Here is a 144,179-nt window from a genome sequence, read left to right as displayed (position 1 = left end):
GACGATGGGGTTTTCTAGATATACAATCATGTCATCTGCAAACAGGGACAATTTGACTTCCTCTTTTCCTAATTGAATACCCTTGATTTCTTTCTCCTGCCTGATTGCCCTGGCTAGAACTTCCAACACTATGTTGAATAGGAGTGGTGAGAGAGGGCATCCCTGTCTTGTGCCAGTTTTCAAAGGGAATGCTTCCAGTTTTTGCCCATTCAGTATGATATTGGCTGTGGGTTTGCCATAAATAGCTCTTATTATTTTGAGATACGACCCGTCAATACCTAATTTATTGGGAGTTTTTAGCATGAATGGCTGTTGAATTTTGTCAGAGGCCTTTTCTGCATCTATTGAGATAATCACGTGGTTTTTGTCTTTGGTTCTGTTTATATGCTGGATTACGTTTATTGATTTGCGTATGTTGAACCAGCCTTGCTTCCCAGGGATGAAGCCCACTTGATCATGGTGGATAAGCTTTTTGATGTGTTGCTGGATTCGGTTTGCCAGTATTTTATTGAGGATTTTTGCTTCGATGTTCATCAGGGATATTGGTCTAAAATTATCTTTTTTTGTTGTGTCTCTGCCAGTGATGCCCTAAATATTTTTACACCTTAGGGCAATGCAGCAGAACAAGACACAGGATGAGTGAGAGGTAAGCTTTGTTAAAGTGGGAGAAGGGCATGCTTTGATTATACCTGGGATTTAATTTATAAAAGTGACCAAGTGATAACCTGGAGAGGTCAATGTCATTGAAAGAAGTTTTATGGTTCCCACAAGACGAGGTCACACCATGCCATGCAGGGCCACATGTGGAAGCACCAGGATCAGTCAGTAGACAGGAGAAGAAAAGGGAAAAATGTGGCCCCAAGGCTTTACTGTTATGCCTGCATGAAGGAATGGGAGCGGCTAGGGCAGGCAAGCTTGAACAAGTTTAGGATTAGATAGTATGAGTACTTCCAGGGTTCTGGGCTGTAGGGGCAGTCTCTAATTGTATGGTACCTGGCCCAGAGGTGATTTAAGATGGGAGAAATATTGGCTTGGTGTATGAGAGTTAGATAAATGAGGTGCTGAGGATGTGGGCCTTGGACTGGTTGGTTTGCATACGAAAGGTGTGCTCACAGACAAGTTTTTTGTCATCTCTAGGAATTAGCTAGTCTTGGGAGGGGCAGTCTCTCTCCATTTAGCAAGGCCCTCAAGATGTCAAAGCATCATAAAATATAGGAAAAAATTTAAATATGACTAACAAGGGCAATTATGAAAGAGACAGTGCCAGAGCAGTACTTTGAATTATATCATGTGCATATGTTACTTTTTCAAAAATTAAAAATTGTCTTAAAGTCAAATGAGGGTTTCCTTTTCCTCTTTTATTTCGCTTTCCATCACTTATCTTCCCTCTCTGAATAATTAAATACAAAAACCATTAAATGGAGCCAAGCAAGATGGGAGTTTGCATGTGTGTGTCAGGGTTGGGGGCAAGGCATGTTGACCCAGAAAGAAACCATGGAGGAAGGGGCTGGGGGGTCTGTCACAGAGCTCAAGCAGAGTGAAGAAAGGTGTCTGTGTAAAGGAGTAGGGAGGGGGTGCAGGAAGGGGTAACTCAGTGCCAGGGGTCAGCTGGGAGTAGGGTCTATCCACATTGGGATAGACTGTTCATTACAGGATTTCAGAGCCCAAACTGGCCAAGTAGAGTATCTGAATGGGTTGGTGGCAGCAGCATTTGGTGATTTGAATGAGATGAGAGGATTAGATGGTAGTAATGTATCAATTTAATTTTCTGATTTTGATGGCTATATTGAGGTCATGTAGGAAAATGTCCTCTTTGTGGTAGATACACACTAACGTTTTTGGAAAATGATGGGCAGTAGTCAGCAACTTATTCTCAAATGGTTCAGGAAAAGAAGTTCTTTACACAGTTGTTATAACTCTTCAGTGAATTTGAGGTTGTTCAAAATAAAAGTGTTAAAAATAAAACCAGAGTGAGGGAAGCTGGGAAAAAAAATCTCAGCATGCTGATTTACAAAGGGGGTAAAAGAGGAAAAAGATCTGCTTTTAGAGGTCATCTCTGTGTTCAATGGTTTGGCTAAAATAGATGTCTGAATGGATGACATTAATTCTTTCCTACAACAAATATTCACCATGTCCAAATATATGCTATGTAAAGGCTGTGCCCTGAGGATATAAGAGTGAGCAAAGTAGGCATGATCCCCAATCTACAAAAATCAGTGGATGAGCTAAGGCTATAGACAAGTAAGAGGCAGTGACAGCATGTCTTATAGGCACAGACAAGTGCTCAAACCCAGACTTGAGTATGGAGTAGTCTTCCCAGAGGATGTAATATCCAGAGACTGAGAAAAATGCCAGAAAGGAGGGTGATTTAAAGTGTTCATAACTATGTATTTTATGTGTTGTCTGACTCAGGGATAGTTAATATTAAAATCTAAGCACCTTCTGGAGTCATCAATCTGATCTGGCAAGTATATGACCAGAGCAACAATGTTTACTTTACAGATGTCCCTCCAGGTGCTGTAGATCAAATGTGCCCTCTACAAATGCATATGTTAAAATCCAATTCCCCATGTAATAGCATTTGGAATTGGGGCCTTTGGGAGATGACTGGGTGGTATATGGAGGTGGAGTCTTTGGGATTACTGCCTTTATGAAAGAGGCCCCAGAGAGCTCCCTTGCCCTTTCTACCATATGAGAACACCGTGAAATGACAGCAGTCTATGAACCAGGACGCTAACCCTCACCAGACAAGAAATCTGCTAGCACCTTGATCTTGGACTTCCCAGCCTCCAGGACTGTAAGAAATACATTCCTGTTGTTTATAAGCCACCCAGCCTACAGTATTTTTGTCATAGCAGCCCAGGACACCAGGTATTGTTGGGTTTTGGGGAGGTTTTGTTGTTGTTGTTGTTGTTGAGACACAGTCTCCATCTGTCGCCCAGGAGTGCAGTGGCACTATCTCTGCTCACTGCAACTTCTGCCTCCCAGGTTCAAGCGATTCTCCTGCCTCAGCCTCCTAAGTAGCTGGGACTATAGGCGCCGGCCACCACGCCCGGCTAATTTTTGTATTTTTAGTAGAGACGGGGTTTCACCATATTGGCCAGGCTGGTCTCAAACTCCTGACCTCAGGTGATCCGCCCACCTTAGCCTCCCAAAGAGCTGGGATTACAGGCAGGAGCCACCACACCCAGTTGACACCAGGTATTGTTTAATTATCAGTAAAGCAGACTCATTCTTCTTTCCCCATCCTATGGAGTGGGGACAGATGTTAGGCTAAAAGCCATCTTCTGAAAGTAACAAAGTAATGCTCTGGGGATCTATCTGTGCTGTCTTACAAACAGTTGCTAAGACAACACCACAGGCATTTGCCAACCATGTGCATCTCGGCAGGCTTTTCCAGAGCCGCTTGCTATGCACCCATGCTGTCCAGAATGTTGCCCCCATGGGGGCTGTGCGGGACCAGACACCTGAAGGGGTCTGTGCTGAGATGGTGGTTATGGAGACTTGATATGTCGTGTGTGAGAGAAGAAAAAGAGGAAGAGCCAGAGAATTTGGGAAAGAAATGTATAATATACAGGGATAAGCTTTGTCTTAAATTAACAAGTTAAAGTTTAATGAGTCTAAGGAGTAATTGTGCATGAATCAGCATGAACTCAAGACTTTGAGGCTTCCTACATGTGAAATTGCTGCACAGCTTGTGCTTGGAACCTACCCAGCGCAGTCTTGCAACCCAAGTTGCGTGGTTTCATTTAGCAAGAGGAGCAGAGTCAGCAGTTCTAACTCTTGGTCCATATAAGAAAAAGACAGAAACATTCTTTCCACAGCAACAATGTCTTCCCAGTTTTCTTGTTAGGAACAGCATGCCAGTCATGGGGCACTAAATTCTCTATGGAACCTTGTTCAGAAAAAAATGTAGACATGTGTCTATGATCATGGGGGCTATACCCAATCTATTCCAGTGGAAGGTAATTAGGAAGGGCATGAGGAGACCAAATAGAACTGGGAATGTTAGAAAAGTAAGCTGTGTGAGCAGCCAACACCAAGCTATTTGCTGGGACTGTCAACTGCCATCATTCTGACCCTTGTGCCTACTGGTCATCACATCCTGGCCAATCCAGACCCCTCTACCTGACCTGGCATCCTCTCCCCAGCTTCTGCCTCCTCCTCTTCTTTGATATGGCCTCTCCTTCTTAAGCCTTGACAACCCAGCCTCTCTGCACACTTGGAGAAGGAAGAAGGGTCATCTAGACAGGCTCCAGGTGCTGAGGATGTGGAGGTAAATAAAACAGACAAAAGCCTAATGCCCAAGGAATTTGCATTCCAGTGGAAGAATACAGACAATAAAGAATAAAACAAATAAATAATTTCTGATTATAGTAAATGCTATAAGGTTTGATAAGGCAGATTCTGTGACGGAGTGACTGAAGGGCTAGGAAGGGGGAGCCCTTCAATTGCCCCTGGCCCAGCATGGTCTCAGCAGCTGAGGATGGTAATCCTCATCCTCCAAGGGAAGAAGAGAAACACCTTGGGGAAGTGGGGGTGGAGTGGGGGTGGATCCTTCTGTCATTTCAGCAGATTGTTGTCATCTGAGCCCTGTTGCCAGGCAACCCAGCCATGCCACAGGAAAACCTGGTGGAGAGCTTAGAGACCAGGTGAACAAAGCCAATTTCTGCTGAGCAGGAAAGTGCTCACCCAGAGGATCTTGGTGCCTAGGTGGTCTTGGCCAGTAGGTTCTTGAAGGAGAGAGAGGAGGAAAAGCACTTGTGAGTGGGCAGAGTCAGCTGTTCTAACTCTTGGTACCTGGAAGAAGACAAGACTAAAAGCAACAATGCCAACAGCAACTATGCTTAGCACTAGACTAAGCAAATCTTAACCAGAAAAATAACTGGATGTCTCTTATTCATAGCCTGTCTTTCAGCTGATCAGCCCTTGTGTCTTCACTGAGCTCCCTGGCCCCACACTCTGCCTGACAAACTGACACACAGTCACAGAAGCACCTAGCAGCAGGGGCTCTCCCTGGATGTCCCTGTTTATTGGCCTGAGACATGGAGACCTGTTTTGAGCAAAGGGGATGCCACTCCTGCCCCCTTTTTAATTCTGATACACCCTCAACCACAAGCCTCTCAGGTAGCTTCTTCAGCTTCAGTAAAGGAACACGTGAGAGGTGCTACTCAGAGAATCTGTTGCTAGTGATGATAAATCAACATCCTAGACACTGCCACCCTGGCCAGCCTGAGGGTGTGTTTGCTGACTGCCTGGGCCTTCTCAGAGATCAAGGGGCAACATTTCTTTATTTTCTTATTCAAGAGTTTTAGTTCTGATATCATGTGGCCATCAGCCTTAGATCTTTGTGTAGAAAAAAACCTCTCTCTATCCCTCCTGGTTGTCCAGAACTGTTAAAGTATGAAAGCTAAGAAGTTAGTGGAGAATACTTGGCAAGAGACTAGAGAAAACAGAGAGGAACCCAGAATTTGGGACCGCTCTTCTTCTGGTAGCACATGCCAGTTCCGAAAGAGCCTATCAATAGGGTAAGCTGTACTTTGGCACCTTCATGGATCTAGGGGCACAAAATAGAGTCTAGAGCCCACCAAGGGTGAGGTCACTGGTAAACTCCCACACTTTAAATTGGGGCCCCAAAAGGTTAGATCCCAGGATTAAGAGTGAATCAGAAGTAAAACATTCATTGTGCAGAAGTCATCTGAGTGATCCAGAAAAATTCAATCCCTGATTGCAGATTAAGGTGATCTTGGATTTTTAGTGCCCCAAGCCAAAACAAATTAAAATCCACACTGGAGGAAACTTTCATTATTCTAGGCTTCACCTATTTCTACAAACAATTTTTCAAATGTTTTTTCTCATATACAATCAAAGATAATCAGTCAAAAGAGAAGATAAGAGAGCAAGGATGAGAACTAGCAGAAAAAACAAATAATAGAAATAGACCCACAGGAGTTCCAGATTCTGGAATATCAAACACAGATTTTAGAATAACTTTGCTTACTATGTTTACATTGAAAACAAGATGAAAATTCTGGGTGCTATAAAAAGCACCTGAGAACTTTTTCCAGGCAGGGAGCTGGGGCAACCATAGGGCTCACCTCATTTGTTTTTCATCTCTCAAGGATCGCTCTCTTGATTTTTAGTATGGTATACCATTGTGTCTTTTACTTTGTTCATGTTCTCTGGTTAAAGTAGGAAAGTAAATTCAGTTCCTCCTACTCCAACCTGATCCGAAGCAGAGATCGTACCCTAAATACTCTTCATTATACCACCTTGTTTGTTTCTTCACAAACCACACCACACTCAAACCATTTTGCTCATTGTCTCTCTGCTTAGCTATTACTTATCTTATTCATCAGAATACAAGCTACATGGAGCAGAAAAATTTTTCTCCTGTATCCACTGGATGCACATATATTATCTGGCATGTCTGGCACATAGTGAATTATCAATAAATGTGTGTTGACTACATAAATAAATGAGCTCATAGCACCAAATCTGTACCTTCCAACTAAGCCAAAAGAAGTCCAGACACCTTCTACATATGGCTCTTTGGGAATGGAATACATCCCCTCACTAAAAGAGCCCCTCATCGTCCCTCCCAACTTGAGCCAGCAAGCTTCCCTCTCTGTCTTCTTGCTGTCCCTCTCTTTCTCCCATAGGACAAAAGGCCAGATTCATCCCTCTGACATCTTTTGTCTGGAATGTACAATGAACTTTTTTCAATTAGTGCCAAGATTTTATAATTGGGAGATTTCATAATTGGGAGATTTCACTGACAAATATGATTTTCTGGCTTCTTTTGATCAACCAGAGCTGGCAACACTGGTTACTACTTGGAAGCAGATTGCCAGAACACGGCCATGGTTACTCTTCTTAGGAGGGTCACACGCTGTCCTATTTACCACAATCCCCACTCAACCAGCCTCACTGACTCTACCTATACAGCAGGAATAGGCATTGGAACCTAGGACCTGTTTTGGCGTTTGAAAACACAACATTTTCCAATCCAAACGAGACCCTCAATTTCCAAGACAACAAGATCTACTTGCCTTCATGGTAAGCCTGGAAGAAATAAAGATATTTAATTTTCCCATTAGCTTCCCTGGTATGTAATAATTGTGCCCATCACAGAAGGACCTAGGAAGGAGACTGATAAAGGCTAAAAGTTTGACTCCAATATAATAATTAAGAGTACGTTCAGCTGCGAATGACACATCACTCAAAAGCATATTTAAATTAACTAGACAGAAGTTTATTTCTCTCTTTCCAGGAAGTTCAGAAGCAGACAATCCAGAGCTGGTATGACACTCCTCATGGTGAGTCTCCAGTTTCCTTGTATCTAGAGCTCTGCCATGCCACTTTATGATCCAAGATGTCCCCCTATCTCTAGCAATCTTGTCCACATCCCAGACAGTAAGGAGGAAAAGAAGAACATTAGGTTTTTATTTTCTTAAACAACTTCTAGAAGTCAAACAAACACACTAATCCTGTTCCCATCCAGTTCTGATCAGAACATAACCACTTGGCTACCCTTAGATAAAAGGAAGGCATAAATATACTCTTTATTAGCAATGTTGACCAGGTTACTACTACTTGGAAATGGGCTGCCAGAACGTGGCCATGGCTATCCTTCTTAGAAGGGTCACATGCTGTCCTGTTTATCACACTCCCCACCCAACCAGCTTCGCTGACCTTACCTATGCAGCTGGAATGGGCATTTGAACTTAGGACACCAGAATGTTAAACACCAGGGATTCTATTTCTATAACAGAAGGGGAAAATGAATACTGAGGAATCACTTGTACTCTCTGATGTTCCAGTATATAAAAATACAGAAGAAGAAGAAGACCTCAGAAGAATACAGCTTGCTTCATGGATGATTTTCACTTGCTCTAAAGTTTCTTCTCGCCACTCCACTCCTAGGACTCTTTCTAATAAGGATTGGGACTCAGTAAGTGTTGCTGGAGGATCTAACATCAACATAACTCCAAACATTGACATAATCTCAGGAAAATGTGGAGAAACATGGAGAAAGAACTGAAGTTAAATTTTCCTACTAACTGATTGGATAGGGGATTGTACTGGCCATTAAATTACAATGCAGAAAGTAAATGAAGTCCTATTTTTCTTACAGCAGGAAGACACTGAGCAAAAACACCTGCTATTGCTTTCCCAGACAAATCCTGCAAAACCAAGCTCTAATGCTGGTGGCATATCTCTGAAAGCAGAATCAACACTCTGTCCCTGGAACAGTGGAATCAGCTTATAGGCTGGCTATAGGAGATTCCCTGGATTCTGTTTGGCATGGGAAATAGGCTGAAGACAAAGACAGGAATAAAGAGACACATTATCTTGAAGGAAGAATTCTGTGGTTGAAGGTGGATACAGGAAAGACTGAATTATGAGCATCTCTGCAGCTGCCAATCTCTATTAGCTTAACAAATTACACACACACACACACACACATGCATGCACACACACACACTGCTGTGTAAGCAAGTTCACTATGAACCCATCAGCTGGGACCCGCCATTTGATTCTCCTGACAACAGCTGCAAAGAAGAGCAAGAAATATGAGGAAAAGGACAGGGCAAAAAACAACATACATCAGAAACATACTGCCATGGAGCAAATGAAAATTGTGACCAAATATTTGACCACAACCTAAGAAATTAATGAAATAATCACCCCTTTAAAACAACAGCACAAAGCCAAATAAAACATTCAAGGAAGAAACAACACTAGAACATGTTTCAACATAATATGAAAAAACATCAAAACTTAGGAAAGAGGAAATAAAGCAATTGCAGAAATATAAACCAATTTGGAAGGAGCAAAAAAGACATAGAAGATTGAACAAAGAAGGGAGAAAAAAATAAAGAAAATTCTGCAAGGCAAATTAAAAACTAAACAGAGTCAAACTACAAACTATGAAGAAATATTTGCAAGACATGATGAGTAAGAAGCTAATTTCCCTTCATATAAAGAATGCTGGCCAGGCACGGTGGCTCACGCCTGTAATTCCAGCACTTTGGGAGGCCGAGGTGGACAGATCACCTGATGTCAGGAGTCTGAGACCAGCCAGGCCAACAGGGTGAAACCCCGTCTCTACTAAAAATACAAAAATTAGCCAGGCATGGTGGCAGGCACCTGTAATCCCAGCTACTCGGGAGGCTGAGGCAAGAGAATTGCTTGAATCCAGCAGGCGGAGGTTGCAGTGAGTGGAGATCACGCCACTGCACTCCAGCCTCGGTGACAACAGTGAGACTCCATCTCAAAACAAACAAACAAACAAAAAGAACGCTGTCTTAGTACTTTCAGGCTGTTATAACAAAATGCCATAGACTGAGTGGATTATTAACAACAGAAATTTATTTCTCATAGTTTGGTAGCCTGGAAGTTCAGGATGCCAGCACGGTTAGGCTCTGGTGAGGGCCTTCTTCCGGGTCGCAGACGGCCAGACTGCTCACTCTGCTCACACATGGAGGAAAGGGGATGAGAGAGCCCTGGATTCCCTTTTATAAGAGCACTAATTCCATTCTTGAGGGCTCCACCCTTATGACCTAATCACCTCCCAAAGGCCTCATTTCCTAATACCACCACACTGGGGGTTATGAATTCGAGGGGACACAAGCATTCAGTCCATGGCAAATATATACAGTAAATAAGAAAAAACAGAAACCCAAGAGAAAAATCCTCAAAGAATATGAATAGACAGCTCACTGAAAAATAAACACAAATGGATTTTAAATGTCTGAAAAAGTTATCATAAGCAAATTGATTGTATAAAAAGTGAATATTAAAACTCAGATTGCTAGATATAACTACTCCATTGGCAAAGGTCAAAAAGCAAAATAACACATTGGCAAGGAAATAGGAAAATATGTTTCTCATACGTTGTAAAAGGAAGCAGAAATTAACCATCGGTGGATGGTAATTTGCAAAACCTATCAAAATCTCAAATGCACATGTACCTTGACCTACCAATTCTATTTCTAAGAATGTATCCTGTAGATTTGCTCTCATATGTATGCAGAGATGAATGTGAAAGGTTATTAACTACATCATTGTTTGTGATAGGAATTGGAAACAATGTAAATATCTATCAACATAAGATTTGTTACATATGTTGTAAATGTAGAAAAAATGAGGTAGATCATTATATACTCATACGTATAAGGTATGTTATTCAGTGAAAACTTCAAAGGTAATAGTGTTGAAAGGAAAATTAGGAAGTCAGCAGTGAGAAGAGGAAAGAAGACTTAATTTACATAGTATACTCTCTGGTGTTATTTTAATATTTTACCTTATGAGCATAATTGATGTATCTATAAATAAAAAGCCAGTCAAAAATAATTAATTTTAAAATATATTATCCAAAGTATCCATTTTAAGCTCAATGATAAATAATAAGAGAAGGTTATTTGAGAACCAATCCAAACCAAGACCAGACCAAACTCTCCAAGTGCAGCAGCTATTGGGAAATATTGTATATTTGTAGTAATGACTCGAATTTTTCAGTCCTCGTATCCATGCCCTTTGTTGTTGTCAGGTAAATTTCAGTGGTTTCTCGCTGTAGGAGGGACATAATTCCACCCCTGACATCCACGTGACTTGCTTTAGCTAATACAATAAAATGGAAGTGATGAGATGTCAGTGGTAAGATTAGGCTTTCAGAGACTGTGTGTTTCAGCTTGTTCCTTGTGCTTCTGCCATCTCCATGAGAAGGACATGCCTAAGGAGCCCATTTGTCCCGGGAGAATAAGAGTCATGTGGATCAGATTGATTGCAGCTAAGATTGCGTATCCATCCTCAGCCTGAGCCAATCCCAACCTTGAGCAGAACCTCCAGGGGACTTACAGACGCATGAGCAAGCCCAGTTAAGATCAGCCAAGCTCAACCTCATAACCTGTGAGCTTTAATAATGAATTGTTGTTTTAAATAATTGTTAATCCAGAAATCTCACTACTGGGTACCTACCCAGAGGAAAGTAAGTCATTATATGAAATACACTTGCATATATATGTTTATAACAGCACAATTCACAACTGCAAAGATGTGGAACCAACCTAAGTGCCCATCAACTAACGAGTGGATAAAGAAAATGTGGTAGATAGACACCATGGAATATTACTCAGCCATTAAAAGGAATGAAATAATGTCTTTTGCAGCAACTTGGATGGAGCTGGAGGCCATTATTCTAAGTGTAACACAGGAGTAGAAAACCAAAAACCATATGTTCTCACTTATAAGTGGGAGCTAAGCTGTGAGTACACAAAGGCATACTGAGTGGTATAATAGACTTTAAGGACTCAGAAGGTGGAGGGTGGGAGTGGGGCTAGGGATAAAAAACTACACATTGGTACAATGTACACTACTGGGGTGATGGGTGCACTAAAATCTCAGAATTTACCACTATATAATTCATCCATGAAACAAAAAAAACACTTGTACCCCAAAAGCTATTGAAATAAATTTTTTTAAAAAAAGAAGAGGGAAGAGGAATTGCCCTTTGAACAACAACCCAGTGTCAATCAAAAACTCCCAATGTGTTCCAAGGTGTACTCTATCTCAATTCTTTGTATTCTTATAGCCTAATTAAGCACACAGATTTTCAATAAATGCTTATTAGAATAATTGGATGATTCAGAAAGTTTAGGACTACCTGGGGGATTTTGGAAAAGTGACAACTGTGGATACATAAATGAAACTATAGATCATCTAGTGGTCTTTTCCCTGACACCTTCACTCTTGCCTGTCAATCATTTTGACTTCTGGCCAGGAAGTTGTGCAGTGAGAAAATGCAAATGGGCAGAGAAGCAAAGGAGCCTCAGTTTCTTTCTTTGTGAAATGGGTAAGAATAAAATAAACCTCGTCTGTTATTAAAAAATAAACAAATAATTGTTAAGGTGGTTTGTTACATGACAATTGCCAGCCAACAGGGATGGTGTCAAGGTGTTTTAACCATATTACCTTGAATGGAGTGTGGTAAGGCCAGAAGCAGATTACGAGAGAGAAACAGGAAGAATTCTACAGTTGTTGTACTCACAGTCCCTGGGAGAACACAGCACACCATGCAGGGATGCTCAGGTGAAGCATCCCTGCATGCTTCACCTGATCAGCCGATCAGCCGATCATGATCAGCCGATCATGAGGCAGAGGGAGTAAGGGCACCTGTGGGCAGGTGCCTTTATTATGGTTTCCGTGGGAAGGAATGCATGAGGCAGGGTAAGCAAGCTAGTTTGGCTAGTTTGAGCCGTTCCAGAATTAGCTAGTTCAAATAATTTCTGGGGCATGGGGGTTGTCCCTAGTCACCTGATACCTGGCCCTGGAGTGATTAGGGCAGGGGTAGAGCAGTCCAGGTGTATGGTAGCCCTGAGTGTGAGAGCCTAGTAGAGGAGGTAGCTGAGGATGTGGATTTAATTGGATGCTCAAGACAGAGAACTGACCAGCCTCTAGCCAGGGCCTCAACCCTGGATTAAGACAGTATTTTTAGAAAACTATAATACTCAAGGTCATAGTCCCTGTGGCCTTACGGATTTTTTTTTCTCACAGAATTATGTACTAAGAAGCAGCTAGAGGCAGGCATCCTGGGGAAAAAATCAGATACGGGGTATATCAATTATTAATTATCTGGATTAAAACTCCATTGAGGGTGTTCCAGTTGCTATGGCTGCATAACAAACTACCCCAAAACACACTGGCTTATTTTGCTTACAGATCTGCCATTTGGGTAGGGCTCAGTGAGAACAGCTTGTCTCCATTCTATTTGGCATCTATGAGGGGCAGCCTGAGGGCCAGGGGCTAGAGCCATCTGAAGTCCTGATCACTCATGTGTCTAGTGGTCAATGCTGGCTGTGAGCTGACACCCTAGCTGGGGTTGTTGACTAAAACACCTACATGCGGCCTCTCCATTTGGCTACATGGGCTTCCTTATAACATGGTGGCTGGGTTCTCCAGACCCTTGTGATAGGAAATATTGTAAATAATCTAAATGTCTAACAACATGAAATTTGTTACATATGATGTGGAAACCATATCATTTTTTATGACCTAACCTTGGAAAAATGCAGTTTTCCTTCTGCTGTATTCTGTTCCTTAGGTTAGTAACAAAGCCCCACTCAGGTTCAAGGAGGGGGAAATAGACTCCATCTCTTGGTGAGGAGTGTAAAAGTGCTGGGACAGCATGTGGACTAGAAATATTGCTGTGTCTGTTTTTGGAAAATACAGTCTGCCTCAGGGGATGGGGGAGCACAGGAAAAATGAGGTAGGCGGTGTCTCTGAGGTGAGAGAAGCGAGTAGGGGCATGACTAAGCTTGGCTGCGAAGAGCCTGGGAGAAGCAGGCAAGCAATGCCTGCCTGTGGTAGAGAGCGAGCTGGAGATGCTGGTAAGCAGCAAGGAGCTTTCACGGCCTGCCTGACAGTTGTCACCTTTCTTCAGTGGCATCTCTGCTCGATGCTGCTTAGGACTAATGATGCCAGGGTGTGGTGGGAGGTTAAAAGTGTGGCTGAAGTTGCAGGAGTCAGTGGGACCTGATACTGCATCAGGAGTGTCCTGGGCTTAGGCTTCGCTAGCAGGAGGGGCAAATCTGAAAGCTATCATGGACACAATGGGGGCAGCAAATAAAATCCCTGTTATTTGTACAGTGCTAGGGAGGCAGGGAGCAGTGTACTAGAAGCTGGTGAGGAAAAGGCAGGTTGCTTAATGTCTTTGACCTCAGTTTCCACATCTGCAAAGTGGACATTGCCTACTTTTCAGGGTTACCAGGAAGATTAAGTACAAGGATACCTGAGACATGTAGTTACAAACGCCAGTTAGTGGACACTCCACATAGAGGCCATGATTGCTATGCTTGGATTCTCATGAGCCTTCTCAAAGGAAAAGGAACTAAGTGCCAATATTTTGTCCAGAAATAGACTGACTCCCAGGTGTCAACATCATCTCACAATATTAATTCCTGGGAGCATTTACAAGGAAGGCAACAGAGTCTGATAGGGGAAATGATCCACTTCTTGATTTGAGCCTGACAGCTCAGAGCCTCCCACTCACAGCAGAGGACCTGCAGACTGGGTTTCCCAGAGAAACCAGCTACTTCTTGCTGCAAGGGAGGTGCCTCTATTTGAAGCTACGACTGACACACAGCCCCAGATTCAGGCTGGAAAAAGGCCGGGAGCCTTGCTCTTCCCTCCTCCCCATGGGCCTCCCCCCTGTTCTCTTTGCTTTCCCCAGGTCCCCTCTCAGGGCTTAGCTCAGGTGGCCTGGCCCCTCACCCATCTTGCTCTCAGGGCAGAGGAGTTGCTGAGACAGGGAACAAAGGAGGGCGCACTCAAACGCTGACAGTCTCAGATGCACCCACTCAAGTGCACACTCTTGGCCCTGATTCTGTGTTAAGCTGTGAGCCAAAAATACGTCTCATCTAGACGGGAAAATGTGTCTAGAATAGCATTGTCTGCACCCACACACCCCACCAGCCCCACCAAACTTTGGACCGACTGTACACTAGGCCTAGCAAGCAGTAGGTGCTCCACTCCCAGCCTTCCCCTCTTTTTTCTCCTGCCTTCTGCCCCTCAGGGCCAGCTGTAAGTTCACTTTGGAAGTCTGCAGAACTGGTTCAAGGGCTCCAAAGAATTCTCTTTGATGATCCTCTGGTTCTCTTACTCCCTCAGAAACAGAAGTCCAATTCAATTCAACAAACATTGAAAAAAATTCAATAAACACTGAAAAAAAATGAGCACCTACTGCAGGCCAGCCCCCTGCTTAATACCAGGACAGGCCACTAGGAGATCTTCGCCAGAGCAGCACAGCCCCACAGAGCTTTCTAGGCAATGAGAATGTTCTAAACCTGGGCCGTCCAGTACAGTAACCACTAGCTACACATAGCTACACTGCACTTAAAATGTAGCTAGTGCGACTGAGGAACCAAACTGTCCATTTAACTTCATTTTTAATTAAATTGTCACAGGTGGCCAGTGATTGCTACCTTGGAGAATGCAGGCTAGAAAGAGGCAGGCGTGTGCATGAGAGCTCTCTTCTACCTTCCACTCCAAAGTACTACAATAGAGCAGGAGAGCATGAGGGTTAGGGAAGGCTTCTTGGAGGTGGTGTTCTGGCAGAAGAGGATTAAAGGAGGCAGAGGATTTCAACAGGGGAGTCTAGGTGGGAAGCGGACTTCCAGGCAGACACTAGCACTGGGCAAAGGCGCAGAAGCCGGAAGTGGGGCATATCTCCAGCAGGCTGTTAGGAAAGGGGGAGCCTGGTACATCAGTTCCTTAGGGGTAAAGTGGGTGAAATGGGACATGAGGCTGGACTAGCAGGCTGAGGAGAGCTTGACTGTGAGGCTACACGCTGCGGGCACCCTGCTGCCTTTGAGCAATGAAACTATACAGTCGAGGTAAGCTTTAAGAAGCAGGCAGCTGTGTCTAAGACAAATAAGGGGGAAAGCTGGGCAGCCCTGGGAGGTAGGTGCCATTATCCAAGCAAGAGGGAATGAAGACCTGAGTCGGGACAGAGGTAAGGATTTGGGGAAGGGGGAGTGTGCATGTACCCTCGAAGCCACTCCTAGCACCTTCTTCTCTGTCTTGCATCCCTAGCACCCAGCTAAGTTTCAGACTATAAAAGGAAGTCAAAGCACATAGTAAGTGGCCAATAAATGTTTGCAGGGGGGAAGGATGAAATCGAGCAATTTCTTAGGTATGATGATTGGTTAGAATGTATCCATGGGGCTGAAACAGAGATATAGATTCATTCCCTTGAACTCCAGAGAGCTCTTGGGTGCTTACTAAGGGCTGCACACATAGGTATGGGGGATGTGGCATAAAAGAGCCCCAGCCCTGTCCTCGGGGAGATCACAGCCTCACTGAGGGAGGCAATCAGCTTCTGAGGCTCCTGTCTGAATCGAGGATGGCCCTTAATGAGATTTGAGAAGTCAGGAAGAAAAGCTGGCAGGTCGGGCAGAGCATTATTGCTTGGGGCATGCTAAGTTCAGTGTGCCAGTGAGACAATCAGCGGGGAGAGGCCCAGCTCGTCCTTGGAATAGGTGTTGGGGCCACAATCTTTGCTTGTGAAGTCCTGAGCACAGTGGAGAAACTGACGGAACAGGAGGGGTAGAGGTGCCCAGGAAGTAGAATCAGCAATGGAGGCAGAAGGCAGTGCCCACAGAACAGGCTTCATGCTCCCCTGTCACATCACAGGTTCTGGTCTCTGTGATTGTGAAGTGGGACTAATGGACTCAACCAAACCCATTGTCCTTTAAGTGTTACTCAAAAAAACCAACACCTTTACCAATGATAGGGGCTAAACTGTGTTCCCAAAATTCATATGTTGGAGTCCTAACCCCCAGTACCTCAGAATGTGACTGTACTTGGAGACAGTCTCTAAAGAGGTAATCAAGTTAAATGAAGCCATTAGGGTGGGCCCTAATTCAATATGGCTGATGTCCTTATAACAGGAAATTAGGACACAGACAGGCTCAGAGGGAGACCTTGTGAAGACAACGGGAGGAGACAGGCACCTCCCAGCCGAAGAGAAAGCCTTACAAGAAATTAAACCTGCCAATGCCCTGGTCTTGGACGTCTAGCGTCACCACCATAAGAAAATAACTTTCTGCTGTTTAAGCCATCCAGTCTGCCTAGTGCAACATATGGCAGCCTTAGCAAACTAAAACACCTGGCCATTGTTCAGTAGGTGACAGCTTTAGGCAAGAAGGCCTCTAATCCTCTTCTTCTGCCAAACAGGCAGTGAGTGCCCTCCCCACTGAGCAGAACTTCCCTTCCTCTTCCCCTTTCCCACAGGACCACTCCCACATACCTACTGTGATCCCAACAAGGGCGATAAAAGGATTTTAGAGCCCTTCAGGTTGCAGTCTCTCACTTTTTAAAAATATCTCTTGTAATATAGGTAGAAAAAAACAGTGTTTGTCCCTTGGCAAAGACTCCTCAGATATATTCCCAGATTGAAGTTCACATGCACTAAACTGCAGTTGCTTTAACTCCACCTGGACACCCCCAGGCAGTCTATGCATTTTTTTTTTTTTGGCCTTTGAATTAAATGCAAAGAAGAAACAGAGGGATAAGAAATTCAGCCACATGCATCCTCTTCCTCTGTGCCTCAGTCCCCAAAACATACCACACACACACACACACACACACACACACACACACACACACACACAGAGAGAGAGAGATAGAGAGAGACAGAAGGAGAGGGCATGCATACCCTTTCCCTAGCAAGTGTCCTCTCACTCAAAAGCTGTGCCCTTGGGACCAAGGCCACCTCCCACCTCCTCCAGCACATACAGCCTGACAGCCCAGCATCTCTCAGTTACAAGCTGAGGTCTCCCTGACAGCCCTGACCTGACTTGGGGTCCTAATAGGTGAGTTCTGACAAGCGAGGAGAGCTGGTGATCAAGAGCAGCAGTCCTGCGGCCAGCTCCAAGGACTCCGATGCTTGGCATCAGGCACTCCAAATCCCAGGATGGCAGGGTGCATCTTCTGCCTTTCATCCGGCTGTTCTGACATCTCGACACCCCGGCCAGAGGAAATCCATGTTTTACCCCTAGCCCTGACCAAGCTCTGAGCGAAGTTAAAAAAGTCACCAACTTGATCTGTAGTTCTGCCCACCTGCCTTGTGAAATTAGGACTATCCATGCAAGAGACTCCTTCCCTTCCTTGGATCTAAGCCCTGTGTTGTCCCGGGGTCCCTCTTTAAGGCCGACAAGATGGGACAGTGGGAAAGAATCCCTGACATTGGGTTCACCACCGTGGCTCTCACTCAGGAAAATGGACTTTGGGAGCAGCTCAGCCTGCAGCTGACAGGTAACAGCTGTGGGGTGGCTCCAGCTCCTTCCCATGGGCAAATTAGCACCTGCCAGACCTGCAGTCAAAATAGCCAAAGGACTCTGGATCATTGGAAGTAAGTTGACATCTGCTTGAAGGGAAACTGAAAAGAGGAAAGTAGTGGGGTATCAGATAGAAAAAAGGTGTTCTCACCCTCAAGAAAACTTCTGTCCTCTCTATTTCTGTACAGTTCAAATGAACTTACCAATGCCTGGGCTACTACTGGCGTGGAGGTCCTGGGGGACAAAGCTAGACAGAGCTCTCAGGGCCTCAGTTTCCATCTGCATAATGGATGTACTAAGACATCTCTCTCATGGGAATGTCATGAGTATTCATGCAGGGCCAGTCCCTGTATGCACCAGTACCAAAGGACTCAGCCCAGTACATGACAGCTGTTACTACTGAAAGAAGTCAGGGAAGGAAGCAGGAGGATGCCATCAGTCCCAAGACTCAAGGACAAGGATGCTCTCATGGAGTAAAAGAGGAGGTGTAAAGCCAAGATTACGAACAGCAGGACACCAAAGGATCTGGTGATAATGTTCAAGTTGTACATAATGAACAGTGTAAGTGATTCCCTTTTAGTTACTGGTGGGTGGAGATGCATACCAGGTATGCCCTTGGGACCCAGGCCACAATCCACCTCCTCCAGCACATATAGCCTGACAGCCCAGCATCTCCAGAGTCTACATTTGTTTTAGCAGGATTTCTGCTTCTTCAAAAATTTTGTTTCAATGCTCTTCGAAGTAAAGTTGATTCAGGTCAACTGGATGAGAAGCACAGGGCCAAGCCCTTCACCCAGGTGAAACCTCAAAGGATGTCTAGAGGAGGATCCTTTCCTGCCAGGCTACCACTGCCATGGAGCCCACAGCACTGGCTCTCAATAATATTGCTTGGTAAACACCTGAGTGCAGACAGAGGGTTCTCTTCTGACCACCTCTTTGGGCCACAAATGTTTTCCCTCTCGAACCTGTCTGTTTCGCTGTCTAAAAATTTCTTAGTTGTTTTTTGTGACCACAAACATAATCCAAACTATTTTTAAAAATCTAACTCTTACCAAATAATTAAGGACACCAGCAACAACAATTTGGCACTGAATTTTTGTTTTCATTTTACAAAGTAAAGAAATAAATTGAACCAAGAAGGTTTCTCTGTGGCTTGAGTTTTCAGTGAGCAAGTGATCTTTGCCATATTTTTATACCAGCAAATTTAGGTAGAAACCAACCCATGTTCGTGGTATTCAGCCATGCCCCTGAGGAATACATGGATTGTCTCCCATCTTGCACTCTCCCAGACACTCCTGAAGTAAACGTTTATTTGGGAACTTGTAGAAATATTTCCTTAATATAAATTCTTAAAAGTAGGAATGCTGGTTATATACATACAATGGAATATTATTCAGCCTTTAAAAGTTAGGAAATTCTGACCCCTGGTACAACAGGGACGGGCCTTGAGGGCATCATGCTAAGTGAAATAAACCAGTCACCAAAGGACAAACAACATATGATTCTACTTACATGAGGTAATAGAGTAGTCAATTCACAGAGACAAAGTAGAAGGGTGGCTTCCAGGGGCTGTGGGTAAGGGGAAATGGGACTCGTGTTCAGTGGGTGCAGTTTCCAGTTTGCAAGATGTAAAAGTTCTAGAGATCTGTGGCACAACAATGCAAACATACTTAACACTACTGAACTGTATACTTAAAAATGATTAAGATGGTCAACTTTATGTTATTAGTATTTTACCACAGTCAAAACTAACAATAAAAAAGAGAAAAGGACTGCCCAAAACAAAAAATGGGAATGCTGGATGCAAGGGTGAGTGCATTTTCAATTTTAATGGATATTGTTGAAGTGCACTCAAGAAAAGCTGGACTGATTTTTGTTCTCATTACAGTGTGTGAGGGCCTTTCTTGTCCACTTTTTCTCCATCATGATTTGGTAATAGCAAATGGGAGAGAAAGCCGGCAGAAACTGATACACTTTACTTGAAGTGTAACAAAAGAATGTTTGTCTGCTCAGCTATGTCCTGATCCTCAAGAGTGGCCAAAAAGTAAATTGGGTTGCAGCTTTCTGCAGGGTAGGTGCAGATCTCTGCGATGCCTCCAGAAACTCCAGAGTTATTCTGGTTCTCTTCCCCCATCCCACTCCCTAACCTTAAAATGATGACTCCAAAAATCACAGACTGGCCTACATATTTCCCTTAAACAGCTGTCCTACAGAATCACTAAAACTTGGGTTAAAAATATTCTCAGTCTCTAAAAGAAGGCTGGGTCCCTGGAACGAAGCCCTCTTAGAAACGCTCCCACCACCACAGAGGGAACACAAAAGCTGACCCTTGTGGCCCCAGGGCTCCTCATCAATCCTGACCCTCCCTGCCACCGTGGAAACAGAGAACCTGCCTGAAATCTTTTCACATCCTTGGTCCATCTGTGAAACAGAAGTCGGAATAGAGGGAGAATAATGCAATTACAATCAAGCTATGCATTTGTGCCATTATTTCCATTTTATAAATTCCCAAAGGAGCTCAGAGAATTTAAAATTTAAGTAAGGTGTCTGAATTCAGTCAGTATGAGAAGCCACATTTTAATCTTAGGTCTTGCTCCAAAGATACTGTGATGACAGTACCCTGTTCCCCATTGCAGCCCATCCCCCCAAAATGTCCTATCAGATATTCAGGTCACATCATCCATAAGAAGATAAATTCTGAGCCTTAAACAGAGGACATAAAGTTCTGAACAGGGTTAGAATTCTGCAGCACCAGGAGGAAGGTTTCTAAACAACCCACCTCAAGAACATCTGGTACCTTGCTGATGGATTATCCCTTCTCCTTACTGAGCAGAGAAATGCATTTTCCTGGGTGGTGGGTGGGAGTAAGGATCAGCTGTCTGTTGATGGCAGGCCTGATTTCTCTGCTACCAAAAGGAATTAAAGTCTATCGTGTTAAACAGAGTTTTCCAGTGAACTCTTCTTAAACTTTGCACCATTATGGTGGTTGTTGGGGAAGGGGAAGGTGGCTCCTCAAGCGCCCACCTGGGCTTTTGTTCTACAATCAACATCTCTGAAGCAGATTTAGAGTGACAAGATCAGAGGGAGCCAGTATCCATTGTCTAGGAGAGATATTTGTGGCAGAAAGGAGAGCAATTTCCTGCTGAATTGATTTACCCATCCTTCTAATCATGATCTTACAGATGACCTGGGACACAGGTTTCTACATGGTATTGTAGACCTGGGACACAACTACATGGTATTGAATCCAGGAACATGTTTAAGGCATCCCAGATGCCACATTAGGCTGCTGGAGAAGGCCAGGGAGAACTTATTATTTTATTTACTTTATGTGTGTGAGAGAGAAACGGAGGCAGCATAGGAGAGAGACGTTGGGCATTGAGCAGATTATGATGGTTATGGCTGGAGAATCTCTGAAAGCTGCCTTCTTGTTCTGCAAGGACAAAAATGAAGGAGAAAAATGCACAAGGAGAGATGACCAAGAAGAGTAGCACAATGCTGCTTCGTTAGCTACATACCATGCCCCAGACCTGCAATAAAAGTACACACTCAAGGCCCCCACCAATCATATTTCAGTACCCAGGAGACCCGTGCCCAAATAGCCCTCAGCCGCTGATGTACTGGGCCCAAGCAGAGGCCAAGCGTGGCTGGTTGGGGAAGAGGGGGTGCAGCCATGTAATGAGTTTAGATTTATGGCTGAAATGTTCACACACATGCCAGGGAGGTTGTTCGTGGTATAGGATAAAGCAAAGGGTGGGAAGAGAAGGAGCGGGAAGAAGACACCATATCTTACCCCAGACCCCACAAATGTTAGGGATGAGCCTGTCCATCTGCGACAGCCAGAAGTGTTGGCTGCCAGTGGCCCAGGGGAACCAGAACCCAGGAGTTCAGTGGAAAGAACCATGTAACATTAATAAGAGGGACCCACCCCTCCTGCAGGTTGTCCCAGCAACCAAGTCTCAGCTGCTGGTGAAGGCCTGCACAACTAGGTAGTTGCCAAAGTGCACATGGTTCTAGAACACTTGGTTCTAGGGGTGGGTTCCAGGATCCCTTCAGGGCACTAGGTTCCTAGGTACTATGGTACTAGGATCCCACTCAGGCCCATGAATGAGGTGGATTAAGCCCTTTCTTCCAAGGCCAACTGTGTAATACATAGGATCCAGTAGTTCTGCTCTGCCACCTACCTGCTCACTGACCTAAGGAACACCCCTCACTTCACAATATATAAATAAGTAGTTCTCATTCTGTATTTTGGAGAATTGTTGTAAGATTGAAAGGTCACAGATGCAACATGCCTAAGAGTACCAGACATGCTGGAAGTCCTTGTTTTGGTTATCTTTTGCTGCGTAACAAACCACCCCAAAATTTAGTAGCTTAAAACAATAATGATTTATTAATTCTCACAATTCTGGAGGTCAGAAATTTGGGCAGGTCTCAGCCGGTGGTTCTTCTGCTCCATTTGGCCTTAGCTGGGGTCACTGACTCAGCTGCATCCTGCTGTCACCTAAGCCGAAATGTTCAGGAGGGCTTCATTCACATGAATGGTGCCTGAGGCTCCTCTACGTGGCCTCTGCACATGGCTAGCTCTGGCTTCTGCACAGCATGTTGGTCTCAGGGTATTCAAATTCTCATGTGGCAGCTGGATTACCCCCAAAAGCTTCCAAGCCTCTCAAAGGCCAGACTTGGAAAGGGCACAGTATCATCTCTGCTGCATTCTGTTGGCTAAAGCGAGTCCAGTCGTAGAGGAGACAGACTCCACCTCTGGATGGGCAAAGTGACACAGAGATGGGAAGGAACTGATAGTGGCCGTCCCTGAAGTCTACCTAGCCCTCACCTTTTTTTTCTTTTTGAGACAGGGTCTTGCTCTGTCACCCAGGCTGGAGTGCAGTGGTGCAGTCGCAGCTCACTGCAGCCTCAACCTCCTGGACTCAGGCAATCCAACCTCAGCCTCCCAAGTAGCTGGAACCATAGGCACATGCCAGCACACACAGCTAGTTTTTTGTTTGTTTTTTGTGGGTTTTTGGGGTTTTTTGTTTTTGTTTTGTTTTGTAGACAGGGTCTCACTACGTTGCCCAGGCTAGTTCAACTCTTTATTCAGTTATTAATTTGTGTTTGTTTGCTCTCTGTGTATTTTCCTACCCCCTTTTTTTTTTTTTTCAAGAAAGTAGCTAGAACTTTAGGCTCTCTCTGTTCAGGGGTGAGGCAGCGAGGGATGTCATGACCAATAGGGACCTGTCCTTATCGTCATGGCAATACAATGGGGAGGTGAGAAAACTTCAGGGGTAGCTCAATTGTTCATCTACAGAGGCCAGATCAGATACCTCACAGCTTCTAGTCTTGTCAAGCTTGGCTTGGAGGGAGAAGAATCACCCATCTTCTCAGATACCCTATCAGCTGGGACAGGAACGGGTTAGCAGCAGCCATGATGAACTGAAGGAGAGAGGGCCTCCCTCATTTTCCCCATACCAGATTGGCCTCCTAATACTTCAGAGATTCCAAAGAAGCAGAGGGTCCTCCAATAATTACTTAGGCCACATTTCCCACCAAAGCAGGAATAGGGTCCAGAGTAGGATTTGAATTAAATAAAATGTGACATTTCTTACATGACTGAGATTCACATGTATTATATTACGGTTAGACCATTAAACCCCAACATTATCAAAAGCATACTGAAATCAGAAGGAAACAGGAATATCCAATGCCATCAACATTTACAAATAAAATGGAATGCCTCATATATGTATATAAGGTAAAACCTGGAAGTTGCTTTGTTGAGATTTGAGATTGGATATTTATAGCCTTGGTCATTTTCTTAGGTCACAGGTGTGATCCTCCTGTCCAGGCCTGGAGGGCTCTTTCTGAGAGCTCCAAAGTGCAAAGTACAAGCCCTGTCCATCTGCCAGCCTCATCCCTCTCACATCTCCATGAACTGTGAGCCCATCTGGCAGCACTAGACTCAGCCCCTTGGGAGGCGCCTAGAAAAGTCTCTTCGACAGCACTAGAGAAATTAATAGCTGATATACTCTGGCCACCAGTGGGAGACCTTGGTAACAACCAGAACCTATTATGAACACTAATATTTCCTCTTTCCACACGACCTGAGAGCAGGTGCAACATAAGCTATAAGTTACACAGAGCTCATTGGCAGTTGGTGCTGGCCGGGGTGTGTGGCAAATCTGGGGTTCATTTTGAACTACAAGTCACCACTCCAGGGAAACAGAGGCAGGCTCCCCAGGAAAAGGTGAATTACAGCATCTTCATCCCTAGGCTTGGGAGTAGTGGTGCAGTGGATGGGACTCCTGTATGTAAACTACAATACTTGGGGTAGTGAAGGCTGAGGGTGCTGAAGAGAGTAAAACCGGCAACTGTGGGAGCAATGCACCCTGTGCTGTGCCATCCACTGGGAATGACTCTGGGCAGCTGCTCTGTCCCGTTCTTGAAGGTCAGAGGCCAAGCGGCTCCAGATGGGTGACAGTAGAATGCACACAAGTTTCCCTGCTGGGCCTTCCACTTTTCTTTAGGAAAACACTATTGCCAAAAGATGAGTGAGAAGTTGAAGAGAATGAGCTCTCTAAATGCCCAAGGGCTGGCACACTCTGCCAGTGAGCAGAGTGTGATAGGCTCTGAGAAAGAATTGCTGGCATTCGCTGTTGACCTCGGTGCCTGAGTCCTTAGTGGAAAGGGTGCTAGCTGGAATCGGAAATCCCAGGTCCAGGTATCAGCCCTACCCCAAACCAACTCTGTGACCCAGGGCAAGTTGTATCATCTGGGCCTCAGTTTCCCCACAAGTGATTTGCTAAAGTACTGAGGCAATAGCACAGAGCTTAGGGTGCTGCTAGCTCCCGTGTCAGTTTGTTCTTCCTGAAAGACTGGACTTTTGTTGCAGAGAGAATGTGAAGAGAACAAGAGCTCTTGGCTAAGAATGGTCAGGACAAAGTGTGTGTGTGTGTGTGTGTGTGTGTGTGTGTGTGTGTGTGTGTGTGTGTGTGTGTGTGTGTGTGTGTGTGTGTGTGTGTGTGTGTGTGTGTGTGTGTGTGTGTGTGTGTGTGTGTGTGTGTGTGTGTGTGTGTGTGTGTGTGTGTGTGTGTGTTGGTAGAAGGAGGGAACACCAGAGGCTTATAGGGCCCTCTCCCTTTCTCCAGCAGGCCTCAAAGAACCCAAACAGCATTCTGAATGCTTAACACTGATTGCAAGGAAATGAAATCAATGTCTAAGGCACTCAGAAAAACAGTTTCTTTATTATGATGGGTTTTTAGAAAATGAACTATCCCTGAAGATTCACTCCCTTGACTGGGGAGATAGACAAGAGGTACATAGGTGCTCATCCAGTGGCTGGATACACAGGGGTGCCTGTGAGGCAAGCTAGTGGGATGATCATGACAAAGCCCCAACTTGGGCAAACCCCCTGTGCAGAAAATGGCCCAGCAGGCCTAACTGCTGCCCTTTGAAAGGTCTGCTTACTGAGTCTTGGAACTTGGATTTCAAGATGGCTCCCTACACCCTCAGAACTGATCGACGTGGCTCACAGTGCCTAAGAGGTTTGTATAAACAATGTGGTTTATGCTGAACATTACTTTCCTTCTGAGACTCTGGAACTTTGGTATATACTAGGCAGAAGATACTCATATGACCAGCTGCTAGTAGAAACCCTGAGCTCTGAGTCTCTGATGAGCTCCCCAGATTGGCGTATTTCACCCAGCAAGTTGTCACAACTCGTTGCTGGGAAATGAAGCCTATTGTGTGTGACTCTGGAAAGGAGCCCTGGAAGCTTACACCTGGTATCCCCTACACTTGACCCCATGGGCCTTTCCCTTTGCCAGTTGTGCTTGGTATGACTTTGCTATAATCAATCAGAGCCATGACTCCAACTACATGCTGAGTCCTGTGAGCCCTCTTAATGAATTACCAAGCCTGAGAGTGGTGGTCTTGGGGGACCCCAGATACACATCCCCCATCCTGGACTTCTAGGCAAGTCCAAGACACCAAAGCCACTGCTACTGAACTGGGCCCAGGATTCTGGTCATTAAGGGAAGTTACTGACTCTTCTGCTGAATTCCATTCTTCTCTCCCAACCTCCACGCCCCCACTCTAAGGAGCTTTATGAGTTGAGGAGTCAGATTTTTGGGGGTGATCTCTCAGGTAGTTCTACTGGACAGTGCCAATAAAGATATGACAGCAGGATCACCTGTCCCATTTCTAACCTCTTTAATTCTAAAGGGTAAGATCAAATGCTTTGCTTGCTAAGACTCAGAGCTGTCCAGCTCACCAGATGCAAGCAAACACAGGCATCCCAGCACCAAGACTGGAGGGTACGCAAAACCATGGCAACAGCTTACAGAACCACTCTGCATCAGGCAGGAAGGGACCTTAGACCACTTTCCCAAAAGGGGAAACTGAGGCCCAGCTGAGTTATGTAAATGCATTTACCACCCATGCAATACACATGTCTGTCACCACTCTTTTCTCACATTTCCATCTCTCTCCTACACCAGATCATGAGGCTCCTATGTAGTGCGGCATGAAGGTGCTCAGGGTTGAATAGACCTGACTCACCCGGCATTACACAGCTCGTTAGGAACAGGAGAGGAATTTGATTCCAGGTCTCCTGCCTTCCAGGGCAATGTTCCTTGTTGGGAAAGCCCCAGTACATGGTACAGACAAAACTCCTTACTGTCCAAACCGTGTATGCTTGGGAGCATCCAGATTGGAAAGAATGTGCACGAGGTGGGCCCTCGAGAACACCAACCAGCTGGAAGTCCTAGACTGGGCTTTTTCTCTATCCCTTGATTTCTGAATCTCTGAAGGCACAGAAAGCTTCTGTCCTGGCCAGCATCAATCAGCTGACCAGGGGGAACCAGCTCCAAGATTTACCCCCTTACTCTGAGTAGAGACTGGAAATAAAACAGCAGCATGTAAGAGAAATGCTTTAACTTTATAAAAAATGTGATAATACAGCAAGATATTGTTGGGGTTTTCTTTTTTTCTGTCAAGTAAGAAAAAAAACCACCTGGAATAAAAATTAGAAACATAATCTAAGAAAAATTGGAAACAAGCATTTCAAGGAAACAATTTGGAAAGACAAGGAAGAGAAAATAATGAGCAGCATGAGCAGCAAAAGCAGCAGCAACATGGGGGGAAAGCTGGCTCTGCTGTGAGGACAGAACAATCAAAGACCAACGTGCACCTGGCCTTCCATACCAGGCTGAGCTGAGGGGTGGGGTAAGGGTGGGCAGTAACCATCAGAGAGGAATGAAGGTTTCCCAAGTGGGATCAGCTGATGGCTGCTGGCTCACTGTGGGGAGAGGGTAGGCAATGGCCTCCTGCAAACGGGCCCAGATCCGCCCTCTTATAAGGCCTGCCAGCCAAGTGGCAGTGACGGATTTGGCTTAGCTGGCTTCCTCCTCTGTCCACTTGCTCCAACCTGCAGCTCTGCAGGTCACTGTCCCACAGTGATGAGCTCAGCAAGCAGAGACTCATCAGAACGTCAGCCTAAGCTAGGGTAGCAAACTTGCCAGGGGGAACCAAGAAAACTAGATGTACAGGGCTGTATACAAAACACTTTTTGGAATGTCTGCACCATAGCCAAGGCAGAGTTAGGACCACTTTGGAGAGGCAGCTGGGAATGCTCCCAGCAACATTCCCCAGCCTTTCCCTCTAGGGAAGGGACATCCAAAGAACACTGGGTGAATTCTTGACTACATTCTGAGGTAGTCTAACTGTGACTTGGCACAGGTAGCTAAGAATGATCACAAAAAACAGAGGGAGGGAAGGCAGAAAAGTCGCCACAGAGAGAAAAGGCTAACATCTCTAACAGAAGAAACTACACTACAAGTGGGCCCAGAGATGACCAGAATGCATCCTGGGCTCGGGGTGGCCAGTGGCAGGGCCCACCCCTGGGCGCATACAGCTCTCATAGCACACTTGATGCTGCAGCAGTGTGGCAGGAGATGAGGGAATCCATAGAGAGATTTCCTGGCCCAGAGCAGTAGCAACTGAGGTGAGGAGAGTCTGTCTTAACACCTAGTCCTCTGCTACCAACTCATGTCATGATGGGGTTGAGCCAGATGCCCCAGGGACCATGCAGTGAGGAGTCCCAACATTCCCTTCGACTACAGCTTCTCTACCTGAACTTGTTTGTCGGGGGAACTAATACTGCTAGACTCTACTTGGAAACACTTTAGAGGTGAGGGAGCAATCAGATCCTAAGCCACTGAAAGAGAGGTAATGAGAACAAAAAGCAATGGTGTTGTTAGACTCCCCTACTTTTAAAATGCTAATTCACATTCTTTTTGTCTTCTGCCCCAGCACTCAGAATTCTAAGTCAGAGTGGAATGTTCCGAAGGATGAGGAGGCTGCAGCTGTGTGGACATTAGCATTTTCTCTGCTTTCCACATTTCCGAGAACGCCTTCTAGGACGAAGCTCACCAAAGTCTTCAACTTCATTTTCATAATCATCTTCCTGAACAATACCTGAAAAAAGAAAGAAAGAAAGGAAGAAAGAAAGAAAGAAAGGAAGGAAGGAAGGAAGGAAGGAAGGAAGGAAGGAAGGAAGGAAGGAAGAGGGAAAGAAGGGAGGGAGGGAGGGAAGGAAAGAAGGAAGGAAGGAAGGAAAGAAGGAAGGAAGGAAAGAAGAAAGGAAGGAAGGAAGGAAGGAAGGGCAGAGTGGTGATCTTTTTTTCCAATCCACTGTAAAATATAGCATCCTAGTAAAACCTAGTGTCTCTGTAATCATTGGTTTAAATTAATGAAATAAAACTTTCTGCCAGGGTGCCAGAGAAAGAGAGATTTCCTTTGAGTACTGATGACTCCCAAAAAGAGTCAGAGTAAACACCCTTCTCCAGAATTAAGTTCCTTTATAGGCTGGTTCCTCTGGCCCTATTTTAGAGGCCTTTTAAATAACAAAGAAATCAAGCAAAAATAAACTCAACCATACACTTGAATTGGTATACCAATTCTCTTCCCTTTGAAATACACATCACAAAATCCAAGACCCCAGAAGGGACTAAATGCTAAAGATTTTTTATTGGCACAGACGTTTGTGCCAAGTCCCTTCACGTTTTCCCCACCTCTGGGGTCTGGATTTTCCAGGGACATCTGGGGTTGATGAAATACTCGGAGCAAGAAGGAATGTGGTCCTGTGGCTGGAATGGGCAAAAGGAAAAACATTCTGGATCACATATAACTTGGCAAGATCATTCTGACTGCCAGGAGAGAAAGTGCTTCATTCTACACAAACTTTTAACTCTCTGTAGGAAGAAGCATTTAAGTTTCCCCAGGGATTTTGTTTGTTTTATTCAGAAGTATATCCCCAGGCCCAGAACAACACTAATATATACTAGAACCTCAATAACTATCCACTGACTTAAATGACTGATTGACACAGGAAAACATTTCTCGAGGGATAGCTTCGCAATGCTTTGTCCATCCTTGGGAGTCACTGTATTGAGTATGTGCAGTGACTGAGCATTATCAGTAACAGCTCATGAGCAGCAAGAGGTTTATGGCAACTAACACATGCCCAGAATAATGGCCCTCATAATCAGTTAAGAAAACTCAGATATTATGTTGCTAGTAATTTGAGTCACTGGAGGTGATGCTCCTAGACAGTGAGAGTCCACTACTGACATTGCTGGGCTGCCCCACTTCAGATTCCCCCCGGGAGCCAGCAGTAATAAGAACCACAGGACCCAAAGTGTTACCTGTCCCCAGAATCAAGACACCTTACCTTCCTTCTTTAAGCGGGTCTCTGTTTTCATCAACCAGTCTCGTGCATCCCTGACTGACAGGATCAGAATGTTGACCAGCCGAGTCATCGCCTCCTCCGCTTCAGAAACCAAAGAACAGGGCTCTGAGTAAAGATGCCATTGCAGGAACTAGAACACCAATTACTAGACCCAAAGCCCCCACATCCCAAGAGCTGGTCTCTATGTTTTCCCTGAAAAGAGCCCTCCTTATGGGGTAAGGGACCAAAGCTGCCTTCTGCTGCTACAAGCATAAACTACAATTAAAGGCTAGCCTGACGCCATTACTGTATGTCTATAGAGACTGCCACAACTTCAAACCTTTCTAAGACACTTGTGTCCAAAATGTCATTAAACCTTAAACTGGAAAGAGTATCTGAATTAAGGAACATTTTAAAATATGCAATTACACAAAGTTTATACATAACTTCTACTCAGTGTTGATAAGAAGTAGCTGGTAAAAAAGCCAGGGAACTATAATCCCAGCACCTTGGGATGCCAAGGCAGGCAGATTACCTGGGGTCAGGAGTTTGAGACCAGCCTGGCCAACATGATGAAACCATGTCTTTACTAAAAATACAAAAATTAGCTGTGCACGGTGATGGGCACCTGTAATCCCAGCTACTTGGGAGGCTGAGGCAGGTGAATCGTTTGAACCCAGGAAGCGGAGGTTGCAGTGAGCCAAGATCACGCCACTGCACTCCAGCCTGGGTGACACAGTGAGACTCCACCTCTATTTAAAAAAAAAAAACAAAAAAAAAAAACGGGAAATCTGATTCTAAAATTACGTAAGAATTCTATTAAAGGCTCACACTGGGTATGACTTAAAGACCCTCCTAAAAGGAAGAGACCAGCTAGACCAGCTACACACTTCCAGATCTTAGTCAGGGGATGAATGGGTCAAGAGAACCTTAAAGAGTTTTCTCAACACTTTAAACATTTTCCCTATATCTTCTCCACAGATTATTCTGGCAAGAATCATTCTGACTGCCAGGAGAGAAAGCGATTCATTCTACACAAGCTTTTAACCCTCTGTAGGAAGAGGCATGCAAGTTTCCGGAGTACCTGGGGAAACCATCCCAAGCCAAGGATAATGACAAACTTTTAACTGGGGGAGGGGTAATCCAAACAATGAGGTTTGCTATAACTTGAGAATATACATTCCTCATTTGTATTTCTTCTAAGGCCAAGATTCCACCATCCCCAAGTCAGAAGCCACTACAAGGAACTTAACCCTGAGAAATGTCCTCAGAGCCCAGGTCTCACTCCGCCTGGGCCCCCATCTCTGCAGATCCTTACCACCAGCCCAGGCCTTCCGCCTGTAGAGGTCCTCCACCATATCTGAAACCCTCTTGATGTGCTCCTGGACCTTCTGCAGCATGTGGCTGTGCTCCTTGGAGCCCACGTGACTGTGGATCCATACACTTTGCTCGATGTCCTGCATCACAAGCTTGCCTTCATCAATGGCCGGGTCCACCTTCTCGTGGAAAAATTCTGAGTATTTCTGGTAGGCCACTTGCTGCCTCTGGTGGTGTTCTAGATGGATATGCTGCTCGTAAGACTCGCTGTTCCTCTCCTGACACTCCTCCCTTTCCAGCTCAGCCCTGGAAAGGACTGCCACCTCGGAAGCTGCCCCCTCAAATGCTTTGCTGGGGCTGAAATAGTTCTCTGGGCCACGGGTAAACTTCACTCCACATAGGTCACACTGGGTCCTGTCCACGTCTGCCTTTTTGAAGTTCCCAGCCCTGGGCTCCCTGGCCTCCTCCCTGACACGCTCCATCTGGGTGCCCACTCTTCTCCTCCAACTGATGCACAGAGAAACCACCAGGCATGCCCTCCTCAACTTCCGCTGTATGGAGGCCTTCCGTTGCTTTTGGGAAAGAATGGTGGCCAGGACGTGGTCTCGGTCTTCTAATGCCAGTTCATCCATCTCATCCTGGCCAAACTCACACTCAGGTTCAGCAAAGTAGTCCACGGGGTCCAAACAGAGAAGGCGGTTTAGTCTGACCTCCTCATAATAGAGGCCACGGACTATGGACCCTTTGGTGTGCACAGGGTCCCACCGCCAGTCACAGTCCATTAGGTACTCTTCATCCCGCTCAAAGAGCAGGTCCTGCAGTGCCTCAGCCACAGACTTCACATTGACTGCCACCAAGACCCGCTTCACCACCTTCAGGAGCCTCTCGGGAACCTGGCCAGGGCAGTCCATGCTCATGAGCTGCAGCCTTGACTCAATCTCCCGGAAGTGGCGATACAGGAGAGGCTTGCAGTATGGCTGCAGGATCTCCTCAGCATTCACTAGCATCACCAAGCACAGCACCAGTGTCCGCTCAGCCTCACCTGAGACCACATAGTCTATTTCACTGAAGGCATCAAGCAGGACGTTGAAGTTCACATTCTCATAGCCACATAGCACCTTGGCGAGGTAGGAGAGATGGAACCGGAAATCCTGAATGGCTCTTGTCACGTCCTTGGGTTTGTATTCCTGAATGATGGAGAACACATCCCCAAGCTCCTTGTCCTTCTTGCTAAACAGGAACTCCCAGTAGTGCAAGAGTGCAATGTAGCTCTTGGGGAGGCACAGAATGACATTCTTCCAGAGACGGGCCAGCACCACCCCACAGTGGATGAACTGGAACTCCAGGAGGGCTACCGTGTTTCCAATGCTGGGGATGAGTGGTTCTTTGCACCTCTTGATGAGGACATTCATGAAACGGAAAAAGAGCCTCTTGTAGTCTTCTGGGTTCCTGTACACATAGAATTGATCAATGCAATTCTCCAGAAGCCGGATGAAGCACAGGTGGGTCTTGTCCATATTTTCATCATCCCTGTTGGGTGCCAGCATGCCAAATTTCCCTTCTATTCCTTTTATCCTGCTGCCTCTCCCCCTGCCCCTTTCATCCTTTTCAGACTCTAGAGCTTTGAGTTCCCTGTTGTAGTTGTCCTCCTCCTGGTGGAGCAGCTTTTCAAACTCTTCCGGGTAGTTGGAAGAGAGAAGGAAAGCTTGCATGGCACTCAGCCACAGGTCTGTGGATTCCCGGCGGTTGCGTGCGCTTTCGTTTTCAAACAGAAAGTGGATGTACTCTTTCAAAGCAAATCTGTAGAACCGGAAGGATTTGTAATTTGGTTTGAGGATTTCTTTGCATGCCATGGGGTTTTCTGACAACACTCTCTGATGGAAATGCTTAGGGAAAAGGACATCCAGAATGGACTTGCAAAATCCATACATATCTGTAGACAAAATATAATCAATTTCTTTAAGTTCTTCTGCTAAGATTTTAGGGAATACTTTTTTGGCTTCCAAAAGCAACCCGTTGATTGCCACCAAGTTCATTTTCGACTGAACTAAACACTTGGCTTCACAACGCCGCAAAGGCCTGTGAAAATGTTCACAGTTTTCATCCTCACATTTTAAGCCTACAATAAACCTCATGCAGACTCCTCGGTAGGTCTTCCCAAGTAGGCTCCGTGTGATCTGACACAGCCTGCCCAAAAGGTGTTTGTTTAGGGCTAATTTCACTTGATCAGTCATTATCAAAAAATGATCTTTTGTTTTCTTCTCTCTCAAGTTCAAATCCAGGTCAAAAATTATTCTTAATATGGGCCCAGGGTCATTCTGAGCTATCTGGCAATACTTGGCATCCACCTGGGAAATCCCAAAAAACTCAAAGCAAGATTTGACCATTTCCTTCTCAGCATTGTTGGTCACTCTTTTGAGAGCCCTGACCAGACTGAGGAGGATTTCCAAGCCCCCTGGAGCCAGGCCCAGAATCTTCTCAGGCTCGGCCTCACACTGGCTGGCTGCTTCATAGAGTGCTTCCACCACTCCAGCTGAGTGGTTGAGCGTGTCAAACTTGAAGAAGGCATCCCTGAGCTTCTGAAAGTCTCTCAGGATTACCCCTTGCAGGAAGTGGGCCTCGGCAATGCCAGACAACTGGCCAGTTTGATAGCAGAGATCAAGTGCTTCTCTCAGAATGTCCTTGGTGTGTTCTATGTCGGAATCCCTGGCCACATTGAGGCGGGCGGCCCCCAGCAGACATGAGGCCTGGAAGTCCTTGTCAGCAGTGAGCCTGGCAGCCTCCAGGAGGCAGCCATGTTGCTTCATCAGCAGGGCAGCCTCTTCTCCCCTACCTTCCCTGTTCAGCAGGTCTGCAGCTTCTGCTAAGCGTTTCCGAGACTTCAAGAACACCAGCTGGTCTTCTATGTCTAGCTTTGAGAGGACAGCCATCATTTCCTTCATCTTATTTGCACTCAGATACTTTGCTGCAGCTTCCAAGTAAAACTGACTGGCAGAATAGGAGAGCTTGGAAATGGGAAGGGTCTTGGTCTTTAGCATTTCTTCATACCTGCAAAGACAAAGGACACAAATGTCAACTTGCCATCACCCAATCAATAGAAAATTTCCTCCAAAATACAGTGCAGAGCAACTTAAATAAAACTCCCACATGTAGATATTACAAAATAAAACCTAAACTTGTCAAGCATTCAAATATTTTTACAAAGGCCTTATTTTACACTGTTACCAGTATAATAATAATGAATAAATTCCTTATGCTTCAATCAGGAATTGGTGTGCTTAATTAATGAAATATAGTGGAGGTGTAACTCAAACAACTGGGAGTGAAATCCGAAAGTCAATCTATAGGGCAAATGTTATGCATAGTCTAAATTATCCTTGAAAAACATCTCTTTGGTTCTCATAAAAGCATCATAATCATCTGGGTCTACAACTCTGTTCAGTTTGATAAAATGAGAAAGGATGAAATGGGGGCTGCACATGCATCAGCAATTACACCAGTCTTCCCCTTATTACCCAACTTGTGATTCTTCTCTTTTAGCAGGTGTGCATTAGTTGGGTTCCTGTGAGATTAATGAAGCTCTGAAGGACTCCCCTTTATTCTGCTGATGGAAGTCAGAATACGTCAATATATACACACTCATAACATACTCCCATCCCCCTCAGCCCCCCTCTCTTTGTGACACTGCGTCAAAGCTTATAAAGAGACTGGAAAATAGAGTCCTGCTCTCAAAGAGCTGCTGACCCAGCACTGAGGCCATCGCTTAAGTGGAAAGAGAGCAATGTGGTCAAGCCATGTCAGAAGCAGCAGGATAGCACCACCCAGAGCAGGCTGCCCCCAGAGAGAAGTGGGAGGAAGAGAGGGAGAAAGGGAGAGAATAAAACCACCTACTTTTCCACTGCAATAGCAGCTTCTTCAAAAAGCTCCTCTTGGCAGTACATTTTGAGTGCTAGATCAAATTCCTGAATCTGCTCAAAGCATCTGAAAGCGTCTTTGTAGCACTGGCTTCGCTTATAGAAGTAGGCAGCATCTCTTATCTAGGATGGAGTAAATTTTACTTTTATTTAGAGTACTCATGATTAACTTTCTAATCTTAAACCAATACCACAAGAGGATAATAAAGAGGATAGTCATATGTCTGCTTTCTGTTAGAATCCAGTTAAAAACCCTATAACATAGATAATATTAGGAAAACCAATTATTTAAAGGGAGAAAAATAAAGTTAAATCCCAACCTCACAGCACACACAGAGGTAAGCCCCAGGTAGATTAAAGTTCTAAATGTGGAAACTACTGTGGGAAAATGTGTGAGAATATCTTTGTGACCTTGAGGTCACACTCAAGTGGAAGGAGTCTTCACGTGACTTCCAAAAATAACATAATCAACAAAACCCAAAACACAAATTTCAGGAGAAAAACTGATGGATCAAACTGATACATCAAAACTGCTCAACAAAAGACACATGAAATAAACTAAATTTTAAAAAAATAACACTTAGATCAGTACTGTCCAATAGAAGTTTCTGTGAAGACGAAAATGTATTGTTTCTTTGCTATCCAATCTAACCACTAGTCACATCTGAATGTTGAGCCTTTAAAATGTGGGTAATGCAACCAAGGAACTGAACTTTTAATTTAATTTAATTTTAATTATTTTAAAGTTAAAGAGTCACACATGGCTAATGGCTACTGTACTAGACTGGGCCTGTCTAGACAAAAAGAATTCTTGCAACCACAAGAAAAAGACTTTCCTCGAGACACAACAGAAAGCTAGGCAAAGGATATAAACTGGCAGTTTACAGTGGAGTAAACTTGAATGACTAACAAATAAATAAAAATTCTCAACTTTACTGACAATCAGAAGAATACAAAATAAAGCCACAGTGAAATACATCCACCAGGTTTGAAAAATTAGAAAATCACAATCTGCTGACTGTGGTCAAGAATGTGGGGAATGCAGAACCCTCATGCACAAAGTGGAATGGCTATCCCAGAAAGCGAAGGCACTGTACTTAGTGAAGTGAAGCATGTGCATACCCTAGGCCAGCAAGCCTGCTCCTGGCAATACATCTTGAAGAAGTATCTCACAGAACCCTAAAAAGACATACTGTGCCAAGGTGCTGTGTGTGGGAGCCAGGAGCCAGTGGCAACCTGGAAGTGCATCACTAGGGAAATGAATTCGTCAATGCAGTCGATGCCCGCTCAGGAATACATGGCTGTCAGAAGCATGGCCAGACCTAACACTATATAGCAAGGGATGGAAAAGGTAAAACATAGAGAAAGATGTCTTCTAGATAAGCCTAAAGTATATATGTATAGAAGACACCACTATTCATTTTTCAATAATGCATGCATTTGAGCACATATAAAAATGTATTAGAATGACTACCAATGAGAAAAGAATGGGAATGGAGACTGGCTGTGAAGAAGAGGATGAACAAAATAACATGCAATGATTGGGCCCCATACCCACCAATGGTGGGCTTGCCATGAACAGAAGAGTCTACTAGACTCTTCTTCTTATCACAGTTCCCATCCAGTTCACCAGCTAATCCTGTCTGCTCGGTTTCCCTAACATTTCCCAGATATGCCACCATCCCACCACTTCCACCATCACCATGGTAGTCCAGGCCCTATCATTTCAGCCTAAGCTGATGCTAGACTCTAACTGGCCTTTCTGCTTCAGCTCTTGCTGCCCTATAGACCTCTTCACAGAGCATCCAGATAATTAGCTTCATGTCACTCTTCCCATCAAAGCCTTCCACTGGCTTCCCATCATGCTTGAACAAAGCCCAGTCCTTGCCACAGTCACCAAGGCCCTACTGATCTGGCCCTGCCACTTTCTCTTACTCATTTACCATTTCTTGTGGTCATCTCACCCAAACTGACTGGCAAGATTCAAATCAACCAACTTGGCAGCAGCCTTATTCTGGATCCTCAGGATCCATCACCTGCCTTTTCCCAGCCCCCAAATGCATTCTACCCACGGGAAGAAATGTTTATGCAGGTGCCATGGGAGTGAAAGCTTTCCTTTCAGGGATTCCTGTGCCTTGCCTGCTTCTTGCCTCTAGGGAGCAGCGTTGTATCCCTGTTCCATTCCCATCTCCCACATCCTAAGAAGTCACATCCCGTAATAAACATGGAACAGGGTAGGCAGCATCTGGAGGGCCTTATCCTCTTCTTCGCATTGACTTGGGGCCACACTTCAAACTTCCCAGTAGGTCCCACTCCTACCCCTCTCAATGCCCAGGGTGCTCTGAGGATCCCATGAGTCACCATATTTCACATACAGACAAGGAAACCCCCTTTCCTACTGAAGGATATTGACACCTGATAGGGGAAAATGCAATGGTCCACAGCTCCTTAAGCACAGTTTCTCCAACTACCTGTGGTAAAGGACCAAATCATTTTAAATTTCCGATCCATCACAATTGATATGTTAAAAAATGAATTGATGGGAAGATTATCACCACTTGGATGTCAAAGCAATGCCAAATGGCAATAAAAAAATTCTGCTTACTTTTATCTTCTGTGTTAATCTTGCTGCAGACAAATAATAGTTTGTAGCCTCCTGACCACTCTGTGAGTAGCTGTGTTCCAGACTAGCAGCTCTGTCCAACAGAGCTTTCTGCAATGATGGAAATGTTCTGTTAACAATGAGCACTTGCAATTGTGGCTAGTAAGATTGAGGATGTGAATTTTTAATATTATTATATTTTAATTAATTTAAATTGTAAATTAAATAGCTACATGTGACTGCTGAATTGGATAGTGCAGATCTAGACTGATTACTAGGAACACAGCCGAGGAACCTCCATCTAAATGCCAGGCCACTCAGCCAAGGTGACTGAAGACTAGGAACACAGAGAAAGAAAAGGGGCATTCTAAAACCCTTCTGCCCTTTGGCTTGAGCATTTGGCTTCCCTGTGGTTAATATTAGGCCCTGAATATTAACACAGACATTAACACACAAACACACACACACACGCACATGCATACTGTCTTCAGAGCCTCCTCAAAGTTTGCACAAGTAGTGAAAGTAGGGTTCCCTTAGAGTCACAGGGCCAGTGTCTCCGTCCTTGGAAGACTGCAGCCTCTTCCTGCTATGAGTAGAGGTCGAGCCTACCCCTCAATCTGCTCAAGTGAAGCCCAGTTTTCCCTGGAGCAGCAGCGGACTAGAAGCCATACCTTCCCCAGCCTCTCGCACAGCTGGGCGGAGAGCTGGAACTCCTTGGCATAGCTCAGACACTTAAGGGACAGCGTTGGCTCTTTGCACTCCAAATAGGTCTTAGCCAATTCCAAATATTCCAACTGCTTTTCCCTAGCGGAAGGAAAACAAAATAATATTTCCACGGAACGTTGACCCAACACCAATATTTAACCTGCTGCTCTCATCGGAGCAAAGCAGAAGTGATCCCAAGACTCTTACTTGGGGCTGACTTTCTTGGATTTCATGCTCAGGGCAGTGTCATGGGCCAGGGCCAACTTCTCCTTCTCAAATGCACCTCCCTTCTGGTAACACTTGGCTGCAACCTGGAATAGGTAAAAAGTTTTATTCCCAGCAAGGTAATGGAGGTAACAGACAGAACAACAGTTAAAGCATGCATTATAAGTTTGTACCGACAAAACATGAAGTCTTGCTCCAGCCCAATCTGAGAAGGAGGAGCAGGAAGGTGCAGATATTCTAAAGAAAGTAGTCTTGGAGGATAAAACCCAACAGTATTCACATTCAATGGTATCTTTTGGAAGCACCCATCGAAAAGATACAGAATACATATTTTTTCAAGCTACCATAGTAACACCCTTATTTAATCTTCCAACAGCCACAGCAATAAATATCATTCTTCTCATTGTATATAGTTGCTACTTCAGGTCAGAGCCATGGAGCAACTGGCCCAAAGTTACCCAGTGGCTCCTCTGGGCTTTGACCCAGTTGGTGAGTACAACAGCTACTTTGCAGTGTTGGCAGAACAGCTGGAGTACACATAGTGGAGGCAGAAATGGGGATAGAGATGGTATCACAACACATCCAGATCCCTGGGGCATGCAGATCTGTTACCAAATCCTCTGACTATAAGGTAGGCAAACAAATGTCACAGAGGAGTCAGGCTTCACCCTGATCGTTGCCAGCAGAAAGCTGCTTTTCTAAAACAGGGGTGCTGATGCTATGTCACAAAGCACACAATACATGGGCAGGAAGTTCACATTCTGCCCAGCATGTACACATTAGGTCTCAGTGTGGGCAAGGGAGGGACTAAGTGGCACATGCTGATAAGGTGGACAGGATGACCACTCTTCCCTTCATGCTATCTGTGTGGGTCTCCTTTCATTCCCGTGACCTGTGCCATTTCCTTCCCATTGCAGGGCCTTTGCACACACTGTTCCTTCTAACTGAAATGCTCTTCAGTCCTTTCCCTGTCTTGTTAACTTCATTCATTCTACAGGTTTCAGTTCAAGGCTATGTTCCTCAAAGAAGGGTTCCCACACCTCTATTTCCAGGACAGTTGCTTCTGGGAGCAGCTGGTCTCTCATCTGTGATACCTGCAACAGCTGGAGCTGTGCTTTGGTCTATGTGCCTGTTTTGCTTACCATCAGATTCCTGGGATCTAAATATAATGCTTGGCCCATAGCTGCTGAAGACTAGGAACGTAGAGAAAGAAAAGGGGTATTCTAAAATCCCTTTTTGTTGAATGAATGAATCTTCCTGTGGTGGTTCTGAAACATTTATTGACATGCAGCCGAAAACTCAATAAACCACCTGAGTCCTGAAGTCCTTTAGCAGGGTCAAAATAAAGTCAGGTGAAGATAAGGCTTTTTATAACATGTCTCATCTGTGCCGGCTTCCCTAAAAAGATTTTAGATTCAAATATTCAAAAGGTATTTTTAAAGCGATAAATAATTGGATATCCATGGGCAACACATATGGGTAACAGCAACAGTGTTCTGAAGGGAATAAAGGGTAAGATTTTATATAGTTTTCCAATTTCAGACCCATACCTGCTGTCCATGTTATCCCTCCCTTCCCTCCCTAACACCCAACCCCTGCCCCACCAAAAAAAAAAAAAATTCTTGGTTTCATAACAATGGCCAAACATTCAGTATTTCTTTCCAATTCTAACAAGGATGGGCAGTGAAGAAAATTGTGAGGCTTGGTCAACTTCTGCAGCTAAATACCACATACTTAGGAAAATACTTTCCAGACCTACCCAAACCTACAATAGCATAAATTGTATTTTTCACCCTATATAATACATTGCCAGGGTGGCCACCGTTCTTTCCTCCTCCCTGTATCTGTCCACACCCCCTTACAGTGCAACTTTCCAGCTTCTCCCATCAAGAGTGCTGCCTATTTACCCTCCCGTCCGATCTAGGCTGAGATTTGCTTTGGCAACAGAATTCAGCAGAAGCGGCACTGGGCCAGTTCCAAAGCCAGGCCTCAAGGGGCCTTGTGTGCTTCTCTTCATGTTCTTTGAACCCTGCTCAGGCATCATGTGAACAAACCCAGACTAGCCTGCTGGAAGAGGAAACAAATGTGATCCAGGAACCCCAGTCACCCCTGTCCCCGCTGTCCCCTGAGCCAAGAGTCAGCCAACTCCCAGAAGCAGACATGCCCAGCTGACTGCAGACACATGAGGTGCTCAGCTGAGAACAGAACCACTCAGCTGAACTCAGCACTGCCAATCCATAGAACTGTGAGCCACATAAATGACTTGTGTTAAGCCACTATGTTTCAGGATTGTTATGAAGCAAGAAGTAACTGATAAATCCCAGATGTAAGTTATATGCTACATACTTAAAGCAATTTCCCTGAAACAACAGACAAAACTCTTCAAAGAACTGGAGCTGAGAAAACATTGGAAATTCCTTCTCCAGGCATGTCAGATCACAGATACCTCACACTGTGGCTTCCGTTAAGTCCTGAACTTGTGATTTCATTGTCCTCATCACTTCCCAGAACCTTTACTCAGGCCCAACTCCATGAAATTCCAATGAGAAGAAGGATCATTAGAGAAGCAGGACAAGCCCTCCATAGAAAACACTGTTTCAAAACATTTGTTCCAACGCGGTAAGAGAAAGTACAGATAATTTCCTGTAATATTTGAGGAGCTGGAGCCTCCTAACATGAACACTGAGGTGTAGAAAGAAAGATGGTGATCTTTCCAAAACCCAGATCCAGTTGTTTCAGAAAACAGCATCTGCAGCTGCATGCATGGGGAGCTCCAGGTTCCTGGGGCAGAGAAATCTTAGGGAAATGTGCATTTGGTATGGTCATGCCTCTGGTGTCAGACACTGCTGGTTAGTTACCCACAGCAGTTCCTCCTCTCTTTCTTGCCTTTTGGCGGAACTTACTGCCCACAAAAGGTTAAAATTGCCAGATGGTATTGCTCTCCCAGACTCTCTTGCAGCTAGAAGGTATATGTGACTTAGTACTGACCAATGAGACATAGAAGGAAGACCACTGAGGACTTTATGATAAAAAAAAAAAATAGAGAGATCAACGAGAAGAAAGTGCCTGCACTTCATTCCTGCTTGGAATGCTGCTGAGGGAACAGAGCACTTGGAACTGCCACAGCACCCATTAGGAAACCAATGAAAGGGAACATCTCAGACAAGCTGCAGATGACACAGGGAAGAGATGGAATGAGACTGGGCCCATGTTGACTTTGTTGAACTGCAGAACCAACTCTAAGACCTGACTTGTTGTTATTAGATTAAAGCAAAAAAAAAAAAGCACTCTTTTAATAGGGTGTTTAAAACTTGCAGGTGAAGTCATCACCACTATTTCAAGGGAGATATCCCAGCCATGGTGCCCCACCCAAAACCCTGTGATGTGCAGGAATGCTGACTTTGGGAAAAGCAACGTGGCTCTTTAACCTGGTTTCAAAATTTCAAGGTCTGCTGCAGAGATAACACTTCCTAGAAGAAAACTTCTCAGGACCACTAAGACGGCTTGTAACTGGAAATTGGTCAGTGCAGTGTAATAAAAAAGCTTAACCTATCTTCACCAGACTCAGATTGGCAATCAAATCTGTTTGATCAATTTGAAAAAAAATCAAATGAGAGATCAATCTTTTACTGCTTTAAAATGCAGTATGACGATAGCAAACCTTTTAGGCATAGAGTACAGGAGGAAAAGAAAATATATACAAGGATTCCTTGGTGGGGCAAAGGCCATAGCCCTTCATGATCTATCAGCACATGCTGGCACCTGGCCAAAATGAAGAGTTGTCATGCCTGCACTGACCAGAAAAGGAGCAGGACAGGAAGCTCTCCTCATCTTGAGGTGCCCTGATGTTTCAGAACACGTGGCACAAGCACCATTACCCTCATCCTTTCCTGGTGACGAACACCACGATGGGAAACCTGCCTGTGAGGTCTGACGAGGGCACCCGTGACAAGGACCCCTCATTCCCTGGCTCCTAGTCCAACCCCTTACCTTCCAGCACTGGTGCTTGGCGTAGTAATCTCCCTGTGCAATCCACTCCGCAGGAGTTGAGGTCTTAACGAACATGCTATCATCAAAGTCTAAAATGAGAAAGAAAAGTGTGTTTGCTTCTCTGGGCTTTCTTTCACTTAAAACTGTTGTTATGGGCTGAGTTGTGTCTCCTCCGCCAGCCATCAAATTCACTTGTTAAAGTCCTAACTCCCGGTACCTCAGAATGTGGCTGCATTTGGAGAGAGATAGGGCCTTTAAAGAGGTGACTAGGTTAAAATGAGGCCATTAGGATGGCCCCTCATCGAATCTCACTGGTGTCCTTAGAAGAAATTAGAACACGGGGCGACCCCAGGGGCAAGAGAGCACAGAGGAAAGACCACGTGAGGACACAGAGTGGCTGGCTGCAAACCAAGGAGAAAGGCCTCAGAAGAAACCAACCCTGCGAACACCTTGATCTTGGACTTCTAGCCTTCAGAACTGTGAGAAAATACACCTCTGTTGTTTAGGCCATCTAGTCTGTAGTATTCTGTTATGGTAGTCAGAGCAGACTGACCTGTGTTGTCTTTCTAGTATTTATGTAAGATATATTTTAACTTACCAAACCACATTTGTGAGTTTATTGAAAGGAGGAGGTAGAGGGGAGAAAGGATGTGGTTTGGTTTTTAAGTTTTGGTCTACTTTCCTTTTCTATGACTACAAATCAGAAGACAGAAATTAAAAATTCCTCCTTGAAAACCCAAAGTCAAGTGGCTCTTAGCAAGCTCCCAGGCCAGAGCTTCAGCAAGGAAAAAAAGGTGATAAATTTTACACTATTTCCAAATGTGCAAACTTTGCCCTCATCACAATAAGTAATCTGACACATTTCTATTGGTGGACAGAGACCATTGTCACCACCTGCTGTCCATCCCTTCTGTTATCCTCACTAGCCTGCTGGTGACTATTTCAGCACTGCACCCCACCCCCACCCTGCCATCTGCATCCCCCAGAGTATCACTAGACAATGGGTGACAATCCCTGCAGGTTCTGAGCCACAGCTTCATGAAACACACAAAATACAGTGAATACCAGGGTAATACTGGCAGACAAATCAGAGCTGAAGGAATCAGAGACACTTGGCCAATGGATATCAACGGGGGAGTGAGGCAGACAAGCCAGATTTGTTTAGAAGGTACAAAAACACAGGTTAAGCATCACAACCTGAACCCTCCCTGCTCGCCCTCTGCTGGTGCTGTGTAGCAGTACAGTGATGACTTAGCATCTTGTTCTGACTCCGTATGTGCTGCTATGAGTGCCCCTGTGACATTTAATTCCCACAGCAAAACCCCATCCATATTATCTCAGAATAGGGCCAGTGAACTCTGCAGATGCCACGTAAAAGAAACACAAATTGCATAATCACCATACTCAATCCAAACACAATGGAACAGATGCTTTAGAAGACTTTACTATGTACAACTTAAAATTTGTAATTAAGACTGCACTTTTTCTTGCATTCTTAATGCTACCAAAACATAAAATAAATTGTAATCTGTTTTCATTTTGAATTTTTAAATTTAAAAAAGTCACTTAGCTTATACGATCTTTGTTTTTTTGTTTGTTTGTTTGTTTTGTTTTTTGTTTTTTGTTTTTTTTAAGATGGAGTCTTGCTCTATCGCCCAGGCTGGAGTGCAGTGGCACGATCTTGGGTTACTGCAACCTCCGCCTCCCAGGTTCGAGCAATTCTCCTGCCTCAGTCTCCCGAGTAGCTGGGACTACAGGCACGCACCACCACACCGGGCTAATTTTTGTATTTTTAGTAGAGATGGGGTTTCACCATGTTGGTCAGGCTGGTCTCGAACTCCTGACGTCAAGTGATCCACCCACCTTGGCCCCTCAAAGTGCTGGGATTACAGGCGTGAGCCACCGTGCCCAGCCATATGATCTCTTATAGTGGATGCCAGAACATACTTGGGGAATAAAGGGGGATGAGCTGCAGGAAAGATTGAGAATGCCCATGCTAGGCCAATCCACTCATTTTCCTTTGGGAGAGAAGGTGGGACCTGAACAAGGTCATGTCATTACACAGGTAGAAAGTTTTTATGAGAAGCTGTGTTTTGTTTAACTCCTAGCCTTTGACTTTTCCCATCACAATAGTCAAGTCTTAGGATAAGAAATCTAATCCTAGTCGCCAACCGAGCCATCAGTAATAACCAGAAATAGCCTCCAAACTGGCTGAGGAATGCTCAGGACAAACCTCTCTCCAGCAGCCAAACTCTGCTCCTTGCTCTACCCTTACAGAAATGAACAATGGCCTTGAGGAGACGACTTGACAACTAACCCTCAAGAAAGACAACAATTTTCTCCTTCATGAAGGGCTGATTATTTCTCTTCTCAGTTATCGTATCAGGAGAACTTCACTTCGTTAGGTAGCCTTTGCAAATTATGAAAAAAAAATACACAATTTTAAAAAAACCCTGCAAATAGCACAAAGAAGGTGAAAAGTAAAAGGTGTCCATATCTACTCAACAACCCCATACCCACCAATCCTAGCACGAGATAATCACTATAAACAGTTTTGCATCAGAAATAATAGGTGTATACATGAATTTATATGCATGGTATCTCTCCAAACTCTTGCTATTTAAACCCTTGTTACCCATAATCAGGAACGGAATGCAGATAAGTTTTCTGATTAATTCCTTACTATCTGAACTATCGGTTCTTACTATCTGAACTAAGAGTTCTTACTGTCTGAACTCTTAGTTTCCTTGTTTTGTGAAACTCGGAAACCAAACAGATTCAGACAACCTGTTAACTCAGTAGCTGAACTCTCACAAACCCAGTTCTTGTTAAACAAACTCAGGAAATGAGTTGGGTTTGATGGTTAAAAACACTTCAATAGGTATTTGTATATATACACATACATATGTACACATGCATAAACATTCTATTCTGATATATACTGATACGCATAAATGGTTTTTATATTTGCATAATATAAAGTTACTTATAAATTATATCATTCTACCCACACTGTTTTAAATTTTTCTTTCACCCAATACATCTTTAACATCTTTCCTTATCAGTAAATGACAATCCACATCCTTTTTCTTTTTAATGGTTGCATAGTAGTCCCCTGAAAGAAATGAATTTAGCCTTTCCCTCATTGGTGGACACTTAGATTGTTTTTAGTTTCTTATAATTACAAACAGGGTTGTGATGAGCATACTTATGCAGGTATCTTTGAGATTTTGAACACAAATATCTCAGATATATCCCTACAAGTGGAACTGTTGGGTCAAAGGTATGTACCATCTTTATTTTGATAGATACTGTTAATCAGCTGTACAAATACTCATAGCACTTTGTATTCTCCCAAAAGGGCCTATTTCCTCTAGCCCTGTCCATAATCCCCACTTTTAAAGGACAAATAAAAGATCTTCCCTGAAGGAGTTAACCTTCCCAATCCCACTACAGCTACACTTTCCCATGCACCTTGGCAAATGAGTAACAACTTCCATTTCTCAGAAGATTGTGGAAGAGAAAGAAAGCACTTTCAAAATACTACACCTTTTATTCCTGACCATAAGAACGGTTGAGAGAAACATGATTCCTCCAACAGTAAGAGTATTTTAACAGGATCTTACCTTTATTTTCATCTGTCTTTACAACTTGGACAAAATCTCTTCTAATGAAATATTTGAATGCAGGAGCCCGTTTCTCTCGGTTTTCATCAAAGATCCAGAGGTTGACCCGAGCCCGTGTGATGGCGGTGTACAGCTGCTTCAGCTCTCCGTTGAGGAGCTGAAGATAACATTGAGGACAAAGACGATGAGCCATTTGTCTATAGCTACAATGTGACACACTTCAATGGGCTTACTCTGATTTTGGAAAAACACAAAAACTAAATTTTAGAGAAGCATAGCACAGCTGAGAACAGGATACCAGGAGCTCACTGTGGCCACAGCACAGGTAAGTGAGACTCCAGTGAGGCTATGAGAAACTCCACCTCTTTCCCACCTAAGCAGGAAGTGAGCATGTCATCTGTATAGGATGACCTTTGAGTCAGCCATAATTTTTTTTCCTGTTTTTGCTATAATTATTTTCAGAGTTAATTCTGAAGTAATTATAGACTCACTGAAAGTTACAGTGGAAGATTCACTGGAAGAGTACAGACAGACCCCGTGTACTCAGTTTATCCCAAAGATTACATCTTACACAATTGCTGTGATTTATTTTTAAAAATTAAACCAGTCATACACTTTTACTATAACTATCACTAGTACTGAATTACTCCAAACCTACCTTATGATTGCATCAAAATTTCTGAACAAAGCTGAGTTCCAGAGGTGAACTAGAAAGGACAACCCTCCTTCCGTTTTCAGACAGTGTCCACCCATCAAGCCCAGTTCTCTACTAAAAAAATGGAATTTACCAAAACTGAGATCCCTGCCCTTCCCTTTGTTATCCTCAATTCCCCACTGCTGAGGAAAACCAGCCAAGTGCAAGCTCCATTTTTCCTCTCATCTTCTCTTCCAAGCCTTTTTCACTACTTTCATGTCAAGTACATGTATTGACAAATGGCAGAAATTCACCTTGTACATTTCTGGATTCACCATGAGAGATCGACCCTGAGAAGAGCTTGGTTTGTCCAGGGGTACTTCAACCAACGGCCGGTTTTCCTCTCTGGAGTCAGTTGATGTAGGTGTGAATGAGGAAATGATCTTCCATTCCTTATAAGCCTGAACAACAACAAAAAAGTGAAGACCAACAGAATATGCTTTTGAACTACGCATACAGCCTCCCTGAGCTTCATGGAAAATTGAGCCACATTAGGGGACCAGGCCTTCAACCCCAACTTTGAGGAAGATCCATCCTGTGATCTTAGAATGGATAGGAGGGAGATTAACTTGCACAAGCAGAGATCAGGGAAGTTGTGAAAACTCCCCCCACACTAGACCAAGAAGCTAAGAAGCCAGGCACACATGACCACTTCCAGGGAAGAATGCTAAGGGCTCAGGGAGTTATTCTCATTAAAAGAATTTCTACAATCAGTATGGACAAGGGAATCCTCACCCCTTCTCAAAACATGGTTAAGAGATGCACATAGGGTCAGCCGTTAAGATACATGTGGCAGAATTTTCTAACTAAATTATTTAACTGAGGATGAAGAAAATCCAGTGCTATGGTGTGCAAGGTAGACTCTCAGGTCAAACAGAACAAATTTGTATCTCAGTTCTTCCATTTATTAATTATGCAAATTTGAACACATTGTTTATTCTCCTGCTCTATAAAATGAGAATAATACTACTCAACTTTGTTGGGAAAATAAAAACAGATAATCAGTGTCAAATGTCTAGTACAATGTTTAATAGTTGATATTTTACCCATTTTTTTCCTTTACCCAAACCCCAAAACCAAAGTGACTACAAACATCAGGGGTTGGTAAATTTTTTCTTTAAAGTGTCAAATTATAAATATTGTTATCATTGCGGGTCACATGATCTCTCTTTGCAACTACTCAACTCTGTCATTTTGGTGCTAAACCAGCCACAGTCAACAAGTAAATGAATGAGTGTGTCATGTTCCAACAAAACTTTATTTGGGAACACTGAATCAAATTTAATATAATTTTTATACGCCATAAAATATTATTCTTCTTTGGGTTTTTTTTCTGGCCATTTAAAAATGTGAAAACCCTTCTTGGCCCACAGGCCATAAAAAACCTCCAGTAGTCTGGATTTGGCCAACAGGCTATAGTTTACAGACCCCAGTAAAACTGAAGTGCCCAGATTACATGCAGAATTTAGAATTCAAAATTCTTAAGAAACTTCATATTTCATACTTTCCTGTGTCTTGTGAGAGTAGCTCTCCTAGCCTTTACTTTTCTTTTTATAAAATGGTGCTACTTGCCATCTATGTAACTTTTAACGCATGCTGAAAAGGTGAAGTGGATAGAGTTTATTACCTGCCTTAAGTTACTCCATCACTTGAACTATGTAAACAAGGTTAAATGCCTTAAACACTGTCTATTAAATAGGAATGGTTATGCTACTAATCAATTATAGTACTAATCGCCATGTTTTGAAATCATGAAATCACTTAAGTAGTTGGAAGGTTTAAAACAATCTTCAGGACATATTTGTGACTGTCCTCTTTGTGAAGCTATGCAGACAACAAAATTGTTTACCAAGGAAAGTAGGCAGAAGACACAAGTGCTTGACATTTGAGAGGATCCTCCTGGCAGGTAGCGTGAGATACAGACTGGCTAATATTGAAAGGGCTAGGGAAGAACAGTGTATTTTAAAACAGCTGTAAGAGAAGAAAAAGCTGCTCAGATGGCACATGAATGGCCTGTTTCATGACTCGAACATATTTTATTTCTAAGGTAGGGGCCTTTTAGGAGTGCGCTTATGTACTCGTAGCAAGGATACAGGCCTACAGCATTTGGGGGAATAAAAGCAGGAAAATTTAAAGTCTTCTAGTTTCTTCTCTTGGTACCATCAATTGTGAAGGAAAAGGCTTAGATTTTACTAGCAAGCCTACCTTTGAGGGGTCTATTCTCTAGGTCAATTAGACAAACCATAAAGGTTGTAGTTTTCACAGTCCCTCCTGTCCCACTGCCACGAGTATGAAAGAAAGGAGGTCCCACTGGGGCAAGGTATAAATGGCAATTATCCTTCTAAGTCCCCACAGAAGGATAGCTTGAGGGTGACTGGAAGAATGACCTCCTCTCCCCCAAAAAGAAGGCAACATCCTACAAAAAGCTTTGGGGTAGCTGTTCTGTGGTCCCTTTCACATCTCAAGACATGGCTCTGGTGACCATGTGGTTCAACAGGTAACAATAAACCCTCCAGAGAGAAGAATCACAAACCAGGCCAACAAGCACCATACCCCTCAACCCACCCACATATAAGCCCAGATAACAGCTGCTTCAAAGACAGAGCTTGCCTGAAATATAAATGAGATGGAAGAAGAGGTCAAGGAGAGAGAGGAGCTCTCCACAGTTCCCGAAGTTCAAATAGCAATCACTGTTCAGCAGCCTTCAGTTACCTTGAAAGAAACCCCATGTAAGCAGCCAAACCACAGGAGGCTGGGGATATATGGGACCTGTCTTTCCTCTCCTTTTATGAAAGCATTTCCTCTCATCTGCTGACTGACTCCCTTTGGCCTGGAGGTTGTAAACGATAAACTGAGAGTGTGCTTTGGACCAGGGAATGCATGGTCACATTAACACTGGGAAGAACCCCAACCAAAGTATTTTCCGAAGTCTTACTGTGTACACAGGATGAAGTGGATGTTTACAAAAGATTCCGTTTGGGATTGTTTTAATTTCAGGCAACTCCCTGAGCCATTGGTGGGAGCACCGGGTCAAGATACCTGAGCCTTCGCCACTTGCAGGATCAAGGTAAGACACATAACTGGATTTTTCTTTCACAAATAGAGCCAACCACAATTTACAGATCCTTAAGTCCAGAGCTCCTTGAGCTTCTTACTCGCACAAGCATACAACTGGTACTTAATAAAGAACAGAAACAACAAAGTCTTACCCTTCCTCTTTTAGGAGAGCCTCAGTCCAACCATGACCGATGGATATATCATTAGAAAAAAAAGTCAGTCCTCAGAGGTAAAAATGGTTCCAGGGTTAATGAATGTGCATCTGATTTTATTAGCAAAATTTAATAGGAAAGGAATGTACATAAGGAATAGCAATGATACATTAATTGTGGAAGGTTCTGGAATTCAATTCGCATGCGAGGCTTTAAAAGGAAGGAAAATGGAAAGAGATTTAGAACTCAAAGCATCTGAGTTCATCTCCAGGCTCTGCCATCTACATTATGACTATGAGAAATGTACTAATCTCAGTGACCTTCTGCTTTATCTACAGATAAAGGTGGCTCATGCTTATAATCTCAGCACTTCGGGAGGCCAAGGCGGGAAGATCACTTAAGGCCAGGAGTTTGAGACCAGCCTGGGCAACACAGCAAGACCATATCTTTATAAAAATAACAATAAATTTTAAAAAATAGAATGAGAGTAATAAAAATACACATAACCTCAAAGGGTTGGTGGAGTGAGACAATGACTTCAAAAAGTACTGTGTAAACTGCAAAGCACCTATATCAATATTGTAATAGTTGTGCTATTAAGGCAAAATAACATTTAAAAAATGATAAGAAAAAAGGAAGGACTCTATCTAAACGGTCAGTTCTGGGGCAGATTTTTAAAGCGTTAAAGCCAACAGTGCTCTTGACTTGGGTATAACATAGCCCCTTCAAGCATGCATCATGTGCAAAGGAAGTCTGCAACAAGGACTGGGACACAGCCAGCTAAGTCCCCAAAGAAGACCCCACAGTACAGTTAGCAGCCAGCCTGAGTCTCCACCAAAAGATAGTGGGAAAGAGAAAACAGTGGCTAGAAAACCCAGGACAATGGCCGTGAGTTGGTGGTTCTACCCATAATCAACTAAGCTTGGGGGGAAAACCCACAAGGACTCAGAAGCCAAGTGAAAGCAGTGGACCAATACAGAGGTCACTGGGGGTCAATGTGGGGACTCTTTGGCTGCCATCATCTGCATGGGCTGCAAGCAGTGGTAGTGAAGCCATGCTAGAGGGGTCTCCCATGCAAGGAAGCTGTTCTTGTCCCCCACATTACCTGATTCAGAGGGCAGGAACCAAGCCTCATTTGTCTTCCTGGAATTGTCTCTATCTATGAACTGACCTTACCCAGTTCTGTCATCACAGGGTGGACATTGCTAACCTTGGCTTCATCTGTAAGGCTCTCCTTAGAGCTTGCTCCAACTTGGGCATCCCTGGGAGCCAAGGATAACAGTGGCTAATGAGAACTGGACACTGGCACTTGGGTACTAGAGAGCCAAAGAAGGGCAGGGCACAGGGGGAAGCAGCCCATGACACACTGTGAAACAACCCACAGCTAATGTCAAAACCCACATCTAAACACACCAAACCTCATACTGGATGAATGATGCTCCATAACACAAACAGGAGCCTGTGATAAACTCTCTTACCCTCAGCTCCAAATTCTCTTCACCAGAGTGAAGTTCAGCTCATACATAAATATTCATTGTGTGAAAAGAATTAGGTGTGACATACCTCTGAATCAGTAAAAAAGTTGTAAAGGAGGACATCATCAAATTCTAAGCCTTTTGCTTCATAAATTGTTAGCACAAGTGCTAACCCCAGCTCTTCTGGAATTTTCTCCTTTGCCATTTCATTGGCCACAAGGATTACCTGAAGAAAAGCAAAAGAACATCAAATTCTACAGAGAAAACCCTAGTAAGCCTCAGTTTATTTCTATGGGAGATAGGTAATGTTTTTAAAGAGAAATGGCCAGCATAAACATGGTCAGGCAGGCCACGGGAAAGACTGAAACACTTGGTCACTCAGCCATCTCTGGAACTCACCCACTGTGGGACAGGGACTATTTTTAATGCTACCTTGTGGTATAATTTAGCTTCTCAAACTTTTTTCAATTGCAAACTGTCTTTTATTTCAAAACATAAAATCCCAAGCAGCTCACCTGGTGGGCTCCAAATTCAATGGGCTGAGTTTTCCTTTTATTCCCTCGTAGCAATATTGCCAAGTCGCTTACACTACAAGACTCCAGAACAGTTGGCTTGGGACCATCAAAGAGGCCAGAATCCCTTGGAAGGCGATCAAAAGATTCTGGGAAATAGAATTGAAGTAAATCCACCACTCCAGATGCCAGATTGAGGATTCCTGGAATGAAACAGAAAACCGAAGTTGGATAATTAACAACATGGCTGAGTTTTTTGGTTATTTGGGGTGGGGGACATATTTTTCCTGAGAAGCAGATTTGGTCCCTACAGTATGTATAATTGCAAGCCTGTCTTCCGTTCCCATTTGATTACCACTGCAGCCCTGAGCTCTCTGGGTGCAGTGGATGAGAAGGCAGAGATATGTTGCTGTGCTTAGAGAGTTTTGTGGGATCTCATTCCCAACCTATATTCATATTAGAGAAAATTACCTCACAAAGAAAAGTCAAGGCAAAAATGTAATATAAACAATGAGACCTGAGGAGGCTGAGGCAGGAGAATTGCTTGAACCCAGGAAGCGGAGGTTGCAGTGAGCCGAGATCACACCACAGCACACTCCAGCATGGGTGACAGAGCGAGACTCCGTCTCAATTTAAAAAAAAACAAAAAACAAAACAATGAGAGCTGTTAGAATGCTCTCATAAGGGGCTGGTATTGACTTTGGTAAGGAAACCAGAATTACCTTGTCCTCTCCCATTGGTGCTTACAGAGTCAGAAGCAACATTACCATGGTAAAAACAGTGCTGCATGTGAACTAAGGACAGCAACCAAGGCCTCCATCACCCTTTTCCCCCAGGTTTATACCCAGTTGAGAGAGGATTACACTAAGAAAAAATGTCAGAGCAGGAAAGAGGATTTTCCAAAGAGATTTATTCCTAGGTCCCATTTCTTCTCTAATATCTGAAGTGACGTTAATAGTGACATTGACTTATTGCCTATCATACAGCAGGCACCTTCAAAAAAGTCATCCCATTTAATCCTCACAATAATAAATCCTCACAACAATGCAGTGAGACAGATGAGACAATTGCACTTTTACAAACAGGAACTCTGAGGTCTGAGAAGCTAATAAATATCTCCAAGCGATAGGATTTGAACATAGACCTCCCTGGGTGTCTCCACTACTCTTAGAGGCCATGTGCCCTTTGCTAACACCAGATAGAATACAATGGTCTAGGTAGAACATCATGAAATGGGCATACGTATCCCCATTGCTATTACCAAATAGTGAAGAGAAAATGTGACTATCCAATACTATTGTTATTAAAAGTATACAATACAAAGCAATAAGCCTAAGTGGAAACTGCTGAATCTAAGCAAATAAGCTTCTACTGTGGTTCCCTTCCCATTAGGAGTTAGCAGGGGCCAAAGATATATCTACATTAACAGGAGAATGAGAAAAGGGCACACAAGTTGCGGTGGAATCCACTTAAATGGCCTTCTAGGGGAACTAGACAAGTAATTTTTGAGGTAACCATACTCAAAGAATAAAAGATGGTTCAACCATAGAAAGGAATAAAGTGCTAATACATACTATACATGGATAAACCTTGAAGACATTAAACTGAGTGAAAGAAACCAGACACGAAAGCCCTGTATTATATGATTCCACCCATATGAAATGTCCACAATAGGCAGATCCGTAGAAACAGAAGGATGAGTTGTTACCATGGAGTGGGAAGAAGGACACAATGAGTAGTAACTGCTATGGTTATGGGTTTTGAGGGGTTTTTAATTTCTGAAAATGTTCTAGAATTAGATGATGGTGATAGTTGCACAATCTTGTGAATACATTAAAAAACACTAAACTGATTTCAATGGGTGCCTTTTATGCTATGTGAACCTCAATGAATGCACTAGAACTCCACATTATCAACATGCAAAATTCTCAACAACAGGCCGGGGACCAGGGCTCACGCCTGTAATCCCAGCACTTTGGGAGGCTGAGGTAGGTGAATCACCTGAGGTCAGGAGTTCAAGACCAGCCTGACGAACATAGCGAAACCCCATCTCTACTAAAAATACAAAATTAGCTGGGCATGGTGGCAAGCACCTGTAGTCCCAGCTACTCGGGGGGCTGAGCAGGAGAATTGCTTGAACCTAGGAGGTGGAGGTTGCAGTGAGCCGAGGTCACGCCACTGCACTCCAGCCTGAGCGACAGAGCAAGACTCTATCTCAAAAAAACAAAAAAAAAAAAAAAAAGAAAGAAAGAAATCTCAACAACATAACATTAGGCAAAAATACCCAGTTACAGAAAGATATGTCCAGCATGATCCCATTACAGTTTTTTAACGTGTAAAGCAATACTCTATATTGTTCACAGATATTTGTCGGCCAAAGGAGATAAATCTGTTAGTATCTATAAACCATAAAGGAAATATTCCAGCATTGGTACCCTGTTATTTAAACTTGTGTGTCTTAGTTTCTTCTTTGTAAAATGGGTCTGATGCTTACCTCGCAGTGGTATTATGAAGATTAAGCACTGTACGTAAACTATTTAGCATTGTGCCTGGCACAGAAAGAGGAAAAAACTAAGATACAAATTAAAAGCACCCAAGTGTGTGTTAACTCCCACTGCCTACCACACTCCCTTTTTTTTTTTCTTCTTCTCTTTGGGAGAAAACCTGCTTCAAGGATTAATGACTTGTAACTGGTATATTACTTTATATAGAATGAGCAGGTACTTCCCAAGTGCTTTAATGAAAGTTCTCAAACAGTTTAAATGCTCCCCTGAAATGTATTCATGTTATGGCAAACTCCTTGAGATATAATTACTTAAAGGTCAGTTGCCACCCAACCACAGCTTAAATTATCAACTTAAGGAGCAGTGGCCAAATTCATAACTATCTCTTGTCCATGAGCGTATTTACTAACAAATTCCAAAATACTACCCTTACTTCAGCTGTAAAAACCTAACAAGAGCTAGTCTGCAGCTTCAAAGGCAGCCCAAAGTCTGTGCCTAAGCACCCCCAGTAGGCAAGCCCAAGGCCTGGACTTACCTGAGTGAGACCTGTAATTCTGGTACAGCTGGTGGATCTTCTTCGGCTTCCGGACAGCACACTGCTTGTCTACTGTGTTTCTGCTGGCATAGTGGAACAGAGAGCGCAGATCGCTGAAGCGGAAGGCCACGCCCTTCATGATGCTCTGGGCCGTGTCCCCCGTGAGGAACATAGCGTTGGGGTCATTAATGCATTTCATCAGCAGCGCCAGCTCGGCCTGGGTAAAGTCTTGAATCTCATCACCATAGAGCTCGTGGATGGACCATGGGAGCACCCTGAGCTTCGACAGCCTCCGGGATATGTTGTACAGAACATCCTCTTCATCAAAATAACCTTTCTGGGACCTGATTTGCTGATACAGACAGAAGAGGCTGTAGATCTCACTCCGGTCTTCCTTGAAATTGGGGCACCGTTTCCTCCCTAATTTCTTATATACTTCTTCAGTGAGTCTCCCATGGGGACAGCTGAGAGCCTCAAAAGAACCCTTTAGAAAAGATTTTATTTCTTTCCAAATCAGTGCAGGGTTGTAGGCAGTCCTCCCTTTGGTCATTTTGGGCCATATTTCATTTTTGAACACCTCAAATGTCACATACACCCGGGGGTCACTGTCACCCGTACGCATTTCTACAGCTTTATCCTCCTCACTGTAGTCCCCATCCACCTCAGCCTCCTCCTCATCCTCTTGCCAACTAGGGATGGTTGACTCTTCCTGTGCGGACCATCCTATGATGGTTCTTTTCAAGCTTCCGTCTTCGTTTCTCAGAAAAAATGGTTTGGGCAGAGAAGCATCAAGCAGAAGAAGCAGCTGCTTGGAAGTGACAAACAGAGGAAAGTTCTCGTCCCTCAGGTCCTGGAGTTTGTGAATGTTGGGGTCCAGTGGTTTGTAATGACTAGTGGCCTTGGTGGACTTGGAAAGCTCAATGAAATTCCTTTGTACCTCCTGGCACAGCACATGGTTCTTGGTCACAAAGATCTGATGTAAATGCTCCAGCTGGTGGGGATGTTCTGGTGCACATACTTCTGCAGCTTGGCCGTCCCCTGCTGGCTCCACACCAGCTCCTCCTGTGCAGGCTTCATACTCCTGCTCATCTATGCTTTCTACTGTTTCCACTTCAATAGAATCTTCCTCTTCCTCATCCTCTTCCTCCTCCTCTTCCTCCCCACCTGGACCCTCTTTTCCGGGTTCCACTTCCAACCTTCTCTTGAGCCAGACCTGTTTGGCCAGCAACGGGCTTCCTGCCTGCTCAGCTTTTTCCCAGTAAACGTGGAATTTCTTCCACAATCTGTACAAGCAGCAGGTTGTCTTCCCAGTGCCACTTCGCCCAATAAGGATGATGGGCTCCAGTGGCCTGGGATTGAGGTCGATCACCGCGTACTCAAGCTCGCCCACCCGGAAGGGGTACTCCACTGTGGCTGTCGTGTCATTGAGGATGTTAAAGGCCATGTTGGTGCTGAAGCTGTGGAACTTCATGATGTTATATTCTGTCTCCACTGCACTGGCTGGGGGAAAGTACTCAGGATTGACATGCTCCCTGCCCTTTTCGGCCTCCATGTCCTCCACATAGCAGCGAGGTATACGCTTTTGAATTTTCATGTTAGCTGACACTTGGCCTTTATTGATACCCTTCAGCTTCTTCCGCAGGACACAGGACAAGCCCCGGTTGTAGGCATTGCAGATGGCCTTGATGGAATCAGCCAGTTTGCAGTGATCTAAGACGATGTCCCAAATCCGGATGATTTCCGTGTAGATCCGCCCTGATTTCTCCATTGCACATGTGTTCTGCTCCGTGGCAATGATCTTCTCAGGGTTCTCACTGCATCGAGGGGAGAAGTCAATGGCGAGCTCCCAGAGCATCCGGGCTCCTTTGTCCAGCTTAGCTTCGAAGAGCTGGATGCTTCCTTTCAGGTGCTTCAGTCGCTTCTGCAGGCCCTGGGTCCACTCGCCATTTCCCAGCTGCTGAATGGCAAAGATGATTTTCTTCTTGATGACCTTGGTCATTACCTTACTAGACAGCTTCTTCAGCATTTCTGAAGTGCACTCGATCTCCCAGGTCATGTTATCGAAGTCCTGGAGGCAGGCCTCAATCTCCTGCGTGCTCCAGTCATCCTGATCGTCATTGCCCTCCTTCCCTCTGTTATCATCAGGCACAAGCTGCAAGGCCCCAAGGCCCACCTGAGCATGTCCTTCCCCCACCTCACTACAGTCAGGGGCCCCTGCACCCAGGGTCGGCTGGAGCTCATCTTTCTTTCCTTCCTTGCCAGCTCCTGCCTCCAGAGGCTCAGAGCTCTGAAGACAGTCCTCTGGGAGAGACGGATCCACTTCAACCTGCTGAATCAAAATTGTGATGTCCTGCATAAGGCAGTCTCTCAGAGAGCAGGGCCTGAGAGCTCCAGGCTCCTTCCTGGTCACCTGGGTACCTGGGAGAGTCTCCCAGCTGTCAGGGACTGCACTTCCTTCAGGCAGTGTTCTGGCAGTGGCACCACATGGCACTGACTTGAATGAACCCTGGGACTTGAGCTGAGACGTGTGACCAAGGGCAGTGGACCTTGAGAGCTTCCCCAGGTGGGCAGCAGAGTCCTGCCGGCTCCTCCTCCTGTTCTCCATCAGAGCTTTGTTCCAGGCCAAGAGCAGAGAGTCGTTCTTCTTAATACGGTGCCGTGCATCTTTGCCCTCTTTGTTCTTCAGATTGAAGTTGATGTCAAACTTCACTAGCAGGTCTAACAGCTTCTTCATGCGCTTTAGCATGCCCTTCTGGAAGAGGATGTGCATCAGCGTGTTCCCATTGCTGTCCTGGACATTGGGGTTGAGGTAGTCGAATTCGGTGGGGTTGGACCAAAACAGATCCAACAGATGGTTGAGGAAGCTAAAACCAATGTCAGCTGAAAGACACAAACAAAACCCTGTGAGCACTGAGCCACTCTTCTTAGGGGACAGTAGACCCTGGGGTTTGAGAGTGATGCCAGCCAGGGGCATCTCAGAATGCTGAACTCCCCCAAAAATCTGAAATCCATTAAAGAGCTCAGTGGTTCTCAACCAATGGTGATTTACTCCCCAAGGGACATTTGGTAATGTACAGAGACATTTTTATTGTCATAACCAGGGGAGTGTCACTGGCAGCTAGTAGGTGGAGGCCAGGGATGCTGCTAAATATCCTACAATGCACAGAACAGTGCCTTACAACAAAGAATTATCCAGCCCAAATGTCACAGTAGTTCCTGAAATGACCATATAAGATTCTAGCAAGATCCTTCATATGCAGACCCGTGAAAATGATATAAATAAATGGAAAGTATTTTTCAGCTACCAACAGCCAACTCTGGAACTTAAGAATCCTCCATCAACCCACCCTGACCATTCACCATGGTGGTCACTTCTTCCCATTATGCTACAAGTGAGGGGCCAGGTGACATGGGCAGGCCTGGCCAAGAAATGGGCCTTTTTCGGATCACTGGTTTACACAAAAGGAAAGACCAGAAAACATAGCATCAGTTCTAATATCCAGCTTCCTCCTCAAGGAAACGGCTGCTTAAAATACAAGGGCTTACCTTTGATCTCTAGAAAGATGTGGAGTGCTGCATGCAAAGGAGTATCACCTTCCGTGAGAGAAATAGCACGGGGGTCTGCGCCCTTGGTCAAGAGAAGGAAAGCCAACTCGAAGTCCTCATGTTTCAGGCACGTGACAACTGGCCTCTCCTGGCTCTCCTGAAGACCATCAGGCAAGGCTGGGAGAGGAGAGAAGGGAAGGGCAATGTGAGCAGGCACAGCCTGGCTCACCTGACGAGAGAAGGACCGCTTCAGTTATTCAGTTGCAAGGGAAGAGCTAATGTTTATCTAACTTCCAAGATCCTCCTACCAGCACCCATTCTGGGAGGCAAAGGCTTCTGCCAGTAGCCACAAGGTGAAAGCCCAGCTCCTTCAAGTACCCTGTCTGGGGGCCTCGTCCCCGCCTCCTCTCCAGCTCCCCACCACAGGAGCATAGTTCCCACCATTCCCACTGTCCTGGCATAAGGACAGGGCATGAGAACTGAAACCCTAACTAACACCCACCTAACATCATACCTGACACAGTCAGTGTGAGGACACTTTCTACACCCCTTGCTTCTTTTTTTTTTTTTTTTATACTTTAAGTTCTGGGATACATGTGCAGAACGTGCAGGTTTGTTACATAGGTATACACGTGTCATGGTGGTTTGCTGCACCCATCAACCTGTCATCTACATTAGGTATTTCTCCTAATGCTATCCCTCCACTAACCCCCACCTCCTGACAGGCCCTAGTGTGTGATGTGTCCTCCCTATGTCCATGTGTTTTCATTGTTCAACAGCCACTTATGAGAGAGAATATGCCACATCCCTTGCTTCTACTGAGCTCCTATTCTCAACTGCCATCTTCCCTGACATCTTTCCACCCGAAATCACCTTCTTTTTCGTTCAGTCCACACAGCTCCTCTGCATCAAAGTTCCCCAACCTCCACCAGAAGGCAGACCCACCCACTATAGATCTGCAGTCTCCTCCACACACTTCCAGCAGCTGCGCACTCACCTCTGTGGGCTTGGTTCCTAGCACCTGATCCTGAGATGTGCTCTATAAGTGCTTGCTGAATCAAGGAATAAAACAGGAATTCCATGACAGCTGTGGTTTCCAGGCAAAGAAAGTAACACTCCACTTAAGGAAGGAGTTTAAAAAAATAAATTATAGAAGCCACCCCATCTACCTCCTGAAAGCTGTGGATGGAGCCAACACCTAAAGGCTCTGCAAAGTGTGTGGCACTTTGAGGGCTAAGGATCAATGTGCTATTGATAACACACAATGTCTTGTGTGTCACTGTTATATCTTACATATTATGTGTTATTGATAACACATACTGTTTTTTCTCATGAAAGACAATTCCTCATACAGCATGAAGCAAGCAGAGAACTACATAGCCAAGGTACTCTTCTAAAAGCCTGCACACATTAACTTATTTAATATCCAAACAACCCTATGAAAGGGGGCCTATTTATTCCCATTTTACCAATGAGGAAATGAAGGCATAAATGGCACGTCCAATGCCACACAGTTAGTAGTGGCATTAGTGGAGGTGTGAGGGACAGAGGTAGGAGGAGGTTGGTGTTTCTAAATCAGCTTGGAAATAAAAGCCAATTCAGCAAGATGTCTGCACACTCCAGACACACACCCAGCCATGCGTGATAGTTCTCATTAAAGCAGCAGATGCTTCCACCCACCAATTACTTGACCGTTTCTTTAAAAACAAGCATCTTGAATCCCAATCCGGTGATCAGAAAAGAATGTCACAGGAGTAGACAAGGATCCACACAGTATACCCACTGCAAGTCAAAGTCTAGCCAGAGGTCAGGAGGAAATGACTGCTGTAGGCTAAACCAGAGCCAAGGACCCTTCACACACCTGATGTTTCCCATACAAAAGAGAAAGGTAGTAACTGGAATTCACAAAAATGCAGAGATCCTCAAGGGCAACTCACTTAAAGGGTAGTAACCTCCATCACTGTTTCAAAACAAGAATATACAGGGTAGGAAATGAGGGTGAACTTCATGGTGCCTCCAAAAGCAAGGGAAAGGCAGGCAGTGGCCTGGACTCCATCATGTGGAGAATGTGGACAAGTCTCCAATGCTTAGCATCCAGTCACTCTCACCTCCACTGTCTATCAGGCAGCCCAGAAGCTGTTTCTTCCGCTGGTCCCAGGTGCTGAGATGGGGGATGATGGTACAGATGTCGAGGTCTGAGAAGTTGCAGTCTTTGATGAGGCAATCCCCAAGCGGTGGCTCTCCACTTACTTTGCGGGTCAGCAGCAGAAGCACCTCAGGCCATTTCTGTTTTTCCAATAAGAATTTGAAGACGGTGGTGGCACAGTCTTGATTAATATCACAGACCAGGTCAGGAGGAATTTCTTTCAAAAATAAGAGTAAGACACATTCCAAAAACATTCATATGATTTCTCTTCTTTCCCCAATCACAACCCAACATCCATATATAATTAACACGGATTATATAAACAAGTCATTGATTATTTGGGGCATGTTGCTTAACTACTTGTGAACATCAGTGTAATGACCTTGAGACTTCATGGGAAGATTAGAAATACTCTATGAAGAGTACAGACCCTGGCCCAGGAGACAGAAGAATGATGACTGTGTCTTAACGCAGAATACTTGAATTCAGAGTATTCTGCTGAGATCAGAAGGGCAAAAGCCTGACTTAAATTTTGCATATTAAGAGTGTCTTTTCCTGATAAATACTGAAATACAGAGAGATACTACAGAACAATTAAAAAGTCAAGAGCCATAGGGTAACCATGAGAGGATGGCTTATCACTTAATTCTTCACTTTTTATCATGATAAGTAAATGTTTCCATCTGATCTTTGATGTCTAAAGACAGGATAAACATTATCCCACTTCATACTGCTGGTGAATCTTAAGAGTAGAAAACTTTTTTTTTTTTTTGAGATGGAGTCTCACTGTCACCCAGGCTGGAACACAGTGGCGTGATCTCAGCTCACTGCAAGCTCCACCTCCTGGGTTCACGCCATTCTCCTGCCTCAGCCTCCCGAGTACCTGGGACTACACCCGGCTACTTTTTTGTATTTTTAGTAGATACAGGGTTTCACTGTGTTAGCCAGGATGGTCTCGATCTCCTGACCTCATGATCCGCCCACCTCAGCCTCCCAAAGTGCTGAGATTACAGGCATGAGCCACTGCACCCGGCCAAGAGTAGAAAACATTTTAAACAGACCTTCAGCAAGTAGATGGTCAAATTTAGCAAATAAAAACATAGGATGCCAATTAAATTTGAATTTTAGTTGAACAACAAATAAATTTTTGTATAAGTATATATATGCAATATTTAGGGACATATTTATACTAAAAAATTATTCATTGCTTATCTGAAATTTAAATTCAACAGGGAATTCTGTATTTTGTCTGGCAACCCTACCACTAAGAAAGCAGGGAGGAAGAGCAGAAGGGGAGAAAAATCAAGGATTACCTAAATAAGAGCAACTTGATTTGCATTTGCTAGTTTTTGCTTCCCATCTTTTTCCAAATTTTCTTAAAATGAATATTCATTTTAATATTTAAAATGTTCATTTTAAAATAAGAAATTAAATATAGGCTAGTCTACCATCTTATTTTAACAGGAATCAGAATAAAAGTGTAAAAGGCAAACTATTTAAATCAGCATTTGCAATTTTTGTCCCCCGGAATCTATTCACTCATCATCTGGTATCAGCCCTCTCCCACCTTCTGGTACTCTCTGTTGACGTATGGATGAGATAGGGTAGCATGTGATTTGGACCTAAGCCAATCAAGAATCTCCATCCTTCTGATCACATTTAGCTACAGAGGTATACATCATGATCCAAAGTGAAGCCTAGGACATTTGTTCGAACCACTGAAAGAGAGAGACAGATGCGTCAACAAGTCCAGAAAAGTGGGACAAGTCAGAGATTAGAGACTTCAATGTCATCTCCACAGAGAGTCTGAGATGGAAGCCAACTAGCAGAGAGCTCAGTTGAAAGATGGGAGACAATGGGTCATAGTGACATTGGTGAGCTCCCTGAAGCCAGCTGTACGTGAAGCCAGCCTGACACTTTTATTAGGAGAGTCAAAAAAAGTCACTTTTTTGCCAATTTTTAGCCCATTCGAGTCTGTCATTTTCAATAGGAAGAGCTATAAATAGCCTACCCTATGGCCAGTTAAGGATACAAAGAGGAAAAAAAAAGGAAAAGTGAAGACAGAAAAAAGTTAAAAAGGTTGGGTGGATTAGAGACCCACTCAGCTCTGGAAAACAGCTGAGGGAGAGACCTTCGAGAAAGGTACAAAGAGTAAGGAATAAGAGGAAAAGGGAAAGTAACCAAGCCAAAGCGAGAGAAAGAAGAACCCACACCAACACTCACAATACCCTACAGAGAAAAAAAAGAGGCACAGGAACATAGGCCATAAGACACAAAGGACATTGGAGAAGCAGCATTCCCTTCGAATGGGCTTTTATGAGATTTTTACCAAATACCATTAAATAAGGTTTTATTTTCACAACCCTAAGTATAAATGAGGACAGTCTTCATGGGCCACAGATCAAATGACATTAAGTCCAAAAACCAAAGGCTCCCTAGATGTGGTTTCTACAAAATGTCTACATCTAATAGATCCCATACAAAGTGGCCCCATCCTAGAGTGTGTGTAACAGGTATGCTGGTTATCTTTGACTCACTGATACCTAAGAAAGAAAGGCTGACAACCTAGCCTCATCTCAACCCATCCTAACAGCTAACAAGTACTAGCATTTTATGTGCAGGACATTAGACTAATTGTTCTATATCCATTATCTCACGAGGTTAGTTCCCTAGCCAAGGCAAGGGGATGAAGAAACTGAAGCTTAAAGAGGTTAATTAATTGGCCTAAGGTCACAGATCTGGTATGTTGGAAACAAGACTTGAATGCTAAACTCCAAGCCTTAAATACTATCATCTGCTGCATACCCTGAGTATTTTAGGTTTCTCTGGCCATGCCTTCTTGCACTCTTTGTAAAATGGAGACATCCCAGCCTTATGAAGTGTCCATTTTAAAAATATTAAATTTTACCTACTTAGAATTTCTAGAATCTTCCCAAATTATTTAAATTTTTGTCATCTAAAGTTCTTTTCAGGAAGTTTCCTGATTTCCCCATAATGAAAAAGAAGAACACTCAATTCTACAATAACTTTATACTCCAGTGTTAGCCAGTACCTACAGAAGAGAGAAATATCTGTAGTATTTTTTAAATGACTATATATGCAAAGAGTAATTCTAGAAGGACACATAACAAGCTAGTAACAGGTTGTTTCTGGGGATGGGATTTAGGGGTTGAAGTTCAGGGGTATGTAATGGATTTTACACCAAAGAATGCTCTGTGTTGTCTGAATGTTTTACATGTAGATACATTATCTTTATTTTTTAAAATTAATTTCTAAACAGATATTAGAAAAGAATTTTAATGAACATAAATCATTTTTAACATAATTGAACATTGTGGAAAAAAATTACCTTGCAGAGTAGAAAGGAGACGCAAGAACCTCTGAACTACTTCCTGCTTCAGAAAGTTTTTATGCAATAACCGGTTTCCTGAGTTCATATACTTCACCAGCTGCTCCAAGACCTTCCTGAAAATGTCGTTTTCACTAGTGGGTCCATCACCATTGCTGAATCCTACAAAACAGCACCAGGTAATGCTTCTGAATACAGAAATTGCAGCTGTTACAGACTGCAAAAATAACCACAATTCTCCAACCCTCCACATACTCACATGCTGTGCAGTGTGACTTTGCCGCTCCTCCCATCAAGAAGTGGAGCCTCTTTCCCCTCCACCCTCCCCTGATTCTGGACTAGCTTCATGACTTGCTATGACAAATAGAATGCAGTAGATGTGATTTTTGTGCCATTTCTAAGCCTGGGCTTCAAGAAGCCTTGTATACTTCTGCTGACTTTCTTGAGGCTGTGGCCTTCATCATGTAAACAAGTCAGGCTAGCCTACTGAGAGATAAGAGACAACATAGAACAGGAAGGAATCGGCCTAGTTGTCCAAACTGAGACCTTATAGATGTGAAAGAAACCAGCCAACATCAGCAAAGACTGCAGACACTTGAGTAAGTTCAATTAAGGCCATAAGAACAGCCCAGACTAAATTGCTGACCTGTAGGATCAGGAGCCAAATAAATGCTTGTTGGTTTTGGGGGGTTTTTTTGTTTTTTTGGTTTTGTTTTTTTTTTTTTGAGATGGAGTCTCACTCTTATCGCCCAGGCTGGAGTGCAGTGGCATGATCTCCACTCACTGCAACCTCTGCCGCCAAGGTTCAAGCAATTTTCCTGCCTCTGCCTCCCGAGTAGCTGGGATTACAGGCACCTGCCACTGCGCCCGGCTAATTTTTGTAATTTTAGTAGAGACGGGGTTTCACCATATTGGCCAGGCTGGTCTTGAACTCCTGACCTCATAATCCACTCGTCTCGGCCTCCCAAAGTGCTGGGATTACAGGCGTGAGCCATCACACCCAGCATGCTTGTTGTTTTAAGCCACGAAATTTGGAGTATTTTGTTATGCAGTAATAGATAACTGATATAACAATTCAGGGAGTGACAGCAGAAAGATGGCTTAGCACGATGGCAACATCCAACTACATGTCAGCCACCCAAATATGTCTTATTTGCAAGTGGAAAAGGCCAAGTAAGGAGCCATCTCTCTGGCCAAGGAAGGGAAGGCAATATCTTTTTCATTCAACTTATTTGATAAAGTAGTCATGATGAGAAAACACCCACTGGCTGGGTGCGGTGGCTCACTCCCGTAATCCCAGCACTTTGGGAGGCTGAAACGGGTGGATTGCTTGAGCTCAGGAGTTCAAGACCAGCCTGAGCAACATGGCAAAACCCAGTCTCTACAAAACATATATATGTACACACACATATACATATATATAGACATATTCATATATACAAATAAAATACAAAAATTAGCCAGGTGTAATGGCATATGCCTGTGGTCCCAGCTACTCAGGAGGCTGAGGCAGGAGGATTGCTTGAGCCCAGGAGGTTGAGGCTGCAATGAGTAATGATTACACCACTGCACTCCAGCCTGGGCAACAGAGCAAGACCCTGTCTCCAAAGAAAAAAACAGAGAGAGAGAGAGAGAGACAGAGACAGAGAGAGAAAGAAAGAAAGAAAAGAAAGAAAGAGAAAGAAAGAAAGAAAGAAAGAGAAAGAAAGAAAAGAAAGAGAAAGAGAGACAGAAAGAAGGAAGGAAGGAAGAAAGAAAGAAAGAAAGAAAAAGAAAGAAAGAAAGAGAAAAAATAGTCACTGATGAAGTATGAAGTGTTGGAAAAAAATGACAAAATTTTTATTAGGTATCAAAAAGTATTGTTAATTAAAATGGAATCTTACTGAACAGATAAGAGAGCAGAACTGGACATTTATTTTCACATCAAGTGAAAACAGCCTGGCGCAGAGTAGCACTATCATGGTTGTGAAGAGATGAATGAATGTTCAATGTCATGTTCTACCAGAGTGGGAATACTTTAAAAGAGACAGGCTATTTGAAAATAGGAAAAAAATTAAAAGCATGCTTCAGTCAGGTTCCCTGGCAGCAGACACCAGATTTGTGCACAAGTAGTTTATTAAGGAGGAAGACCAGTAGGGGAGTGGGGGAAGCAGAGTAAGGGTGAGAAGGGAAGCCAAACCCAGGTATGCACTCAGGCAAAGTCCCACAGAGGGTGGTCTCAGCCTGATCCCACAGGAAGGCTCTGGAGTGTGAGTCACACTTCAGAGTGGTCCCTGTGCAAGGCAAAGGAAATGGGCTTTCATACTCTCGCATCTATCAGTCACTAGCTACAGGCTGCCTTTGGACAATATAAATTCCCAGACATTTCTGGTTTAAAAAGAAGCATGAGCAAAACAGCCGCTATAAGCCCAAAGACACTCCCTTGAAAACAAGCTTTGGGTGCTGACTTTTCAAACTGCACACATACCAATGTCAGGGGGTACCCAGAAATGGTGAAAGGGATCCAGGGGAATCAAGACAGAGCTCTCCAACATCTGCCACACCTTCTGACACACATCGAAATCACATTTCAATAAATCAAGCCAGAATACCAGAAACATACACACATCCATTTCCGGGGCAAACACTCATTGCCCACTCTAATCAAGAGATGTTCAGGTGCCAGGCAGAAGGAAGATCCACTATAGCATCATCCTCCAGAGAACAGAATATGATTATCATTTGGCAAAGAAAGACCCACATCACCTTGGCTGGAAGCTCACTGAGACAGAAATTGTGTGTAGTAAAGCAATATCTGGCTAGCATCCCTGGACTTTGCCCTCCCATCTTCATCCTAAAATACCTATGAAGACACACAAAAAAGGATGAAAACTCACAGTACAAAAAAAAAAAAAAAAAAATAGGACCTTTGGTAAAAGAGAAACTTCCTTCACTATCAAGCTGATGGAAACTTGCTGCTTGTCTGCCTGATAGAATCTTTGCAAAAACATCATTCTTCCCCCAGGAAAGTAAGTTTAGTAAAAAACTCACATGAAAATGAACAGAAACATACTAAGCTCAACAAAAGACACAATTAGATGCAGCTGCATAATAAATACATGATTACATGGTTCAGACTTGTTAAGAAGACAGTTATAGATGAGTGAAAGATTCAAACATCAGGAAAGAAATCAGAGAATGATACAGATGGAAAGTTGCTAAATACTGACAAATGGTATCCCTTGGTAGGAGGGCTGTGGGTGACTTGTTTACTTCACTGATCTTTTCTGATTTTGTTTCTAAATTTCATATAAGCTTAAAGAGTCAAAAGAAACATCAGGAAACAAAGTTGCTTATGCATTATAATCAAGAGTTTTTAAAAGATGACTACGTAAGTACTGAACAACAAAAGACTGAATAAAAATGTGCTAACATGTAATTACAATAAATTTGCTTTTATAGAAAACTATACTTTTACAAATTTTCAACAATGATCACATTTAGCAAATACAGCAGGTCCTCAAATAACATTCCTTTCAACAGAGTTTCATTATAACATCGATGAGAAAACAAATTGGGTCCCCACCGGGGACACTGTGTGGAATTTGCACATTCTTCCCATCTTTGCCTGGATTTTCTCTAAGTACTCAGGTTTCCTCCCACACCCCAAAGATGTGCACGATAGGTGAACTGGCATGTCTCAGTTGTCCCAGTCTGAGTGAGTGTGGATGTGTGTGAGTGAGCCTGTAATTGAATGGAATCCTGTGGAGGGCTAGCTCCCACTGGGCTTCCTGAGCTGCCAGAATAAACTGGCCACCTTCAACACTGAACTGGAATAACTCGGTAAACAATTATCTTACTTGTTTTTATTAACCTTTCTTAAATGTATATATAGCTCACATTTATTTCCATGTTTAATATTAGATCTTTATTTAGAAGTCTGGTGATGTTTTTGTGACCAAAACTATGCCTTAGGAACTTAACTCTTGTTTGTTATCAATTAACCTATGGTAAAACTGGTTTTGTTATACATCATTTTGCTTCAAGTCAGTTTCCAAGAACCTGCTAATAATGTTAAGTGATGACTTACTGTGTATATACGCAGATTTGAAATTAAAAATTAAAAACCTCTTCTGAAGTTGCAACCATAGTCAGAAGTAATAGAAAATAGAAATAAATTATTTCAAAAGGAGATTTCATTTTTGTCCAAAATCTTTTTATAAGGTTTAAAAAGCAAAAGTGTTAGGTTTTATTACATACATTTTTATCAATTTAAATTTACATTCTCATCACATTTTATAAAAGAAAATATAAATATATAACTAAAAATGCATGGAATAAGACTAAATGACCAAATCACAAATACATTAATTTTTTTCTGACAGGTACGATTACAGATAATTAATAGTTTCTTTTCTACATTTCATAAATTTTCTAAATATATAAAAAGATTGGTTTTATAAAAAGGAAGAAGTATGATAGACATCCTTTAAGTCAATACCCTATGCCTGATTTACTGAAACAGGCACTGTCCTGGTGCTGAGCACAGCAGAAAGCAGCTGGCTCCCCACTGGAGCACCAGAGAGCCAAGGTTTCAGAGGCCTGATGTAAGCTGACTCAAAAAGGCCAAGAACTAGTAAATCAGAGAGAAGATCACAAACAACTGTGAGAAAAACAAAGGCTCCAATCTTGCGCTTCTTGGTCCTAAGGAAAGAGCTGAGCAGCAACAGCAGGTAGAGAAAGTGGACATGCTGCCATCTGGTGGTGGCTATGAAAACTGGATAAAGACCATTCTGTAATCTTGACTATTTAGGACTAAAGCCTTGCTCCTCAAAGTGGTCCCTGGCTTGCCCTGGCAGCTAGTGAGAAATACAGAATCTTAGGACCTGCCCTGAACCTGCTGAATCAAAATGTGCATTTTAGCAGGCTCTCAAATGATTCATGCACATGTTGACATGGAGAAACACTGGTTTAGAGAACAGCAGAAATCTTTAGCAAGACCCTTTATTTCTCACCTAGATGCCAAAAGCAGCCCCATCCTAAGAGATGAGGACCACTGTTATCAGCAAAATGGGGTGCAGCAAACTTGAGGAAGAGTCAAGGGAGAAAGTATCTTTCATCGTGGTCTGTAAATTGGAATGTTCATTCATCTGGATGTAAAACAACTCATATCCTAATGTTATTGTACTCAGGACCATAGATGCAAAAAACAAATGTTAGGCACAGGTACAGCTCCCTAGCAGCAGCTCTTCCTAAAGACAATGCTTCCATCTGTCCCTTTAATGGATTAGGATGGGGAAGGATTAAGGTCCATAAAAACAAAGTAGATCCTCCTTCATTCCCGTGGCCCTGGGCCTCCTCCTTTGATTCTCCCAGTCTCTTCAACTACTTTCTGGATAGAAACACCTTCTGGGAGCTAAAGTCTAAAGCTACATTATCCCATACATGGCCACTAACTTACATAAAATTACAGTTAATTAAATAAAATGAAATTTCTGTTTCTTCAGATGCATGAGCCACACACATTTCAACTGCTCAACAGTCACATGTGACGAGTGGCTATCATATCAGACAGAATAGGTGTAGGACATTTCCATCATCTAGGAAAATTATACTTCATGGACCTAGTCTAGAAAGATCCCCCAGCCCCACCTTAGGTTTTAAACTTTGTGCCATCAGTAAAATCTTAGAAACAAAATGTATGCATGTAACTCTATACAACTCTCTGGATGTATAAAGGAACAGTGATATTCAGTATATAATTTCATTCGAAGATCATCACCTATAGAGTTCACATAGGCTTTATTTAGGCTTCTCCACAAGTTCTACTGCTGTGTCAGGAGTGGTGGCTCACGCCTATAATCGCAGCACTTTAGGAGGCTGAAGGGAGTGGATCACCTGAGGTCAGGAGTTGGAGACCAGTCTGACCAACACATTGAAACCCCATCTCTACAAAAAATACAAAATTAGGCGGTCATGGTGGTGCATGCCTGTAATCCCAGCTACGTAGGAGACTGAGGCAGGAGAATCGCTTGGACCCGGGAGACGGAGGTTGCAGGGAGCAGAGATTGTGCCATTGCACTCCAGCCTGGGCAACAAGAGCAAAACTCTGTTTCAAAAAAAAAAAAAAAAAAGAGAGAAAGAGAGAGTTCCACTGCCTAGAATACTTTGGGAAATATACAACTCCACCTTGCCAGCCCTTCTTGATTAACTTCTCCTCTTTACAGATTTTTTTTTTTTTACTAGTTCCTTTCACTCGTGTTTCTCTATAGTCTTTCAATATTCCTCTAGCATGGCAAGAAAATCTTTGTGACCAATGGTCTGGAAACCTTTACAGAAATCAAACATCCAACAAGTTTACCGTTGAGTATGGAAGGCTTTAGGCTTGACTGCATCCACTACCATCACAGACTACCTGGTAAGCCAAATGGCAAGCCTGGAATGATGCACAGTCCTCTCATGCATGCTTTTCTGCCAAGCAAGTACAGGTGAATTCTAATGAGTGAAAAGGGGACACACTGAGATTCTACTGAGTCTCTTCTCTTGGTTCCAAACCCAGGTCACATTTAACTGGTGAAGGAGAGAGAAGCGAGAGCAAGAACCTTGCCTCAGAAGACAAGGCATTTTTAGGATTAACAGATATTCAAGGATTGTATTATACAAAGAAACTAAAAAAAAAAAAACACCTAAAACCTTAAAAACTAAACCAACATGAATGACTTAGGCAAAAGACTTTAACACTAAATAGAACATACACAGTATTCTAAGAACTGAAATTAAAATTAATAAAAGATAAAATTTGCAGGCTGAGTGCAGTGGCTCACATCTGTAATCCCAGCACTTTGAGAGGCAAAGGCGGGAGATCACCTGAGGTCAGCAGATCAAGACCAGCCTGGCCAACATGCTGAAACCCCGTCCCTACTAATAATACAAAAATTAGCCGGGTGTGGTGGTGCACACCTGTAATCCCAGCTACTCAGGAGGCTGAGGCAGGAGAAACGCTTGAATCCGGGAGGCAGAGGTTGTGGTGAGCCAAGATTGTGCCACTGCACTCCAGCCTGGGCAACAAGAGCGAAACCCCGTCTCTTAAAAAAAAAAAATTTATATATATATATATTGCACACAAGTCAGCCATTTTCTACCACTAACCAGTGGTTCTTCTTTTGCCATTATTTTAAAGTCTGAAAATTCACTGACCTGTTTGGCTACTTGGAGTTTCTCAAATCATGGAAACCATTCTGAAACTGAGATGATATGCACAAGCTCTCAAAAAGCATTCCACAATCACCTACTCATTATGCTACCTCACAGAAGAAATTAGTATTCCTAAAAACATGAGGTCATTTAAAAACTAAACATGATATGTCAAAGCTTTAAAAGAACACCCATGAAAAGGAAAAAAATAAAAAGACGGCTCTACCCCTCTCTCCGTGTTCTCACAGTCTCATAGAAATGACATCTTTAAAATAAATAAATAAAAATTAAAACATAAATGGGGAAATGGAGTCAAGGGAGAAGTGTTTAAAAAGCAGCTTCAATCTCCCTCACATAAAACTTTTCTCACTCTGGCAATTGCAATAATCCACAGCCTGACAGACTATCTCCCACCCCAACACATGCCCCATACAGGTTGCCTGCAATTTGCTGCCCACTTGCACATTCAAGAGAGGGAGTGTTTCTAGAGAAGCATATTTAAATTACTGCAGGAAATGAATGCTTACCAACTATTAAGTATTAATCAATCTAGTCCTTCAATCATAAATACAAACCATCCAAAGATCAGAAGATAATTAGGGAAAAGGAATAGCACAAAAGAGAAGCAAGAAAATGAGTCAGGCTGGGCATGGTGGCTCATGCCGATAATCCCAGCACTTTGGGAGGCCGAGGCAGGTAGATCACTTGAGGTCAGGAGTTCAAGATCAGCCTGGCCAACATGGTGAAACCCAGTCTCTACTAAAAATACAAAAAGTAGCCGGGTGTGGTGGTACATGCCTGTAATCCCAATGACTTGGGAGGCTGAGGCAGGAGAATTGCTTGAACCTGGGAGATGGGAGGTTGCAATGAGCTGAGATCGCATCACTGCACCCCAGCCTGGGCAACAGTGCGAGACTCCATCTCAAAAAAAAAGAAAATGAGTCAACTAACCCCAAAAGTAACATTAATAAATCAGGGAAGAAAGGAGAAAGGTTTTTTAAAAAAAATTATTTGCTTTTTTAAATGCAATGCAAGAAGATGTGGCAAATATAAAACATGAATAAGCAGCTATAGATAAGAAACAATCAAAAGAGTTCTAGAAATTAAAACTATAATTTTCCAAATTAAAAAATGCAGCAATGGACGAGACAAATTATAAAAGGAAGCTTTAGATGAATTCAAAGATCTGGGAAGAGAAAAGGAGACAGAGACTAGTAGGGAAAGGTACAGAGACATATATTATAAATTCAAGAAGCTCATCCATTTAATAGCAGTGGCAAAGAGAAAAGAGACTTGGATGGGAACAAAATAATAGAAGATAATTCCCCTGAGCTAAGAAAACAGAATGCAAGGGGCCAACAGGTGCCAAGCCAGAAGAATGAGGAAGGACCCACATCTAGATACATACTAAGGAAATTTCAGGACTCCAAGGACAGAGAAAATTCTAGAGGGGGAAAAAATGAGACTGACATCAGACTTCTATCAGTAGCAATGGGAGCTAGAAGATAATGAAATAATTTATACAAAGTTGTGAGGAACAAGCTTTTACAGTATATTTCATAAAACTAAGATACCATAGATATTGATGAACATACCAGAAAAGGCTGCCATTAAATTATGACACATCACTGATTATAAAACACATTCCCATTTCAAAGATGTTAAAATTGCTGGGCGGCGGGGGGGTGTGTAACTTACTATTGATGAAATACAATGCCTATATTCAGACAAATTATCCATCAATATGAGGGTAAAAGAAAGACATTTTCAAAAATTCTGTAAGTCTACTATCTATGCCTGCTCCATGAAAAACTTGCTTGACCAAGTACTCCAACCTATCAAGGAGGAAATCTATGTGGATAACAGTAGCCACAGGAGTCATGTATGAGTGCAAGAACTACAAGAAGTGTAAAAATACATACATGTTTCATTAAACTGAGATGCTTAAAGAGTATCACATTTAAAGAGCAAAGTTTTCAGGACATTTGGTGATTCCTTTCTATAGGTCTTCCCATGTTACTAGTTGTGGAAAGAGTAACATTTACATAATTATACCAGCATGCAAATGTCATTCACTAATTTGCAATTTTTAGAATCAATCTGTAGATGCAGCATGAAAAACTTAGAGTTAAGAAATAGAATATAAATGATACAAATAGCATTACTAAACAAAACCCAACAAATAGGACTGACACAGCCAAGCACTTCGTCTTTTACGCAGTCTTGTCAGCAGATGCTGTCCAAAATTGATAAACCAAGAAATAGAGATGTATGTGTATTTTAAATTGTTGGCCATAATTGTTTCTAAGGAATAGACTTGATTTTGTTATCTCATATTCTGTCTAATTTTTTTTCCTTTTTTGCTGTGTGCATGCATGGGAAAAAAAAAATCATCCACACTGTCCAAAGGTGGACTTGAAAAAGTTCCCAGAATGTCATAGCATCTCTCTAAATAAGAGCTGTCTCATTCTACCTTAAAAAAAAAAAAAGCAAACAAGTTTTCCAAAGATTGGTAGGTCTCACTTCCATATATATGTATGTGTGTGTGTGTGTCTGTGTATATATACAAAAAAAGAGATAAACTGATTTGTTTCTAATGTCACAGAACCAGTTTTATCCCCCACAAAAGTTAATACACTGGAAGCTGTACCTGATAGGTCCTTAGAACACGTAGCTAGCTTTTCCAAGTGACTGTTGATCTTCTCGATGGCTTTGAAGTTCTTATTCCTCTTCAGGACATCCACAACAGACCGAGACTGTCGATCCAGCAAAGTGGGATCTGCCCCAAAGCGCAGGAGCATCTGCACATCCTCTGTTTGTCCTAGGGCAGGCCAAAACGAGAAGGGGGGTTTGTCATGGTTCCTTCCATAAGATGTCCCCATGAGTGCTCTTCTTCTCAGTCTCCTCCCAAGCAGCCCAGGGCAAGAGGACTAGGGTCTTCTGCTTGTGGAGCCTGAACTGCTAGCCTCAGGTAGTCCACCCAACTCCCTGAAGCAAGGAGTTCTGTGTAGAGTGGGAAGGACAATAGCTTTCAAGAGGTTCAGAAGTGCGCTTCTCTCTACCTTTCTCCCCTCTCCTTGGTAACAAGCAAGGAGAGGGGGAATCTGGTTACTAAGCAACAGTTACAGCTGTAGGGATAACATCAAGCTGTGACTTCAGATTTCTTTATTCCCTAGAGAGGAAACAAAATATTCTTCCAGGAGAAAAGTCTGCCTGGAAACAGGACATGAAAGCGGTGATTGCTTTGGCATCAGGGGCTGTTTTGTTGTCACTGTTACCACCCTCCTAGCCCCAGCTCCCTGGATGCCAACTCTATTTGCTGCTCTGATGTATCCATTTGCCAAGCATCAACATATGTCTGTGGTCACAGATGCAACTGTTTGCGGGATGAAACAGGTATATCCCTGGGGGTACACAAAGACTTAAATGGGCACAGAGAGTTAAATGACTCAATGCCTAATCTCCAACTTCCATATGTAAGCTTTCCTAAAATTCACCTCCTGAGAAGGCAACTGCCCCTCTCCCACTTTACCAAAAAAAAAAAAAAAATTAAGTCATATTTCCTACCCATCAAGAATCTCACTGTGGTAGGCAGAATTCTAAGCCCCCAAGATTTCTGACCTGTTGTGCATCCACACTTTTTCCCAGTTATTCAATCAAATACTAGCCTAGGTGCTGCTGTGATGAAACTGTGCAAATGAAACAAAGGTCCCAAATCAGTTTACCTTAATATAGGGAGATTATCCAGAGGCCTGACCTAATCACATGAGTCCTAAAGGTCAAAGTTCTAGAGGTCAGAGATTCAGAGTATGAGAGGGATTTGATGCACAAGAAATTCTCCTCTACTGGTTTTGAAGATACAGGAGACAGGACAAGGAATGTCTGTGGCCTGCAGAAGTCAAGAGCAGCCTCTGGCTAATAACCAGAGCAGCCTCTAGCTAATAACCAGGATCTCAATCCAACAATGGCAAAGAACTGGATTCTTCCACAACCATGTGAGCTTAAAAGCAGGCCCAGAACTCCAGATGAGAACATAGCCAAAGCCAATACCTTTAGCCTTGCAAGACACTGAGCAGAAAACTCAGTCACATCATGTCACTCTACTGACATATAATAAATGGGTGTTGTTTCAAGCCACTAAGTGTATGGTGACACAGCCTAACTATAGTATACTGCCCCAAAGGGGGTAAAAACTCCTAACTTCCAGGGTATCAACCCAAAGGACAATTAAAACTAACTGATACCTGCAAAACCTCTTTTAAAAGGCACTACATAATCCATCCCCTACCTACTTCCCCCCAGAATTTTATTTTTATGTTTAACAATTATAGAAATTTCACTATATTTATGTTGTTTTGATAAGCTCCATATTGATAATTAGTAATAATTCAATCCAGAAAAAAAGTAACGCTTAGAGCCTTACAATCACAGAAATGTTGGGAGGACATCATTTCCATTCTATTAAATACAAGTAAAGAAGTGAAATAACAGTTTTATTTTAAAATATCCGTGTGTACAAAATTATAAAAATTCCAGATGTCAACTTAAATACATGCAGAGAGGTACACAGGTTTTCAAAATTCTTTAAGGGGATAGGGAAGCAAAATTTGAAAACCACCAACAAATCAGACTTATTTTTTTGTCTGGTCAGTATCCATTCTCCCTTTTTCTGAGAACCACCCAGTTTTCCTTTGAGACAGCACCTCCTCTCTCTCAGCCTTACCTGATTTGATGGTGTGAACACCAGACAGACTGACACACACCCCTGTGACAACCACATTCTCTACCATTTCACCAACCCCCAGGTCCAGGGGCTAACACTTAACCAGGATCTGGCCATTCAGATCATTCTGTTCTTCTAGCCCTGTCCCATACCCTCTTCCAGAGGCTAAATCCTGGCCAGGGCCTTGCCAATCAGATCATTCCATTCTTCTGGCTCTAGTGACTGATTGGTTCATAGGGAGGACATGTGACCAAAGTCAGGTCACTAAGACACACTAGGAGGACTTGTACTGAACTATTGGGAGGAGGTATCCTCTTTGACTGAGATTGGCAAATTGGCAGAAAGTAAGCCTGAAGGTTCTGGTGGCCTTAACTGAAAGACAGCCTGTCTAAAAACGAAACTAACAGAAAGAAGAAATAACCACAAACCGCTATTGATGAAAACAAACAAACCCAACAACTCTCCAAACACCACTTTCAAAATGAACATATCAAACTTGATTTTCATTAGAACATAGTTATTTCTTCACAAAAAGGAGTAAGAGGCAAGACAGACTCGTGAAGACAGCTTTAGAGCAAGCACCTAAACCAAACTCTGGAGTCTTCAGTCACATGAGACAGTAAATTCTCTTTCTTGCCTAAACCAGTTTGAGTGTAGCTTCTAACCAAGACAGATGCAATGATCCAACCTCACTTCTTCAATTTCAGGAGCTAACCATATCTAGACTTGGGTTCTGCTGCCGCCCAGCTCTGGTGAGTTCCTCAGCCTCTGCCATCCTGGGCCTCTCAAATTTCTATGCACCAGAGCCAGTGAGACCATTGTAACAACAAGCACCCACCAAACTACAAACAAAGCTGAAGATTTCTAAGGCCCAACTGACACTGCAATTTTTTCAAATGGGTTTAAAATTTAGGCCAACTTAAATAATCTGGAAAGTTCTTGATTCTCTATGTACCAAAAAAATACTTAAGAAGGAGATAATAAACCCAGTGTTCAGGCAACATTTCTGGGGTTTAAGTTAGCAATAGCTTTCAAAATCCAAATGCATACCAATAAGCTAGCACATCTTAAACATATATGCTTTTACTTGTACATCATAAAATATTTGCAGAAAAAAATGTAAGATATTAGTAACATTCATTCCTTGGTGCCTAATGGACAGAGTAGAATAGAGACTCTTGATGTATACATTTTGTACCTTTCGATTTTTTAATATATTTAAAATTTAAATAAAATTAAAATATATCCAAATAAATAACATGTACAGTTCCTTCAAACAAGCAATTTGTTAACAAGGAAATCATCCTATAGATACAACCCCACTGATTCACAAACATGTTTGTAAAAGAATGGTCTCCAAGCCTTGTTTTCAATTGCATAATGAACTATAATACATTTAACCATCTATTAGTATGAGCTGTTAAAAAAATGAAACTGCCATGCAGATACTATTAGGGAAAGATGACTAAGATACATTGTTCAGTGAAGAAAGCAAGTTGCTGAACAGAATGTACAGTGTACCTACATTTATATTTAAAAGGGAAAAAACTGGCATTATACATATATATTACTAGCAAGACTCACAAAAAAAGTGTTTTAGTAGTTGATTTTGTAGAAAGAGATTTACTTTTTATCACATTCTTTGAAAGTGTCTGAATTTTTTAAAGGAATATAAAACTATTTATTGACCATCGTTCACCAGTATTTTAAATAATAAACAATATACAGTTGGATAACATTCTGATTAATACAAAGTTGTTTTTCCTGGCTTCTGCTGAACCAGTAAAACAAATACTGAAAAGACTGAGCCTACATGTAAGGAATAAGTTGAGGTAAAGAAAAAACATGCGAGTCAATAGTTTAGATCAGGGGTCCCCAACCCCCGAGCTGTGGACAGGTGCTGGTCTGTGGCCTGTTAGGAAGCGGGCCTCACAGTAGGAGGTGTGCAGAGGAAAGCGAGCATCATCGCCTGAGCTCCGCCTGCTGTCAGATAAGCAGCAGCATTAGATTCTCATAGGAGTGCAACCCTATCGTGAACTGCGCATGTGAGGGATCTAGGATCTATGTTGCCACTCTTGAGAATCTAACTAATGCCTGGCAATCTCAGGTGGAACAGTTTCATCCCAAAACCATCCTCTTCTCCCACCCCCAACTATACCCCACCATCTGTGGAAAAATCGTCTTGCACAAAACCAGTCCCTGGTGCCAAAAAGGTTGGGGATCGCTGCTTTAGATTACAAGAGTTTGTTCACTCATTTATAGCTGCAGGTCCTAAACTACCAACATCTCTAACCATCTGATTAGTTTCCATGAGCCACGTCTTAGATAGTCCATGAATCATGACCTTTCGGTCAATGTAGCAACAGGGATTTCAACTTACATGTTCTTACCTGTAAGTGAGGGCTACACAACTAGAATACTTGGATACCAGGAGGGAAACAACAGACACTAGGGCCTACTTGAGGATGGAGGGTGTAAGGAGGGAGAGGATCAGAAAAAACACTTATCAGGCACTATACGTATTACCCAGGTGATGAAATGATCTTCACACAAAACCCCTATGACATGCAGTTTACCTATATAATAAACCTGCAAAAGTACCCCCCGAACCTAAAATAAAAGTTCAAAAAAAAAAAAAAGAAAGAAAAGAAATGGCTCACTAAAAGAATCTTTTTAAATGCCCATTTAACTGCCTTGTTTAATTAAAACGTACTAGGATTCTCCTAGCTTCCTCATCTGGATAGGGAGGCGCTGGGTTGTTGGCCATAATGAAATTTTTCTTTAAGGAATTTTGATAACAAACGATTGCATTTTTAGATATAAATGATTTTAAATTGTCAATTTAAATTGTCTGATTAATTAGAATCATTTATTTCACTTGATACACATGGCTTCAGGAAAATTTTCAATTTACCTGGAAGCAATTTATCTCTTACGTTGCTCAGAATGATGGCATATTAGAAACATGGGCTTACTTGTGACTTTTGTTTTGGCAATTGTTTAAAAAAAAAGAAAACTATTTACATATGCATTTTATGTATACGTACACAAAAACAAAACAACCAGAATGATCCTTAGTTATGATTAATGACTATGAGAATTTTCCCCAACATTTAGAAAATCTGTTCCTTACTGCAGAGGAAATAATATACCATGGTATCGAATGTTCTTTACTGATAAAGGAAGCAACTACAGAGAGCTTTTGTTTCTTTGTTCAAAGTAACCAGTTCTATTGATGAAAAAAAACAACAACAAACCCAACAACTCTCCCAATACCATTTCAAAATGAACATATCAAACTTGATTTTCATTAGAATGTAGTTATTTCTTCACACTAGTAAATAAAAAACCAAGAACCAGATTTTGTATAAATATATATATATAAAATATACATATATAAATATATATATAATATACATATATAAATATATATATAATATACATATATAAATATATATATATATATAAAACAATGTGAACAATTACTAACATCATCTTCTGGGCAAGAATGCCAAGTTAGTCTTTCTTCATAAAAAGCAATTACAATTTAAGGACACTTCACACTTGTCTCTTTTGCCAGCATCAAGTTGGCCTCATTTGAATCTTTCCATCTCATGAGAAACATCAATTCTCCACTGCTGTCTGTGGCACCAATTATTCTTTCAGGATTAAGACCTCTAGCAAGCCCTCTTGGTTTCTCAGCAGCATCTCTTTCCTTCTTTGATTTGCTGTCATCCCATTTACTGTGAGATAAAGCATTTTGTAATTCCTTTTCTTTACTTAATTTGGGAATTAATAAATGCTTCAATTAACTCTGGGGAATCTAAATTTTCTTCAGGTAACCAAGCATTGTATCATGACGTTCTTCCATTTGTAGGTCTGTAGCATCTGTAAATCCCTTCCACTTGAGCAAATAGTCCACTTTCCCTTTCACTACACATCAATCCACTACTTTTTCCACCACAAATTCTCCAACTTTTTTACTCTTTCCATTCTGTTTCTTTCCCCTTGTTTGCAATGTAGTTTAATTGGAGGCCATTTTCTTTTTATTATTATTATTATACTTTAAGTTTTAGGGTACATGTGCACAACGTGCAGGTTTGTTACATATGTATACATGTGCCATGTTGGTGTGCTGCACCCATTAACTCGTCATTTAGCATTAGGTATATCACCTAATGCTATCCCTCTCCCCTCCCCCCACCCCACAACAGTCCTGGGAGTGTGATGTTCCCCTAATTGGAGGCCATTTTCTTATTGCAGACTTGAAGAGCCACTATTCACTGCCTCTCAGCTGTTCTGGGTCGTGGGTCTGTTACATCTCCAACCCTGTGCACCTTAAACTTAAGCCACATCCAATGAACTTTTTTTATCAAAAACATGAACTTTCAATATTTTTCCCCTTTAAAATATTTTTTCCATTGAAATACAGCTCATATAACATAGAATTCATTCTTTTAAAGTGTATTATTTGCCCGGGTGTGGTGGCTCACGCCTGTAATCCCAGGACTTTGGGAGGCCGAGGTGGGCAGATCACCTGAGCTCAGGAGTTCAAGACCAAACTGGCCAACATGGTGAAACCCTGTCTCTACTAAAAATACAAAAATTAGCCAGGCGTGGTGGCATGCGCCTGTAGTCCCAGATACTCGGGAGGTTGAGGCAGGAGAATGGCGTGAACCCAGGAGGCAGAGCTTGCAGTGAGCAGAGATCGCACCACTGCACTCCAGCCTGGGTGACAGCGAGACTCCGTCTCAAAAAAAAAAAAAAAAAAAAATTAGCCAAGCATGGTGGCACACGCCTGTAGTCCCAGCTACTTGGGAGGCTGAGGAAGGAGAATCGCTTGAACCCAGGAGGCAGAGGCTACAGTAAGCCGAGATCACATCACTGCACTCCAGCCTGGGCACCCCAAGGAGAATCTCTCTCAAAAACAAATAAATAAATATAAACTATATAATTTAATTAGTTTTAGTATATTTATGAAGTTGTACAGCCATCACCACTGTCCAATTCCAGAACATTTTCATCACCCCTAAAATAAATCTCATACACATTAAGTCATTCTCTACTCCCCTTCCCAAACCCCTGGCAACCAGTAATCTACTTTCTGTCTCTAGAGATTTCCTTATTCCGGACATTTCATATCAACGGAATCACACAACACGTGGTCTTTTTTGTCTGCTTCTTTCACCTAGCATAACGCTTGCAATCTTCGTCCGTGTTGTAGCATGTATAAGTACTTCCTTTTTATGGCTGAATAATATTCCCTTGTATGGATATGGCATATTTTGTTTATCCATTCCTCAGTTGATAGAGACTTGGGTTGTTTCCACTTTTCTGGCTATTATGAATAATGCTGGTATGAATAATCATGTACAAGTTCTTATTTGGGCATGTTTACCTTCTCCTGGTATACACCTATGAGTGACAGATTTGGTCTTATGGTAACTGTTTAACTTTCTGAGCAACTGTCAAACTGTTTTCCAAAGCAGATGCACCATTTTTCTTACCCACCAGCAATGTATGAAGGATCCAAGTTTTCCACTTCCTTGTCAACATTTGTTGTTATCTTTTTTTATTTTAGTCATCCTGGTGGGTATAAAGTGTACCTAAAATTTTTAAACTGGTTTTTAGAAAGGTGATTCAAAGACGCCCACAACACATGAATAGGCAAAGAGATAAACAGAATAAAACAGAAAGTTCAGCATTAGTGGCATCTCCAATTACTGAGGTTAAGACAGACTTTTAAATAAATAGTGCAGAGACAAATAGGTAATTATTTGGAAAAAAGTAAAGCTAGATTCTTATAATAAACTACAATGGACCAAGAATCTAAATGTAAAAAAATGAAACACTACAGGCACCTGAAGAAAATATGGGTGAATTCTTCTTTAACTTTGGTGTAAGGAAAGACTTTGTAACCCCAAATCTGGGGGCAATAAACAATAGATTGATAAATTTGACTACATAAAAAGAAAACCAAATTGCATGACAAAAAACAACAAAGTCAGAAGACAACTGACAAACCGGGAGAAAATAATTGCAATATATACCACAGACAAGAGCTAATGAGCAAAGAATTCTTAAAAATTGAGGACAAAGGACCAAAAACCATAAAGAAAAATGGGAAAGAGACATGAACATATAATTCATAGTTAAAGATATTAAAATGATTCTTAAACACATTCTTAAAAGTTCAACCTCACACATAATTACAGAAATGCAAATTAAAACTATACTGGAAAAACAATTCTCACCTATTGGACCAGAAAACTTTTTAAAATAAGACAACAAATTCTACTGGTGAGACTGTTGTGAGAGAAGCACCCTCATACATTGTCGGTGGTAACACAAATTGGTACAACCCTCTCCTAGATGAAAAGTTGATAATATCTATCAAAACTACATAAGCATTTATACATATGAATTAATATGGAGTGATTTCCAGGACACACTCTCAGTGAAAAAAACCAGGCAAGGTGCAATGGCTCATGCCTGTAATCTCAGCATTTTGTGAGACCAAGGCAGGCAGATCACTTGAGCCCAGGAGTTTGAGACCAACCTGGGAAACATGGCAAAACTCTGTCTCTACCAACAACAACAACAAAAAAAATAGCGGGGCATGGTAGCACATGTCTAGTCTTAGCTACTCAGGAGGATGGGGTGGGAGGATCGCTTGAGCCCAGGTGGGTGAGGCTGCAGTGAGCCAAGACTGCACCACTGCATTCCAGACTGGGTGCTAGAGTGAGACCTTGCCTCAAAAAAAAAAAAAAAAAAAAAAAAAAACACACACACACACAGAGAAAAGAAAAGAGAAGAAAGAAAAAAGAAAAATTGCCAGAGTATCTACAGTATCTATATAATGTAACTCTTCATGCAAAAAAAAAAAAGGGAGCTATAAGAAAATAGCATGTGTGCATTCATTGCTGCAAAAGAAATCCAGAAAGAACAGGCCTGTTAATTAAAGAAACTGATTATCTATAAGGCTGGATGGGCAGGGGGCAGAAAGGAGGAGGAAATGGAAATGGCCAGGGAGCAAGGATGAGAAGGAAGTGACATTCCTCTAAGCCTATCTTTTGTAAAGTTCTGACTCCTAGAACCATGGTAATAGTTCACATGCCCTTCATATACCCAAAATATAAACAAAATCAAATAGGATGTGGGGCAAATCCTAAAATGGAACATAAACACTAAAAAAATGAGTCTGAGTGTTCTACAAATTACTAACAAAACCATAGTAAAGGGAGTGGGAAAGAAAAGAACTACGAGTATCTTAACAGGATGCTCTAAGGCTAAAGACAAAAAACACTGAATATAAATGAACATAAAGTGAATATAAATCTAGTCAGTAAATGTGTTTCTCACAGAGGTATTATGGGTTGCCTAGTCTGAAATTCATAGACTGAATAAGTAAATATATTATAGATGAACAATATTACAAATAAAAAGGGCTGAATGATCATGGTGTTTGGACTGGAATCAGAGATATCAGTATAAACTCATGGTTTTTAACATAGACATATGCAAAGAGATACAATAATGCAGATGTAGTATCATCAGTTAGTGCACATACATGTATGTCCTAGCTCTTATCTGCCAAAAAGTCCTAGAAACAATGACACTCTGCTTAGCAATGGCATACCTAGTACCAGATCTTGTTTCCTCTAACATTCTCCAATAGGAACCAGGGATCCTTAGAGAAGTGGTTGATTCCAGGGCTGGGACAGGGACCATGCAATATGAACCTGGAACACCTTGTGGTGTCTGAAAGTAAGGAAGTGCTCAAGGGGACTTTTTGAAGGAGCACAGGAGCCAGTCTGAAGGAGTGCCTTATGGCTAAAGCTGGAGCAACGTTAGCAACAAAATAAATAATCATAGCATTGGATTTTATCCCATAGAATAAAATAAACATCCGAGTCCATACTGAAATCATTAAATAATTGAATATACAGGGAGAAGGAACAGCTCTTCATTACAGAAGAATTCCAAGCAATAGGCCAGGCGTAGTGGCTCACGCCTGTGATCACAGCACTTTGGGAGGCCCAGGCAGGTGAATCACGTGAGGTCAAGAGATTGAGACCATCCTGGCCAACATGGTGAAACCCTGTCTCTACTAAAAACATAAAAATTAGCTGAGCATGGTGGCACACACCTGTAATCCCAGCTACTCATGAGGCTGAGGCAGGAGAATCGCTTGAACCCAAGAGGCGGAGGCTGCAGTGAGCCGAGATCGCGCTGCTGCACTCCAGCCTGGAGACAGAGCAAGACTCTGTCTCAGAGAAAAAAATAAATAAATAAATAAAAATAAAAAATAAAAAAAATTTCAAACAATAAATGTAGACAAAGGAAGAAAAATTTTAAATTAACGTTAATCAAAGACCATAGTAATACCTGTAGCTGTCAAGATCTACCAATGGATACCAAAATTGGTGGGCAGAAGTTTAAGAAGAAACAGGGTACGTGCATAGTTTCAAAGTACCCCCTCCAAGATACTCATTAACTACAAAAGAAAAGATAGTAATTTTATAGTGGAGAAGCCCCACACATCACACCTTGACCAAATAATCAAGGTTAACATGATAAGAAGTATTGACATCATGAACCCCTTGGTATGATTCACTGAGGATACAAAATAATTTCTGTAATATTCTTACCAAAAACACGTAACTTCATTCCAGTCATAACAAAATATCAAACAAACCAAAATTGATAGATAGTCTACCAAATAACTGACTACTACTCTCTGAAAGGGTCAAGGTAACAAAAGGCAAGGAAAGACTGAAAAATGGTCACAGACTACAGAACAGAACACTAAGGAGACATGAAAACTAAATGCAATGTGGGATCCTGGAACAGAAAAGGTATGTTAGTGAAAAAGCTAGTGAAACTCATATGAGGTCTGTATATTAGTGGACAGTATTATATCAATGTTAATTTCTTCATTTTGATAATTAAACTTTGCTTTTATTTTATTTTTTAGAGACAGGGTCTCAGTCAACTGACTGGGCTGAATGCAGTAGCACGATCATAGTTCACTGCAGCCTTGAACTCCTGGGCTCAAGCCATCTTCCCATCTCAGCCTCTGAGTAGCTAGGACTACAGGCCTGTGCCACCATACCCAGCTAATTTTTTTATGTTTATTTTTACAGAGACAGGATCTCATTATGGTGCCCAGGCTGGTCTCGAACTCCTGGGTTCAAGTGATCCTCCTATCTTGGCCTCCCATAGTGCTGGGATTACAGGCAGGAGGCACTGTGCTGGCCTAAACTTTGATTATATAACATGCTAACTTTATGAGGAGGCTGGGTGAGGGGAGTACAGAAAATCTCTGAACCATTTTTGCAACTTTTCTGTAAGTCTAAAATTAGTTCAAAATAAAACATTTTTTAAAATATTCCCTGATGAAAAAGAAGATGAAGAGGGTATGGGAGAAAGCAGAAGAGGGAGCCTGTGAGAGTTGAGAAGACTCATTCGTTGGAGGTCATAGTGGCAGCCTATGTTGACATCTCTAATTGAAGGAAGAAAAGGCCCTCCTTTTTTTTTTTTTTTTTTTTTTTTTTTTTTTTTTTTTTTTTTTTTTGAGACAGCAACTTGCTCGGTCGCCCAGGCTGGAATGCAGTGGCACAATCTTAGCTCACTTCAACCTTTGCCTCTCAAGTTCAAGTGATTCTCCTGCCTCAGCCTCCCAAGTAACTGGGACTACAGGTGCCCACCACCACTTCCAGTTAATTTTGCCATGTGGCCCAGGCTGGTCTCAAATTTCCGGGCTCAAGTGATCCACCCACCTTAGCCTCCCAAAGCGCTAGGATTACAGGTATGAGCCACCACACCCAGCCAGCACTCTCTTTACTTTACGTTTTATCCTTCCAACTTTCAGAAAGTTGGAAGGGTTTCTGTGTTTATAAGAAATAGTATAAAATTGTTATTCTAAGCCACATACAGGTTAGAGTGTAAGCCACATATGGCTATAGAGCACTTGAAATGCATGATGAGGTGTGGTGAAAAAGAGTGAAACACATGCTGGATTTCAAAGACAGTACAAAACAAAAAGTAAAGAGAAAAATGGCCCGGCACGGTGGCTCATGCCTGTAATCCCAGCACTTTGGGAGGCTGAGGCAGGCAGATCACAAGGTCAGGAGATCGAGACCATCCTGGCTAACGTGGTGAAACCCCATCTCTACCAAAAATACAATAAATTAGCCGGGTATAGTGGCACGCATCTGTACTCCCAGCTACTTGGGAGGCTGAGGTAGATCTTGACAGCTACAGGTATTACTATGGTCTTTGATTAATGTTGATTTAAAATTTTTCTTCCTTCCACCTACATTTATTGTTGGATTTTTTTTTTTTTTTTTTTGAGACGGAGTCTCGCTCTGTTGCCCGGGCTGTTGTGCAGTGGCACAATCTCAGCTCACTGGAAGCTCCACTTCCTGGGTTCAAGCCATTCTCCTACCTCAGCCTCCCGAGTAGCTGGGACTACAGGCGTATGCCACTATGCCACATGGATATCAGGATACCTGGAGATGTGTTTTTTGCAATCAAAGAGTCAGACACGAAGTATTTTTTATTGAAGATTTGCAAGGTAGAGATACGTAAAGAGAGCACAATGATTGGTGTGGCACATTCTTTAACCATAAATTACTAGGCTGGTGTTAGCTTTAGCACAGTGGTATGCTAAGACCCAGTTCATATCAGTTCACAAGAGCCAATTGTTTAATGTCCAGAAATGTTGCAAGCTGGGTGATAAAAATTATAATAAAAAATTGTATGACAAACAAAACCCATCATTTCCTAATAATTTTTACTACATTTTGCTATTATCTATGATGAGGTTTCTTTACATCTATCTTAAAATGTATCCGTATACTAAAAATAAAATATAATAACGTCCCACCACACATCTCTTCCCAACTCTATGTTGCATGACATCACATTGGTACCATGAATTATGCCTCCATGGGAGTATTTCCAAGCTTGTCCAACCCATGGCCCACACAAATTTGTAAATTTTCTTAAAACATTGTGAGATGTGTGCACAGACCTTCTTTTTTTTTTAAGCTCATCAGCCATCATCAGTGTTACTGTATTTTATGTGTGGCCCAAGACAATTCTTATTCCAATGTGGCCCAGGGAAGCCAAAAGATCAGACACACCTGATTATACCATGGAACTCAAGAAATGTTACAATTCAGGGCTTCTGTCTCGAAGAGCTAGTTGTTTGCCAGAATATCACTGTCTTTAAGAAGGGACTAAAACACAGAAAACATCAAAAGAACAGATAATAAATAACAAGGGTTATGATGTGAAGAAGCTGGAATCGTCATACACTGCTGGTGGGACCGTAAAATGGCACAGCCACTTTGGTAAACAGTCTGGCAGTTCCTCAAAATGTTAAACATAGTGTTACCATATGATCCGGCAATTCTACTCCTGGGTATCTAGCTGGGAAAAATGAAAACAAACGCCCTGTACACAAATATTTACAGTAGCATTATTCATAATAGCCAGAAAGTGGAAACAACCCAAACACCCATCAACTGAAGAATGAATAAACAAAATGTGGTATATTTATACAATAGAATATTATTTGGCAATAAAAAGGAATTAAGTATTGATTCATTCTACAACACGGATAAACCTTGAAAATATGCTGGTGAAAGAAGCCAGTCACAAAAGGCCTTATATTCTATGATTCCAGTTACATGAAATATCCAGAATAGGCAAATCCATAGAGACAAAATGTGGTGATTGCTTAGGGCTTGGGGATGGGAGAAATGGAATGACTGCTAATGGACATGGGGTTTCTTTTTAGGATAAAAATGTTCTAAAATGTATTGTGATGATACTTGCTCAATTCTGAATAGATCAAAAAGCATTTAACTGTACACTTTAAACAGGTAAATTATATAGTATATGAATAATATTTCAATAAAGCCCAAAAATCCATAGACCCCTTCTCCTTTGTTTCCCTAGATATAGGTTCCTAGGTCCCAGTTCAGTGGGAATGACATTAGAGAAACAAGCCTCACTGGGCTCCTCCTGAGAGATGCTGAAGAGAGGAAACTGCAGTTTCCTACAAGTAACCACCAGACCAGAGGTCCCCAAAAGGAGGCCTTCAGGCTGGTTCTAGTTCACAGGCATGTTTAAATCTGAGCAGACAGCTGAAAAATCACAAGATTTCACAGTTTTAAAAAATCCAGATTTCTGGCCGGGCATGGTAGCTCATGCCTGTATCCCAGTACTTTGGGAGGCCAAGGCAGGTGGATCACTTGAGGTCAGGAGTTCAAGAACTGTCTGGCCAACATAGTTACTAAAGTTACAAAAATTAGCTGGGCATGGTGCTGTTCACCTGTAGTCCCAACTACTCGGGAGAGGCTGAGGCAGGAGAACCCCTTGAACCCAGGAGGCGGAGGTTGCAGTGAGCCAAGATTGTGCCGCTGCACTCCAGCCTGGGCGACAGAGTGAGACTCTGTCTCAAAAAAATCCAGATGTCCAACATCTCTGCCATGAGAAGATGACAGCCCAGCCTGGTTCCTATGACCAGCTCCAGGCTGCAGCAGCACCAGGCACAAGCTCCTCACCACTCCCTGTCACCTCCCTTGCCCAGAGGCTGAGAGTCCACTGTATGTTCTTTTCTATCCCAAACAGAAAGCAAAAACTGAGGGGTCTGAGAGTTTCAAGAAAAATGAGTGACATCAGAGAGCTCTGAGAGAGTGAACACAGCCTTCCTGCTTCCCAGGCTAACACAGTGCACCAGTGTCAGAAGAACCAGCTTTTCCTTGCATGTGCCAGCGTCACTCCCTCATGTGCCTAGTCTGGCCCCAGCAGGTATGGGAAGATGCAATCCCTGTGTTCGATTCTAAGTGCCATGAAGGCAGAACCATGTGCAGTTCAGTTCACGATTCCTCTCTAGCAGCTAACACAGATTTGGCATAAAATAAAATGAGTAACCATGTGATGAGGGAGGGAACAAAGACAGCCAGGAGCCCATGTTCTTGAATGATTCAACCCCACAGAAGCCATTTCAAGGTGAAAGAGCTCCTGAAGCCCAGCAAGTCTTCCTTCTCTCACCTCACCTTCTTTCTGCATTGCAGCTTACCCACCCACCCACCAAAATCAAGTTCAGTTCAAGGGGAAGTTTAGCCCTCTGAGCCAGGTAGGGATAGAACGGATAAAACAAGGCAGTCGGTGGTGTGGGTCCTCAAAGCCTGACACCAGCCAGCCACAGCACACCTTCTGGGTAATGCCACTACTCACGCTTGACGAGGTATCCTGGGGAGTGGGCAGCGACGACATGCAGGACAGTGCATCCATCCCCATCCTTCTGGTTAATGCGGCCTTTCCACTCGGGCTTGTGATCCATTAACCACCGGAAAAGATGGTTTTCTCCTGAAGGGAATTAAAATGACTTACTGTTTTCCACATACAGAAAGTCAGCAAAGTTAATTTGTGCAGCAGCAATAGATTAAAAAGAAAGAAAGAAAATCAGCAAAGCAAGTCAATGTGGACCACACTAAGGTAACCAAATGAGGAATCCAACATACGTTTCCACTCACCACAAACAGGTGTGGGGAGACACAGGCGTTTGTCAAGTGAGAGGATGAGTTATAGAAAGCTACCCATAATCATCGTAGGTCAGGTTCCCTAGAAGCCTGAAACAGGGATTCTTATACATGTGACTGAGCTACAGATAGCATGAGAAAGAGCAAGGAAGGCAGGACAGGTATGGGAAGCAGCTAAGCAAGGTAGTGATCCTAGTAGGGTCACTCCAGCCTGACCTCATGAGCAGCCCTGCAGCAGGAATGCACCACAGCCTGGACCCACCTTGAGGCACTGGGGCTGGCCTTTTGAATCCCCATGTCAGTCAATCAAGAGCTACAGAATGCACTCAGGGAGAGAGGCAAGGTCCAGAGAGAACCTCTCTGGGAAGTGGTTTCTGTTGACAAAGAGCAACTCTCTGCCCAAGGGGCCAGCTGTGAGTTGTTAGCAGCTAACATTGACAGCAGGTGGGGGTGAGGGGGTTGGTGGCAAAGAGGATCTGGGTGAGGCGCAACAGCCTCCACTTTAATAATCAAGCCAGTATCTCTGATGAGATTACCCTACTACATTACTATCAATAAGACATATATATTGAATTCTCTTCCCAGACTCCTTCCTTGGAGTTCCTGAGATCTAGGAAAGCCACGCACCTCTGCCAACTTTTTGGACACCAATTTGTCACAATGTCAGAGTTCTCTGAGAAACAAATCAAGGATTAAAACATACCACCTTGAAGGCTCAATCTTACTGATACCACCTATAATCACAGGAACTAACTTAAAAGTAGACACAATGGGGAATCATGACATTCATAACCAGAGCCATACTTCTCTGCATTCCAGTTTCCTCACTTGCAACTGGGAGGATTAGATTAAGTAGCTTTCAGTCAGGCTTTACTTTTAAATGTTTTATCTACCAATCTCTGTGTAAGAATAAAATCTCTTGGCCAGGCATGGTGGGGCTCATGCCTGTAATCCCAGCACTTTGGGAGGCCGAGGGGGGTGGATCACTTGAGATCAGGAGTTTGAGACCAGCCTAGCCAACAGGGTGAAACCTTGTCTCTACTAAAAATACAAAAATTAGCCAGGTGTGATGGCAGGCGCCTGTAATCTCAGATACTCGGGAGGCTGACGCAGGGGAATCGCCTGAACCCGGGAGGCAAAGGCTGCAGTGAGCCAATATCACGTCACTGCACTCCCCCAGCCTGGGCAATGGAGTGAGACTCAGTCTCAAAAAAAAAGATCTCTTATAAATTCCCCACTATATGAAATGAATAACAGCAGGACAAATCTGGCTAAAGCAAAGACAGGGGTCCCAGGCCTCAAGCCCATGGCCACCTCCCACACCCCCATTCCTGGGGAGATGATACAGCCTACAAGAGGTAGACTAGACAAGTTCTCTTGGCCCTTTCTGGCACTAAAATGCTATGGGTGAATGTCCCACAGTGTTGCCACATGTGCTTGGAAAGAAAAAGAAACTTCTATCTAAAGTGTGAGTGTGTGCGTATGTGTGTGTTAATGATAAAATAAAAATATTTTTAAAGTTAAAGACTATAACCAGATGGCGAAGCTTAAAAAAGAATCTCATGAAAATAGCAGTCCTTTAAAAGAAGCACAACCAAACTATCAGCAACAGCTCATGTCTCCCTTGGGATCTCCCCAGCCAAGGGACTGTGTTGTGTGTCCCACAACACAGCCGTCAGCCCTCTGGGCTAGAGTGAAAATGAACCGAGAGAAATAGACCAAAGCTGCCTATGCCAGAAGGAGGAAACTCCGCAGGTCTCCTGGGAGTGTTGCCCAGCAACAGTTGTCTTTCCTAAGTCCCTTCCTTGGGTCCCAGGGCTCCATCCTCCTGCCAGGATCTGTCTAGAAACACAGAATCCTTTCCGTTTAGACCTCCTGCAGCTACTAGGTGCCAGGAAAGATAAAAATGATACTATTTCCCTGCTGCTTCATTCATTTGAATAATCAGATCATTTGAATATTCAAATGGTCTGCATTCAAGTGGCTTAATTCTAGTTTCACATGAGCTCAACAGAGTCCCAGAACTCGGCTGGAAGGGCAGCTTGGAGGGTGGAAAACTGGGAGAACTCACTGGCTTGGATACAGAGTCGCATGAGGGCATGAAGGGGATACGGTCCTATAGTCTCAACACTTGCACCAATAGAGATGAGCCATTGGACTAACTTGGGCACTTGTTCCATCTTCTCATAAAGTCCAATGAAAACGTATTTCTGAGGAAAAAAACACACAGGACAAATTATGGAAGTCACTAATTAATATGAAGCTTCAAACTCCTTTACCCATAAAGTATGGAATCGGTAAAACTTGGATTAGCTGTGGTCCAAGCCTAGGATTATTATAAATAACAAATTTATAATAATATAAAGGCAGCTGAAGGAGAAAGTACCAGACACAAGGAAGTGTATGTTTCAAGAAATCGCCTTACGAGACCAGGCACAGTGGCTCACGCCTATAATCCCAGCACTTTGGGAGGCCAAGGTGGCTGATCACCTGAGGTCAGGAGTTCAAGACCAGCCTGGCCAACGTGGCGAAATCCCATCTTTACCAAAAAATACAAAAATTAGCCGGGCATTGTGGTAGGCACCTGTAATCCCAGCTACTCGGGAGGCTGAGGCAGGGAGAATTGCTTGAACCTGAGAGGCGGAGGTTGCAGTGAACTATCGTGCCACTGCACTCCAGCCTGGAAGAAAGGGCAAGACTCAGTCTCAAAAAATAAAATAAAATAAAATATATATATATATCACCTTACCTCAAAGAGACTTTTCAGTGATAACTCTGGGACATGAATATTTCTTGGTAATCGGTCTTTTTTTGCTGACAGAAGTAGAAATGACTGGTGGGAGAAGACAAAAAGAAAAGGCTGGAATAATAATGTTCTCCACATAGGTTATTAAAGCAAAAAAGTTATTTTAAGCTTTAAAACAAGCAAATAAAAAAAACCACTCTCTAGCCTTGTCTTTTTTTAAAGTGCTTGCCAAGTTTTTCAGCTATTTGCTGTGACAATTAAAGTCTCTATCTAGCCAGCTTCCTGTTCCTGCTAAGGACTAAGGCCCCTCCACACTTCCTCAAAGCCTGCTGAGGACAGGAGCAGATGATGTCATGTAGCATTTCACAGTATAGTTGCAATGAGATTAAAAAAAAAAAAAAAGAGTAATTCCCTGCCAAGTTCTTAAGGCTTAACAAGTGGAAGACTCAAATTCTTTAGAAATATCCCATTCCAATCAATTATTCAACACATCAGCGTTTTAAAAGCCCCAAGTACTTAGAGCCCATTAGACCCTGTCAAATGGTCTGCTGCAGCCAGCTCCTATCAGCTACTGAGTGACGATGCACATCTACTCCTAACTCCAAGTCTTGTATGTCATATTAGTAGCTGGAAATTGGCCATGGTGAGAGTATTTACACTACCAAAGTTAGCAAATGCTACAAATCAGGACCTTTTCTTTTCAGAAACCCAGATGTTAAACTACTGACCCTATCTAAAGTTGCTGAAGAGACTAAATCCCAGAGAAGTTAAGCCAGTTTTCACAGGTCTCACAGCACATCCTGAGAAGCCCCTACTGAGATCATTCAGGTATGCTAACAGGTCTAAGAATTCCCAGCTCTGTTATGACCATGACTGGAGACCCAGTCTCAGCTCCAGCCTCTCTCATGTATGGCTTTTGCCAGTGGACTTAGGACCACAGGAACTGAGCCCATGGCCACATCTCACTTCTAGTTTCTTTCAGATTGATACCCATTCTTTTTTTTTTTTTTTGAGACGGAGTCTCACTCTTGTTGCCCAGGCTAGAGTGCAGTGGTGCAATCTCAGCTCACTGCAACCTCTATGATGCCCATTCTTAACTTTTTGCCCTAAACAAGCCTCGCTGCCCACACTCAACCCCACATGATAAGTTCAGCATTCTAATGGTCAGATTGCTGGCCTTTTAAAAGATGCTTCTGTCTGCAGTATTTGGGAATTACCAGAGCCTCACTGCAGGTAGGATGTTGGACCTGCCACTTGGGCTGGATTCCTGGGCCCTCCCTTGACTGGCTGGGATAATAATCAATTAGGAGTTGCCTGTCTCCCATTCTCTCATTCTCTACCTAGGCCATGGAGCTCTATTCATGTCCACTCCACACTGGGAAGAGAGGACAAGGTTCTTTTCCTGAGTGCAGTAAATTAAACTATCTTCCTGCTAATGAGGCCTAAGGCCTCCTACTCACAGATCTACCCTAGCACTTGGAATCACAGAATTTCAAAACTTTTTAAAAAATGAAGCTGGAAGGATCCTTATAGATCTCTTAGGCCAGCTACCTTATCCCAAGAGAAAATATCTCAAATGTCTTTTAACGGGGCCCTGGATTTCTGACTACTGGTTCCCCAAGAGTTCAGTCTGCCTTCCTCATCCCTGCTGCCTGCCCTCCCAAGATTTTTTAATGTAGGGGTAAGCTTCAGGGAGCTCATGGCTGGAATCCAGGAGGTTTCCCATGAACCCCCTGAAACTATACACATAATTGTCAGTGCATGACAAGAGAGCCCCACAGATTTCATTAGATTTCCATTAGAATCCATTACGTTGCCCAAAATTTAAGAATTCTCTATTCTAAAGTCATCCAACCTGCTAGGATCAGGAGTCCTTAATAGGTTGCCCTTGTTTTTGGTGACTTTTCTGGACTGCCCAGCTTTAGAAAGCCCAGCAGGACTGTTCTAACCAAATTCGTAGCTTGGCCAGCCCATTCTCATGAGCACTTATAGCCTATCACCAATGACAACTACTATTCACTGGGCACTTAGAATATGCCAGGTATTATAAAACCCCTCTGCTCAATGCCTGGCACTGTAAGCCTTCCACAAACATTACCTGATAGGTGCTCTTGATCATTATTTCTGATTCTCACCAAAACTCTGAAGAAATAGGTTTATATAATGCAATTTACAAATGAGGAAATAAGACTCAAGGGAGAAGTAATTAGCCCAAAATAGTAAGTGGGGAATTCTGATTCAAGGACACATCTGTGTGACACTGAAGCCCAGACCTCCACAGTCTACCCACTCCTCCATTCCATGGATTCCTGGCCCTGGGTTCAGGTCCTACAACCTCACTTAGCCACTACCCAAATGTTAGCAGTCCCTCAAAACCACATGGGAACCCTTGTGAGCAGCCCAGATAGGTCATCCGGGCACACACTAGCTAAAGCAGTATAAAAAAGAATTGTGAAAATGAACACACAGCTTTGTTTTTCTCATTCCACATTACCATTAGCATCTGTACTTTACATTTCTTTGATGACAGTGGAAACACAGATCTAAGTGTTTTTCCCATTTTTAAAAATAAATGGAAATTGGCTAATTAATCTATCTCAAAGACTTTTCATCTTTAATGATATCCTAGTTAAAAATTTACCCTGGCATCAAGATCAACAAATAATAAATTACAATCCCTCAATGCCAATGGAAAGAAATCATTTCGTCAAGAATATACTCTCCCCATGAGAGCCATCTCCTTTTACTTACATGCCATAATCCTTTCTTTGCCAACTTTTCTATTACAGATTGCCACACTTCTGTTGGGAATCCAGTTGTGAAAATATGATCAAAGCAAGGCAAGAAACTTTGCAAAACAATGGAGTCACCTAAAAGAAAGTTTCATAATTTAGGGATTTTAACGTGGGGAAAGTCTACAGCATTTGGGAAAAGGTCCTGCAATTAAGTTCACACATAGACAAATGGTAAATTAAAGGTACCCTAAAGAAAGGCATTTTCAAAGTAGTATGAAGTCCTTTATAATTGGTTGAAGTGGCAATTATTTTCAGTTCGTCATAAAATCAATCCCCTAATAGTTAGGCAGCATAATTAACATTCGCTTTGCCTTTCTAGTTGCCAAGCCCAGTGATATGTGCTTATATTTAATCCCTCAAATAAACCACTAAGGAAGTGCCTATTATCTCCACTTATAGAGGAAGAAATGGAAGCTTAAGTTACAAAACTCACTTCCTTTAAGAAAAATGTGACAAATATTGTTACCCAAAACATTAGAAACTATGACAAATGAAGATAGGTTTCATGGCATATCATGCAGTTAGTTCATGACAAGAAACTAGACTGGAACCCAGATCTACCAACTCTTGTCATCAATACACATTCTTCTGGCGTGGTGACCCATCAACCTATTGCACCTTGTGATCCTCCAACCATAGTTCTCAAATTCATGAATGAGAATTTCCAGGGGGACAGGTCAAGAGTCAGAATAACTTGGCACCTCTTCCAAGGTTATTAATTTCAAAAAATAAGTAAATACCAAAACAAACACATACTATATGAAATGACACAAAGTGTCCCATAAATATATTTTCCAAAATTTAGAAACTGGGCCACGCCAATTTCTTTACCTTCCAAAAAGGAGTACTTTGGTAAAGTATTGGATGCATCGTCCTAAGAAGTCCTGTTAACTGCCCCCTTTCAGATTGGGGGCAGAATGAAAACCACCCAAGTTATCTTAAGGGGCAGTCATCAAGAAGCAGTTCTTTGGAATTCCCTTAACTCCGGCCTGGCTTCTGACAGAATAGTGACATTTAAAAGATGCAGAGGGCCGGGTGCAGTGGCTCACACCTGTAATCTGAGCACTTTGGGAGGCCAAGGCGGGCAGATCACCTGAGGTCAGGAATTTGAGACAAGCCTGGCCAACAGGGTGAAAGCCTGTCTCTACTAAAAAAACAAAAATCAGCTGGAAGTGGTGGCAGTGCCTGTAATACCAGCTACTAGGGAGGCTGAGGTAGGAGAATCGCTTGAACCCAGGAGTTGGAGGTTGCAGTGAGCAGAGATCGTGCCATTGCACTTCAGCCTGGGCAAAAAGAGTGAAACTCCATCTCAAAAAAAATAAAAAAGATGCAGAGAAACCGGGGGCAGTGGCTCAAGCCTGTAATCCCAGCACTTTGGGAGGCCGAGGCACATGGATCACCTGAGGTCAGGAGTTCAAGGCCAGCCTGGCTAACATAGTGAAACTCCATCTCTACTAAAATACAAAAATTAGCCAGACGTGGTGGTGCGCACCTGTAGTCCCAGCTACTCAGGAGGCTGAGGCAGGAGAATCGCTTGAACCTGGGAGTCAGAGGTTGCAGTGAGCCTAGATTGTGCCACTGCACTCCAGCCTGGGCAACAGAGCAAGACACTGTCTCAAAAAAAAGATGCAGAGAAGTGCAGGCCAAGTCATTGGGTTAGAAAGAAAATGAAGCCAGCCCTGGCTACTGTTGGCAAAAGACTGCCTGAAGAGCTGTGACCCATCAGCACCTATTTGGAGACCTTCTACTTCCCTGTCTAGGGGACACGGCTGCACCTGCCTCTAACTCCTTCCCACTGCCTGCTACTACTGTAGTCCCCTCTCTGTACCGAACTTGTCAATATCTGTGAGATTCCACCTACAGACCACAGAAGTTGCTTTCCCACAACTGCAATGGGAACAGTTTGATTGATAACAGTCTATCCATTGTCAGCTGTGGTTTCCCCACATTTAAAAACCAAAGACCATTTTTCAGAAATTCTAACATGTGCCATTTTTCATATTCTAACATCTCTGAAATCAGGATGTCTTACAATCAATGTTGTCTTTCACTGGCAGAGCATAAATTAATAGCACATCTTAGTGCAACTTAAATTTGATCAAACACCATATTTAAAAACAACAGCCTAGGTATTGGCAGGAATTTAGACTGCACCATCACTGCCAAGGAGTGAAGTTTATTACACTGTGCTTTACCAGTTTCTGGTTTTGCCTGATCTGGGCCACTGACAAAGCTATGTCTTAGGCCAGGTCATTAGAGTAGTAACTTAATGCAGTGACACAAAAGCTTCCCCTCCCTGCTAGGCTGAACACTTGGGTCCTCTGCTGATTCTGCAGTGCCAGGTAGTGAGCTTCACAACCCTGACATGGAGCACCCATTATCAGCTTTCACAGGACCCTCCATCGGCCCTTCCAGGTTATTTTCATAGCAAACAAATATTTTCTCAATAGACTGGAAAAATACATGTGAAAAACCACAGGAAAGTCCAGGCATGGTGGCTTACGCCTGTAATCTCAGCACTTTAGGAGGCCAAGGCAGGTGGATTGAGGTCAGGAGTTTAAGACCAGCCTGGCCAACATGGTGAAGCCCCATCTCTACTAAAAATACAAAAAGTTAGCTGGGCGGGGTGGTAGGCGCCTGTAATCCCAGCTACTCAGGAGGCTGAGGCAGGAGACCCTTTGAACCTGGGAGACAGAGGTTGCAGTGAGCAAAGATTGAGCCATTGCACTCCAGCCTGGGCAACAAGAGTGAAACTCCATCTCAAAAAAAAAAAAGAAAGAAAAAGAAAAATCACAGGAAAGAGCAAAAGTCACATCAGGCAAGTAGTATAAATACGGAAACCCCTATGAATAGCAACACAAAACACTTAAGAAGTCTGAAACCAGCCGGGCAGGGTGGCTCACACCTGTAATCCTTAGCACTTTGGGAGGCCAAGGCGGGTGGATCACGAGGTCAAGAGATTAAGACCATTCTGGCCAATATGGTGAAACCTCATCTCTACTAAAAATACAAAAAACTAGCCCGGTGTGGTGGCGTGTGCCTGTAATCCCAGCCGCTCGGGAGGCTGAGGCAGGAGGATCACTTGAACCTGGGAGGCAGAGCTTGCAGTGAGCCAAGATCGCATCACTGCACTCCGGCCTGGTGACAGAGTGAGACTCTGTCTCAAAAAAAAAAAAGTCTGAAACCAAACTCCCAAAGCTTTTAGTCATTTATGCAAAAAGGACTTCATTGTTTTCACAAAGGCAGAAGCCACCGTAGCATCCAAAATGCTTTCAAATGTGTGAACTAGGTTCATTAAACTGCATAAATCAGCCACAAAGAAACACCCAGAAATTATCTCCCCATGAGCCTGAGTCCCCAGGAGCTATTTGAATAAAATAGCAAGGACTTTACAAAAAGTCTCCCCAGTTCCAACTTACTGCTCATAGTGGTGAAGACTCCAACAAGGAAATCAGCAACCGGTGCCTGGTCTTGGCTTCTCTGCACAAGTCGCAGACCCTCAAAAAACATGCGAGCGGCTTCATAAGGCTGGTGCAACCTCAGCAAGGAATAACCAGCTCGGTAGTATCCCTGGAACAGGATAAAAAGCAAAACTGTCATGTACCACATCTCCTTTAACCTGCTGGTGAAAGAAAAAGCAAAATTGGCAACATGGGAAATCCAACTCTAAAAGTCTGACTTCTGGCTGGGCACAGTGGCTCATGCCTGTAATCCTAACATACCGAGAGATCAAGGCAGGAGGATCGCTTGAGCTCAGGAGTTGGAGGCCAGCCTAGGCAACATAGTGAGACCTTGTATCTACTAAAAAAAAATAAAAATTAGCTGGGTATAGTGGCACGTACCTTGTAGTCCCAGCTACTCAGGAGGCTGAGGTGAGAGGATTACTTGAGCCCAGGAGATAGAGGCTACAGTGAGCTACAGTCATGCTACTGCTCTCCAGCCTGGGAAACAGACTTATAACCTGTCTTACTTCTATGTAAACAGGGATTTCTAATCAACACTGGATACAGGGTTTCCACATTATATTCTGTGCCACATTGCTCCTGTCATTTAACTGCCAAGAAAAGAATCACTTTCAAATCCATGACTTACATAGCCTCTAACATATGACACAGAGAGAAGGAAGCAAGTCTGCTTTCAATTACATCTCTAGTTGGTTGGTTTGTTATTGACTGATTGATTGATTGAGACAGGATCTTGCCCTATCACCCAGGCTGGAGTGTAGTGGCATGATCCTGGCTCACTGCTACCGTCTAACTCCTGGGCTAAAACTAACCTTTCATCATAGCCTCCCAAGTAGCTGGGACTACAGGTGTGCACCACCATGCCCAGATAATTTTTCCATTTTTTGTAGAGACGAAGTCTTGCTATATTGCCCAAACTGGTCTTGAACCCCTGGCCTTAAGCATCTTCCTGCCTCGGCCTCCCAAACTGCTGGGATTATGAAGCCGGGGTGCAGTTCAAGTGAGCCACTACACCTGGCCTTATTTATTTATTCACACTTCAAGTCACAGCTTGGGCCGGAACAGAAGAATGAAAATAATCCTTTGATTAGTGTTCGGGAAAAGAATTGAGACTGACATGAAAACAAAGGTGTTTTTCCTGCCCCTTACAAAGTAAACACAATTTCCACTGGGTACGTAAGAAAACAAATTGTAATGACAAACATTGAGATTTACTGAGTTCTACATTATAAGCAATATTCACGAGAAGCCAAAGAAATATTTGATTTCTACAGAAAGAAGAAAATTACAATGATCAATAGAAGAAAATGGTCCAGTTTTGCCTATATACAAATAATATGACTCTTGAATGGGAATAAAATGATACTGCCTACCCCACGTTGATCACCTGAATCAGCATCAGGGATCTACCAAAACAATTTTCTGTCTAAGATAACAGAAAGCCAGGTGTAGTGACTCAAGCCTGTAATTCCAGCACTTTGGGAGGCCAAGGCAGGAGGATTGCTTGAGCCTAGGAGTTCAAGACCAGCCTGGGCAACATAGTGAGACCCTGTCTCTACAAAAAAAATTTGTTTTCATTAGCTGGGCATGGTGGTGCAAGCCTGTAGTCACAGCTATTCCAGAGGCTGAGGGAGGAGGATCACATGAGCCCACGAGGTGAGGCTCCAGCCTGGGGGACAAAGCAAGACCCTGTCTCAAAAAAAAAAAAAGAAGATAACAGGTGTTCACCAACTGGGTTCATAAAAAAGGAAGTACTTTAAAATTCCACATAACACCAAATTTCTGACTATTTAATGATTTGTTTTAACTTTCATTTTGAAAGTCTAAAGACCTCAGATAACAATCAAAGTGAGGAGGAAAAAAAAGTTGTGTTTTGTTTTTTCTAAGTAGGCAAGCTAATAATCTCCCATTTCTTTGCCTTCCTCAGATTCAAGGTTTTTTTTGTTTTGTTTTTTGTTTTTTTGAGGAAGATGAAGGGGATCAGAATATACCACCCAAAAATACGCCACTTTGGCATAAGGATTATTTCGAGCTGAAGGTATCTGAGATTCAACAGGTGCAAAAAGAAGCCTCCCCTGAGCTTCACTTAACTGACTAAAAAGCAGAAACTCTAAAGAAATGAGGACTGCCATAAATCTTCTCTCCCAGGGAAGTTTTATGGCCATGAAGAAGAGAGAAATTGAGCACCAAGACTGGCCCGAACAAACCTTGCTAAGATAGCCCTTATCTTCCATGACGTTCCCACATATATACACCTTCCCACAGTTTGCAGCCCCTAGAGACCTAAAACTCTTTTCCTTTGTCTTGTCACATCCCCACAATTTATTATTCTTTATTAAAAATATCATAGAAGATCTCAGGCCTGGCCACATTTTTTGGAGCTTTACTTCTCTTCTAGAAAGATTCCTTTGACACATAAAAGTGAACATCAAATGAAATCTGCATGCTTTTCTCCTGTTAATCTGTCTCTTGTCAATCTGATTTGCAGGGCCTCAGCCACTGAACCAAAAGAAGGTAGAGGGAAAATTTTTTGCCTTCCCTGTAGAGGACAATTGCGGTGGGGAAGGGGAGAGAGGATGGAAAGAGACTCCCAGGAGCTCTGGGTAAGAACTGGGAAGTGGCCCTGGTTGCTGTGCTGTCAGGGGCTGCTGCAGGTTTGGCCAATCAAGGAAGAAGTTCCTTGATGTAAGAGCATCAAGTCCCTTGGGCCACAGTCACAGCCTCCACTTCCGGGATGTGGGCAAAACCCAAATATTAATACTGTCCCAGCGAGAGGATTGGGAATATCCTAAAATACCTTTGGGAAGAAATTTCCCAGGAATGTGCCCCCATTTTCAAAACTAGTCAATAAATTCTAAAGCAGAGGTATCCAATCTTTTGGCTTCCCTGGGCCATATTGGAAGAAGAATTGTCTTGGGCTACTTATAAGATCCACTAACACTAACAATAGCTGACAAGCTTTAAAAAAATAACCGCAAAAAGAAATCTCAATGTTTTAAGAAACTTTATGAATTTGTGTTGGGTCACATTCAAAGCTGTCCTGGGCCAGGGGTTGGACAAGCTTGTTCTAAAGTATTCATTCTCCAATAAGAAGTTTAAGAGTCAGTGTCTACTTATTATGTAAAATATCCAAATCCCTCTCTTAAAGTTAAAGTACTCTATAGATCAAACCTCCACCACTCCCTTCCCATTGTATTTTGTTTCTAGCAGTCACACATTATGTGTTGCTTCAGATGCTCCAGAGTGGCTATTGAATTTAAGGCCTCTGATTGTAATGCTCTTCTTCTCCCCAGATTGAATGCAAACTACTCAAGAGCTGGAATGAGTCTTCTGCTCCTTTTGTCTGCCTTGAGGCACCAGGAACAGTAAAGGTGCCATGAAGAGTGGCACTCAGGGCATTTTTGATGAAAAAACAATCAAATGATGTTTATTGACCTTTGTTAACAACCTTAAAGGGTCTTACTGGCCTCTCAAACTTCCATGATCCCTCCAAAGAGCTGGCTTCTACTATAAGAAATGCCTTCTGAAGAATCGGTTTTGTATCATCCACCCAGCTTGCATTTGAAGTAAAGCTTTGCTCAGATGAAACTTGCGAACAGCAAAGAACATGAACAGATTATGAGTTTGGGTGTGACTACATCAGAACAAAACAAGCTCTTCTGTGATCTCCATTGTGCTCCATCCACTAGGAGGCCAAGCTCTGCTGTTCCTACAAAGTGCATTTCAACACCAGGTGATCCTTGTTTTTACTCTTCTCCAGATAATGATCACATGCCCCATGGGCATCTGTCTGAAGATGCAAAGAGATCTAGAAGCACTCCTAGCATTTCCACTTTTAAAAGGAATGGAAAGAGGCAGGCTAAGAGGAAGGAGGCAGCAGCTGCCACCCCCAGTTGCCACTGCCCCACACCTTCCCTCATCCTTTCATACCTTCATCCACTACCCCAATACTCTCAAGTCATCTCCCCACACCTTCACCTTCCCACTCCATACCTTCACGTAGGTTGGATCCCATTGGAGACATTCCTTGGCAGCAACAAACGCCTCATTCCACTTTCCAAGACTGAAAAATGCATTTGATTTGTTGCACAGCAGCACAGCCAAGTCCCTCGGGGGAACCCTGTAAGAACAAACCGGTGGTCTGTCATGGTTCTGCAAATACAGAAAACGGTCTGTGAACTCCCCCCATTCGGTGCTGGGTGCTGCCATCAGGAAGGGGGTTTCGGTAGGAAATGACTCATTCATGCTTATCAGATCAGTCTCCCAGACCCCAAAAAAGCCTGGAACATTTACAATATATAAATCTGTCCTACCTCACGCCCAAATACTCTGCTCCCGTCTTTTAATGACAATTGTTCTCAACACGTTGGTTCCATCTCTCACTGATCTCCACACGTAATCATTTCATCTCCATTGCCAGCCCTCAGAAGAATGGGCTTCAGGTAAGAGGCCTGTGCAGACCCTGGGAGCAGGGCCTATAAGGCAGGGAATTCCATAATCTTGGTACCCACAGTGTAGACCAAAGGGGATGCAAGAACTCTGGGTGAGCACGGCCCTGGCCCCACAGACTCCTGCCTGCGAGGAGATGCACAGCTGCAAGACGGCCAAAGGAGGGCCCTTTAAAGTGTAGCAGGGCAGGGATGGCTCTGGCCTTGGTCTAGAGGTAATATAGCTGCAATTTAATGCTGAAACCAGGCCAGAAGAAAAAGGAAAATTCAAAGCAAACCACGGTATGTCAAGAGAAGCCCAGCTACCAATGGAATGTAAGACACACAAATAAAAAAAGCAAGCCTTATGACTTCTTTTTTATTTAATATCTTTGAGACAGAGTCTCACTCTGTCGCCCAGGCTGGAATGCAGTGGTGCAATCTCAGTTCACTGCAACCTCCGCCTCCTGGGTTCAAGCAATTCTGCCTCAGCTTCCCGAGTAGCTGGGATTACAGGCGCACACCACCACACCCAGCTAATTTTTGTATTTCTAGTAGAGATGGGGTTTCACCATGTTGGCCAGGATGGTCTCGAACTCCTGACCTCGTGATCCGCCTGCCTCAGCTTCCCAAAGTGCTGGGATTACACAATTAAGATATTAAATAGGCCAGGCACAGTGGCTCATGCCTGTAATCCCAGCACTTTGGGAGGCCGAGGCCAAGGCGAGGAGTTCAAGACCATCCTGGCCAACATGGTGAAACCCCATCTCTACTAAAATACAAAAAAATTGCATGGTGGGGCACACGTGTAGTCCCAGCTACTCGGGAGGCTGAGGCAAGAGAATCGTTTGAACCCAGGAGGCAGAGGTTTCAGTGAGCCAAGATCGTACCACTGCACTCCAGCCTGGCAACACAGCAAGACTCCATCTCAAAACAAGAAAAAAATACTTAATCATAAAAATAATACAAATCACTGTAGAATAATACAAAAATCACTGTAGATAATGCAGATAAGCACAAAAATATTAATAAACAAAGGAAAAATCACCTCCATTACTGTCCCCACCCTCAATGTTTTGTGTCTGGCTTCTTTCATGGCCCAACATTCCCTCTAGGTGAAGGGATGAGGCCCCAGAAGCACACAGGAGGCAGTGGGGTCAGGCAGTGAGGGATCAGCAAGGGAGCAGTGACCACAAGTGTAAGAGATGCCATGGTGTCCATCCCAGACACTCTGGCCAGGTGCAGCCATTCCCAGCTGCAATGTCTGTTGGCTGCAGCTAGAGGTTCTCAGCACCCTGTTCTCCAGAGATTTATCCTCAGCCTAATGAGAGCCATCCTCTCCCCGGGAAGTTACACCCACACTAGGGACTGAACTTCCCCCATCCCCAACTGCCAAAGAAAAAAAAATCTCTGGGTAGGCTGGGCACAGTGGCTCATGCTTGTAATCCCAGCACTTTGGGAGGCCGAGATGGGCGGATCACGAGGTCAGGAGATCGAGACCATCCTGGCTAATACGGTGAAACCCTGTCTCTACTAAAAATACAAAAAATTAGCCAGGCATAGTGGCAGGTGCCTGTAGTCCCAGCTACTCAGGAGGCTGAGGCAGGAGAATGGTGTGAACCCGGGAAGTGGCGGAGCTTGCAGTGAGCCAAGATCGCGCCACTGCACTCCAGCCTGGAGACAGAACGAGACTCCGTCTCAAAAAAAAAAAAAAAAAAAATCCCTGGGTTGAAGCCCTAACCCTCAATATGACAATATTTGAACATGGAGCCATTGGGAGGTAATTATGTTTAGCTGAGGTCATGAGGGTGGAGTCCTCATGATGGAATAAGAAGAGACACTGGAGAGCTTGCTCTCTCCTCTTTGCACGTAACACAGTGAGAAGGCAACCATCTACAAGCCAGGAAGACAGCCCTCACAGGGGGCCGCTTGATCTTGGACTTCCCAGCCTGTAGAACTTTGAAAAATAAATTTCTGTTGTTTAAGCCACCCAGTCTGTGCTGTTTTGTTATGGTAGCGCAAGCTGACTAATATAGCCCCACTCCCTAGGATGACTGCCGGGAGCCAGACAGCCTAAAACCAGTGACTGACTGATATGAGAATCAAAAGGTTAACCTCCTTGCCTCAAGGTGGAACCAGCTCTCCAGTATGATTCATGCTCCAGAGCTGCCTATGGGATCAGGTGAACCTTGCTTGGTTTAGACACCATCCCTGCTTAGAGCCTTCCTTGTGCCATCCTGCCTCCTTCAGTCCCCTTTCTCCTACAAGTACGCTGTAAATCACATGCACCTGAGTCTCAGTGTTAGCTAGCTGAGGCAGGAAGGCCAGCAGCAGGTGATGGGCAAGGGGAACAGTGTCAGGAAGGTCCCATAAAAGGCAACATGAGGGTCCAGGCAGAAGTCCCAGTAGGGGTCACACAGTAAGTGGTGGAGCTGAGCTTTGATCACACATAGTGTGGGGTCAGTCTACAACCATAACCACTATACAATACTACCTCTTTCTAAGAAAGCTGAATGTTTGCCTTGATCAAGGATCTCTAAACCCAACTCTGACACAATTCTGGTATGTACCAGGACAAGGCAGAACTGCAGAAACTACAGACACAAGCTAATTACACTCAACTCAAGCTCAACTAGAGTGTAGACATCAAGGAGATGGGAGGGGGAGGTGGAGCTGTGTTTCAGTAATTTAATTTGGTGCCATTTCCTAGCACAAGTTTAGGTTGTGTGCACCCTGCAGATGCCATCATCTGCTCGCTCTACTGCAGCTGTTCCAAAAGGATGATCTGGGAACTTCTGGGGACCCTCAAGGCCACTGCAGGTGATCCACAAGGTGAAAATACTTTCACGGTTATGGTAAACTGAATAATGGCCCCCAAATACTGTTCTTTTTATGGAAAAAACAAACTTCTGTGATTAACAAATGATGTAGCAGATGTGATCAATTTAAGGACTTTAGGAATAGGAGATCATCCTGAATTATGATAAAATCACAAGGGTCCCTATGAACGACAGAGACAGAGGGAGACAGAAGCACAGCTGAGGAGAAGGCGAGGTGATGACAGAAGCAGAGATTGGAATGATAAGCTTTGAAGATAAAGGAAGGAGCCACAAGCCAAAGAATACACACCGCCACTCAAAGCTGAGAAAGGCAAGGAAGTGCCTTCTCCCCCTCAGAGCCTCCACAAAGAACCAGCCCTGCTAACAACCTTGATTTTAGCCCCATTAGACTCATTTAGAACTTCTGATCTTCAGAATTGCAAGAGAATAAATTTGTATTGCTTTAAGCCCTAAACTGGTGGTAACTTGTGACAGCAGCAACAGGAAACTAATACAATAAGTAAGACATAATGTGCCTTGTTCATACTCATTCCCTCACATTCACACAGGGAGTTTTCCAGAAGCTATATGACATGTGATATTGCAACAGACTGAATACAGATGTAAGAAGCCAGCTGTCTTCTATGGAGACAAGACATTAAGAAGGAGATTAACAAAAATGTGCAAGTTTTTGTTTTGGAAAATATACTTTAAAAATACAACATGTAATAGATTTACTGATATATTTATTTATTTATTTTTGAGACAGAGTTTCACTCTTGTCTCTGAGGCCGGAGTTCAATGGCACGATCTTGGCTCGCTGTAACATCTGCCTCCCAAGATCAAGCGATTCTCCTGCCTCAGCCTCCCGAGTAGCTGGAATTACAGGCATGCGCCACTACGCCCGGCTAATTTTGTATTTTTAGTAGAGATGGGGTTTCACCATGTTGGCCAGGCTGGTCTTGAACTCCTGAAGTCAGGTGATCTGACCGCCTCGGCCTCCCAAAGTGCTGAGATTACAGGTGTGAGCCACTGTACCCAGCAAATTTATTGTTTTTTGGTTTTTTTTGTTTTGTTTTGTTTCCTTTTATGAGATAGAGTCTCGCTCTGTCACCCGGGCTGGAGTGCAGTGGCGTAATCTCAGCTCACTGCAAGCTCCGCCTCCCGGGTTCACGCCATTCTCCTGCCTCACCCTCCTGAGTAGCTGGGACTACAGGTGCCCACCACCACACCTGGCTAATTTTTTGTATTTTTAATAGAGATGGGGTTTCACCCTGTTAGCCAGAATGGTCTCGATCTCCTGACCTCGTGATCCGCCCACCTCGGCCTCCCAAAGTGCTGGGATTACAGGCATGAGCCACCGCACCCGGCCAATATTTTTAAATAAATACATACTTTATTTTTTTATCAGTTTTAAGTTCTAACATACATTATTGATAGCTACAGCCTACATAAACAGAAGAGGCTCTTTAGTGTCCTCAGCAATGTTTAAGCATGTTGTGATACTACGATGTTTGAGAACAGGTCTGTAAGAAGCTGAAGGGGCAAGGAAAGAGAAAGTGAACCTTAGTGCCCGGCGGAGTGTGCGCTGTGGCCAGGGAGTAAATGGCATAGATAATAAAGAAGATGAAATGAATGACGACGAAGAGGTTTGTTCGAAGACTTCAGCCATCCCATTAAATCTGACCCTAGCCAGCCAGAAGAGGAAGTTTTGTTATGTTTATCAACAGTCCTCTGTGTTTCACTTTCTATTTCCCTTCTTACACAATCCCCGTTCACTTTCTAAGCCAACAATGCAGAGAAGATAAATAGGAAGTGAGGGAGAAAGAAAACAGAAACAGGGTAGAATGATAAGAAATGAAAAGAAATCATAAGGAACAGAGTCCCATGTACTGAAAAAGAAAAGATGAGGTGAAAATGCAAACACTTACCCCCACTGGTATAACTGCAGGAGAATCTGGATGGCTTCATCGTACTTTCTGATGGCCAAAGAGAAGTTCCCATTCTTAAGAACCTGGTTGCCGGATTCTTTCAGCAGCTCAGCATAAGCTGTCAGGTCCATCCTGTGAGGAGACGGGAGAGGCTTGCTGCCAGACCCGTGCAGGGCATGTTCACCTTCCTGTCTGCATTGCTGAAATCTGGAGAAGGAGTTTGTTCACTATGGCCCCACCCACCTTCAAAGGGCACATCTTGGCAACACCTCTCACCACCAGGAAACCAGGCAGTGTCTGACAAGACCATTTCTTTGTCAGTTCTTTTCTGTTCTCAAGGGTAGCCAGACCAATTCCATTTATTCAGCATTAATGATCTGGAGGAGGCTGCTTCCATGCATGAGACAACATAAACCTGGTAGGTAGTGAGCGCTATCCCTGTAACTGGCATTATTATTAATCTCATTTACCCATCACCACAGCCCACAGGAAGGCATTGTCCCCACTGTTCAGATGAGGAAACTGAGGCTCAGAGGTTCAAGTCACTTGCCTAAAAATCTGCTAATGACATTTCCCATTTCTGACCCCAGATCTGACCAATTCCTAGTTTCTGCTCTTGACCACTGTACCACATCACGTATTGGTAAAAACTCAGCTGATAGTACTTCCACTCTCTTAGAAGATGGAACAGGGAGGGGAGGTGAAGGCCTCAGTATACAAGTGGCTTGGACACAGAGACATAACCACTGTCTCTCCTGTCCCCCTCCTTTCTTAAAACACTATAAAATAAGCCTTGAAATATTTGTCCCTGAGACAGCCATTGTCTGCCTACTTGTCTGTGTCCCCCAAGGGTATTTGCCTCTTTCAGGTCAAACCCCTATTTTGCTCATTTTTGTAGCCGTATGGCCTCGAACATAAGGGGTACTTACATATCTGTGGTGTAACAATTTGAATGCCAGACCCAGAGAAGACGCACATTACTGATTTTCTCCAGTGTGGCCTGGGTGGTTGGAAAGAACTGCCTGGCAGCCCTGACCACATGGTGGGCCTTGGTAAGTGTGCTGAACAAAGGCAGGAGAGGAGAGCACCCAGGAAGATCTTAAGAAGCAGCTGCCAAGGAGACAGGGAAAAGGTGGGGGTCAGAGGAGAGGTCCTTTAGTATTGCTTCCTCTCAAGATGGCAGAGGGAAAGGCAAATTGGTAGGGTAGGGTAGATCTTAAATATGTGGACAGTTTCAGGTGTTCACAGATAACATGTACCTGTGGGGTCATAAAATTTCTTAGGTGTCTTGATAACCAACACAATTCTTGGATAGACAGTAATTATTAATTTTATCATTTTAAATCTGGGTAAGGGGTCAGAGGGGGAAACAGACCCAAGCACACATAAGTGGTGATTTATTTTAAACAATTTGACTTCTTGGGAATGGGGTTTTTGAACTGTACTCCACTTCTTAGGCAGAGCTTTAACAGAATGAGACACATGACTTTTAAGTCAGAATACAGAACTCTACCTATGCTTTTCATGTAGTAATCTCTAAATTACATGACTACTATTTACACAGAGATGACTAAGAAGAACATGAAAAAAATGTAAAGAACTATGTACTAGGGAATAAAGTATGCTTTTCTTTCAAATATTGTCGGCCATTTGTCCAGTAAATATTCTTTAAGCTGGCCATGGTCAAACAACTGAAACAAGAAAATTATTGTAATAACTGACAAAGAGTTCATATCCCTCTGTTATAAATAGCTTTCCACTGCAAGAAAAGACCAACATTCTCATCAAAATGTATAAGGGTCCTAAGAAACAATTCACAAAGAAACACCAATTACTTGCTACTAAATATATGAAAAGTAGGTAAATAGGATCACCCTCACTAGTGCATAAGTAAATCAAAAATTGAACAACAAAATATCATTGGAAAATAATTAAAAGAATGACACAAAATGTTGGGGACACTGCTTACAGAGGAAATAAAATACATCATAAATAGGTTTACCCTCATGGATGTTCACCACCTCAAAAACTTGGAAATAACTAAATGTTCCATAATATATAACAGGTTTAAATCAGTTATAGAAGATCTGTATGTTAGAACAACACACAGTTATTTTTAAAATCATGTTGTGGCCGGGCACAGTGGCTCACGCCTGTAATCCCAGCGCTTTGGGAGGCTGAGGCGGGCAGACCACCTGAGGTCAGGAGTTCGAGTCCAGCCTGGCCAACATGATGAAACCCCATGTCTTCTAAAAATACAAAAATCAGACAGGTGTGGTGGCACACGCCTGTAATCCCAGCTACTCAGGAGGCTGAGGCAGGAGAACTGCTTGAACCCAGGAGGGAGAGGTTGCAGTGAGCCAAGATCACACCACTACACTCCAGCCTGGGTGACAGAGTGAGACTCTATCTCCGAAAAATAAAATCATGTTGTAAAAGACCCAGTGCGCTGGCTCATGCCTGTAATCCCAGCACATTAAGAGGCTGAACACCTGAGGCGGGCGGATCACCTGAGGTCAGGAGTTCGAGACCAGCCTGGCCAACATGGTGAAACCCCGTCTTTACTAAAACTGCAGAAATTAGCCAGGCATAGTGGTGAGCACCTGTAATCACAGCTTCTTGGGAGACTGAGGCAGGAGAATTGCTTGAACCTGGGAGGCAGAGGTTGCAGTGAGCCAAGATCACGCCACTTCCCTCCAGCCTAGGTGACAAGCACTAACTCCATCTGGAAAAAAAAATCGTGTTGTAAAAGAACATTTAACGACAGAGCAAGTTAGTAAATGAAAAATACAGGCCTATAAGGTTGAAAAGGAATATAATCCCAAATTGTTTTAAATACATAAAATATATTGAAAATATGCCAAAATGTTAAAAGCCACACCTTTGGAATTTGACAGAATTTTAATTTTCTTCCTTGATTTTCTGAATTTCCAATCACTCTACAATGTACCCTCTTACTAATCAGACCACAAATGTTATCAAACAGACTCTTTAAGGGTTTAACTGAAGAATTCAAACACAAGGCATTTCCATTGTATTTACAAATACAAAAAAACTCTTCATTTCAAGATTATTTTTCATACTTCTCTAGAAACCAACAGTCAGCTCTTAATGTTATATGGGCAACAACAAATGTATTCACCCACCTATGTTTCTGCTTTTTCTTGATACAATCACATCAGAGGTGAAAGAAGGAATGCCAACCATACAGAAGGCTTTTTTCTTCCTAATAGGATTCATTGAGAGTTACATTCTCATTACACAGAAGAATGCTTTATATCTCTACAATAGAATACAGATGGCTCAGTTGTTGGGTCTTTAAAAAAAAAAAAACTGACCAACTGATTATTTATTTATAAGATGAAATTATTAAATAAAAGTGGTAATAATTTACCATAATGACAATATTCTTCATAGCTAATATCTGCTAAGTACCTACTATGTGCTTTACATCATTGTGTCTTTTCATTCCTATAAGAAGCCTCGGCCAGGCACAGTGGCTCACGCCTGTAATCCCAACACTTTGGAAGGCCGAGGCAGGCAGATCACCTGAGGTCAGGAGTTCGAGACCAGCCTGGCCAACATGATAAAACCCCCATCTCTACTAAAAATATACAAAAATTAGCCAGGCATGGTAGCGCATGCCTATAGCCCCAGCTACTCAGGAAGCTGAGGCATGAGAATCACTTAAGCCCAGGAGATGCAGGTTGTAGTGAACTGAGATCAAGCCACTACATTCCAGCCTGGGCAACAGAGTGAGACTCTGACAAAAAAAAAAAAAAAAAAAAAAAGTGCTATAAGGTCAGCGTGACTCTATCTCTATTTTGCACATAGGGAAAGTGAAGCAAAGACAGGTTAAGCCACTTACCATTTGCCACAGTCACACTGAAATTGGTAATGTGAGAAGTCCAACCTAGGTGGCCTCACTTTAAGAGCCAAACTATACTCTGAAGGGCCAAGACAGAGGTTAAAAGATCAGCACCCAGTAAAATCACTAGGGTATCTTATATTTTGGCTGGCACTGAGCACTCTACCCTGCATTTTCAGCTTCGTTAATGGTGTAAAAGCTACAAAATACTTAAGGACAATTGCACAGCTGCCTGGCTGGCTTTCAGAAATTTTCACTATGTCTCTATGAGAATTCAAACTCTAGTTGTTGGAAGCTGTCACAGGCTGCTGAGCTACATATGAGGAAGAAGATGCAAGAAAAATGCAAATGCACTGAGTAGATTTTGAAACAAGCAAGTCTGAAACAGAACAGATCCAGGTGGTTGTGGTTTTTATGACTCATTGTGTATACGTATACACATGAAGTTCTGTAACTGACGTACAGGATTACAGCAAAGACTGGCAACACAGATGGCCTGTTGGGGGGGTTATTACTGAAATGGGCAGAGAGGATGGCTTTCCCTTCATACATTATCTAGGTACTACTTGAATTCTTGACAACAAATTTGTTTACTTTTTTATTTTATTTTTTGGGGTTTTTTGTTTGCTTGCTTGCTTTTTTTGTTTGTTTAGGGTTGCCAAAAGAGCCCAAAAGCAGTCAATGATCCAAGATTAACTCGGGAATGCTGGCAGTAGCAGTAGATCCAAGTTGAAGCTAGAAAGAGTATGTCTTTTTTTTTTCTTCTTCTTTTTTTTTGTGAGATGGACTCTCACTCTGTCACCCAGGCTGGAGTGCAGTGGCGCGATCTTGGCTCACTGCAACCTCCGTCCCTCGAGTTCAAGCCATTCTCCTGCTTCAGTTTCCTGAGTAGCTGGGATTACAGGTGTGCGCCACCATGCCCAGCTAACTTTGTATTTTTAGTAGAGATAGGGTTTCCCCATGTTGGCCAGACTGGTCTCGAACTCCTGACCTCAAGTGATCCGGCCGCCTCAGTCTCCCAAAGCGCTGGGATTACAGGCTTGGCCACCATGCCCGTCCTTTTCCTTCTATCTTTCTTTCTTTCTTGCCTGTTTGCTTGCTTGCTTTCTTGCTCGCTTACTTTCTTGGTTGCTTTCCTTTTCTTGCTTTCTTTCTCTCCTCTCCTCTCTTTCTTTCTCTCTCTCTCTTAAAAGTGACTCTTCTTCCCCACAGGAAGGGTGCCCACAGACAGTCAAGGATAAAAATCCAAAGTCAGAATATACTCTGGGGACTTCAATGTGTTTTGTTTTGTTTTTTTCTTTTTTTCTTGGGGAAAGGGGTACAAATGTGGGATGAGAAGAACAGGAATTTTCTTAAGAAACTCACTCAAAATATTTCATAAGTCCCCTGGAAAAGTATGAGGTGCTGCACCCAAGTCTTCCCTACCCAGGGCATTGAAATAGGACAAGATCGGAACACCTTGCCACCACCCCCCTCAGCTGTCTCACCATCCTGCCCCCACCGACCAAAGCCCAGTAAAGTGGCCTGCACTAAACCTAGGGCATTACCAGTGCAACTTATCCCCTTTGCCCATCAACTTTAAGTTATTTCTCATTTATTTACAGCCTCAATTACACCCAACTACATGCACACCAAAGATGGTATTTCTAAAGCCAGTTGACCAGACCAGCTCTGAACTGTTTTTGTAAAATTTATAACCTAAAAGTCATTCTCACAGCAAAAAGTAAACACCATAAATAATTATCTACCTCCCCAATATCTGGGGTCTCTTGACTGCTTTTGGGTTTGTTTTTGTTTTTTTTTTGAGACTGAGTCTCACTCTGTCGCCCAGGCTAGAGTGCAGTGGTGCAATTTTGGCTCACTGCAAACTCCATCTCCCAGGTTCAAGCTATTCGCCTGCCTCAGCCTCCCAAGTAGCTGGGATTACAGGCGCACGCCACCATGCCAGGCTAATTTTTGTATTTTTAGTAGAGACAGGGTTTTCACCATGTTGGCCAGGCTGGTCTTGAACTCCTGAGCTCAAGTGAGTGCTCAGGTGATCCCTCGGTCTTCCAAAGTGCTGGGATTACAGACATGAGCCACTGCACCCAGCTGGTTTCTTCCTTTTTTTTTTTTTTTTAAGTAAATTTTATTGAGGTACAATTTACATATGATAAAATTCACCCATTTTAAGTGTTCAATTCATTTAACAAAATTTACGGTCATGTAACCACAACCACAGTCATGATATAGAACACCCCCAACCCCCCATCCCCAGCTCCTGGGAACATTTTTCTAGATTTTTTATCTATTTATTTATTTCGAGATGGAGTTTTCACTCTTGTCACCCAGGCTGGAGTGCAATGGCGCGATCTCGGCTCACTGCAACCTCTGCCTCGTGGGTTCAAGCCATTCTCTTCCCTCGGCCTCCCTAGTAGCTGGTATTACAGGTGCCCACCACCACGCCCAGCTAATTTTTGTATTTTTAGTAGAGATGGGGTTTCACCATCTTGGCCAGGCTGGTCTCGAACTCCTGACTTCAGGTGATCCACCTGCCTCGGCCTCCCAAAATGGTGGGATTACAGGCGTGAGCCACCACTCCAGGCCTATTTTATTTCTTTTTTGTTTTTTTGTTTTTTGTTTTTTGAGAAGGAGTCTCATCTCTGTCACCCAGGCTGGAGTGCAGTGGCCCGATCTCCGCTCACTGCAAGCTCCGCCTCCCAGGTTCACGCCATTCTCCTGCCTCAGCCTCCTGAGTAGCTGGGACTACAGGCACCGGCCACCACGCCCGGCTAATTTTTTGTATTTTTAGTAGAGATGGGGTTTCACTATGTTAGCCAGGATGATCTAAATCTCCTGACCTCATGATCCACCCGCCTTGGCCTCCCAAAGTGCTGGGATTACAGGTGTGAGCCACTGCGCCCAGCCTACCTATTTTATTTCTTAAATTGACATATTGATAATGTACATATTCATAGTGATGTTTTAATACATATAATGTATAAGTGATCAGATCAGGGTATGTAGCATATCCATCGTCTCAAAAATTTATTATTTCTTTGTGTTGGGAATGTTCAATATCCTCCTTCTAGCTATTTGAACTATATGTTATTGTTAACTACAGTCATCCTACAGTAATAAAGAACTGTTTTTAATTTTCACACACCCAACACACATGTGCCTTCCCACTGGATCTGAACTTTCAGCACACCCTAGTCCTATTGTTCATATAGCATCTACCCTATGCTGGGCACTGTGCTGGCGATCAGGAGTCTGATGGTGAAAGGATGGCCACTATCCCCACCTTCCAGAAGTTTACTGTCTGTTAAGGAGATGAACATTAAGTACATCAATAATCACACGAATATTATAGTTAAAATATTTTTCTTCTTATGAAGAAAAAGTAGAGGGTATAAGAAAGCCTGTAACAGGAGATCACAGCTTAGATTGCAGGGATCAAGGCAAGTCTGTTGGAATTGACATTTAAGACAAGATCTAAATTGTGAGCAGTTAGCCCAGTGACAAGGACAGTAGGTGTCCAGGCCACAGAAACAGCACATGCAAAAGCTCTGAGCTTCACAGTTTAAGAACTGCCAGGTGAGTAGGATGCAAAAGTGAAGCTGAAAGAGTAGGTAATTGCCACAGTAAGTAGATGATGGATCTTGAAGGCCATCAGAGGGTCTTGGAATTCATCTAAATGCAACTGGGAAAGCAGCATTGTCTATGACAACTTTCTGTGATAATGCAAATGTTCAATTTTATACTATACAATACAGAAGGCACTAGCCACAACTGGCTACTGTACATTTGAAATATGACTAGTACAAATGAAGAACTGAATTTCAAATCTAACTTAATTTTAATTAACTTTGCAATACATAGCCACATGTGGCTAGTGGCTACCATATTGAACAGTAAAGCACTAGAGGGTTTTAGGTTGGAGATTAACAAGATCCAATTGGGCCTGGCACAGTGGCTCACATCTGTAATCCCAGCACTTTGGGAGGCCAAGGCGGGCAGATCATGAGGTCAGGAGTTCAAGACCAGCCTGGCCAACATGGTGAAACTCTGTCTCTACTAAAAAAATACAAATTAGCCGGGCATGGTGGCACATCCCTGTAATCTCAGCTACTCAGGAGGTTGAGGCAGGAGAATTGCTTGAACTCAGGAGGCAGAGGTTGCAGTGAGCGAAGATCGTGCCACTGCACTCCAGCCTGGGTGACAGAGCAAGACTCCGTCTCAAAAAATAAAATTAAATTAAAAAACCAAGATCCAGTTGATACTTCCAGATCATCCTGGCTGAAGGCAAGATGGAGAGAAATAAGCCAATGTAAAATGAATGCAGGAAGACCAGCCAATAAGAGTTCCTGATGAATTTCATGGGCGTGAGAGTGGAAGGCAGAAGAAATCAACTCCAAGGCTTTTAGCCAAATTTTACTTTGCATTATAGAAACAGGGGCTTTGGTTTCAAATATAAATGTTTTTTTTGTTGTTTTTTTGTTTTTTGTTTTTTTGAAGAGACGGAGTCTTGCTCTGTCCCCCAGCCTGGAGTGCAGTGGTACAATCTTGGCTCACTGCAGCTTCCACCTCCCAGGTTCAAGAGATTCTCCTGCCTCAGCCTCCCAGGTAGCTGGGATTACAGATTTACACCACCACGCCTGGCTAATTTTTTAATTTTTAGTAGAGACAGAGTTTCACCATGTTGGCCAGGTTGGTCTTGAACTCCTGACCTCAAATGACCTGTCCACCTCAGCCTCCCAAAGCACTGGAATTACAAGTATGAGCCACCGTGCCCAGCCAAATGCATGTAATATTGGATTTTCTTTTATACAAATACATACACACACACACACACACACACACACACACACACACACAGCCTAGCTCCCTGAGGATAACTATTGTGATACCACTGCATCTAATGTTGCAAAGTATAGGCTCTATAAAGCACATAAATTTGGGAAATACACAAAAGCCTCGAATAGATAACCTTAAAACTGTCAAAGATGAACCAAATAGAAATATATTCTATATTTTTTTCATGAAATGGGAAAAAAGAAATATATTCTGTAGGACAATATACGTTATGAGCTAAATATGGTGTCATCAACCCATTAAAGTGTTTCAGCAACAACAGCAGGGGAAGGAGGAGGCAGGAGACACAGAGAACCATTCTCCCCTCTAAAAGAGAGGTCATCCCCATACCAGGACCGGGAAAGATCAAGAGGTGAACTTCTTTCTTTCTTTTTGAGTATTTATCTGTTTGTTTAAGGGAGGGCAGGAGATGTTGGAAGTTTGGTGGGAGCAGAGAAGGGTGAGGCGAGTTTAAGATTTTCTCCAAGTACCATTTCTTTCATTACCAAGTTTTTAGTAAACTTGGGGCTACCTCTATATGTATTAATCTGGAATTGGTTTTCCCTAGAGCATGCATTCTCAATGGGGCAATATTGCCCTCAAAGGAAAGAAAATGGGTTATTGGGGAGTAAAAATGTTTATTCTTTTCATGTACAAAGCACAGATATACATACAATATAAAAAAAAGGATATACAGTATTATCTGTGGTATTAAAATTTCATGGGGGGTGGGAAGCTAGATTAGCTAAAAGTCTGAAAAGGTTAGGAGGAGCTATAATGAAAAAATGCTTGAGTAACACTACCCTACAGGAAATTGAGGGATGGAGGAAAGGGTGTTAAATGTAAACAAAAGATCTACTGATGAATGTATAAACAAAATGTGGCATATACATACAGTGGAGTACTATTTAGCCTTAGAAAGGAATGAAATCCTGACACAAGATACAACATGGATGAACCTTCAGGGCATCATGCTAAGTGAAATAAGCCAGTCACCAAAAAACAAGTATTTTACAGTTCCACTTATATGAGCTACTTAAAATAGTCAATTTCATAGAAACAGAAAGTAGAACTGTGGTTACCAGGTACTATAAGGAAGGAGAAATGGGAAGTTGTCGTCTAATGAATATGGAGTTTCAGTTTTGCAAGTGAAAAATTCCAGAAATTGTTTTTACAATATGAATGTGCTTAACACTACTGAACTGTACACTTAAAAAGTGTTAAGATGGCAAATTATGTTTCGTGTTTTTTACCACAGTTAAAATTTGTTTTAAGTAAAAAGAAAATGAAGCAAAAACCCAGAAAGAAAAAAGAAAGAAAGAAAGAAAAGGAAAGAAAGAAAAAGAGAGAGAGAGAGAGAAAGAAACGCCAGTGTAAACAAGTATGTCTGGACTTGTATTTCTACTCCAAGTTAGACAGAAACATTACTGATTTTCCTTACGCACACTATGCTACACCATGATACCCAAAAGATGGCAGGATATCAAAGTTTCCTCGGTTTTGTAGTAGTACTGATTTACATGCACATTCAGGAAAGTAAAAGCAGCCAAGATACTAATTACTTACAGAGCCATCCTAAGACCCTGGCCCCGCTGACAAGATGACAGTTAAAATATCCCCCAGCAGGCATCACAGTCAGGGAGTTTGCAGTATTCAAAGTATAATTTATGTGCCCATAAAAAAACTATATTATGCAATAAGGATATGTGGGGTTTCAGTCAAATGGTCAAACAACATACAGCAACAATACAGCAACATACAGCAACATACAGCAACAATTACTGTGCAATATTCACAAAGACATACAGTAGAGGTCTGTCATATCCCATTATCTTGATAGGCCCAAATTTTTTTTAACATTTTTATTGAGGCAAAACATAGTATGATGTGTGTAACATGCACTACTCTTCAGTGTTCAGCTATGATTTTTATACCCATCTACCCACCTAACTCCCACCTGGGTGAATATATAGAACATTTCCAGGTCTCCAGAAGGTTCCCTCTTGTCCATTCCTAGTCTAAACCCACCTTCTTCACCACTATTCTGATCTGTAAACTATAAATGAGTTTCACCTGTTCTCGAACCCCATAATAACATGGTGGGTTCCCTCTTTCCTTAAAGATTATCCATGTGAGACTCAACTAAATTGTTGTACATATCAGTAACTCCTTTCTTTTATTGCTGTGTGGTGTTTGATTTTATGAATATACCACAATTTACTTATCCATTCTGTTGATGGGCATTTGAATTGTTTCCAGTTTGAGATAACTGTGAATAAAGCTGTTATAAATGATCCTGTATATGTCTTTCAGTGAGTTATTTGTCTGCCTTTCTTCCCAGGAGTGGACCTGCTGAGTGACAGGCAAGATGTGCTATTTACTTTTAGTAGAGACTGCCAGTTTTCCAAGTGGTTGAACCAATTTATACTCCCAAAAGCAGTGTTTTGTGTATATAAACTGCCAACATTTGTCAATTCTGCACACTATCAGTCTTTTTAATTTTAGCCACTGTAGTATCTTATTGTGGTTTTAATTAGCATTTTCCTGATGACTAATAAAGTTGTGTGCCTTTTATTGGCCATATGAGTGTCCTCTTTTGTGAAGCTCCAAATATAACCAATCCTAGAAGAGTTGTTTGTTTTGTTTTTAATAATTAACCACTAGACGACAATATGCCAGGCCCATTTTAGCTCATGTTCTTGCAATATTGCTAATAGCAGGGGAAAGAATGGACTCTGACCTGCACACTGGACAGCCATCATTCTACTATACGGTACACAAACTATAATATGCTCAGGAAATAAATTCGCTTAAAATGCTTTACCAATAAATGGCTAAGGATATTTCATTAGATTATAGTGACAGCATGGTGCCAGGAAATATTCTTGTAAAAAACTAAAAACAGGTTAAACTTTTATGTCAGATACTTGAAAGTTGACCCTTAGTAACAGTTAATGATATTTATAATTTAGGAAGCTCTGACACTCTACCCATTTGGCTACAATGAACCATTCTTGGGACCTTTGAAGTGGCTACTCCTTCCTCACTGAGTTCCAGTTTTGTGTCTGTTATCTGCCTCTCTTCCCCAAGCTCCTTAGACTTAAGGGAAGCTGACTCCACCCTTACTTCCTAAGGGTCTGATGAGCAAATTTATCTTCCTGACAGAAACTGGTTCAGTATTGAGTGTAGGGCACAATTCTGGCCCCTGAAACTTAAAAAGATGTTTATTGGAGGATTCTGAGACAGTGTTTTGTCATCATTCTGGATAAGCTTCTAGAAGAGAATCTCTCTATTACATGGGGCACTGTCCAGTGTGGAAGTGAAGCTGTGAATCCTGACACTGAGATGTGTAAATGTGTGGCCCTACATTTCAGCTGCATTTTGCTTCCGGCGTAAGGATGAAACCAACACTCACAGGATGAAACCAACACTGACAGAAAAGGACAGGGCCAAGGGAAATAAAGGAAAATAGTGGGGAGCCATCAATCTGGGGAGAATCCTGAGGCCTGCCCTATCTCTGGACTTCTACTTATATGAGTGCATCAGTTAGGATGCCTTTGGCTGCAAACGAGGAGTTGGGGGGTGTGTAATTTTCTTATTGGATACAGTGAGTTCTAAATTTCTCTTCAAAGAATCAGTATGTCAGTATGTTCAGTTCTTTGTCCCCCATTTTAAAGTTTAACTTCCTCGTAGTTTCAGTAAACAACCTTTCCACCAGTTTTAATCAGTAGTTCACATCTGTTCCCCTGGTCACCTGCTCCGTCCTGACTCATCCTGGTTACCTGCTTTGACCTGAGTCACCCCTGGTAACCTGCTCTGACCTAAGCCACCTTCAGTTACCTGTTCCATAACTGTCTTTCCTGCCAAACTGCTCACCCCGCCACTCTGGCTCATACATCTGCTCTCTTTAAAATAGCCAATCGGAATTGGCTTAGACTGTGCCATCCAACCCTAGCCAATAGGGGAATGACATAGCAGTAGGGGCTACCTGCGACAGGAATAAGAATCCCTTCCCCTCCCCTGTCCAGTGTGCTCTCACCATTACTCCATTCACGAATCGCATCCTCTTATAGAAGTAAAAATTGCCTTGCTGAGAAAATTAAATTTATGTTCCAGTGCTATTTCCTTGTGACACCAAAAATTTATTTGTAACATTCTCACAGAATCAGAAATAAGGGAGTAAGACTACATCTCTTTATCTCTCTGTAACACCATCCTAAGCACACTGGCTTTGTGCCCTCATGCTTGTCCCCTCAAGATTGAAGGTTGCTATAACTCCAGGCATCACATTAAAGACAGGAAGAAGGGGTCCCTGCAACCACTGGCTCCCTGGTACCACATATCTCTTTTATAAAACAGGAAAACTTTCCCAAAGCCCCCAAGTAGACTTCTCCGCATTTCACTAGTCAGAAATAGGAATCTAGAAAAATAAGTATGTGGCTCTATAATGGTAGGTGGCCAGGGAAGAGAATGCAGGTAGGAGCTGCTGGGTTTGCCAAACAACAGGGTGAGACAGTACATATCCTTATTGTTTAAGTTAGGCTTTCTGTTACTTATAACTAAAAGCACAGCAGGCCAGGTACAGTGGCTCACACCTGTAATCCCAAAACTTTAGAAGGGCAGGCTGGGAGGATTGCTTGAGCTTAGGAGTTCCATACCAACCTAGGCAACACAGTGAGACCCCATCTCTACAAAATAAAAATTAAAAAATTAGCAAAACATGGTGGCATGCACCTGTAGTTCCAGCTATTTGGGAGACTAAGGCTGAAGATCACTTGAGCCCTGGAGGTCAAGGCTGTGGTAAACCATGACTATGCCACTGTACTAGTGACAGAGTGAAACTCCATCTCATTAAAAATAATAATAATAATAAATAAAAAATGAAAGCAGGGCAATTAGCTCTGTGACAGTTTCTATTCTATCTGGAACATTCTGTCCAATGTGGTAACCACACATGGCTATTTACATTTTAATTTAACTAAAATTAAATACAATTAAAGTTTCAAGGCCGGGCGCAGCGGCTTATGCCTGTAATCCCAGCACTTTGGGAGGCCAAGGTTGGTGGATCACAAGGTCAGGAGTTGGAGACCAGCCTAGCCAATGTGGTGGAACCCTGTCTCTACTAAAAAATACAAAAATTAGCCGGGTGTGGTGGTGGATTTATTAGAGAAAATAGGAAAATATGTTACAAGAGGGCAACGGTCAGAATCAGCAGAAGAGGAGCTGACTGCCAGGGAACAAAGTCTTGCTGGAGATCTTATAGGATGGTTCTTAGGCTGCAGAATGCTACGTGCAGTGCCGATAAAACACCAAGGTTGCAGTGAGCTAACTTGCAGGTGTCTGGTGATAGTTGGGCAAAGGAAGATTGTAAGTTATTTGCACAGGAGCGCTGTGTGTCCTGGACCATGAAGAAAGACAGACTTATAGTTTATCTGATGTCTGTTTTTGCTTTCCCTCGGCCCTGCCAGCCTGACTTCCTGTTCCTAATTAGGACTCCACAGATACGATAGCTACTAGCCACATATGACTATGGAGTACTTGAAATGTGGCTAGAGTGACTGAGGAATTGAACCTTTAATTTATTTTTATTTTTATTTTTGAGACAGAGTCTTGCTCTGTCGCCCAGGCTGGAGTGCAGTGGTGTGATCTCAGCTCACTGCAACCTCTGCCTCCTGGGTTCAAGTGATTCTCCTGCCTCAGCCTCCCGAGTAGCTGGGACTACAGGTGTGCACCGCCACCACACCCAGCTGTGTTTTTTGTATTTTTGTTTTTTGAGATGGACTTTTGCTTTTTCGCCCAGACTACAGTGCCGTGGTGTGATCTCGGCTCACTGCAACCTCCACCTTCTGGTTTCAAGTGATTCTCCTGCCTCAGCCTCCTGAGTAGCTAGCTGGGATTACAGGCATGCGCCACCACGCCCGTCTAATTGTTGTATTTTTAGTATAGACGGGGTTTCACCATGTTGCCCAGGCTGGTCTCGATCTCCTGACCTCAGGTGATCCACCTGCCTCAGCCTCCCAAAGTGCTAGGATTATAGGTGTGAGCCACCCCACCTGGCCTTGGTAAATTCTTTTACTCCCATGCCACCAGCATAGTCACTGCTCACCCACATTTTGGTGGCCTGTAGGGGGAACTCTCTCTGGATGGGAACTCTCGCTCCTTACGGGAAACTCTCTCCCCTCTCTCTTTCCCTTTCTCAAGTCAGCACACTCCAAGAACAACCTCTAAGCATGGAGGCATCTGCAGGTCTCCAGCAGGAGCTACACTCCGGTGGGACTGAAAGGTGACTGTGTGGAAGCATCTGACGGCCACTGCCCAGTTTGGGTGAGGGACCTGGGTTCACTTACTCTTTTCAGTCTTTCAGCAGCTGGCTTCTTAACCATCCTGGTGCTCTCCAGTGCTGCCTGAAGGCCAAAGGGTGAACAGGGCTGGCTGCCTTGCCTGAAGGGAAGAAGACTCTCCTAACTGGAAGCAGAAGCTCGTTCAAAGTGAATTCACACACGTTTGGGGTAACTCAGGTGCTCTCTTTCTCACTCTACATTCTCCTGTGGGGTCAGCCTGCCATTCTGTCTTGGACTTTGCTAAATCAGGTGACCTCGGACAGCCTCAAAATGGTGAGGGTTCCCTTACCCACTCCCTCTCCTGGGTGGGCACCAGGTGAGATCATCCTTTACCTTTCTTCCTCGTACCTGGGCTGATCACCCAGAGTGAGTACCTGGACTGGCCGTCCAGTGTTAAGGCCCCTAGCAGCCAAGGGCTCCTTTCTAATAGGTGGAACGCCCCTTTGGAAAGTGCACCCAAGTCCCTCAGCAGACGCAAGTGGAACCCTCTTTTCATCTTGGCAGGATGTCCCAAGGGAAAGTGCAATTAGTGCCCTCAAGTGGCACCGCCCCCAAGCAGCATGTTTTCCAGTCCCACCATGGGACAAACCCCATCTATCCTTCAAACTCACCTCTGGGCTACATTCTAAAGCATTAAAACAAATTTAATTCTCAGACTCTCAAAAAAGAGAAATGTGTAATTTTCTTGTGTAAGACAGCATAACCCTTATGCAAAAGAAATCATCAAATTAGCCTCCTCAGTCTTTTATAACCGCGAGCAGAATAAGGAGAACAGGGCTAAAAAGAAAGATGCAGAGACAAAAAGCAGGCTCAACTGTTGGCTGCTTCACAAGACCCCAGCCCCCTCCTCGTTGCCCTAAGGACACTCCTCTAGATAACTGCCACCAGTCCAAAAGGCCAGGCACTAAAAGGCAAAGCACCTCAATTGAATAAATGAAAAAAAGCCCCACATGCTTGCCCCCTCTGTCACAAGCTTGGCCACTGGAAACAGGACTGCCCTGAGAGCCAAAGGACCCCCTGGACAGAATCCCAAAACCAGGGGTCTTAAGCTAAAGAGGCTCTCTGCTCCTGCTAAAAACAGCTCACCTTAACTGGTAACTTGCAGAGGTGAGGAAGAATTTATCTCACACCATAAAGGTCTGGGGTGCTAAGGCTCTCCCTGATGGGAGAAAAACAAGGGTGTTTTAGGGGTATTGGCCCCACACCATTCAGTGGCTGAAAGGTGGTAACCCAGGCACTCTCACACAAACTTTACAGGAGACACACAAACTCTCCTGTAAAGTTTAACCTTTTCCTCTCTGTTCCTTTCTTTTTTTCTTTTCCTGTTCAATCTAGGGGTCCAAATTGAAAAGACAGTTTCTAACATCCTAACCCCTGATTTTATTATTCTTTTTAAAACTCCAGCTGGTTACATATTATGGCCTGTTTTGTGCACGTTTTAAACTAATGGGCAAACTACAATAAGAAAAAGTCAGAGCTCAATGGTTAATCTGCACCATAGGGTTAAGTAGAATCATCTAAAGTTCTCTATCTTCCTCTTTTTTTTCTGTCTGCTTTAAATCTACTGTTACCAAGTTGCTGGTGCTGAGATAAGACTCATTATTTATGATCTAACTAGAATGTAAACATTGGAAACTCATTTAAAGTTAAAGAAAAAAAGGTAAAAAAAGTTGTGTTAAACAAACAACCTAGAATTTTTTTAACCTTCCTTAAGAGTTAGTAAGTCCAATACATCTTTTGAATCTTTCTTTCTTTTTTTTTGAGTCTCGCTCTGTCGCCCAGGCTGGAGTGCAGTGGTGCAATCTCCGCTCACTGTAGCCTCTGTGAACCCTCTCGGGTTCAAGCAATTCTCCTGCCTCAGCCTCCCCAATAGCTGGAACTACAGGCACGCACCACTACACCCAGCTAATTTTTGTATTTTGAGATGGGGTTTCACCATGTTGGCCAGGATGGTCTTGATCTCCTGACCTCATGATCCACCCACCTTGGCCTCCCAAACTGTTGGGATTACAGGCATGAACCACTGTGCCCGGCCGTTGAATCTTATTCTTAAAGCTAACTCTTTTTATTCAGTTCTACTGCAGGCTCTCAGTAATTCTCCAACTACCTCTCTTAAGCAGCTTCACCCTCTTAATATTGATGCTTTTATAAGGGAGGTAGTATACAACTGCTATTTGCAAGGAAACTCCCAAGATTACTGCCCAGACAAAATTTCTTTATGTTTGTCCCAGTAATGACGTATACCCCCACACCACAGCAACAATGTGCTGAGGTACTTGGTGTTTAACTGTTTTTCTTATACTCTTTGCAGCGCTTCTTCTTTCCTGTCTTCCTGAGTTTCCTGTATATTGTCATTTTCCCTAAACATGGCTCTGTTTTTATTCGTCTGTCATGGCTAACTATTGTCTCAATGGCTATACGCATGCATCCACTCTACTCAGTAACATCACAGGTTGCTAACATAACACACAGCACTAACTGCTGGATGTGCCCTCGCAAACAAGCACTTGAGGATGACATTACACTCTTAGCAGTCCCATGATCTATAGAAGAAATTGTTAAGCCCAATACTCTGGATTAGACTATACCGTTTACATGCACACCAAAAACACAGGTCTAGGAGAGGGACCTGGGCCAATCGATCCCTCATGGCAATCATCCACCATGACAAAGCAAATAGAGAAGGCACCAGAAATGGTCTGTAAGGCTCGCCTCTGCATCAGAAACTCCAAGGGGTCTGGCCCTTTCCTAGGGGCTTTAACACAAGCCCATTATAGTTACATCATTAACTATAATCAAATGTACCAGGAATGGTAGCCAAATAACAACTCTAACGAGTTCACTGTGTACCTCTGCAGGTTTTCTCTATGGTTGGGAAACAACAAAGTTAATGCCAGCAAAATTTAGAGTGATTCCTTTATGCCTATAAATAGTTCAGCAAATGGGACAGAATACAGAGGAACAAGGGTCGAAACTGGGCAACTTCTTCACCTCAATAATTATGTCTACATCTGTTCCTCAATTTTCCCTTATCCCATTAATATTTAAAAACCTTATTTGTCAGGCCAGGTCCCACTTCTCCTGCCTATAATAATGATTATACTAGTTTATTTGCACCTTGTATTGTTCATGAAATATCTTGTTTTGCGTCTTCTAGAATACAACAACTTCAAACCAAAATGTTACTGCAGTAAGGGTATCAGCCAGTAAAAGAACTAATGAATCCCCTTTGGAGACAGCAGAACAAAATTTTAGGCTGCAAATGCTGTTCCCCTATGGTCCCACAGCGACTCTGCCTAATTTATCTCCCAACCCAGGGATTGAGGCCCATGTAACCTCCTGACTGACTAACAATCCTAGGTAGGGCCAACTCTACGTCCCTGGTCAGCAAGAAGGTGAAGGTGAGACCTTCACTTACATGCCAAAGATTTGTCATTGCTGCTCTGTCAGGGGAGGAATGTGGAGTCCTAATTACAGAAAAGAAGTCAGGCTGGCGGGACCAAGGGAAAGCAAACACAAACATCAGATAAGCTATAAGTCTGCCTTTCTTCATGGTCCAGGACACATAGCCCTCCTGCACAAATAACTTACAATCTTCCTTCGCCCAACTATCACCAGACACCTGCAAGTTAGCTCACTGCAACTTTGGTGTTTTATCGGCACTGCACATAACATTCTGCAGCCTAAGAACCATCCTATAAAATCCCCAGCAAGACTTTGTTTCCTGGCAGTCAGCTCCCATTTACCTACTTTCTCTAATAAATCTGCCCTTCTTCACCTACAGCTGTCTTGGGAAATTCTTTTCTCTGCACGCCACTGGCCTAGTGGTCGCTCACCCCCAACAATATTTGACAGTGCAGATCTAAAATATCTCAATCACTGCAGAAAGTTTTGGAGAGTGCAGTTCCAGATAGAATAATAAGCCAGATGCAACATCTGAAATATTATTTTTCTACTCAGTGGAAATTTAGCCTTCAATTCTTGTGTGTGAGAGTATAAGGGCTGTTTCCCCAAATTTTGGAGTGTCCCAGGAGTTGGGTATGTCCATGCTCCATCCTATTCCCACCTCAGAGAATCATGCTGTCTTTCTAGCCTGCACAAATCTAAGACATGAAGATGAATATCTGCAGTCAGGAACTAAATTCTCATGGAATTACTTCTGTGGTGCATTTTGATATAGAATGTGGGGTCACAGGTTGTGGTGAGCAAACCCAGCCCATATCTCTCCAAGCATTCCCTGATTAGTGCCCACAGTATTACAACCGGAAACTAGTTTCTTGCCCCATAGCTCCCCCATAAATACATTAATTTTAAGTTTCTATCTACTTGTTCCCTTGAAAACTAGAGCAAAGGCCTGTAAAACCAAGGTACACCCAATAAAACTGCCATTGACCGTGCAAAGCAAAAATGAAGAAAAATTTCTGACATGATTTCATGAAGCAACGTGGTTTTTTGTTTGCGAAGGGAATGGGGAAAAAGTCTTTTTTTCTACGGATCTGATCCCTATTTGACTAGCTGTCGAGAATTTTCAATACAGCCAACTTTAAAGTCCTGTTTCCCTTGATATTCATATTAGGACTTCACTCACCACACACTGACTCACTCTTGTCCCTTCACCAACCAGTACTTCAAAAGATGTTTTTCATTAAATTCTTCATTACACATGGAACATTTCACTATGGGAGAAAAGAAGAAGCAGGACTCCTGGGAAGTTTAATTACACTAATACTGCTTTATGACTTGATGTTTACAGGCTTAAATTAATACAGGACTAAAATAACTTGTATCTGTGTGACCTGAGGAAATAGACACAGATTTTCAAAGAAAAACCAAGGTAATAAGAAGAATGTTAATTTTGAAAAGTATACATGTAATTCTCATAGGAGCATTTTTTAAAAGCTCCTTACAAAATATGAACTAATGTCCTTAAATTTTCAAGACTTACATGGAGAAAAAACAAAACTTTACTTTAAAAAAAAATATTTTTAAAATACTAACATGTTTCTGGTTTGGGCAAATTCACTATTATAAAATGTCAAGTCCTCCCATGTTAATGAATTAATGTATATTTTCAGCAAAATTTCAATTTATAAAACATAAAATGTTTAAAGAAATTAATGAAGCAGCTGTCAAGATTATCTAAAAGAATACATAAGCCAGAATTGCAAAGATATTTTTAATAAAAAGAGAAGTATCAAGAGGGAATCTTCTTCCAGGTGAGGCTTAAAGGATAATAGTAAATCAAATAAAACAAATAAATAAAAGAGTAGAAGAGGGAATCTTCTCTAACATTTTAAAATATGTATTTATAAAACATTAATTTTTTTTTTTTTTTTTGAGATGGAGCCTCACTCCGTTGCCCAGGCTGGAGTGCAGTGGCAAGACCTTGGCTCACTGCAACCTCTGCCTCCTGGGCTCAAGCAATTCTGCCTCAGCCTCCTGAGTAGCTGGGATTACAGGCACGCACTGCCACACCTGGCTGGTCTCACCATGTTGGCCAGGCTGGTTTCAAACTCCTGATCTCAAGAGATCCACCAGCCTCGGCCTCCCAAAGTGCTGAGATTACAGGCATGAGTGACCGCCACTGGGCCTATAAAACATTAAATTGTTAAAGTCGGGTACTAACATGAAAGTAAGCACATCAATGGAACAAAGTAGAATATCCAGCAATAAATATATATAGTATAAAAAGCAGAAACACATTCCATATGTAATAAAAGTGGCTTTTTAAGTAAATTGAAAAAGAGTGAATCATTTGGTACAACTCACTAAACATCTGGAAAATAAGTTAAATTCCTACTTCACCCCATGTGGTAGGCCAAGTAATGAATTCCCCCAAAGATATCCAGATCCTTATCCCCAGAAACTATGAATATATTACATTACATGGTAAAAGGAACTTTACTGATGTAATTATGATTACAGACCATAAGCTAGGGATACTATCCCTGGATTATCAGTGTGAGCCCAATCTAATGACAAGAACTCTTTGACTGTGGCTCTGTGGCCAGAGTCAGACAGGCTCATGGAAAGACAAGGGCAAGGGAGATGCAGCAGATTGTTGTTGTTGTTGTTGTTGTTGTTTTGAGACAGAGTTTCACTCTTGTTGCCCAGGCTGGAGTGCAATGGCACAATCTCAGCTCACTACAACCTCAGCCTCCCAAGTAGCTGGGATTACAGGCATGCGCCACCATGCCCAGCTAACTTTTTTTTGTATTTAGTAAAGACAGGGTTTCACCATGGTCAGGCTGGTCTCAAACTCCTGACCTCAGGTGATCCACCTGCCTCGGCCTCCCAAAGTGCTGGGATTATAGGCATGAACCACTTTGCCCAGCTGAGATGCAGCAGATTTGAAGCATGAAAAGGAGTGGGCCCATCACTGCAGGCCTTGAAGGCAGAGGGGGGAAGAGTGATGAGGAATGTGGGTCACCTTAAGGAACAGAGGCTCCCAGCTGACAGTAAGAAAATGGGGACCTGAGTCTTACAGCTACCAGGAACTGGATCCTGCCAACAACATGAGTGAGTCTGGAAGCAGGGGGTCTTCGCAGACTTTCCCGGTAGGAACTCAGCCAGCCAACATCTTGGTTTTGGCCATGTGAAACCAGCCAAGCTAGCCCACACTTCTAACCTATGGACTGTGAGATAATAAATTCATGTTGTTTTAAGCCACTAAGTTTGTGGTCATTCATTATGGCAGCAGTAGGAAACTAATACACATCATATACCAAAATTAGTTCCAAATGAATAAAAAAAGTCAGTGTGAAAATGATACCACAGCAATAAATGGAACAAATTACTGATAAAAACAGCAACATGAAGAATCTCAAAAAGTTTATATTGAGCAAAAGAAGCCAGACAAAAGAACATAAACTGTGTGATTCCAATTAGATGACATTCTATAACAGGCGAATCTAAGAAATCAGAACAGTGATTGCCAAAAAAAGAGAGGAGGGACTGACTGGAAAGGGTTATCAGTGAACTTTCTGGAAGAATGGAAATGTGTGTTTTGACATTGTGGTGGTGGCCACACAGGTGTATATGTTTGTTAAAACTCATTGAACAGTAACTTAAAATCTGTACCATTTATTACATGCAAATATCTCATTTTTTAAAAAGCACTGAGAAAAAGAAAAGCACTAAGAGAAAATATAGGTACAGATTTTAGATAATGTTCAACCACTCTAGGAAGACATTCGGCAATACCTAACAAAGTGACACATACACATGGCCTCTGATGCAGCAACTGACTCTACTGGGAATGGATCTTACAGACTGACTGCATACATTGGAAATGGCAAATGTGTAAGATTATTCACTATCATGTTGCTTGTAATAATAAAAGACTGGGACCAACCTTAATATCCATCAACAGGGGACTGATTCAATATATTAAAGTGCAGCACCCCCCCCCAAAAAACAAAATATTAATCAAGTGTTAAAAAAAAAAAAGAATGAAGACGGTTCTGTATATTGATCTAGGATAACCTCCAAAATATATTTGAAAAAGCAAATGCAGAACAGTGTGTATATTACATTCCCTTTTGTACAGAAAGGAAGAGAGAGGCTGAATAAGAATATATATTAATACTTGCAACAAAGTGCAGTGGCTCATGCCTGTAATCCCAGCACTCTGGAGAACGAAGGCGGGTAGATCACTTGAGCCCAGGAGTTCCAGACCAGCCTGGGCAACACAGTGAGACCTCATCTCTACAAAAAATGCAAAAATTAGCTGGGCATGGTGGCACACACCTATAGTCCCAACTACTCGAGAGGCTGAGGCAGAAGGATCACTTGAGCCCAGGTCAAGGCTGCAGTTAGCCATGATCACGTCACTGCACTACAGGCTGGACAACACAGCAAGACCCTGTCACAAAAAGAAAGAAAGAATATATATTTGCATTTGCTTATATATGCATAAAGAAATTCTGGGCCAGGTGTGGTGGCTCACACTTGTAATCCCAGCACTCTGGGAGGCCAAGGTGGGAGGATCATTTAAGCCTAGAAGTTTGAGGTTACAGTGAGCTATGATCGCACCACTGCACTGCAGCCTAGGTGACGGAGCCAGAAAATCTGTCTCTTAAAAAAAAAATCTGGAAGGATCCACTAGAAATAAAATTATTTACCCTTATTGGGAGGGTGGGGCAGAGAACACAGGAGAGAGACTTTTCTTCATAACCTTTTTATATGTTGTTAGATTCTTGAATTACATAAATTCAAAAGAGCTTTAGTGCAGTTTTATGTAATCTTCACATTTGAGGTCATTCTAATGATACCAAAAGCAGAAATCATAAAGAAAGTAACAGACATGAATCCATGAAAATTACAAACTCCTATATATCAAAAGGCACTGAAAATACTTTAAATCAACATGGTTATGGGTAGAGATTCACTCACATACTGCCATAGCAGGATAAAACAGTACAGCATCTGTCTATAGAAATGTTAAATGCACAGCTGAGTGCAGTGGCTCACACCTGTAATCCCAGCACTTTGGGAGGCAGAGATGGGTGGATCACTTGAGATCAGGAGTTCGAGACCAGCCTGGCCAATGTGGTGAAACCCCATCTCTACTAAAAATGCAAAACTAGCCAGGTGTGGTGCCTGTAATCCCAGCTACTCGGGAGTCTAAGGCAGGAGAATCGCTTGAACCTGGGAGGTGGAGGTTGCAGTGAGCCGAGATCGCACCACTGCACTCCAGCCTGGGCAACAGAGCGAAACTCCATCTCAAACAAACAAACACACACACACAAAAACTATGAGTTAGAGCTATCAGACTGTCAAAATATGCGATTAAAATGAATAAAGCAAACTGGAGAGTAATTTGGAGAGCAACTTAGCGAGTTGAAAAGCTTAAGGATGTATGTGTGTACCTACATTTCATCTATAGAGAGATTTCTGACTTAACAAACTAATAAGAGCAGTGATCTTTGGGGAGCAGATCTGGGAATGGGAAGAATGCTACTGAACTATGAGAGAGTACATTTTTCTGTTGTTTTACATCATCTAATTTGTGGTAATTTGTTACTGCAGCCCTAAGAAACTAATACACCACCACTCTGAATATATTCACAGAATCATATAAATAGAAAACATTCAATAAAGTGTGGGATATGATGAGGTTTCTCTTCAAATAGCCTGATCAATCCTTTATTCTTTAATTCATAGTACCCCCCAAACCCCTTTTTCTCTTTTTTTCTTCCTTTCTGTCTTTGTTACATGCCCAGACACGCCACAGTACCAGGCGTTATCAGTACTAGCTCACATTCCTTTCCTTATTTGGAAAGAAGACTAGCTCTCTAGCTCATTGAAGACACCCCTTCCCCTTTCCCCTCTCTCCCTTACGTGCCCACCTTATCTTAAAAAAGTTCAAATGTTTAGCCAACCGGGATTAGTTTAGAATTTACGGCCCGAACCCGGCCAATGGGGAAAGGGTACAGGCGCACTTGCATCAGGAATAAAGGCTCTCGTGCCCCTTTGTTCAGGTGTGCTGTCATGGCGACTGGCCAAGGAGGCACCCCTCTGCACAAAGTAAAATTGCTTTGCTAAGAATCCTCTGTTTGAGTGTTCAATCTCCTTAGGATTTTGAATGTTATTCCCAAAAAAAGTGAGACGGTTGGACTACAATTTCTAGAGCAAGGAACCCAAAGCTCAGAGATTAGGGGGCCTTGAGCCAGGCCACACAGCAATGAGCACCAGAGGTGAAACCCAGGCTTATCTCCTAGCGTCCACCCCAGCACCCTGGTCCATGCTACCTGTCACCTGCCATTTCTGGGTGGGCAGGAAAGACAGGCCTAGATCCCAGGGCTTGCCTCTGGTTCATGGTGTTTCAGGTTACTGGCATATGGGCCATGGTGATCCCTGCATGTTATTTGAGTGTAATCCCTGCAACATTTACAGAACCTTTGCTTTGTTTACCCAGTAAGGAGAAAATATTTGGTAAAAACATAGCCCTAGTATTTGTCTGTTTTTCAAAGGGGTTCCCTGAAATTACTAATCAATTAAGCAGCTACAGCTGAGAAAGTCTGTGGAACTCAAGACCTTGCCCCACTTCCCAAGCTAAGATAGGCTGTGAGGATGAGGGGTGGGACAGGTCAGCACTGTGATGTCTGGAAATGACCCCAACTCTTTCCACTGTGATTGTTCCTTTAGGAAACAGGGCACTTGCTCAGGGGCCCTAAGAAACCCTTTTCAGCTGGAGGGCAATGTCACCATGGTGGGCATGCTCTAGATGGCTGCTCAGCTCACTGCAAAGGCCTTCCAGGGGACAGCCAAGGTACACAGAGGCAGGCCAGGCCCTTGTGTGTGCTCCATGGGCCAGACCTGCCAGGACAAGGCCCTTTCCTGAGAGTTTCTTAACTAGAACTTTGGGAAGAGTCCCCTTGTGTTGGAAACTGAGATAGGAGGCTCCAGAGGGTTGCAGCTTTACTTCCTACCCTGAGAAGAAGCCAACTTCTGGGGTAAAAGAATATAATGCCTGTACCCAGAGAAAAGAAAGGCAGAAAGCGGGGCTCCTACAGCCCCCAAATTCCACATTCCATTGCCCTGAGGCCCAGCTGCTGCCTACCCCTTCCTTGGTTACTAAGCACCCTTCAAGAACTTTCCTCCTTCTGTCTAAATCGTTTGAGTTGTTTTTCCTCTCATTCATTAAAAAGGAGGGAAGCAAGGAAAAGTGACCTGCCTGTTTCATCCTTCTCTACAGCTGCACATTAGACAAGGGTCTATAATACCAGGGGTGTCCTACCCTCACCCCACCCTGGGTATCTCTGGCCACAGTATTCCTTCCTGCAGTACCTGACAAGGCCTCAGGTGAAACATTCATTCCAGGTGGCCACAAGTTCACGCCCCAGATGAATCCTATGTGCCATTCCCAGTTTACATGACAACAAAGACTTGGGCCAAAAATCAACTTGTGCATTTAAGCACAAGCATCCAGAATGTCCTAACTAGAAAACAACAAGCCAAAGACACACAGTCAGCTGTTCTTGAGCTCATTCCCAGCTTGCCTCCCTTAGGAGGCATGCAGGCCCCAGAATAGCTATCCCTGAGTTGGGTTCACACACACCTTCCAGAGGTATCTTCCTTGCCAGGCTGGAAATTGGCCTTTTCATTGCTCTCCCTGGCCCACCCTCACCCAGCTCCAGCGTGGCCTCTTCACCACAATCTGTAAGACAGTCCCCAAGACCATCAGATCATGTGCTATGTGTCCAGGTTAAAAAAGACCCCAAGATCACCCAGGCCCCCAACCCCATCTGCCTCCCAGCACAATTTCTATGAACATCAGCTCTTCCCCAAGGGACTTGCAGATTCTCTGGGCCCTTCTCCCTCCCTCCACTTTAACCCCCTCCAAACCTCATGGTCTCCCTGCATGCCCACCCTGTGGCCTGTGAGGGGCCTCAGTCACTGCTGCTGCTCTTAACGCACCTCTATAAGGTTCTGTGTGTAGCTTTTATACCACTTAATCCCCTGAATTATGATTTACTCGTTCTTTTGCCATATACTTCCCACCCTGCCTCTATGTTTGGGGCACTGTGCTGGTCTCAACAGCTCTGTGCCAGACACTAATTTGTTTTACTGCTTTCCCTAGAAGCCTGAATTCTTTTTTTTTTTTTTTTTTTTTTTGAGATGGAGTTTTGCTCTCGTTGCCCAGGCTGGAATGCAATGGCGCAATCTCAACTCACTGCAACCTCTGTCTCCCGGGTTCAAGTGATTCTCCTGTCTCAGCCTCCTGAGTAGCTGGGATTACAGGCACATGTCACCGCACTCGGCTAATTTTTGTATTTTTAGTAGAGACGTGGTTTCATATTGGTCAGGCTGGTCTTGAACTCCTGACCTGAGGTGATCCGCCCATCTCGGCTTCCCAAAGGGCTGGAATTACAGGTGTGAGCCACCGCACGTGGCCGAAGCCTGAATTCTTAACGCAAAAACTAAGTCTTAGTAAGTCTTACTATTTCTGCAACCCAAGGGCTCAGCATTTGTTACATGAATAAATGATTCTCTGGCCACTTCTTACTTATCAGAGGCAGATGATTAAGCTGGAGGACTAGAAAAGGAATAAAAGTTTGGGGATTTAATTCAAACTAGATTATTTCACTGGTGGTATTGGATTTCTGGCCATTTCCTGTAAAGCCAGGTGGTTTTGCTACTTGGGGAAAACAAAGGAAAAAGATGTATACAAATTAATAAGCACCTATTGAGAATCTAATGGTCAGCAAACGAGGTAACATATCCCCGTGAGCAATTCTAGTCCTGGAGATTTGAAAAATGCTAAAAGCTAAGAACAATCCTGGAGGATCAGTAGTTCCTAGCTTTTTGGAACTGGAGAACAGTAAAATTTGCACACACAAAAAAAGAAAAGGGATAGGGTGGTGGCCCACGCCTGTAATCCCAGCACTTCAGGAGGCCAAAGTGGAAGGATGGCTTGAGGCCAGGAATTCAATACCAGCCTGGGCAACATAGCGAGATCACATCTCTACAAAAAAATTAAAAGTTAGCCAGGCATGGTGGTGTATGCCTGTAGTCCCAGCTACTCAAGAGGCTGAGGTGAGAGGATCATTTGAGACGGAAGAGGTCAAGGCTGCAGTGAGCTGTGATCGCACCACTGCACTCCAGCCTGGGTGACAGAGTGAGACCTTCTGTCTCAAAAAAAGAAAAAAAAAAAAAGGAAATTGAAGGGAATCTAAGATAGGGTTGCCAACACTTAATTTTGCCAAAAAAGAACTTTTTTAAAAAGTACCAACTACTGCCCCAATAATTTCACAAAAGGAGGAACATTTTAACTCAAAAAAAAAAAGGATGAAGCGTGTAAACTCAGACTAAAAACAGCCATTGTCGAGGAAGGATGAACAGAGAGCCTCGCCCCACATTTTAGTCATGGACAGTGTGCAGATGAGATGGGCCTTGAAAGACAGATGATGGTTCCAACTCCCTAAAACCAAGCCAGGAAAATGCTCAAGAAATACTGCTAAAGGGCAGACAGGCCGGCATGATGGCTCACGCCTGTAATCCCAGCACTTTGGGAGACTGAGGCAGGTGGATCACCTGAGGTCAGAAGTTCGAGACCGGCCTGGCCAACATGATGAAATCCTGTCTCTACTAAAAATACAAAAATTAGCCAGGCATGGTGGCACATGTCTGTAATTGCAGCTACTCTGGAGGCTGAGGCAGAATTGCTTGAGCCTGGGAGGCGGAGGTTGCAGTGAGCCGAGATCATGCCACTGCACTCCAGCCTGGGTGACAGAGCTAGGTTCCGTCTCAAAAAATATATAAATAAATAAATGGCAAAGACAGATCAATTTCAACTTCTGGGTCTGAAGTGGAGTCTCAGTCATTCAACCTCCAAAGAGGAGACCCTAAGGCATCCCTCCGTTTGTGTAGCTAGTGGTAGACACATGATTTCTCCTCAGTGTGCCACAGGCTATTGTTTTTCCAGATCATTATTTGGATGAATAGTTTAAGGCAGCTGCATGATAACAAGTAAAATGTATTCAGCACTTACTATGTGCCCAGCCCTGTCCTAAACCCATCTCAAGCATCTTCTCACTGAATGTCTTTAAGAATGCCAAGAGTTACAAATATCCCAATTTCACAGATCAGGAAATAGATTTACACAAAATGAAGGGACTTCTCCAAGCAAGGAACAAACTTAAGTCTGATATAAAAATCTGTGTTAACAAGCCATAGGACAGAAGAGGTGTACAAAGAGTAAAGGTTATTGGGAAAATCAGAAAAGGGGCCTTTAAAATTAAAATCAAATTTCTGCAAAAGCCAGCCCAAAGAATAACCAATAAGTTAGCATTCCACACTGTCTCAAGACAAATGATTTAGTTAAGCATCAGGCAACCACAGATTACTCATAAATCTTGACTTAGGTATCTGTGCTAGGCCCAGGCTGCCCAATAACTGCCATTTTTCCTTCATGGCCCCCATAGTTTATGCAGAGTGTCCCAGGAGCTATGAAGTTGGGAGCAGCCCCGAAAAGGGAGTACACCAGGCACTCCAGTGACAGCCATTAAACAAAGATGTTTTCTAATCAAAGGAGAACTTGGGCTTTGATAATAACAGCCCAGGCATCTCCCCACCCAGAACCTTTTCCAAGCCTCTATGTAGCATTTAAATGCTAACTAATGCCCTTCATTCCACCTCCCAATCCCAAGACCACAGCAATTTGCTTCCTCCTCAATCTGAGGGGCAAGTCAAACCCAGCAGAGAGGTGAAAACACCGTTCACTGCTGCATGGGGAGGGTCTGGAGGTGTCCAGGAACTCCCCATAGACAAAACAATCTCCCATGGACAAGGACATCTGAAGGGTGGCCCCTTAACAGCACTGGGAGGATCGGAGTTCTAGCCTCTGGTTTTTGTTTGTTTGTTTTGTTTTTTTGAGAGGGAGTCTCTCTCTGTCACCCAAGCTGGAGTGCAGTAGCCTGGTCTCGGCTCACTGCAACCTCCGCCTCCTGGGTTCAAGCGATTCTCCAGCCTCAGCCTCCTGAGTAGCTGGGATTACAGGTGCCCACCACCACGCCCAGCTAATTTTTGTATTTTTAGTAGAGACAGGGTTTCACCATGTTGGCCAGGCTGGTCTCAAACTCCTGACCTCGTGATCCACCCACCTCAGCCTCCTAAAGTGCTGGGATTACAGGCGTGAGCCACCAGCCCCAGCCATTCTAGCCTCTGTTCTAACACTAGTTCATAGTTTCCTGATACATACATAGAGACTTGAAGTTTACCTTGAAAAAACTGTGGACTTTGGCCAGGCCGAAAGATGTATTTATCCACACTCCCAGCCTCCAGAATCAAAACTTCTAAATAAAACACAGAGCTGGCCGGGTGTGATAGCTCACACCTGTAATCCCAGCACTTTAGGAGGCCGAGGTGGGCGGATTGCCTGAGCTCAGGAGTTCGAGACCAGCCTGGGAAACATGGTGAAACCTGATCTCTACCAAAATACAAAAAAATTAGCAGAGGGTGGTGGTGCGTGCCTATAGTCCCAGCTACTCAGGAGGCTGAGGCAGGAGAATCACTTGCGCCCAGGAGGCAGAGGCTGCAGTGAGCCTAGATCATGCCACCATACTCCAGCCTGGGCAACAGAGCGAGACTCCGTCTCAAAAAAAAAAAATACAAAAATTAGTCGGGTGTTGTGATACATGCTGGTAATCGCAGCTACTTGAGAGTCTGAGGCAGGAGAATCGCTGGAACCCAAGAGGTGGAGGATGCAGTGAGCTGAGATCGCACCACTGTACTCCAGCGTGGGCAACAGAGCGAAACCACGTCTCAAAAATTAATGAATAAATAAATAACACAGAGCTGTGTGTATACACAGGCACACAAACACATTTTCCATGGCCTCTACCCTCATGTAGAATAAAGCCCAAATAGTTCAGATTCCCATTCTAACATACACACACACACACACACACACCCCTCTACTTACCTTTCCAGTATTCTCTAACACCCTGTGCCCACCATGTTTTAGCCGCATGACCACAAATTCATGTGGCTCCCTCCCATTCACGTGACTTTGCACAGCAGTGTTAACAGGGCTGGGACTAGTCCCAAAAGGAAGATATAAGGATATGAGTGTTTTCCTCATAGAAGAGAAAATCCAGAAATCTGGGATCAAGTCCCACTGTTCTTTCTTCCAGGCCTGGTGTCAGGTGGTAAATTCACTTAATTTCTAGGCCTCAGTTTCCTTACTGGAAAACAAAGACAGTATCACATACATGACTGGACTCCTTGTTTCCTCACACAGTCAACAAATATTGATTGGTGCCTACTGTGTACCAGGTACTCTGCTAGATGCTTGAGCTATGTGAAACAGCAACAATAACAAAAAACACTGCTGCCCCTTCATGAAGCTCACATTCCAGTACAGGTACATCTGTAAAATGGTACTTGCCCAAAATATTTATGTGGGAATTAAATACAATAATATATGAAACACAATTAACACAGAGCCTGGCACAGGGTAAACTATTATTATGATGTTGATGTTTAGGGTCCAAGCCCTTTTGTTCACTTTTTTTTTTCTTTTGAGACGGAGTCATGCTCTGTAGCCCAGGCTTGAGTGCAGTGGTGCAATCTCAGCTCACTGCAACCTCCACCTCCCGGGTTCAAGTGATTCTCCTGCCTCAGTCTCCTGAGTAGCTAGGACTACAGGTGTGCACCACCATGCCTGGCTAATTTTTTTATTTTTTAATGGAGACAGGGTTTCACCATGTTGGCCAGGCTGGTCTCGAACTACAGACCTCAGGTGATCTACCCGCCTCAGCCTCCCAAACTGCTGGGATTACAGGCATGACCCACCGCGCCTGGCCTACCATTATTCTTAGTAAGAAGCTGCTCCTTGGCTGGGCGCAGTGGCTCAAGCCTGTAATCCCAGCACTTTGGGAGGCCGAGGCGGGTGGATCACGAGGTCAGGAGATCGAGACCATCCTGGCTAACACGGTGAAACCCTGTCTCTACTAAAAAAAGTACAAAAAAATTAGCCAGGCGTGGTGGCAGGAGCCTGTAGTCCTAGCTACTCGGGAGGCTGAGGCAGGAGAATGGCGTGAACCCAGGAAGCAGAGCTGGCAGTGAGCCGAGATCGTGCCACTGCACTCCAGCCTGGGCGACAGACCGAGACTCTGCTTCAAAAAAAAAAAAAGAAGCTGCTCCTTTAACCTGGAATGTCCCTCTCTCCCACCTGGCAACCCTAATCTGCCTGCTAGAAGTGCTCTCCACCTGTTTAGGTACAGCTCAAAACTGACCTCCCATACTTCTGGGAAGGATTCAGGGGCTGGCAAGTCTCTTAGAGTGCTTATCTGCACCTCCACTAATCCTTTCCCACAGGTCTACATGACATTAACTCTGTTCTATCACAATTAGCAGAGCCTATGTCTTATATATTTACATCCTCCATACCCAATACGGACCCTTGGATATGTCTGAGGAGCAGAACTGACTTGAAAAACAAAAAGCAAGAAGGGGTGAGAAAAGGCAAGAAGAAAGACCATATTAGAGAAACAGTCTGGGGGCCAGATTATAGATGGCCTTAGTACCTGGCCAATGAGTTCAGGCCAATGAGTCCCTAGAAGTCATCAATGATTGAGCCTCCAGGTAGAGTGGACCTTCATGGGCAGAAGATGAGCTAGTCTAAGGGTGAGCAAAAATGATTGCCCTGGTGGCCACAGCTGAACATGAAGAATGAGCCCATCCAAGGTCAAGGCTGCTGTCTGAGCATTCTTGCCCCAATGAATGAAGATCACCCAATATAGTGCTATAATTCTCTATATTTTATGTGTTGTGCACTACTGGCCTGGTTTCCTCCAAAATCCATCACTGATTTTTAGGACTGGGAATACTGCCCTCTTTCCAAGTGCTAGGAGGACCCAGTGCTTAAAAAATAAAAACATCCCAATCAAAATGTTGCTGGAACTTCAAAGACAGATACAGCTAAACCCAGAGTTGGCTTGGCTCCAAAAGACACACAGGGAGTCCCACCAGCCCACCAGGCTCACAGGAGCTCAGACAAGTATACTATGGTGAGCACAGGGTAGGCACTGACACTGAGGCTCAACATCTAAGCAAAAGATGGAATTGATTCAGGTAAACGGAGTCCAGGGTATCTTAGGCAAAGGTCATTCACATTTCCAGATTTTCAACAAAAACAAACAAGGCAATACTTATGCAATTTTAGACCAAGAAAAATGTCTGCTCTGGCAGAATGAACCTTGCTAACCTAAGGAGTGACCAAAGGAGTAATCACTCTTGGCTGGGCACTGTGACATTTTTGTGTTCCAAAGATGCCTGTTTATCTGGCTCAATACTTTCTTTTTTAAAGCGTAAACTTAACCATTCTCCACATCGCTGTAACCGGCCCAACTATCAGTCTTTGCTGTAACTGTTACAGTGTCATCTTTGCTGCCCCAAGTCTTTCTTTCCTGTAAAGATTTCTTACAAGGGTGCTTTTGGCCTTGGGAACCTCAGGCGGCACTCCAAGGAAATTTGTTTTAAAAGCAATGAGCCTGCGGTCACTCTGAGGGCAAGGCACTGACATGTCAGCCCCACCTCCCCATCTGGAAAGGCAGTGGAGGGTTCATTCCTCAAGGTCAAGAAAACCAACACCACATACTTGATAATGGCCAGAGAGGCCCACACCTCAACCTCCACTTCAGTTCTTAAAATCCTCCTCTTCAGATCACTTTACCTTCCCCAAACAGGAGGTCTGCAGGCTCTACTTGGCTGCTAAAATAATCTTCATCCCCACAAGCAAAGATAAAATAATGAGGGCATATACTATAGAAATGGGTCTCTGGTAGTAACTTCAGGAAAACAGAAGCAACCAACAAATAGAAGTTTAATATTTCCACAAGGCCAGTCTCTATTTGGTTCCTGAGAGCCATGGACTGGGAAGTCAAGAGATAAGTTGTCTAATCCCAGATCTAACACTAACTTGTTGGTAATGACTAACAAGTTATGGCCTTTCTGGGCCTTAATTTCTTCATCTATAAAATGATCATGGTCCAGCTCTTGATTGCAGCTGTGAAATTCTGAGACAAGACCCAAAAAATCGTTTTAGAAAACTATGAATCCAAGTTTGCAGTAGGGTTGCAGCATCTTCCTTTCTTCTTCCTCAAAAAAAAAAAAAAAAAAGAACAGGAGCTAATATGCCCCTACCTCCCTAGCATTTACACCAGGCCCCACTGGGATCCATGCAGGAGGCCAGCTCTCTGTGGACACATAGCCAGAACCAAAGTAACCAGAAGCATCTGCGGTCTGTCTTTGTAGATGGTACTGGCTTGAACCACACAGCCATGTCCTACAGTATTCTAATCACTCAAGTATGAATTTCAGTCTACTTCATCTCTCCTACAGCAAGTCCTCACTTCCAAAGTCAATTCCCCAGTGAAATGCTGAGTCTCCTCATACTCTGGGAGAGTGGTGGAAACAGAACCTGCAGTTGCCCCATAAAGCTAGTCAGTCGGTCATAAAGTGAAGTTAACAATTTACGACCCGCTTTTAAAAAAAAAAAAAACAAACAAACAAACAAAAAAAAACATAGAATGGGCCGGCGTGGTGGCTCTGGCATGTAATCCCAGCACTCTGGGAGGCGGAAGCGGGTGGATCACTTGAGATCAGGAGTCTGAAACCAGCATGGCCAACATGGCGAAACACCGTCTCCACTAAAAATACAAAAATTAGTCAGGCGTGGTGGCGCCCCACCCCCGGCCCCCGTAATCCCAGCTATTTCGGAGGCTGCGGCAGGAGAATCGCTTGAACCCAGGAGGCGGAGGCTGCAGTGAGCCGAGATCGCCTCACTGCACTCCAGCCTGGGTGACAGAGCAAGAATCCCTCTGGTGAGGGGTGGGGGGAGGGAATAGAATGGAAAATATCATTGTAGTTCACCCTGTAGAAAGAATAACTATACCATGAAGCTCTTGCTGCAATTTTACATGTGTATGTGTGTGTGTATATATATATGTATATATAATATTACACACATATTATGTATATATACATTATATACATATAGGTGGGTGGGTGTGGGTCTTGATCGAAAAAAGACTTAGAAACCCATACATAGGCCAGTGGCAGTGGGATGCGACTCTGGGAGTGAATGCCACACACACCTATCCCACCTCTACACACCCCCCACCCTCCGCAGAGGATGCAAAAGCCAACAAAGAGCATATGAACTCAAGCACCTATCCTGCGATCCTACAAAACAGACCTGCCTGGAAAACAGTTGAAACAAACTCCTGACCACCGCCCCCGCCCTCCAACACACACACGGTAGTACTTTTTTTTTTCTATAAAGGACCAAACAGGATGCCATCCGGATAACAGCCTTATATCAAAAAGGATCCTGGAACCCAAAACGCTCAGCACGAGGGAGCAGGAGAGCATACCTACACTGGGAACACAAGGCTTTAATCCCAGCTATTCCTTCCCGCATAAGGACTAATTGAGCCAGCAGCAACTGGACTGGAGCAGATCGGGGGACTAGAGACCTCACAGCCCTATTCTCTTTCTGTTTCTTAAATTTTTTTTTCTTTAATTTTCCAAATTGCACACTTCCATAAAAATTTTCCTAGGAAGCACCAAAGCTTTCAACTGCCCAGAAACACCCCGATCTGGGAGAAAAGGTGGCTCGCGCTGCACGCCAAAGATGGGCTCTATCTCAGCCGGGTTCCAAGTGCACAGGGCTCCCCGCGGGACGGAGACAGGGAGTTGGGAGGAAACACAACGCCCCTCCCAGGCAACAGACTCCGAGCTCCGGTTCGGAAACGCTCCGAGGCAGAAGCAACGGCTTCTAAGGGCTCCGCTTCCCGGCCTTGGGTCCCTACTACTATCTTGCCCCTAGACTCGATGAGCCCAGGCTGATGGACCGTGCAGTCCAGTTTGAGCCAGCCCAGCAGCCCTCAATCGGGCGGGCAGGGAAGAAGGCCTCCTACTGCCGGGAAGAGGCCAGCGCGCTCCAAGTTCCCCGCAAATTTCGCCCTTCCCGCCTGGTACGGTTCCCTTGCACCGCTGTGCTCCGCTCCCGGGCGCCTGCCCGCCAAGAGTGCTTGCCCCGGGGGCGCGTTCGCTGGTCAGGAACGTGTCGGCAGCCCCCGGGAACCCCCGAGGATGCGGAGGTGGGCCCGAGAGCTGGGGCTTCGATGCCGGGGTGGGAGCTAGGCAGGCCGCGCGCCGCCGCAGTCCTGTCGCAGCGCGTGCCCTGGTCCCTCCGGACCGGAAAGGCCGGAGCCGTCCCCCGCGACCGACCCTGCGCGACTGGCTCGGGTCTGCACCTAGATGGCTGTGGGCCCCACAGGGATGGCCCGGCGGGCCCGTTCGGTCGCTACCTCAGGGTCGCCAGTCCCCGGGCGCGGCCGCCTCCCGCCAGGAAGGGTGGCGGGCCCGGAAGGCCAGAGATGCCCCCGTGCTTCCCGCGCCGCTACGCACCTAGCTGCCCGCGGGTCCCACATGGCTGCGGCCGGAGGGTCCGCACCAGGACCGCCGCCGCCTCGGGAAGCGCTTCCCTGTGGGCAGGGCGCGGCGGGCAGTGCGGAAGCCCGAAAGCTACCGGAGCCCGGGGCAGGGGCGGCGCAATGCAGAGGCGGCGCTCGGGGGCCCCCAGCTCCCTGCCGCTCGGCTACCCAGCCGCGATCAGAGGGGGCGGGGGGCGCAGGAACCCCGGCGTCCGGGCGGTGTGCAGCCGCAGACCTATTCCAAGTTTCCACGTAGTTGCGAGGAGCCCAAAAACTGTCACGTGCACGTCGCTGCTAAGTGGGAGGGGGTGTTTGTCATCGCGTTCAAAAGGGGCGTTTTGGTGTCTCCCATCATGCAAGCGAGTGCTCCAATGGTATGGCTCTCGGCCGCCTTTGAAAAGCGAGTGCTTCGAACACTTTACCAGGAGGGACTAGGCACACAACCACCTCCGACACTCCTCGGGCATGCGAGAATTCGGTTTTCCTTAGTGGGGCCCATCAATGTTGACCAGGAGGTAAAGAAAGTGATCGGCCAACGGCCTCAGCGTGGCTTTTCTCCTTCCCTCGTTCCTCCCTCCAACAAAGGACGTACGGAGAACAAGCCCCCTAGCTCCTACAGAGGAGGAGCTCAGGAGTCGGGC

General features: G+C 43.4%; 1 protein-coding gene and 1 pseudogene across 8 annotated transcripts; both read right to left on the bottom strand.

Annotated features, from left to right (window-relative positions):
• Positions 1 to 26,753: 26,753 nt before the first annotated feature.
• On the bottom strand, positions 26,754 to 143,823 carry TRANK1 (tetratricopeptide repeat and ankyrin repeat containing 1). Of its 8 annotated transcripts, XM_054552362.2 has the most exons (27): positions 143,513 to 143,792; positions 110,152 to 110,273; positions 108,478 to 108,658; positions 107,549 to 107,680; positions 102,365 to 102,491; positions 98,327 to 98,477; positions 94,864 to 94,982; positions 92,116 to 92,199; positions 91,438 to 91,576; positions 89,062 to 89,193; positions 73,735 to 73,905; positions 63,912 to 64,073; positions 60,525 to 60,779; positions 58,417 to 58,593; positions 54,871 to 57,750; positions 51,835 to 52,034; positions 51,408 to 51,545; positions 46,890 to 47,036; positions 45,942 to 46,098; positions 42,316 to 42,404; positions 38,308 to 38,411; positions 38,067 to 38,199; positions 37,399 to 37,506; positions 34,771 to 34,916; positions 30,881 to 33,927; positions 29,566 to 29,664; positions 26,754 to 28,310 (listed from the first exon to the last, which is right to left on the bottom strand). In XM_054552362.2, coding segments are annotated over exons 3-27 (9,000 nt in total). In that variant the 5' UTR covers positions 108,480 to 108,658; positions 110,152 to 110,273; positions 143,513 to 143,792; the 3' UTR covers positions 26,754 to 28,209. The 8 variants fall into 8 exon arrangements, with proteins under 8 accessions (XP_054408337.2, XP_054408340.2, XP_054408339.2 ...); XM_054552365.2 differs by lacking the exons at positions 108,478 to 108,658; positions 110,152 to 110,273 and adding an exon at positions 122,597 to 122,690; XM_054552364.2 differs by lacking the exon at positions 108,478 to 108,658.
• Positions 74,432 to 79,846, bottom strand: LOC112132595 (chromobox protein homolog 3-like; annotated as a pseudogene).
• Positions 143,824 to 144,179: the final 356 nt, after the last annotated feature.

This window comes from Pongo abelii, chromosome 2 (assembly GCF_028885655.2).
Source record: "Pongo abelii isolate AG06213 chromosome 2, NHGRI_mPonAbe1-v2.0_pri, whole genome shotgun sequence".
Taxonomy (NCBI): Eukaryota; Metazoa; Chordata; class Mammalia; order Primates; family Hominidae; genus Pongo; species Pongo abelii.
This window is presented reverse-complemented; position numbering and strand designations above follow the sequence as displayed.

What these genes read in the sequence shown, in the direction of transcription:
- TRANK1 (XM_054552360.2), bottom strand. Translation starts at nt 143,535, where the DNA reads ATGTGGGACCCGCGGGCAGCTAG. An exon ending in AGTCTTCACCACTATGAGCA is followed by an intron (nt 94,983 to 98,326) that starts GTAAGTTGGAAC and finishes ACTTTCTTTTAG; the next exon opens with GTGACTCCATTGTTTTGCAA. An exon ending in TGTGCGAGAGGCTGGGGAAG is followed by an intron (nt 37,507 to 38,066) that starts GTATGGCTTCTA and finishes CCATCATTGCAG; the next exon opens with AAAGCTCTGTTGGACAGAGC.